Source organism: Entelurus aequoreus, linkage group LG14 (assembly GCF_033978785.1).
Source record: "Entelurus aequoreus isolate RoL-2023_Sb linkage group LG14, RoL_Eaeq_v1.1, whole genome shotgun sequence".
NCBI lineage: Eukaryota > Metazoa > Chordata > Actinopteri > Syngnathiformes > Syngnathidae > Entelurus > Entelurus aequoreus.
This window is the reverse complement of record NC_084744.1, coordinates 28,510,744-28,654,922: the sequence shown is the minus strand read 5'-3', so window position 1 is coordinate 28,654,922 and position 144,179 is coordinate 28,510,744. Positions and strand designations below refer to the sequence as shown.

The window sequence follows — 144,179 nt, the reverse complement described above, 5'->3', positions numbered from 1 at the left end:
CCAAGCAGCAGCTCAACACAACACATGACAACAGAAGCTGATGGAGACCACTGTGGAGGATCACAAGCAGACAAGCTCTTAGCTCCACTATCAGATAGTAACGACAGAACGTCACACTCTCCTGACGCTGATGAGGAAGACTCTAAAGATGATAAGACATGTCACACTGACAACACCCACTTGAAATGTTCTCACTGTGACAAAACCTTTCATTCCCGTTCTTATCTGAAAGTACACATGAGAATACACACTGGAGAAAAACCTTTCCCTTGCTCAACCTGTGGTAAAGGTTTCACACGCAGTCAAAGTTTGAAAGTACACAAGAGAACACACACCGGAGAAAAAACTTGTATCTGTTCAATCTGTGGTAAAGGTTTTGTACTTAGTCAAAATTTGAAAGTACACATGAGAATACACACCGGAGAAAAATCATTTTCTTGCTCAACCTGCGGTAAAGAATTTACACAAAGTCAGAGTTTGAAATTACATATGAGAAAACACACCGGAGAAAAACCTTTCGATTGTTCAATCTGTGGTAAAGGTTTTGTTCTAAGTCACAATTTGAAAGTACACATGACAACGCACACTGGTGAAAAACTTTATGTCTGTTCAGTCTGCGGTAAAGGTTTTGCAACGAGCCACAATTTGAAATTACATATGAGAATACACACCGGAGAAAAACCTTTTATCTGTTCAATATGTGGTAAAGGTTTTACACACAGTCAGAGTTTGAAAAAACACACAATATTACACACTGGAGAAACATCTTTTATATGTTTAATCTGTAGTAAAGGTTTTGTACAAAGTAACAATTTGAAAGTACACATGAGAATACACACCGGTGAAAAACCTTTTCCTTGTTCAATCTGTGGTAAAGGTTTTGTACAAAGATCACATATGGAAGAACACAGAAGAATACACACTGGAGAAAAATATTGTATCTGTTCAATCTGTAGTAAAGGTTTTGCACAAAGTCACAATTTGAAAGTACACATGAGAACACACACAGGAGAGAAAGTGTTGAGTTGCAGTGTGTGTGGTGAAAGATTCTCTTATAAGTACCAGCTTGAAAAACACACGTGTGCTGGTGAGAACAGCAGCAGCAAATGAAACTGCAGGATTTGAAATAAACTGTCAAGACTTTAATTTTGACTTCCTAACAACATCAGCACATATAACATGTGTGACATTGTTGTTTGTGTAACAATCTTTTTAATATGCCTCTACATTTATTGATTATATATTTTACATTCGTGGTTTTAGTGAGAGTAAACAGTACACAAAATATTTTGCATACAATAAACATTTTATGTGTATACATATATTCATAAAACAATTTTAGACTTATTCATAATAGTGTTTTTTATAGGTGAATGAAATATTGAAGTGTTACATATTTTTATTTCTAATTGTTAATGATCCCATAGATTAACACCTTTATATGATATACATACAGTCGTGGTCAAAAGGTTACATACACTTGTAAAGAACATCATGTCATGGCTGTCTTGAGTTTCCAATAATTTCTACAACTCTTATTTTTTTGTGATGGAGTGATTGGAGCACATACTTGTTGGTCACAAAAAACATTCTTGAAGTTTGGTTGTTTTATGAATGTATTATGGGTCAACTAAAAATGTGACCAAATCTGCTGGGTCAAAAGTATATTTAATATTTGGTTACATGTCCCTTGGCAAGTTTCACTGCAATAAGGCGCTTTTGGTAGCAATCCACAAGCTTCTGGTTGAATTTTTGACCACTCCTCTTGACAAGATTGGTGCAGTTCAGCTAAATTTGTTGGTTTTCTGACAGCATTGTCCACACGTTTTAGTCAGGACTTTGGGAAGGCCGTTCTAAAACCTTAATTCTAGCCTGATTTAGCCATTCCTTTACCACATTTATAATTTATATTTTTATTAATAATTTTCCAAAAATAACACCAGCCAAAACATATAACAGAGGAAAAACAAAAGACAAAGCAAATACAACAAAACAAAACAACCCCCACTTCCACACACATTCACAAATCCATTAGACGCTTACATGAACTACAGAAAATCCAAAATGAAAATAAATTAAAATAACAACAAAAAAAATTGATAATAATAATAAAAATTCATACTTTAACCATCTGACCAAACAAGTCCATTGACTTTTGCAGTCAAGATATTTCATCACAGGGCCCCAGGAGTCCTCCCATTTTCTTTGAGTGGATTGTCCGTTGTATCGCAGTTTCTTCATATGTATGACTGAAACAAGTTCATGAAGCCAATTTTGAAAGGATGGAGGAGTTGGTGTCTTCCATTCTGCCATTATAAGTTTCTTGGCCAGCACTGTACCCATTAATAGTGCAGTTTGGGTGTAGAGGGGAAGAGTTAATGCATACTTGCCAACCTTGAGACCTCCGATACCGGGAGGTGGGGGGTGGGGGGGGCGCGGTCGGGGTGGGGCGGGGCGTGGTTAATAGGAGAGTAGATTTACAGCTAGAATTCACCAACTCAAGTATTTCATATATATATATATATATATATATATATATATATATATATATATATATATATATATATATATATATGTATGTATGTATGTATGAAATACTTGACTTTCAGTGAATTCTAGCTATATATATATATATATGTATATATATATTTATTTTATTATACATATAAATAAAATAAGTACTTGAATTTCAGTGTTCCGGGGGCTATCCAGTAGATGGCAGTATTGTCCTGTTTAACTTCTCCTCCGTTCATGACTCGGCCACCATGTTCAATGGAGAAGTCTGTTCTACAAAATGTACAGGCAACATAATTACATACCCCTTCCCCTTCGAACTGTCCTGGATGAACTGAAATTCTTGTTTCCATTCGTTTTGGAACTTGCAAGCGTATTTCTTCATCTTGCTCGTCAACGGCGTCGCCATGTCTGTAACTTCCTCGTTCTTCTGCTTCGTCTCCTTGTGTGCGCAGTTGTGCACTCTACTCTCTAAAAGCCCTAGATGTTATGACGTCATTGGGCAGGCAAGCTGTTTATATTGTGGGAAAACGGACGTGAGAACAGGCTGTCCCCACTCAGGTCCGCATTGAGCTGGAGGGGGAGTGGCCTCCAGCTCCGGCTGAATACCGGGAGTTTGTCGGGAGAAGATTTCTGCCGGGAGGTTATCGGGAGAGGCGCTGAATACCGGGAGTCTTCCGCTAAAAACGGGAGGGTTGGCAAGTATGAGTTAATGAGTCCGCTGAACATCCAAACAGGGCCAAGTCTCTGTCAGGTAAGAATGGGCTTTCGAAAACTTCAGAAAAAAAAGACAAAATCCTTCACCAAAATGTACCGATAACTGAACAATTCCAAAATAAATGCAACAACGTACCATTATCTACTTTGCATCTGTCACACATCAGGATAGAATTTATGTAACATAACCTTAGAATAATGAAACCTATGTATAACTTTGAACTGAATTAACCTGTGTCTGCTGTTTATTGAACATTTATGAATGGAAGAAAGTGCAGTCGTCCATACCTCATTAGGGAGACCATCGGCCATTTCTTTTCTCCATGCTCTCTTAATAGATAGTGCCAACTCTGGCTCTTTACTAAAAAATATTGTAAAATTAGAGATTTGTTTTTTTCTGTTCGGAGAAATCGAAAATAATTCCAAGAGAGCATGTCCTTTCTCCTTGGTTTCAAAATGAGGGATGTTCTCCCTTACAAAACGTGTAAGTTGCATACACTACCGTTCAAAAGTTTGGGGTCACCCAAACAATTTTGTGGAATAGCCTTCATTTCTAAGAACAAGAATAGACTGTCGAGTTTCAGATGAAAGTTCTCTTTTTCTGACCATTTTGAGCGTTTAATTGACCCCACAAATGTGATGCTCCAGAAACTCAATCTGCTCAAAGGAAGGTCAGTTTTGTAGCTTCTGTAACGAGCTAAACTGTTTTCAGATGTGTGAACATGATTGCACAAGGGTTTTCTAATCATCAATTAGCCTTCTGAGCCAATGAGCAAACACATTGCACCATTAGAACACTGGAGTGATAGTTGCTGGAAATGGGCCTCTATACACCTATGTAGATATTGCACCAAAAACCAGACATTTGCTGCTAGAATTAATCATTGACCACATTAGCAATGTATAGAGGGTATTTCTTTAAAGTTAAGACTAGTTTAAAGTTATCTTCATTGAAAAGTACAGTGCTTTTCTTTCAAAAATAAGGACATTTCAATGTGACCCCAAACTTTTGAACGGTAGTGTATATCTGAAAAAAAATAGAGTGAGATCAACTATAACTTTCTTGTAATTGGCCAAAGGAAACAAAATTTCCATCAATAAAGAAATCCTGTAAGGCATGATTATGGCAGACTAGTGTATGGGTCGATATATTTGGAACTTTATAAATGTTTTTTATTTGGATTAAGATCCTAAGAGAATTTCTTACAACAAAACTATGACTTACTGACTTGATAGATCAATCAATCAATCAATGTTTATTTATATAGCCCTAAATCACAAGTGTCTCAAAGGGCTGTACAAGCCACAACGACATCCTCGGTACAGAGCCCACATACGGGCAAGGAAAACTCACCCCAGTGGGACGTCAATGTGAATGACTATGAGAAACCTAGGAGAGGACCGCATATGTGGGTAACCTCCCCCCCCCCCCCTCTAGGGGATGAAGCCTTAGTAAAAAGTAAAGATGTCAAGGAGGCATATGGCTTTAATAGGGATATCAATTCAAATGTTATCCACAAAAGGACAGTGTTGAATAATGCATAGTCTGGTGACCCCCATTGCCAGTATGCCAATGCCCGAGCATTTGCTGCCCAATAATAATGTTTGAATATCGGAAGACCCAAACCACCATCCCGGGTAGATCTGAATAGATGTTTTTTAGATAATCTATGAATTTTTTATACCCCCAAACAAAATCCAAAATGCTTGTGTCTATTTTCTTAAAGTAATAATTTGATATAAAAAATTGTAGATTTTGGAAGAGGTACAACAATTTGGGTAGGGATACCATCTTTATGGCATTCACTCTGCCTATCATAGATAGTTGTAGGGTTCTCCAGTATTCTATGTTGGATTTCAGTTTGTCAATAGCCTCAAGAAGGTTTAATTTTAACAATGATTTAGGACTTTTAGATATTTTGAGTCAGAGACATATAATATAATCCGGTACAATTTTCTCTGGGCAGTTCTGCAAGTCAATATTTTCATCAATTAACATAAGCTCACTTTTGGCCCAATTCATGGTGTAGCCAGAAATTTTACCAAAAGAGCTAATACATTGAAAAAGGTGAGGGATGTCCTCCTTGGGATTCATTAGAGTGACAATTAAATCATCTGCGTACAAGCTGACGCGAGCTTCTGATGTACCAACTGGAATGGCTCTAATACTTGAGTAATTTCTTATCCCTATTGCCAAGGGTTCTAGTGCTATATTAATCAGCAAGGGAAACAGACAGTCTCCTTGACGTACGCCTCGGTGTAAACTAAATGACCCTGATTATTTGTTATTTGTTATAACAGCGGATTTAGGAGAGTGATAAATCATTTTAATCCAATTTACAAAAGTTTCCCCAAAACCAAACCTCCTCATACTTTCAAATAAATATGGCCATTCAATAGAATCAAAGGCTTTCTGGGCGTCCAGTGACAGGACAGCTCCGTGTGCATAGTCCCTCTTGTCAGAATACAAAATGTTTATCAAGCGTCGCACATTAAAAAAATAATGCCTAGCAGGTGTAAAGCCAACTTGGTCTGCATGAATAATTGTATGTATGTGTTTGTTTAATGTAGTGGCTAATACCTTTGTAAGAATGTTGTGGTCAAGGTTGAGCAGAGAGATAGGCCTATAGTTAAATGGATTGCTGGGATCTTTTCCCTTTTTCGATACAACACAGATGTTTGCCTCATAAAGAAACGGTGGAAATGTTTTATTTGTTATGGAATCATTGATCATCCTAAATAATAGAGGTGCCAAAATATGGTGAAATGCCTGATAGAACTCAGCCCCAAACCCATCGGGTCCAGGACATTTACCTGCAGGAAAATGACTTGATTGTTTCAGCTATCTCAACCACGGAGAATGGTCTTTCTAGAAACTGCTGACTGGTCAAACTTAACTGAGGTTGACTCAAAGAGTTAAACAATTGCAAGTAGTCTTCCTCTGTTGCAGTGGAAGATGACATAAAGATTAGAATAACATTCTTTAAACTGATTGTTGATTTCTTGTAAGTCAGTAACTATTTGCCCAGTATTTGACTGTAATTTGTGAATATTAGTTTTTGCCATTTCTCCTTTAAGTTGTCTGCAGAGTAACTTTTGGGGTTTGTCACTTAGTTCAAAATGTTTCTGCTTGTTCTTTTGTAGTAAACTTCTAATTTCACCTTCCAGGAATGCATTTGTGACAGACTCTCGCTGTCGTGCGGGTTTTCAGGACCATCAAGGAAGGACATTGTCGACCGGGTTTGACTTTATTTTATTTTTTCCAAATAAAGCTGTGTCTTCCTGCTTCGCGTCGCTTTTCAGCTCTGCTCGCTCCTCCGCTCCAGCTCTTCAGCTGCGTGCGTCGTCGTCTTCAGTGTGCTCTCTTTCGCTCTCGCTCAGCGTCAGCTTCCCTCTGGCTCCTTCTCTTCCTCTCACGCTCAGTATCCGCTTCTCGCTCAGCTGCGTGTCTTGATGCTTGCTCTCCAACTACTTCTGCCCCGTTGTTCTCGGCTGCCGTCCTTTTACACCTTGCGAGGAGATTAGCCGATCGTGACCAGGTCCGCGATCCCCGCACCTGGTAACAATTGCGGCGTGGATCTCAGCGCGCACCGCCTCGTCGCTTACTCGCCGTCCCCGCCTCTTCGCCGCCATCTTGGAGTGGGCTCCGGTGTGCCCTGTCTACCTGTTGGACTGCCGGCCACGCCTCCTCGCCACCATCTCGGAGTCGGCCCCGGCGGGGCACACCTCGCTGTCGGTCTGCCGGCCCCGCCTCCCCACAGCATTGTATTCACTTTTTAATTTTAAAATCTTATTATAATCATGTTGAGAAAGTGAAACTTTATATGCTTCTTCCAATTGCATGATTTCCTGTTCAATTTCTTTAACGCTAACAGTTTTCTCCTTTTTTTAATGATTTAAAAGAAAGGGGGTTAAATCTCCAATTGAATTTCGGCTTAGAAAAACATACCTGCAGTTGCATTGTATTGGGACTATGGTCGGAAATGAGTCTGGTATGATACTGTATAGTACTGATGTCGAATATTAGACCAGCTTCCGCTATAAAGTAGTCAATTCTCGTGAATGACTTGTGAACATGTGAGTAAAATAAATACTCTCTTGTATCATGATGTTGTGTTCTCCAGATGCCTACCATGTTTCTGGAATTGATCAAATTGTTTAATAGTGGAACTGTATTAATTGTTAGTGGAGGATTAGGGGATGATTATCCAATAGAGCATCCAGATAACAATTGAAAATCTCCACCAATAAAAATATTAGAAGTTCCATCTTCAGGGAGTAAGTCAAAAACCGTAAGAGGGATCGTCTGAGTTAGGACCGTATATCTTCAACAAAGTAATTTATAAATGAACTAATCTGACCAAATATTAATATAAATATCCCTGTCAGATTCAAACACTGATGACATCTATTAGACAAGACAAGAGGCAAAGAAATCAGACAGAGACAGAATTAAATTTGGACTCATGAGGAGGCGCATGGCGACGGCACTCTCGGTACCGTCTTCAACCACGCTCTGCCAAAAGATTGCATGCCTCCTTCTTTATTTGACTTTCCTCCCCCCACCTGACCACAGCTGCTTCCAGAGGGCAGCGGGTCGTAAACAGCGTTGCCTTCGGTTACCAAATAGTTCAAAGAGAGTTCCATAAAATAGTTCAAAGAGAGTTTGTAAAATACTTCAAAAAGAGTTCCTCTGGAAGTTTGAGCAGATCCTGCCATTTGTCCGCTTTGAAGTCCTCGGGCCAGAACAATATCCTTCTGTTGATTACCATACATTAGAGAACACAGGAACACCATCTTGCTTCCCCCTTACACATTGGAGTTTTACGAGCCTTCTTCTTCTTGTCTTCTCACCTGACAGAACTCAATGTAACACAAAGTTTTTTTGTGATAACTTACAAACAATTATTCTAACACTCCCATTAGGATCTATAACCTTGGATTGAAGTAAAAAAGGAATGTTATCACGGAACAGAATAGCAACTCCTCTTGCGCTAGATGAAAAGGGTGCATGGTACACTTGAGAAATCCAGCTAAGCTTTAATTTATGTTCAGTATCTTTTATTGTATGAGTTTCTTGAAGAAATAAAATATCTGATTTCATTTAATTAAAATAAGAAAACACCTTTCCACATTTTGTATTATCCCTGCGTCTCTCACATTCCATGAAGTTATTGTGATTTTATCTTTATTGGTTTTAGACATAGACTAATCTGAAGGGATCAGCATGACAATAGTCCGGAGATAAAAAAAAAACCTTTCCGTAGAATGAATTTAACCTAATAATGGTAACATATTGCTTTGAACAAGACAGGACTGGAGTGTCGAATTAAGCACCTCTTCACAGACATCCACACACACACACCCTGCCCCCCCTCCCCACACCATAGAAAAACAAACAAACAAACAAAAAAAACCATAGACACTGGGAAGAGCTGGGTGAATGGCCCGCAGTCGAGTCTTTCGCCACACATCCGTCACTCCATGGTGGAAAGAACAGAAAACCCCAAAAAATAAATTAAGTAACCATTTAAATCCGCTGCTTTTTAAGGTAGCTTGCGCAGACAGTCAGAGATCTTGATTTTTGCCTCTCTCTTCGCTTTGGAGGCTCTACTACTACAGTCTCTGTTACGGTTTAAGCTTTTGTTCTATAAAGAACTTGTCATCTTGTGAGGAGGTAAAGATCTTTACCTGATCGTTTCAGTAAACATGGAGCTTAGCTGGAAACCACAGGCTGGTCACCTCCCGGAAGTCCCGTCTTTGTGCCATCACCTCCGCTGTGTCGTCAAGATAGATGTAAATCTGATGATCGTTGTACAGCATCTTTTGTTGCCGGCTTAATCGTAGGATTAGCTCTTTCTCCTAGTAGAAATGGATCCTGGCGATGATGCTCCGTGGTCTCTTACTCTCTTCAGGTTTGGGCACAGGAATCCGGTGCGCACAGTCCACCGCCACCGGCTTCCCCAAGTTGCTCGCCCCGAGCAGCTCTGGCAGCAAGTCTCTGATAAACTCTGTGGGTCTGCCCTTCTGGGACCCCCACTATCTTGATGTTGTTGCGCCTCGAGTGTCCCTCCAGGTCATCAATCTTCGTGATAAGTTTTTCATTCACCTTTTTCATGTCTGTGATGCGAGTTTCCAACTCCTCAATTCGCCGCTCATGATCGGAGAATTGTTCATCAGCAGCAGCCAGTCTCTCAATCAGGGTTTGTTGAATGCCCATAAGGGGTTTCAATTTTGCCATCAAGGAGATCGAATCTCTTATTCATTGATCCCAAGATATTCTCAAAGAGCTTCTCCCATTCTCCCGTGGCATCTGATTCCTGATGAGTAGCAGCTGTGTCCGGCTCGGCGCTCTTCACCTGTCCGCGTGTGTCTGGCATTTTTCCGTCTCTACAAAGCCGTCAGGTGTCGATTACACAAGGTCATCCAGTAAAAGAAATAAATTCACTTTAGATACACCTGCTTCTTCAGTAGGATATATATTTAGACGGTCAGGTTTAAATGTATTATATTTTCCACCTGGAGCTCTCCTGGACTCGACTACTCCATGCGCACCGGAAGCTCCTCCTCCCTTCCTTTACCACTTTTGACGTGTGTTTGGGGTCATTGTCCTATTGGAACACCCAACTGCGCCCAAGACCCAACCTTCGAGCTGAGGATTTTAGGTTGTTCTGAAGAATTTGGAGGTAATCCTCCTTTTTCATTGTCCCATTTACTCTCTGTAAAGCACCAGTTCCATTGGCAGCAAAACAGGCCCAGAGCATAATACTACCACCACCATGCTTGACAGTAGGATGGTGTTCCTGGGATTAAAGGCCTCACCTTTTTCCCCCCTCCAAACATATTGCTGAGATGTCAGATGAAACTAAAATTGAGCTGTTTAGCCACAATACCCAGCAATATGTGTTTAGAGGAGAAAAGGTGAGGCCTTCAATGCCAGGAACACCATACCTACCGTCAAACATGGTGGTGGTAGTATTATGCTCTGGGCCTGTTTTGCTGCCAATGGAACTAGTGCTTTAAATGGGACAATGAAAAAGGAGGATTACCTCCAAATTCTTCAGGACAACCTAAAATCATCAGCCCGGAGGTTGGGTCTTGGGCACAGTTGGGTGTTCCAACAGGACAATGACCCCAAATACACATCAAAAGTGGTCAATGAATGCATGCAACAATAACATTGCTGTATGTATACTTTTGACCCAGCAGATTTGGTCACATTTTCAGTAGACCCATAATAAGTTCATAAAAGAAACAAAATTCATGAATGTTTTTTGTGAGCAACAAGTATGTGCTCCAATCACTCTATCACAAAAAAATAAGAGTTGTAGAAATTACTGAAAAATCAATGACATTATGTTCTTTACATGTGTATGTAAACTTTTAATCGCGACTGTATGTACTGGTTCACATCTGAAACATCTTCTGGACCACTTCAGGAAGCATATTATTACAAAACCCAAAACCAATGAAGTTGGCACGTTGTGTAATTTGTAAATAAAGACAGAATACAATGATTTCCTTTTCAATTGAATAGACTGTAAAGACAAGATATTTAATGTTCGAACTGAGAAACGTATTTTGTTTTGCAAATCAATAACCTGGAATTTAATGGCAGCAGCATGTTGCAAAAAAGTTGTCACAGGGGCATTTTTACCAATGTGTTACATTGCCTTTCCTTTTAACAACACTCAATAAACGTTTGGGAACTGAGGAGACCAATTTTTAAAGCTTTTTAGGTGGAATTCCTACAGGCAGGCCAGTCTAGTACCCACACTCTTTTACTAAGAAGCCACGCTGTTGTAACACGTGGTTTGTCATTGTCTTGCTGAAATAAGCAGGGGCATCCATAATAACGTTGCTTGGATGGCAAATATGTTGCTCCAAAACCTGTATGTACCTTTCACCATTAATGGTGCCTTCACAGATGTGTAAGTTACCCATGTCTTGGGCACTAATACACCCCCAAACCATCACACATGCTGGCTTTTGAACGTTGCGCCTATAACAATCTGGATGGTTCTTTTCCTCTTTGGTACGGAGGACACGACGTCCACAGTTTCCAAAAACAATTTGAAATGTGTACTTGTCAGACCACAGAACACTTTTCCACTTTGCATCAGTCCATCTTAGATAAGCTCGGGCCCAGCGAAGCCGGCGGCGTTTCTGGGTGTTGTTGATAAATGGCTTTCGCTTTGCATAGTAGAGTTTTAACTTGCACTTCCAGATGTAGCGACGAACTGTAGTTACTGACAGTGGTTTTCTGAAGTGTTCCTGAGCCCAAGTGGTGATATCCTTTACACACGGATGTCGGTTTTTGATGCAGTACCGCCTGAGTGATCCAAGGTCACGGGCACCCCAATCAGGTGAGCCCACACTGGGTTCTCCAGAACGCCCCAAGTCACCTTCAACACAGACTCCCAAGGCACTTACACCCGTCGAGACACACACACATGGTCCTACCACTAGGTGTGGCAGAGTGGTGAGAAAACCTCACAGACTGGACTTATGAACTGTGGGAGGGGGAGAGAGAAACAAATGTGAAAAAAAAGTGATAAGAAAAAACCCCAATGTGAAACAAGTAAGACTGGTGAATGTTTTGCGTTCTGATGGTTACACTATTTGCCTCCAAAGATATTGCCTGACTATGTTTGCTTTTCTTATTTTTCTTGAGAAGTCTTAGGAGTGCATTATTCCATTCTGAGTGAATACATGTTATATTTCATGCAAAGGTTTACAGATTTTACATTATCTGACATACAGCTGTAATTGTTACTGTCTGTTTAGTTTTCCAGAAAGGGAGATGTGGTGTTATCTGTTATGCCTTTATTTTGATATAGCATACAGGATGTCCCCGACCGGATGTTACGTAATGACGCTTGATGTTGTGACACACAGAATCCTATGCTAGACTGAGGCTGGTCGGAATAAACACATTGCAAACCGTCTGATCATTACAACCCATACCACGACAAGGTTAGTAGTGGAAGATATTTTAGGATTGCACTCGTAGGATACAAAACATTATATACATTTTTAAAAAGACAGGGTTAAAGGCCTACTGAAACCCACTACTACCGACCACGCAGTCTGATAGTTTATATATCAATGATGAAATCTTAACATTATAACACATGCCAATACGGCCGGGTTAACTTATAAAGTGACATTTTAAATTTGCCGCTAAACTTCCGGTTCGAAACGCCTCTGAGGATGACGTATGCGCGTGACGTAGCCCGGGGAACAGAGGTATGCCTTCCTCATTGAATACAATACAAAAAAGCTCTGTTTTAATTTCATAATTCCACAGTATTCTGGACATCTGTGTTCGTGAATCTGTTGCAATTATGTTCATTGCATTATGGAGAAAGAAGCTGAGCAAGCAAAGAAGAAAGTTGTCGGTGCGAAACGGACGTATTTTTCGAACGAAGTCAGCAACAACAGTACACAGCCGGCACGTCTTTGTTTACATTCCCGAAAGATGCAGTCAAGATGGAAGAACTCGGATAACAGAGACTCTAACCAGGAGGACTTTTGACTTCGATACACAGACGCCTGTAGAGAACTGGGACAACACAGACTCTTACCAGGATTACTTTGATTTGGATGACAAAGACGCAGACGTGCTACCGTGAGTATGCAGCTTTGGCTTCTAAACATTTGATCGCTTGACCGTATGTGCGCAACTTTTTTTTTGCGTATGTACGTAACTTTTTAAAAATATATAAGCTTTATGAACATTGGGTTAGGTGAACGGTCTTTTGGGCTGAGTGATTGTGTGTGTTGATCAGGTGTTTGAATTGTATTGGCGTGTTCTATGGAGCTAGGAGCTAGCATAGGAGCTAGGAGTTAGCATAACAAAGACGTAGGTGTTTTTATGCAGGATTAATTTGTGTCATATTAAATATAAGCCTGGTTGTGTTGTGGCTAAAGAGTAAATATATGTCTTGTGTTTATTTACTGTTTTAGTCATTCCCAGCTGAATATCAGGTACCGTGAGTATGCAGCCTTGGCTGCTAAACATTTGATAGCTTGACCGTATGTGCGCGTCACGTACGTAACTTTTTAAAAATATATAAGCTTTATGAACATTGGGTTAGGTGAACTGTCTTTTGGGCTGAGTGATTGTGTGTGTTGATCAGGTGTTTGAATTGTATTGGCGTGTTCTATGGAGCTAGGAGCTAGCAGAGGAGCTAGGAGCTAGCATAACAAACACGTAGGTGTTTTTATGCAGGATTAATTTGTGGCATGTTAAATATAAGCCTGCTTGTGTTGTGGCTAATAGAGTATATATATGTCTTGTGTTTATTTACTGTTGTAGTCATTCCCAGCTGAATATCAGGTCACCCCCGGCTCTCACAGCATCTTCCCTATCTGAATAGCTTCAACTCCCCACTAGTCCTTCACTTGCACTTTACTCATCCACAAATCTTTCATCCTCGCTCAAATTAATGGGGAAATTGTCGCTTTCTCGGTCCGAATCTCTCTCACTTCATGCGGCCATCATTGTAAACAATAGGGAACTTTGCGTACATGTTCAATTGACTACGTCACGCTACTTCCGGTAGGGGCAAGCCTTTTTTTTTATCAGATACCAAAAGTTGCGATCTTTATCGTCGTTGTTCTATACTAAATCCTTTCAGCAAAAATATGGCAATATCGCGAAATGATCAAGTATGACACATAGAATAGATCTGCTATCCCTGTTTAAATAAAAAAAATTCATTTCAGTAGGCCTTTAAATAAAATAATATAGAGTAGGGTTCCAGCTCCGTCCACACTCCATTTCAGTAGGTGGCGGTAATGCACACCAGAAGGTTGCTTGTCAACCGCCATTAAACCAAAGAAGAAGAAGAATTACTCGACACAAGCCTGGAAACCTCAGCACATTTACTCCTATCACTAACTGAAAGGTTGATAGCGCGACCTCCTGTACTGTAGAATGTAGTATGGACCATAGGACAGGACGAAGAAGTCCCGTTAAGAAGCTGTGGAGGCCTAAGATGCTCTACTAGTCTGCTGGAAATCCAAAGAAGACGAAGGAGTAAAAAGCAAAATGGCGTTTGACAGAGAAGGCCTAAACGTGGCCACTGGCCATTATTGTTTCTCTATTTGTATTTAGTGCATACATGTACGCATATATGTCGTGTAGTAGATGAAACATTGTTAGTCATTGTTTGTATCCGGATACATTAGTCTGAGCGCACTTTATCGCGTCTTGTGCTAGCTTAGCTTAGCTTGTTAGCTGCTAACAAAGAGACGCGGACGTTATCAACACATCGCTAAGTAGAGATCAAATGTGAGTGTCAAGTGTTGTGATTGTGTGAAAATGTGCGAAAGAACGATAGCAAAGTATGAGGAGGAACTTTGTCCAACAAAAGAGGAGAATGAGCGACAACATCAACTACAGGACGCTGTTTTCAAGAAACATCAAGTTGTGTTACACAGAACAGGTTTGTTTACTTATTACTGTCACATCTTTACTAACTTTATATTTCATTATTAACACTTTTCTTCAATAGATGGTCAATAGGAAGATGATTAGTCTTGTGGGGATGATGCACTGCTTTGATTTAGATTCCTCATGAAAACGAGACAGTTTGAGGTTGATGTTCCTCTCAGTTTGTAACAATGTGTGATTGATTGATTGAAGGAGTTATGAGAAGTTTGCATAGGACAGGGTACAGTTTCATCACGGTACACATTCACTGCTACAAGACAAACTGAGCTTGTTTCAGTTGAAACATGTTTATAACTCACACAGAAAGTAGCATTTTAAAGACCAAAATACTGTAAGAAAATGTATTTAAAAAATAGCAAAAGTCTTAGTCTATTCCCAGTTACGAGTAGCTGCAACCGGTAATGTCTTTTCAAAGCAACTTTGAAGGAAGTAAGGGATTTACACTCCTTTATGACTATGGGTGAGGGCCGACATCCGGGCAGCTGAGCTACATACGGGTTCTTCGAGCCATAGCAACCAGACTGGCGTTGAAAACAAACCGTTGCCATTACTCTTTAACCTGTCAACCTACGCTGGTTAAACCCGTCATTCTGCCTCCAAAATGCCGAAAAACTGTGTTGTTTTTGGTTGTGCTAACCACAACTGGAAACAGGGAAAACAAAGGTTGTATTTTGTTCTGCCAAAGCGTGATAAAAGCCCACAGAGACGAGACAAATGGCTCGCAGCTTTACACTGGGAAAAAGAGGACAGTTCTCACTGGAGTCCCCCAAAGTCCCGGGTCGTGTGTTCGGATCACTTCGTTTCTGGTAAATATAAGGAACAATAATCCACCTTCTTAACCACAACTTGGCTATACGTCCGTGCTAATGTTGTACTTGTTGAATTTGTACCTTATAACGTTCGACAGCTGAAGTTGTTGTTGTACAAAAATAACATGCGGTATATACTATATAGTCTATAGCCTAGCTAGCTATTTTCGAAAACCGGACAACGAGAGGATACCAAAGGCAGCGTTAAGATGGACACCACCGGGAAAACGTAAGCCAGGGCGGCCAAAGAACACCTGGCGAAGAACAGTTGAAGGGGAGCTGAAAGAGATGAAGCTTACATGGGGCGAGGCACAGAGACGAGCACAGCAGCGAGATGAATGGCGTCGAGTCGTCGAAGCCTTATTTCCCATCCGGGAAGAAGAGGATTAAGTTAAGTAAGTAATATACTATATAGTCTATAGCCTAGCTAGCTATTTTCGAAAACCGGTTTCGTTTAAATTTGCACTTAACAGTTGGGTTTTTAAAAACCAATAAACCCTATAATTTTCATATTGCCATTCAATACATGTAGCCCTCAAATCTCTCAATATTTTATACACTAACACTTTATCTTGTTGTTGATAACTTCCGCGTCTCTTTCTTTGTAGCGCGCAGGCTAAGCTCACTAGCAAGCTAAGCTAAGCCTGAGAAGCTTTAAAGTTCACTGAGACGAGTCTGACGCAAATAATACATTTTCGTTTTTTCACACGATATGTGAATAAGTAAAAATGCGTAAATGAAGGATTTAACGCCGACTTCCAAGCCACAACGCTCGTTAAATGCTTTTTCTGTCAATGCTGTATTCGCTGTGAGCTGATTTGTTTTCAACGAATTCCCGGTTGCTAGGGGACTGGTAGGCGGAAGTGACGTAGGTCCGCCCTCACCCATAGATAGGGAGTTCCACATTTTGGTGGTATAGCAGGCTTTTGATTGATTGAAACTTTTATTAGTTGATTGCACAGTAGAGTACATATTCCATAAAATTGACCACTAAATGGTAACACCCGAAAAAGTTTTTCAACTTGAGGTCCACCTTAATCAATTCATGGTACAAATACACACTATCAGCATAATACAGTCATCACACAAGTTAATCATCAGAGTATATACATTTAATTATTTACAATCCGGGGGGTGGGATGTGGAGGGGGTTGGGGAGGCGGGGCTAGGTTTGGTTGCTATCAGCATACTTCTGTCATCAACAATTCAGTGTTTCCCATAAACTGCAAGATACCTGTGGCGGCGGGGGCGTGGCTATGGGCGTGGTCACAATGACATCATCGAGTAATTTGCATAATTTACTACAATGAGGATTTTCTCTAAAAAGGCTAAAAAAATGTATACTTACTAATTCATAACAGTTTTGTTTTAAACATCCATCCATCCATTTTACAATATAATTACAACACTTTATGTACATATTTATATACAGATTTGAACAATAAGTTATTCACTGAAATATATTTATTAATTGTGGTTCTTACAAAAAATATATCTTATAAAAATATAAAAGCTAAAATGTCTCTTAAAGCTCTGCCCCTTTAATTAATGCATACTAAATAATTTAACTTTAGCCTACTACTACAACCATAGTATTTACCAGCAACATAAAGTGAAACAGAGGCAGAGGTGTCCTGCCACAGTCAGTAACAAATAAACAGAAAACAGTAGTGGTGGTAGATAGACACAGAGCTTCATCAAACATCTGATCCACTGAACAAAGAGCTCCAAAAATCTTGATCCTACACTTCTTTTGTAAAGTAAATCTGAACAGCCGTTATGGGCATCTACATCAACTATATGATTTGCCTGAGAAGCTGGACAGGACAACAACAAAAAAAGACGAAAAATGTATTTGTGGCGGCCTTAAGTCTTTCGTGGCGGGGCGCCACAAATAAATGAATGCGTGGGAAACACTGCAATTATATAATCTGAGGAATAGATAGATAGATAGATAGTGCTTTATTGATTCCTTCAGGAGAGTTCCCTCAGGAAAATTGAAATTCCAGCAGCAGTGTACAGAATTGAGATCGAATTTAAAAAGTAAATAATGGGGGTATAAAATGGAAACAAAATAGAAAAATATTGCAATAAGAATAAAAATAAAAAGCAACAATGAGAATACAAATATAACAGTAAAATAAGAATATAACAAGAGAAACTCGGCAGTAGTGACCATGTTATGAAAAAGTATTGCACTGTTATTGTTTTGCATCCCCTGTCCTTCTAGTACCCCCCTCCCCCCAAGAGAGGAGTTGTACAGTCTAATGGCGTGTGGGACAAAGGAGTTTTTAGTCTATAAGTCCTGCATTTGGGATGAAGCAGTCTAGCACTGAACAGGCTCCTCTGGCAACTGATAACGGTATGCAGAGGGTGACTGGCATCATCCATGATGCTCACTAGTTTTTCCACAGTCCTCTTCTCTGCCACCGTCACCAGTGAGTCCAGTTTTATTCCGACCGTAGAACCGGCCCGCCTGATCAGTTTCTTCAGTCTGGAACTGTCCTTCTTAGATGTACTTCCCCCGCCCCCAGCACACTACGATGTAGTACAGAACACTGGCAACCACAGACTGGTAGTACATCCACAAGAGTTTTTTACAGATGTTGAAGGAGCGCAGCCTCCTCAGGAAGTACAGGCTGATCTGTCCTTTCCTGTACAAGTGGTCTGTGTTAACAGTCCAGTCCAGCTTATTGTCCACCCACACCCCGAGGTACTTGAATGACTCCACGGTCTGTACCTCGACTCCCTCGATCACAATAGTTTGTGACCTTGGACTCGACCTCCCAAAGTCAAAGACCAGCTCCTTGGTCTTTGACGGATTGAGCTGTAAGGTTCCTGTGGCACCAGACAGCAAAGTCCCTCACCAGTCTCCGAAACACTTCCTCTCTGCCGTCCCTGATGCACCCGACGATGGCTGTGTCATCCGCGTACTTCTGGATGTGACACAGCTCTGAGTTGTAGCAGAAGTCAGCGGTGTACAGGGTGAAGAGAAGAGGGGCCAGCACCGTTCCCTGCGGTGCTCCGGTGCTGCTGATCACAGTGTCAGACGTGATGTCCTTCAGTCTGACGTACTGGGGCCTATCGGTGAGGTAGTTTGAAATCCAGGCAACCAGGCAGGGGTCAACTCGCATTCTGTCCAGCTTGTCCTGGAGAAGGCGGAACTGGATAGTATTAAGGGCACTCAAGAAGTCCAGGAACAGGATCCTCACAGTGCCATTTGCCTTATCCAGGTGTTAGTGGGCAGCAGGTAAAGGATAGCATCCTCCACACCAATGCCTGCATGGTACGCAAACTGCAGGCTGTCCTGGGCATGTTGCACCTGTGGTCTGAGAAGGCTGAGAAAGAGCCGCTCCATTGTCTTGATTATATGAGAGGTGAGCGCCACTGGTCTCTAGTCATTCAGCTCACTGGGGAAGTTCTTTTTGGGAACTGGAACGATGCACAACGTCTTCCAGAGGGTGGGCACTCTCCCAGGCTGAGGTTGAAGATCCGCTGGAGTGGTTCACCCAGTTCTGCAGCACAGGTCTTCAGGAGTCGGGGGCACACCTTGTCTGGGCCTGTTGCTTTCTTAGGCTGTAGCTTCCTCAGTTGACCTCTGACCTGGTCCGCAGAGATGACTAATGTCTGCGTAGAGGTGGTGGAGGTGCTGCCATGGCTGGGGGGGAGGTGTGTTGTGGAGAAAAGAAGAGGGGGTGGCTGTGATGGGGAGTGGGGGGGGGGGGGTGGAGAGGACATGGGCTGGTTGAACCGGTTGAAGAAGTTATTCATCTTATTGGCCCTCTCTATTGTCCCCCCAACAACTCTGGTCTTTGTCTTGTGGCCTGTGATGGTTTTCACACCTTCCCAGACCTCATGTTGTTTTGCTGCAGCTTCTGCTCCAGCTTCTTCCTGTAGCTGTCCTTAGCCTCCCTCACGCGTCGTTTCACCTCCCACTGTGCTGCTCTCATTGCCTCCCTGTCTCCACTCCTGAAGGCAGCTTTCTTCTTGTTGAGGACAGCTTTAACCTCTTGTGTTACCCAGGGTTTGTTATTAGGGTAGCGCCGAACAGTCTTAGCAGTAGGGTTGGGTATCGAGTATCGATTGGAACCGGGACTAACTTTCCGATTCTCCCGGTATCGTTCAAAAGTTTAAATTTCGATTCCTATTTTCGATACCCAGTCCGCCGACCGGAAAAAAATATATTAAAAAAAATAAAAAAATGTCCGCCGAACCGAAAGAAGAAGCCGCTGAGCACCAACGAAGAAGCGCCCACCGCCGGAAGTGTTAGCATAGCCGAGCGAGTCAGTCTAGCATGGATAGTGGGCGTCGGCGATCGAAAGTGTGGCTTTACTTTACAAAAAAAAAGAAATAACCGCAAAATAACAGAGCTCCATGTCCATCAAGAAACGAGTGGAGAGAGAGCTGCAGATGTACCAGGACGTTCCACCGACACTTATGTCTGACGACCCTGCTGCATGGAGGTGGTCCGGTGGAACCAACAAAAGACTTATCCTTTGCTGTCAGATCGCGCTTTCTCCTATTTATGCGTTCAAGCTTCTTCCACACCCAACGTGTATTTTCCACAGCAGGAGACACTATCTGTCCAGAACGCTCACGCATCCTGCCTGAGAAGGCGGATATGGTCATTTTCCTAAACAAGAACTGTCTCTGATTTTATACTGTACCTGCTGCTAATCTGGACTGGGTTTTGCAAGTTGTTTCTTATTGTTTATTTGCTTTTCTGCACCAGGTTAGCCCATCAGTGGGAGCACGGTAACATTTTTAATTACCTGCAGCATCATACACTTGTGTGTGTAAATGTGTTTTCATGAGGTTTTCAAAAATAAAGCTCTCTTGAGGAAAGTGTCTCCCTGGGAAAATGTATTCATAATTTATAATATTTATATTCAAGTTCATAGATTTGATATTTATATTCTAGTTGAAAACAGCCCTGTGAGGAATTTATAGTAAAGTTCATAAAAAGTTAATAGAATTCAAATTGATGGAGAATGTCAGACTATTTCATTCAGAAAGACTGTAGGTTAGCTAGCTCATTTAAAATATCCTAAACTTTTTTTTGACCCTGCCTCTTAAAAGAATCTGAATCGAGGATCGTCAGGAATCGGAATCGAAACAAAGAACCGGAATCGGTATCGGAATCGTTCAAATTCAAACGATACCCAACCCTACTAGCAGGGCAGGTCACGTCCACTCAGAAGTTGAGGTAATCTATGAGTCAGCCCATCAATGTCCTCACCCTGTGGAAGTGTGGAAGAAATGGACATTGAAACAGTGTAGGTCTGACTTCGTAGGATATGTACAGCGAGCAGTGAACATAGTGAGCTCAGAAAGCATAAGAACAAGTATATACATTTGATTATTTACAATCCGGGAAGGTGGGATGTGGTGGGGGGAGGGTGTTAGTCTAGGGTTGTAGTTGCCCGGAGGTGTTCTTTCAGTGCGGTTTTGAAGGAGGATAGAGATGCACTTTCTTTTACACCTGTTGGGAGTGCATTCCATATTGATGTGGCATAGAAGGAGATTGAGTTAAGACCTTTGTTAGATCGGAATCTGGGTTTAACATGGTTTGTGGAGCTCCTGCTGGTGTTGTGGTTATGGCGGTCATTTACGTTAAGGAAGTAGTTCGACATGTACTTCGGTATCAGGGAGATGTAGCGAATTTTATAGACTAGGCTCAGTGCAAGTTATTTTACTCTGTCCTCCACCCTGAGCCAGCCCACTTAAGTGGGTAGGAGTGAGGTGTGATCTGGGGTGGAGGTCTAGAGTTAACCTGACTAGCTTGTTCTGGGATGTTTGGAGTCTAGATTTGAGGGTTTTGGAGGTGCTGGGGTACCAGGAAGTGCATGTGTAATCGAAAAAGGGTCGAATGAGAGTTCCTGCTAGAATCTTCATGGTGCTTTTGTTGACCAGAGAGGAGATTCTGTAGAGAAATCTTGTTCATTGGTTGACCTTTTTGATTACCTTGGTTGCCATTTTATCACAGGAAAGATTAGCCTCTAGAATGGAACCTAGGTAGGTGACCTCATCTTTCCTGGTGATAACAATATCATCCACTTTAATAGTGAAGTCACTGACTTTCTTAAGGTTGATTTGGGACCGAAATAGGATGGATTCCGTTTTACCTAAGTGTATAAATAGCTTATTGTCAACGAGCCAGGTGCAAATTCTACAGAGTTCGGCACTGAGGATTTTTTCCACCTGTGACTTGTCCTTGCCGGATACCAGCAGGGCCGAGTCATCCGCAAACAGGAACAATTCACAGTCACATGCTGATGACATGTCGTTTACGTATATTAGGAACAGTAAAGGCCCTAATATACTGCCTTAGGGGACTTCACAGCTTACTGAGAGGGGGGGGGGGGACGGTGCCGTTCACCTCTACCACCTGTTTCCTCCCCTCCAAGTAAGATTGCATCCAGCTCGATGAGGTTTTATCAAATCCGATTGCTCTGAGCTTTTCCAACAGTATAGCGTGGTTTACGGTGTCAAAGGCCTTCTGAAGGTCCAGCATGACCATGCCACAGTATTTGCCCGCGTCCACCTCATGTTTGATGTGGTCGGTCAGATAGAGAAGGCATGTGTCAGTGGAGTGGTTAGTTCTGAAGCCGGATTGGAATTTTTACATGAGTTTTTTAGTGGCAAGGTATCTATCGACCTGTTCATAAACAATTTTTTCCATTACTTTCGAAATGGAACTGAGAATAGAAACAGGTTGGTAGTTACCAGGTTCTAATTTGCTTCCTTTTTTTTTAAAAAAAGGGGAGTTACGCTTGCTATCTTGAAATCTTTTGGTACTTGGCCTTGTTTAATTGAGAGGTTTATTATGTGTGTGATGATTGGGGCAATGGTGGTGGCAGAGTCCCTGAGGAATCTGGACGGGATATTGTCAAGGCCAGTTTGGGTTGGTTTAGGTGGAGCGCGTGGACGGCGTGGCGAAGTTGGGAGAGTGGCCGTGCCAGCAATCTGAGGGTTACTGGTTCAATCCCCACCTTCTACCATCCTAGTCACGTCCGTTGTGTCCTTGAGCAAGACACTTCACCCTTGCTCCTGGTGGGCCTGGTTAACGCCGTGCATGGCAGCTCCCGCCATCAGTGTGTGAATGGGTGAATGTGAAAAATAGTGTCAAGCGCTTTGAGTTCTTTAAAAAGGTAGAAAAGCGCTATACAAGTACGACCCATTTACCATTTTTGAACACCTCGTCAGCTGAGACCATTTCTAATTTGAAATCGTTGTTGAATATTCCTTGCTTTCTGTAGTAGACTTTAATGTGTTCTACACCAAAGCGACCAGAGTGATGGGACAGCTTGTTAACTAGAGTTGTGGCTATGCTGGTGAAAAAGGTGGTAAGTCTGTTTGCTACTTTCAGTTTGTCTGTAATGAGGGAGTCGCCCTCCTTGATGTTGATGTTGGTGAGTCTGGTTTTCAGTTTCTGGCTGCAGCCAGGAAGCTGGTTGTTGAGGATTTTCCAGAGCTCACGTGGCTTATTTGTGTCTTCCTCTATTTTGTCGTTAATGTAATTTCTTTAAGGATTTAGTCAGGTTGTTTGCCTTATTTCTTAAATTATTGCATTGCTTTTTGAGAATTGTAAGGAGTGATTTGAGGTTATTAGTGAATTGATTATCTACTTCGGTTTTGCACTTGTGGTATTCTGAGTATTTTCTGTCTCCGTCTTTTATGGCAGCTAATAGGTCCGGATTCATCCATGGTTCAGAGCGGACTTCGATCCTGACTGTTCTCACTGGAGCCATATAATTTAGTATAGCGAGGAACGCTGTTTTAAAGCGGTCCCAAGCATCATCGACCAAGTTGCTCGTGAGCACAGGGGACCAGTCCCACTCACCCAGTTTAAGGTTGAAATTATCACTGGAGTATGTTTTGAGGGATCTGGATTGATCTGTTATGTGGCCGTTGGCTTCGGGTTTAGCTATTTTGCGGGTGCAGAAGGTTGGATAGTGGCCGCCGTGTGTGAATGGAGAAATAGTGTCAAAGTGCTTTGAGTACCTTTGTTAGAATAATTATGTATATATTATCACACTAACTTTAGTATGCTTAAAGTCCGTTGCTTTAGTTATTAGCTATTGTGCTCAAGTTAGACTTTTCTAATCTATGCAGGGACAAAACTTCTTGTCTGAGGGGTGGCCTTAGCCACAGATGTTATCTTTGTTTTAGCCCGCTAACAGCCAAGGACTTCAAAGACCTCAACAAAGATAAGATGACAACACGCAGACGAAGCAGAGACTTCAAGGACCTCAACGAAGATAAGATGACAACACACAGACGAAGCGGGGACAAGGCGAAATCACAAGGCCCCCCGCCCATTCCGTCACGTACTGTGCGTCCTGGACCTGCTTTGCATAATATATGTGACCACTCCTTTTAGAGGCGGCCTCAGTGATGTTGACGGTGGAACTCTGAATAAAAAGAGGGACGCGAGAGCTGAACCTTAGAGCGTAGGACAAGACTGTGACTAAGTGTGCAGCGCCATGCGTTCTCCTCATGAGCTAAATTTAACTCTGTCTCTGCATGATTCCTTGCTTCTTGTCTGATTAATAGATGTCATCAGTGTTTGAACCTGACAACCTTGAATGTACAGCGCTACACACGTATAACCCATTTACCATTTGCCATTTAGATAAAGTTTAGGTGTCATAGACCGTATACAGAATAAAATATTTACACACTTTACATCAGTGAGTGTAAAGTTAAGAATGCCTCAATCAATGCTGCCTCGTACTTATAAAAACTTTTCAAATTGCCCCCCATCCAATTTCCAAGTCTATTTTTGTACTCACTGTACCACTTATGAATTAATTTTAGGACAAAAGGAAGCATTTGCCATGTTTTTATTGGTTGTTAAGCTACACACTTTTAACACAACACAGGAAAGAACACAATGTCATTGTGTTAACAGTGTCAGTCCAAAACTTTTTCTATTCTCTCTTAATCGTAATTACTTATTTACCCAACAGACGTCCAGCAGCCCCCCCACATTAAAGAGGAAGAGGAGGAATGTTGGATGACTCAGGAGGAAGAGTGTCTTCTAGGGCAGGAGGAGGCTGATCTCACCAAGTTTCCACTGACTGTTGTCTCTGTGAAGACTGAAGAGCATGAAGACAAACCACCTGAGTCCTCACAGCTTCATCACAGTCCAAGTAAGCACAACATCCACATATCATTTTATTCTCAGGGCATTCAATCCATCACAACTGGACTGTTCACTTTGTCTTAGAAGACGTTTGTCCTCTCATCCAAGTAGGCTTCATCACTTCATGCTCATAGACTTAAGGTCTTAAATCTAATCATTGGAATTTAGAGAGGAACTGCACTTTTTGGGATAATTTTTTTCTATCATTCACAATCATTATAAAAGAAATGACGATGGATATATTAAAAAAAATATATAATATTCTAACTCAATGTAAATAAAAGTCCACTTGCAAAGTAGCCAATGGGAGGTCCTCTATAACCATCCAAAAAGCGCCAACAATACACCATTTGCATTTCGTGGCTTGAATATCAACCAAGTATTAGGGATATGACCTACTCAGTGGCCTAGTGGTTAGAGTGTCCGCCCTGAGATTGGTAGGTTGTGAGTTCAAACCCCGGCCGGGTCATACCAAAGACTATAAAAATGGGACCCATTACCTCCCTGCTTGGCACTCAGCATCAAGGGTTGGAATTGGGGGTTAAATCACCAAAAATTATTCCTGGGCATGGCTACGCTGCTGCCCACTGCTCCCCTCACCTCCCAGGGGGTGATCAAGGGGATGGGTCAAATGCAGAGGACAAATTTCACCACACCTAGTGTGTGTGTGACAATCATTGGTACTTTAACTTTACTTTATTGTTATTATAAGTGCTAACGCAGAGAAACTATTTATAGCTTGTGTGACTATGTTGGCATCACCGGCTGGTGAGCGCCTTCCTCGCCTCGGTGCTGGTGAAAGATTATTCCAGATCATGAATCATGCCTCTGACCTGGATAGAAGGATGAGGACGTACTCTGACAAGTTGGTACCGTTTGACAGCCAATTTAGACCCGGCAATGGCAAACGACACAAAAAGACGCTTAGCTTCACCCCCCTTTTCCGTGCAACGATTATGAGTCATTCTTCATCTAAATGGGAATATACCAAGATTCTATCAGTCTGCGTCATAGTGACAGCAGGCCATGTACAGTAAGTGATGTTTTATTATGTTTAAAGGCTCACAGGAAGTCTGCAGTGAGTAATATTCGGTGATGTTAAAAAAAAAAGCCAACATTGTGATGCGTTTTTGAAATTAATGCACTAATGAGCAAAAATAAGTAATTATTACATCTTTTTAAAAATGTGCCTGTTACTAAATGACTTATATTCATTTTCATTTATTTATTTATTTCAGGCAATGACATAAAAAAAAGTACAAAATTGACAACACATAATAATATAAATTAATATAGTGCAAAAGGTCATGTATAGTATGTAATGCATGATTGTCCGGTTTTGCCTGAAAGGGAGTGGTAAGAAGATAATTTATTTAATCCCACCCCCAGTTCTCCATTCAGTGATTATTCACATGAGTTTCACTCTTACTTTGTTCGAGGATTATAATACAGATGTTGTATCATAGTGGCATTACCACAGGTAACAATAATTATTACACTGTAACAATCATTTGTATCAACAATGTAGGAATAATGAATATACCAACAATGGTAATAGATAACAAAGCAATAATAGTAATAGACAACATAGCAATAATGGTAAGGAAACATTGAGCACATGTTAACACTTTGAGACAGAGTACAGCAGCAGGTCAAATTAAAGACCCTCATCTCTATATTTGAACCAGACCCCATGTTTGTATAATAGTTTAAATCGATTAATAGTTTGGCATTGCTTGTGTTGTAAGTCCAGATTGTTCCATAGTTTTATTCCGCATTCAGACACACAAAAACGTTTACGAGTGGTTTGAGCTCTCGGCAATAAGAAATATCCAAAGCCTCTCAAGTTATGAGCCTGCACTCGTCTTATAAAAAAGATTAATAATGTATTATATTTAACAAGGTCATCAAATTTGAGCAACTTTGATTGCATAAACAGATTATGAGTATGTTCTAAATAACCAACGTTGTGAATGATCCGCACTGCTATTTTCTGTAATATGATCAGAGGATGAATTGTGTTGTGGTAAGTATTCCCCCATACTTCAACACAGTATGTAAGGTATGGGAGTACCAAGGTGCAGTATAGAGTACGGAGTGCATTTTCATTGAGGTATAGTTTTGCTTTGTTTATAATTGAGAGGCTTTTGGAGATTTTTGTTTTAATGTGTCTGACATGAGGTTTCCATGATAGTTTACTATCAATTATTACTCCCAAAAATGTTTTCTCATTTACGATTTCAATTTGGGTACCATCAATACTTATTTTCTGTTCAGACGTTATGTTGCGATTTCCAAACATCACTATCTTAGTTTTATTTATATTCAAAGATAATTTATTTGTGTCCATCCATTTTTTTTTTTTTACTATGTTTAGTTCTGTGTTTACTGTATTTATGAGCTCATTATAGTAGTCATCACCACTGTAGAATATATTTGTGTCGTCTGCAAATAGTATACATTTCAGTACTTTAAATGTATTAAACATATCATTAATATACACTACCGTTCAAAAGTTTGGGGTCACATTGAAATGTCCTTATTTTTGAAGGAAAAGCACTGTACTTTTCAGTGAAGATAACTTTAAACTAGTCTTAACTTTAAAGAAATACACTCTATACATTGCTAATGTGGTAAATGACTATTCTAGCTGCAAATGTCTGGTTTGTGGTGCAATATCTACATAGGTGTATAGAGGCCCATTTCCAGCAACTATCACTCCAGTGTTCTAATGGTACAATGTGTTTGCTCATTGGCTCAGAAGGCTAATTGATGATTAGAAAACCCTTGTGCAATCATGTTCACACATCTGAAAACAGTTGAGCTTGTTACAGAAGCTACAAAACTGACCTTCCTTTGAGCAGATTGAGTTTCTGGAGCATCACATTTGTGGGGTCAATTAAACGCTCAAAATGGCCAGAAAAAGAGAACTTTCATCTGAAACTCGACAGTCTATTCTTGTTCTTAGAAATGAAGGCTATTCCACAAAATTGTTTGGGTGACCCCAAACTTTTGAACGGTAGTGTATACATTAAACAGTTTTGGCCCCAACACGGACCCTTGGGGGACACCACAAGCAATGCCAAGAGTATCAGATAAAAATTGACCCATTTTTTGAAAAATGTACCCTCCCTGTTAAATAACTTTTTAACCACTCACCAGCCAGCCCCCTAATTCCATATCTTCTCATTTTATTTAGTAGAATTGAATGATTAATGGTATCAAAGGCTTTCTTTAGATCAATAAAAAATACCAACTGCATATCTTTTATGCTCCAGTGCATTAGTAATTTCAGTTATCAGTTATCGCCATTGAGGTTGTTCATTTGGACCTAAAGCCATACTGAACGTCATTGATTATATGATGCTTCTCAAGAAAAGATTCAAGTCGAGAGTTAAATAGTTTCTCTAAGATTTTTGAGAACTGAGGCAAAAGAGAGATTGGTCTGTAATTGGTGAAAGCGTGTTTGCTGTCACTTTTGAAAAGCGGAGTTACCTTAGCGATTCTCATTTGACTTGGAAAGCAGCCAGTCTGGAATGATAGGTTACTAGGGTTGGGTATCGTTTGAATTGGAACGATTCCGATTCCGATTCTTTGTTTCGATTCCGATTCCTGACGATTCTCGATTCCGATTCTTTTAAGAGGCAGGGTCAAAAAAAAGTTTAGGATATTTTAAATGAGCTAGCTAACCTACAGTCTTTCTGAATGAAATAGTCTGACATTCTCCATCAAATTTTAATTCTATTAACTTTTTATGAACTTTACTATAAATTCCTCACAGGGCTGTTTTCAACTAGAATATAAATATCAAATCTATGAACTTGAATATAAATATTATAAATTATGAATACATTTTCCCAGGGGTACACTTTCCTCAAGAGAGCTTTATTTTTGAAAACCTCATGAAAACACATTTACACATAAGTGTATGATGCTGCAGGAAACCTCATGAAAACACATTTACACACACAAGTGTATGATGCTGCAGGTACTTAAAAATGTTACCGTGCTCCCACTGATGGGCTAACCTGGTGCAGAAAAGCAAATAAACAATAAGAAACAACTTGCAAAACCCAGTCCAGATTAGCAGCAGGTACAGTATAAAATCAGAGACAGTTCTTGTTTAGGAAAATGACCATATTCGCCTTCTCAGGCAGGATGCGTGAGCGTTCTGGACAGATAGTGTCTCCTGCTGTGGAAAATACACGTTCGCTGGGTGTGGAAGAAGCTTGAACGCATAAATAGGAGAAAGCGAGATATGACTGCAAAGGATAAGTCTTTTGTTGGTTCCACCACCATGCAGCAGGGTCGTCAGACATAAGTATCGGTGGAACGTCCTGGTACATCTGCAGCTCTCTCTCCACTCGTTTCTTGATGGACATGGAGCTCTGTTATTTTGCGGTTATTTCATTTTTTTTTGTAAAGTAAAGCCACACTTTCGACTGCCGACGCCCGCTATCCATGCTTGAGCTTGACTGACTCGCTCGGCTATGCTAACACTTCCGGCGGTGGGCGCTTCTTCGTTGGTGTTCAGCGGCTTCTTCTTCCGGTTCGGCGGACATATTTTTTTCCGGTCGGCGGACTGGGTATCGAAAACGGGAATCGAAATTTAAACTTTTGAACGATTCCGGGAGAATCGGAAAGTTAGTCCCGGTTACAATCGATACTCGATACCCAGCCCTAATGTTCGGTGAAAAGAGGACGTATGGTCAGTTTATCGTAGCCCATTAGCTGCTAGCATGCTAGCAAAAGTGAAGTGAAGTGAAGTGAATTACATTTATATAGCGCTTTTTCTCAAGTGACTCAAAGCGCTTTACATTGTGAAACCCAATATCTAAGTTACATGTAAACCAGTGTGGGTGGCACTGGGAGCAGGTGGGTAAAGTGTCTTGCCCAAGGACACAACGGCAGTGACTAGGATGGCGGAAGCGGGGATCGAACCTGCAACCCTCAAGTTGCTGGCACGGCCGCTCTACCAACCGAGCTATACCGTCCCAAAAGAGGACATGTCTGGTGAAACCGATCGCTGCTAGCATGCTGGCATGCTAGCAGCGATCGAACAGCTAGACGCTGTTTTCAAAAAACATCAAGTTGTGTTACACTGAACAGGTTCAATTACTTCTTACTCTCACATGCTTACTAATTTTATATTTGGCTGATAACAAGAAAATGACATTTGGAATATATAATATAATCACAATGACCAGTGGTAGAACAAGTGAGAGCTGGGCCGGGGGTGGGCCCCATGACGGAGCCCCCTAAACCCAAATAATAAAGCTAATTGTTACATCATTTTACAACATACACATGCCTCTCTGGGTTTACCGCCAACAATCTTTAACCAGGTTTTAAAAAGTTTGCCAGCCATTTTTGCTGAAATTTGCATTTTCCTGACATGTATTTATTTTCTCGCTTTCGCCACAGCATCAACCCGCTCACAGGATGTAGAAAAATTATCAAAGGGGATCTGATTTTTTTATTTTATTTTGCCTTAATTCACAATCCTTATGTAACACAATAACATACGTTTTTCTTTTTTGTGCATTCTAAGTCGTAAACAAACGTTAGCAAAATCTTAACTATCTTAATTCTAACAATGGAGTCAATGGGAGCGCCTCTATTCTACTCACTATGCCCTCCTAATCAATCAATCAATGCTTGATTATATAGCCCTAAATCACGAGTGTCTCAAAGGGTTGCACAAGCCACAACGACATCCTCTGCTCAGATCCCACATCAGGGCAAGGAAAAACTCAACCCAATGAGAAACCTTGGAGGGGACCACAATAAGAATTAGTTGATCAATATAATATATGCAAAGTCATTTTTTAAATGCTATCTCTTTAAAACATGCTGTGGAAATATGCTTTATACTAGCCACAAAGTGGAGGATGCCTTGATAGGATAAAATTCAAAAAAATAGTTTAAAGGTTTTATGGAATTTTCCAGGGTGTACCCCCCCCCCACTCCCTGTTACAAGGGACAAGAGGTAAAAAATGGATGGATGGATAGAAAAAGACACATCATAGAATGATATTGATATCCTTTAGATACATTAAAGATAAACTTGAGTTAATGAAACATGTAGAATAGATTGTGTTTACACCCTCTGTTGTTTAAAAAGGGTACAATTAGGGCTGGACCATTATGGCAAAAATAATAATCACTATTATTTTGATTGATATTGTAATCACAATTAATTACAGATTTATTCATTATTTGAAAACACCAGTATTTATTTTACTACCAAAACTCAACTTTAAATATAGTTAAAAAAAAAACGGATATTAGTTAGTAAAGAACAAACCACAACAAGTAAAATAATGGTAAAAATGTATTTAAATAACAATGGCAATATAAAAAACAATGAAATTAGTTTTTTTTGTTTTAATTATATTTTGTTCCATTTTTACCATTTACACTTATTCTACTACCTTTTAAAGAGCGTGCTTTTTTTTAATTATTAAATGCAGAATCTCTCACATTTATTGGTGCAATACATCTTTGGACAATTTTGACCAGTACTTTTGGTCAAAGCATAATAATTGTGTAAATGCATCAATAAGTTCATTATGTTTGTGTGAGGTGCTTTTTTGAAACCTTTATTTTGTTAGCGCAGTCAGACCTATTATTGTGAAGGGGGAAGTGTGCTGCTGTTCTCAGCTTGACGTGTGGAGTCGACTTGAGGCTGTTTAAAATAAAGGAGAGAGACAGAGAGCGCCTCTCAAGTTGCGACTGCTTTCCTGTTTGTACATTAATCCTCCATGGATGATGTCGTTCACAACAACACAAGCAGATGAGATGTGTTGTGGGTGTATGGATTTTTCTTGCTAGTTTTAGCTTAGTAGTTTAGTCGCTATTTCGAATGACCGCCTCAAGGATGGGGCGGTTGCATGTTTCATAGTAACGTTACTAGTCGTTGTGACATGTAGAGGACTAGGAGGTTTATTACCATTGCGGGGGAGTTTTCTGTGTCTACATACCTTGGACACATCCGTACACCCACCAGAGGAGCCAGCAAAAGACCTGCACATACATGTAACAATCATGTTTGTGTGAACCTAAAAAAAAACAATACAACCATACAGGATAAAGGTTGGCTTTTGCGCTGCTAGCCTAATGCTAACATACAATGGACGACCACATTGACAGGCTAACAAAAATTTGCATTGCAATCGTTTTAAACTTGTACAAAGGTTTATCAAATAGGATTTTAGTTGAACAAAACTGACATAAAACAGCAGATGCATTTTTACTTACATATATTTATTCACCAAACTGTGTAGAAACTAAACTTTGTACTACTAGGCCAGGGGTCACCAACGTTTTCGAAACCAAGAGCTACTTCTTGGGTACTGATTAATGCGAAGGGCTACCAGTTTGATACACACTTAAATGAATTGCCATAAATAGCCAATTTGCTCAATTTACCTTTAACTCTGTTATTATTAATAATTAATGATATTTATCTTTGTGGAAACACTGATCATCCTAATGATTTCTCACAATAAATATACTGTATATAGAAACAGATAAATATCAATATGCAACACTTTATTTTTATATTTTCTCTAAGTGCACATTTTTCAAATTGAACATTTTCAAATGATCACTTTTAAGACAGTCTTGTGAAATCACAATATCCCATTTTAACTAGCTAGCCACTAACATTTTTGAACAAATCATGAATTACTTTGCACCATGTTTGTACAAATAATAACTCATGTAAAATACAAAAGTCAACTCTCAAATTTTTAAATAAATCATGTCACACTTTGAACTGGACACCAAATCTGTTATCTGTTTCTTTGTCAGTTAGTGAAGACCAAGTCTTTAAAATATTTTCTTGGTTTTTTAAAATTTTTTTTGAGTTTTGTCTCTCTTAGAATTAAAAATGTCGAGCAAAGCGAGACCAGCTTGATAGTAAATAAATAACATTTAAAAAATAGAGGCAGCTCACTGGTAAGTGCTTGTCAAGTGTTTTGCTTTTTTCACTGTGCTTATCCCACACTTGAAGGGCTGTACCAATGCTGAATGTGGCTTCTGGATTTCACTCAAAAGACCAGACCGTAGTTACTTTTTCCTTTTATTTTCCTTTAGTTTCACCAGCGCAACAGGTGCGCCACACCCACAAAGAGAAATAAAGTGCAATCTTACCGGCTGTCCGTTCAGCTTTTGGTTATAGTACACTTTTAGCACAACTCTGTGTTATCTGTAATGAACCAAAGCTTTCTCCACTCTGCGCTGGCGTCTTTTGTCCTCCTTTATTTGACATAGCTGTCTAATTACCGGGCTCGCGCACCAGCAGACGAGACGGGAGCGCGCCGCGTTATACCTGCGCGTGAACGTATACTGATAATACCGAATTATATACATTTCCTGGGGTTGCCTAGGTGAATAGGGATGTGGATGTGCTCTAAAATAAAATATAATTTTATTAAGTGGGGTTTGGCTGGTTGCCAAGCAGCCGCAGTTACGCGCTCGCGCATCAGCTGACGAGAGTGCTGCTATTTGAGCTATTTTTAGAACAGGCCAGCGGGCGACTCATCTGGTCCTTACGGGCGACCTGGTGCCCGCGGGCGCCGCGTTGGTGACCCCTGTACTGGGCCATCATGTTCATCAAACCTTAAAAGTCTGATTTAGTATTATTATTATTGCCAGGTCTTCTTGTATCGCAAAATTGTGAAATTAAATTTTTTCTGCTGACAAAAACCCCAAACGTCCAGATTTTTACCCGCTGATTTGTATTTTAGATGTTCAGGTCGCCGACCAGAGGAATTAGTTGTCTCATCCATCCATTTCCTACCACTTGTCCCTTTTGGGGTCGCGGGGGGTGCTGGAGCTTCTCTCAGCTGCATTCAGGCGGAAGGCAGGGTGCACACTGGACAAGTTGCCACCTCATCACAGGGCCAACAGAGATAGACAACATTCACACACTAGGGCCAATTTAGTGTTGCCAATCAACCTATCCCCAGGTGCATGTTTTGGAGGTGAGAGGGAACCCACGCAGTCACAGGGAGAACATGCAAACACCACACAGAAAGATCCTGAGCCCGGGATTGAAGTCAGGACCTTCGTATTGTGAGGCACATGCACTAACCCCTGTTCCACCGTGCTGCCCGGAATTAGTTGTCACTACAGCTAACTGTATCTTCTTACATCACACGTTCAAACATCCTCCACTGCAGCAAATAAATTACATTTATTACAAGTATTATTATCACTGAAGGACTGTCAAACGAGGCTAAACATGTTACACACAAAGGACGGGCAAGGTAAGAGCTAAGCTAGCCGCTAAACTAGCTTGAAACGAGAATAAATAAGTGCTTACCGTCAAGTCACTCCTCTTAATCAGGACAAAAAACAAAAGTTTTTTTCTTAACTGGAATAATTCCCGTTTTTTTCCCGAAATTCCAGGAATTCCATAATACCATTTAAAAAAAAAAAAAAAGTACTACTTCAACATGTCCCGACTGATTTGAAAAATTCCAGCACTCATTCAGAACATTCACAATGTTTAGCATTTTCCCAAAAATTCCCGTTTCTCCCGAAATTCCCAAATTTCCATGAAATTCCTATTGAAATTAATGAAATGAAAGTTCCACAACTCCCACATTTTTCATCCGATTTAAACAGTTCTAACTTCAAAATAGTCAGCCTGTTCAGGAATTGTGTGCTCCCTTTTAACACTTATTTTAAAAAATTCCCGGATTTCCTAGAATTCTCAGTCTTTAGGGACACAATCCCAATATTTTTTCAACCCATTCAAACCATTTCACCTTCAACACATTCAATTCATCCTTGAAATTCAAACAACCATTTTTCCAGCTTCAACAAATTTCCAGAAATTCCTGTTTTTTTCCAACCTTCTTTATTGCTTTCATATTTTTCAACCCATTTCAACCTTTCCACTGTCAAAACATTTCTCTTAGTCGGGACAAAAAACGAGTTGGTTTAAGAACTTTACAAATTCCCGGTCTTTACGAAATTCCTTAATACCATTTTTCAAATAAAAAAACGTTACCACTTCAAAAAAATTTGACAGATTTGAACAATTCCAACACCAACCAATTAATCTCATTCATGCTCTAAATCCTTTTCAAAGAAATCCCGCTTTTCCCAAAATTCCCAAATTTCCAGGAAGGTCCCATTGAAATGAATGGGACATTTTTCCAAGTTGCATAATTCCCATTTTATTCAACCTATTTAAACCATTCCAACCTCAACACATTCCACTAATCCTGGACATTCAAACTAACACTTTCCCAAGTTCTAAATCAAATTCCAGTTTTCCTGGAAGTTCAAACTCTTCAACATTCAAACCATTTCAACATTCAAACTATTCTTACATTCATACTACATTCTGTCAGCATTTCAGTTCAACTTCAGCATTGGAGCATTCACACGCAATTCCTTCATCTTTTTTGGCCAACATGTTGATTGTGCTCATGCTTTTTTTTTTTTTTAGAGCAGACATGTCTCTAAAGAGGAATGTGAAAATCACTGTAATTATTGTCCACCAGCAGGGCGAGCTCGTCACTAGTACTACTGTGTGGAGGCTGGCATGTGGTACATTATTTCCTGTGTGTGTATGACTTATTCAGAGGGAGAACAGCACACTTTCACATATGGCATCTACCATTAAGGATTGCAGTAATGACTTTTAGGATGTTTTGATGATAAGGTGGATTGGATGTTGGCCAGGGAAGGCATTCCCCTGAAGGTCTTCTTCATGTGTCAGCTGGAAGTACCTTGACTGCTGTGATGGGAAATTTATGAGATTGTGAGATTATATGTTGGTGCAGGACAATGTCTCATGTGACTGAGCAAAGCTGGACTTTTCTAAAGATTTTTTGTTTTTTCCTCTCCCGCAGACCTTGATGAAGAAACTCTACCTCATGAGCAGGAGGAGGAACCACAGTCCCCCCACATACACGAGAAAGAAGAGGTGCCACATTCACAACATATTAAAGAGGGAGGGAAGGAACCACATCCCCCCCACATTAAAGAGGAAGACGAGACGCCACAGACCCACAGTTTTAAACTGACCCTTTACATGAAAGGGCAAGCGGAGGACCCACTGATCTTACGCATCAAAAATGAAGAGGAGGACCCACTGACCGCTCACTTTAAGGAGCAAGAGAACCCACTGACCCCTCACATTAAAGAGGAAGAGGAGAACCCACTGACCCCCTACTTTAAAGAGGAAGAGGAGGACCAAGAGCCGCCGCACATTAAAGAAATAGAGGAGGAACACAGCATCAGTCAGGAAGGAGATTATATTGAAGGACTGGTGCAGTTCCCAGTGACTGGTGTCCCTGTGAAGAGTGAAGATGATGAGGTCAAAGGTGAACGTGAGGACAAGAGAGAGGCGGAGCTTCCAAGCAGCAGCTCAACACAACACATGACAACAGAAGCTGATGGAGACCACTGTGGAGGATCACAAGCAGACAAGCTCTTAGCTCCACTATCAGATAGTGAGGACACAACGTCACACTCTCCTGACACTGATGATGAAGACTCTAAAGATGATAAGACATGTCACACTGACAACAAACGCTTCAAATGTTCTCACTGTCACAAAACTTTTAAAAACCATTGTTATCTGAAAAGACACATGAGAATACACACTGGAGAAAAACCTTTTATCTGTTCAATCTGTGGTAAAGGTTTTGCTCAAAGTTCATGTTTGGAAAAACACAGAAGAATACACACTGGAGTAAAACCTTTTATCTGTTCAATCTGTAGTACAGGTTTTGTACTAAGGCACCATTTGAAAAGTCACATGAGAACACACACTGGTGAAAAACCTTTTCCTTGCTCAGAATGTGGTAAATGTTTTGTAACAAGTCCGAGTTTGAAGTTACACATGAGAACACACACTGGAGAAAAACCCTTTTCTTGCTCAGAATGTGGTAAATGTTTTGTAACAAGTAAGAGTTTGAAAGTACACATGAGAACACACACTAAAGAAAAACCTTTTACTTGCTCAGAGTGTGGTAAATGTTTTGTGGCAAGTCAGAGTTTGAAATTACACACGAGAACACACACTGGAGAAAAACCTTTTACTTGCTCAGAATGTGGTAAATGTTTTGTAAAAAGTCATAGTTTGAAAGTACACATGAGAACACACACTGGTGAAAAACCTTTTTCTTGTTCAGAATGTGGTAAATGTTTTGTAACAAGTCAGAGTATGAAATTACACATGATAACACACAGTGGAGAAAAGCCTTTTTGTTGCTCAGAATGTGGTAAATGTTTTGTAAAAAGTCAGAGTTTGAAATCTCACATGAGAGTACATACCGGAGAAAAACCTTTTATCTGTTCAATCTGTGGTATAGGTTTTGCACAAAGGTCAGGTGTGGACAATCACAGAAGAATACACACTGGAGTAAAACCTTTTATCTGTTCAATCTGTAGTAAAGGTTTTGTACAAAGTCACCATTTGAAAAGACACACGAGAACACACACTGGTGAAAAACCCTATATCTGTTCAATCTGTAGTAAAGATTTTGTACAAAGTCAACATTTGAAAGTACACATGAGAACACACACTGATGAACAATCCAAACACACAGGACAGAAAGTGTTGAGTTGTGGTGTGTGTGGTGAAAGATTCTCTTATAAGTACCAGTGTAAGAAACACAAGTGTGCTGGTGAGAACTGCAGCGGAAAATGAAACTGCAGGATTTGAAATAAACTGTCAAGACTTTAATTTGGACTTTCTGACATCAGCACATATAACGTGTGACATTGTTGTTTGTGTAACAATCTTTTTAATATGCTTCTACATTTGTAGATTAGATATTTCATCTTAGTGCTTTTTTCAGTCAAGTACATGCATTATGTAACAGTGTACTTTTACTAAAAATTGAACAGAATAATTTGACTGAAAAGGTGAGAGTAAACAGACATATTTTACATAAAATAAACATTTTATGTGTGTATATATATTCATAATACAATATTCTTATACATAATATTGTTTTTTTTTCTAGGTGTTTGGAATATGGAAGTGTGACATGTTTTTATTTGTAATTGTTAATGATGCCATAGATTAGCACCTTTTATATGATATACATATGTACTGGTTCACATCTGAAACATCTTCTGGACCATTTCAGGAAGCATATTATTATTTACTTTATACATCATTGGAATAGTTGTCTTTTATCCATCCATCCATCCATTTTCTACCGCTTGTTACAATTTTAAAATGTGTGACTTTATGAATCCCCCGCGACCCCGAAGGGAATAAGCGGTAGAAAATGGATGGATGGACTTTATGAATCATTTGTTGGGTCTCTATAATCAATTGTATTAATTATCTTTATCACTCTCTTTTGTAATATGATGATTGTGTTGTGATTGTTTTATATGTATGTCTCCTCTGCCTTTATGCAATATTAAAATGAGAGAAAATGGCTGAACTGTTTGTGGAAGGATGGTTTTGTTTTTACAAACTTAGATTTGTGGATAAAACAAAAACTCCCATTTTGTTATAAAAAAAAATTGTGTTATATTTTCTTTTTCAACCTCCCCAAAACAATATAAATTTCAGAAAACAAGTTTGGAGTGTCAGGCAAATTATTATTATTAGCATCAAGCTAGTACATTTTTGGAAAAGTGGGGCCTTACTTAACCTATGCGTTTTTTTGTTAGTCAATTTCTTTGTTGGCACTGACAAATGAAACATTACCTGGAGGTAGTTTGGCTGAGCCCGCTCTCAGTGCTGCTGGAGTGATTGCCAAGTGATGAAGTTAGTTTCAAGTTGTCAACATCCAGTCAGACTGACTTTTTGTCCCTGGCATTGAAAACTCATGCCGCGTCTGTCAGCTTGTGCTGACAAGTGCTTTCGCTTAAGGGACCGTCAATAGAGTACTTGTCAATGGCTCATAGATAACATTTCGATCGTCCGTAGCTTAAGTCATGTGACCTAAAACCGCAAACCCACCTTCATATTGTTTGCTCATCATTACTATGGCCGGCTTTCCAGTTTTTATTTTTTCTTCACTTGGAAAATTTCATTCAACAGCTTTGTCGTCATGTTTCCTAGAAACCAAAAACACTTTCGTAATGTTTGTTCACCATTTATATATTCGGCTCATGCATTGTTTTTATTGTATTAAGTCCCTGTTCCGCTGACCAGTGATAGGCTCTTAGATTCTTATGCTTGCCCTCAAAAGTCAACAACCAGGAAGTCCTTGGGTACGTTTGACACTTGGTGTCAAGACATGTACAGTAAAGACATGGTGTCTTTACTGATGAGACATCTGTGGCATTTATGCTACACAAATAGTGTCCCAGATTTGCTTACGTTCTTGGTAGAATCCTGACATCAGTTGTCACAGACTCGGTAATGTGTTTAACTTGGACAATCATTACCTTGTTTAATCGTGTATTGTCCTCAAGCTAACATTTTTCTCCTGAACTGACTGTTACTTTTGGCTGTTTCAAACACTAAACTGTAAACTTGTTGCCCCTGGGGCTTGTCTTAGACTGTATAACTTGAAACTGACAGTAATCTACAAAACCAAAAAAACGGTGAAATTGGCACGTTGTGTAATTCGTAAATAAAAACAAAATACAATGATTTGCTAATCATTTTCAACCTATAGTCAATTGAATAGACTACAAAGACAAGATACTTAACGATAGAACTGGAAAACATTATTTTCTTTGCAAATATTAGCTCATTTGGAATTTGATGCCTACAACATGTTTCAAAAAAGCTGGCACAAGTGGCAAAAAAGACTGAGAAAGTTGAGGAGTGCTCATCAACTTTGAAGTATTTAAAGGAGCTGTGGATTAATTTAAAAAAGCTCACAACTTTGTGCAATAATTCTTATCAGAAGAGGAAAAGGAAGATGATTATTATGACTGGTATGAACCCAGAATAAATCATTTGAATTATTTAATGAAAGATGTTGAAATATGGAAAAGAGAAATTGCCCAATCAAAAGTTGGACCACTGGACAGCATATCAAATGTATCTCACAAATCCAAGTCTGCCACTTGATCAAAAGCCTCTAGATCTTCCTCAGTATCCTCAGAATTAAAAAAGGCCAAAGCGGAACACGCTGCTGCAATGGCTCGAGCTGCTGCACTGAAGGACAAACACACAACTGGAGGAAACAAGGCTTAAAGCAAAGATGGAGCAAATGGAGTTGGAAGCAGAGCTCGCAGCATCAACTGCTAAAATAAGAATACTTCAAAGTGATTTAATTCATGAAAGTAATGAGGTGGCTCAGGAACCCATGACTGAGTATTATGATTCTCACTATGAAAGAGAAACTATGGAGAGCAATGTGGACTTTATAGAGTTCGGTGCAATACCCAAGACCCCACTTTGTCACGACCCGAATAGGACTCTGGACACAGATGCAGGATTTCGGCAACAGATATTTATTCCAACAAGGAAAGGGGTCCAAAAAAGGGAGAAACAAAACAGGCTATCAAAAACAGAACTAACCTGACCTCTAAACTAACAAAAAATATCAATAAACTCAAAACGCTCCGGCTGCGGAGGGAAAAAAGGTGCGTAGAATACAATATGCAAAATGCAACAAAAAGCGCTCCAACAGAGGCAATGCTAGGAAGCTAATCTTACCTGACAAAAGGTCTACAAACAAATGATCTCTCGTGGGTCAAAAAGTACAAAAACGTGGCAATGGCTGTAAACAGGACTGTGGCAAAGGAACGCTGGCGGTACGCACAAGATGATACGAAACACTCTGGCACAGGACAAGAGGAGGAAGAGACATTTATACACATGAGGGAGGGTGACACAGGTGGGCACAATCAGGCAATCAGGAGAGACATCAGACCAGTGAAACAGGAGGAAGGGCAAGTGATCTGAAACGAGAGGGAGTTAACATTTCAAAATACAACAAATGACAAGACAACATGAAACCAGACGAAACCCAGACAAGACTTCACCCAGGTGTGACAAACCATCTTAAGTATCCACGGACCTTTACTTAAAAGGAACACCAACACATCAGAAGATCTAAATAAACCTCAAAACAAAACCGCAACTGAAAAACACAAGACCCAGAGTGTAAATCAGACTCAAATAATAAATCACTCTGCAGAAGATAATGTGGTTATTAATGCTGCTCATGATAACTTGGAAATGGTTATTCAAAGACAAAGTGACATCGCAAAACACATTGTTTCTTTACTACCAGCAAGAGAGATTTCGGTGTTTGATGGTAACCCACTGGCATATCAGTCTTTTATCCATGCATTTGAACACTTGATTGAAGACAGTTTACCTTTGGTTTGCCAAGAGACTTGGTTCGCAGCTGTAGGGGCTATTTTCAGTTTGCAAATACATCAAAGATGCTATTTTAATCCATTTCTAATGGATAAAGCTTTGGCCTGGACAAGAGGTCATCAGGTGGTCCCCAACGTTCACCGAGTGTTTCGACCCTTAACCACAACACTCTCCGGTTGGTGGGTCAGCAGTGATTGGCCAGATCACTGCCCCTCTCATCCAGGCTTCCAGCTATTGTCCTCTCTTTTATGCCAGAGCCAACAGGAGGCTCTCTCTGCCGCTTCTCCCAGCCTACGAACGGCTGTTTTCCTCGAGTGACCTCTCAATCCGACCTTTGTCATCAGATTCCACACAGATTGAGCAGGGAATCCTCGACATCCAACTTCCACTGTCATCAGCCATGCCATCCACCCCTTGTCCCGGCAGTCCTGGACAAGTTGTTGGTACTTTGTTTTCTTCCTCTCTGCCGCTTCCTCACATCCCTCCTCCCATGGGACAGTAAGTTCCACCAGGATGATTTTCTTTCCCTCTGGGGACCACATAACTATGTCTGGTCTTAGAGTGGTGGACAGTACCGCCTCTGGGAAGAGGAGCTTCTTCCCCAGGTCGACCTCCATCTCCCAACCCTGGGCCAACTGCAGGAAGTTTTGCTTGGCTTGGCCTTGGATAACTGGTCTATGACCCTCTTTCACGAAGGTGATCATGCTCAGCAGTGGCTTAGTTTTGGCCGGGTGTTTCTTTCTCCTCTCTTGCTCTAAGATGTCTGCGAGCATTGCCAACACCCTGTCATGGCGCCACCTGTATCTTCCCTGGGTCAATGCTGTTTTGCACCCAGAAAGAATGTGCGCCATAGTTCCTTGACCGCCACACAACCTGCACAGCGGGTCCTCCCTCATTCCCCACCTATGCAAGTTGACTGGGGTCGGCAGGGTGTCGTATACTGCTCGGAGCAGAAACGAGATACGAAACGGCTCCAGCCTCCACAGTTCACTCCACGTCACGGTCCTCTTGGGAAGGTTCCACCTTGTCCAGGCACCTTGGGTTGCGAGCTCGACGGCTTTAGCTATTCTTCCTTCTTCCTCAAGGTTTCGAACTTCATCTTGGATCATGGTCCTCTTTTCCCTGGGAGTGGACTTGGACCACTGCTGGAAATGTGATGTTCCTAGACCCTGTCTTCCAGTGCAAGGGCTTCCGATGGTATCTTTGGTCCTGAGAGATGACTCTGCCTGGGTAACAGCAGTGCTGGCGGCCCATTTCCTGCCAGATCTTGTTCTTATTCCAGCTTCCCTGATGAGTTGATCTTGGGAGTCCCTATACGTCAGGGAAAGTCTGCATTTTGCGACTTTAAACTCCTCCACAACTGAAGACAGAGGGAGCTGGAGCTGACCCGACCTTATGTGGAGCCCCGTAGATGTAAAGCTTGGGGGTATTCCCAACCATTTACGAAGATGCTTGTTGAACTTCCTCTCCAACCCTTCAACTGTTGTTATGGCCACTTCGTACACAGTGAGAAGCCACATAAGTCTTTGGAGTAGGCCATGCTGGTAGATCCAGCACTTGTATTTCCCAGGCAGACCAGACTTGTCAGTCTTTTCCAACCATTCTTCAACTTGATTTTCGGTGCTGGAGATGCTATAATGAAGCGAGGTGCCTCTTAAAAGACCACTTTGAAAATTAGATGAAAATTTTGGGAGCTTACTTGGAAAAAGCCTTGAATTGGAAAGCGATTAAAGCTGAGGATGGGAAAATGCTGCATGCATATGCATTGTATTTGAGAGGATGCTGTAATGTAATGCAAGATTTACAGTATTTGGAGGAGCTTGATACCCCATCGAACCTAAGACTAATTACATGCAAACTACCCTACAAGCTCAGAGAAAAGTGGCAAAGCACAGCTTATGAGACACAACAGAGAACTGTCAGGAGAATCACATTCAACAACTTTGTGGATTTTGTGGAAAACCATGCCAAGATGCTTTTGGATCCGTTGTTTGGAGATATTCAGGACCAAATAACAACGAAAAGGCTTCTTCTAAGAAGCACAAGTGAACTAAAACCAATCAGAAGCAGAAACAGCAGCTTTGCTACTTCAGTAGCTGTGAATGCAGAGCCAGCAGGATGCACTGTAAAACAATCATCTGTTCCCCAACAACCTGCTCAAACCACACCCAATGGTATCATCCCTTCATGTGGATATTGTCATGGCAAACATGCTCTGATAGACTGCTCACAATTCAAAACACAGTCACATGACAAAAAGGTTGAATTTTTAAGAAGGCACGGTTATTGTTTTGGTTGCCTACTAAAAGGTAATCTAAGCAAACATTGTAAAAGAAGATTGATGTGTCATGTTTGCAAAATGAAACATCCTACTGTACTTCATATTTCAAGTGATAAAGGCCCAAGGCAGGAAAATCTAGCAAAGCCCACTGCTGAGACAGAAGAAACCCCTATAAGCAGTGCTCTTGTTTCAGCCGGTGATGCAACCGGGGCCGGGAAAGACTGTGCACTTGCAATTGTGCCAGTCAGAGTTAAGGCGGGAAAAGGGAACAGGTATGTTCAGACCTATGCCTTCCTCGATCCAGGCAGCACAGCAACATTTTGCACGGAGAATGTAATGGACCAACTGAATGTGAAAGGACGCAAAACAGAAACTATTTTGCGAACAAATGAAATTGAGGCAGACATTGAACTTCTTATTGGGACTGATGTTCCTCGGGCAATGGAGCCATGGAATATAATAAACAGTCAAAAAAATGGACCATATGCAGTCCAAACCGTACTGGGATGGGTGGTAACTGGACCACTCAGTTGTAGTGCTACAGAACATGCTGGGCTTCTTGCAGTGTCAACTAACATAATCTCAGTAATTGAGCTGAAGGACCTCCTCATCAGACAATATAACCAGGATTTCTCTGAGAACATTTATGAGGAGAAAAATGAGATATCAGTTGAGGATAAATGTTTTATGGAGATCGCCTCAAGTTCAGTGTTTCTTAAAGATGGTCACGATCCTCTGCCACTGCCTTTCCGGGATAAAGACAAAGTCATGCCTGATAATTATCATAGGGTAAAATAACGTACACTGCATCTCACGAAACGTAAATATAAAGACAAGATGGACAATTCCAAGGAAAGAAAACCATCAAAAGGCAGTGGTGAGAATGAAAAATCCCTCCTGAAAAAATTGGAAGAAGCAGCAATGAACGATTACAAGGATGATACTAATGACAAGAACAGTGAAATTTCATCTGATAGTTTCACTGACAAGGGTCATGAACCCATCCTCACAAGTTGCTATGACTCAATCAGCCTTACAGATGTCTCTGACGACAGGAGGGACTCTCTTTCTATAGTCACACCTCAGGATAAGTTCAGAGAGAAAGAAAGACATCGGCATTCCTCCTCTTCTTCTTCCAAAAAAAGCCATGACAAAGATAAAGAAAAGGTCAAGAAGGACAAAGGAGATAAACGTGACAAAACGGAGAAAATCAGAGACCTGTATGGTCGGAGGGGAAGCTTACCTTTTGACAAAGAGCCAATGCCCTTAGAGGCTGATCCTTACACATTCCCGTACGGCGGCAAAGGAGATGGCGAAGATGATTTTGATAAGACATTGGAATTCGAAAAAGAGATGTCCAAAAAGGATAAAGCAACCGGTGTCATCAGTGATCGAATGAAGGACAAAAAGAAGAAGTAGAAACATAAAATTAAGGAAGAAAGGAACAAGCATATTGATGGCTTTGGTACATCGAAACATCTGAAAGTTGACAAGGAGAAGACCACCAAGGAGGAGAAATTTAAAAAGCTATGACGTCAACTATCGTTTCCTCAACCTGGATGACACCAAGCCTCAGATGACCGTCATGACAGGTGGGGCTCAGAGGTGTCCTCAGACTTTTCCCTCTCTGGAGAAGACAGCTGGGGTGCTCCTGTCAAATAGTACAAGGAATACAACGCTAATAATTCTGTAAAACTCATTGTTGAAACTACTTCAGCTGCTAAGTCAGCTAAGAAAGAGACAGAAACTTGTGTCTTCAAAGATGAAGAAAACACTGAAAGATGAGCAAGGGCCAGGAAAGTACCCGCACTCTTTTTTTACGAAGCCACGCTGTTGTAACACGTGCTGAATGTGGCTTGGCATTGTCTTGCTGAAATAAGCAGGGGCGTCCATGAAAAAGACGGCGCTTAGATGGCAGCATATGTTGTTCCAAAACCTGTATGTACCTTTCAGCATTAATGGTGCCTTCACCGATGTGTAAGTTACCCATGCCTTGGGCACTAATACACCCCCATACCATCACACATGCTGGCTTTTCAACTTTGCGTCGATAACAGTCTGGATGGTTTGCTTCCCCTTTGGTCCGGATGACACGATGTCGAATATTTCCAAAAACAATTTGAAATGTGGACTCGTCAGACAACAGAACACTTTTCCACTTTGTATCAGTCCATCTTAGATGATCTCGGGCCCAGCGAAGCCGGCGGCGTTTCTGGATGTTGTTGATAAATGGCTTTCGCTTTGCATAGTAGAGCTTTAACTTGCACTTACAGATGTAGCGACCAACTGTATTTAGTGACAGTGGTTTTCTGAAGTGTTCCTGAGCCCATGTGGTGATATCCTTTAGAGATTGATGTCGGTTTTTGATACAGTGCCGTCTGAGGGATCGAAGGTCACGGTCATTCAATGTTGGTTTCCGGCCATGCCGCTTTCGTGGAGTGATTTCTCCAGATTCTCTGAACCTTTTGATGATATTATGGACCGTAGATGGTGAAATCCCTGAATTTCTTGCAATTGCACTTTGAGAAACGTTGTTCTTAAACTGTTTGACTATTTGCTCACGCAGGGGTGTACCTTGCCCCATCCTTTCTTGTGAAAGACTGAGCATTTTTTGGGAAGCTGTTTTTATACCCAATCATGGCACCCACCTGTTCCCAATTAGCCTGCACACCTGTGGGATGTTCCAAATAAGTGTTTGATGAGCATTCCTCAACTTTATCAGTATTTATTGCCACCTTTCCCAACTTCTTTGTCACGTGTTGCTGGCATCAAATTCTAAAGTTAATGAGTATTTGCAAAAAAAAAAAAGTTTATCAGTTTGAACATCAAATATTTTGTCTTTGTAGCATATTCAACTGAATATGGGTTGAAAATGATTTGAAAATCATTGTATTCCGTTTATATTTACATCTAACACAATTTCCCAACTCATATGGAATCGGGGTTTGTATTTAAAAGAGTACATTTTGGAAATTTAAAAAAAAATGTTTCCTTTGTCCTTGGCTGAATGGTAAGTTTCAGGATATTTTTATTTGTTTTGTTTATTTTTGTTCCAAAGAAAATACAGGTCATGAAAAAAAAAAAATAAAGAATTGTTTAATTTTAGAGTTTGATATCTGTGATATTGTGTCCAGCCACCAAAAGCCCAGAAAGTTCAGGAGTTCTATAGTCAGAGTTCTGAAAAAGATGATATGCCGTATTTAGAATATTTTGAGCGAAAGCCTTTCATAATTTCAAAATTAATTTTTGTTTATTTGCAGGTCGTACTTGTTATGTCCTCGGTTTCACCTATATGCTTATTTAGGTGTCTTAATTTAATAATAATCAGGCAACACATTTCAACTCAATGCCTCGGATCGCTCCCGTTTATTAACAACTTTAAGAGTCCAAACTCTCCCTCGCTCTTGTGACGTCACACACTGAACACAGGCTACGGTGGCTCGGACATGACAAAACAGTACATGACAGTACTAAACAATGAAATCTTCTAATGATAAAATACTTTTATCACTCAATAAGTGCATCAGCGACCAAATGCCTTTTTCAAACCATTGCTGTACAAAGATAGATTGGTTTCTCATTGTATTATAGCAACAATTCCATAGTGGAGTATTGTGTGTGATGAGGTTGTGTTTGTAAAATAATTTCCAGTACTACAACACTTGCTGGTAGGGATGGGTACCGTTCACATTTCAACCGATACGTTACACATTTTCGAAATTGATACCAGTCCTCAACTGTACCACTTTTCGGTACTTTTGTGTGTGTTAATAATATTAATTGTTTGTGGTAATTAAATCTCACTTTTTATTGCAACATTTAAAAATGAGCTTATTATTGATAACTGCTGTCCAGTTGATACATCTTTTTTTTTGTTATTATTACTATAGTATATTTTACAAGTAAGTTTATTTACAGTTGCAATTCCAATAAGTCAGATGGAAGTAGTGTAAATTTATAGTGTTTTTGTTGCGCCCAATAAAGTGTTAATTCTGTAAATATTGTATTTATTACACACCAGCTGTTTGATTGTAACGTGCATCTTAGTTATAGTTTTCATTAACTAATTTGGGGGTGTTAACGTCATGAGAAATTGATAATGCTAATCAGTAGCATGTCAAAAGGAAAGCCAATGTATATTAGCATCAAGCTAGCACAACTTTTGGAAAAGTGGAGCCTTACTTTATCTACTTTGTAGCGTTTTTTGAGTCCATTTCTTTGTTGGTATTGACAACTGCAACATTTACCTAAAGGTAGTTCAGCTTAGCCTGCTCTCAGTGCTGCTGGAGTGATCACCAAGTGTCGAACGGAGGTTAAGTTAGTTTCAAGTTGGATATTCAACAGACATTCAACATCCAGCCAAGCTGACTGTTTGTCCTCGGCATTGAAAACTTATGCCACGTCTGTCAGTCCGTGCTGACAAGCGCTTTAGTTTAAGGGAACGTCAATAAAGTACTTGTCATTGCCTCATAAATAGCATTTCAATTGTCAATAGCTTTAGTCATGTGACCGAGAACCTCAAACCTAGAAGGATAAGCAGTAGAACATGGATGGATGGATGTTTAGTCACAGGCTGGAAACTGTCAAACCCCAGGCCCACCAAGTGCTTCAACTCAAAGCAGTTTTACACGGTCATAGACTGAGAGGGTGCAGACCAAGAAAGAAGCCCCTGTCCCCAAGTTGCCAACTCTAAGAAGGATTTACTTATAAGACACCCACACGTTCAAACAGTTTTTGGGACAAAAGTTTACTGGTCAGATGAGACTTTGCCTCACCTCCAATCAACAGTGAAAAGGCTGATCTTTGTACACAAGCAGGTTTTCCAACAAGACAACAATATTAAACACACATAAAAAACTGCTTTCAAAGAGTTTCAGGCAGGTTTCTGGAATGTCTGTTCCAGAGATTCGACCTTAACCCTGCTAAACATCTGAGAACAATGCTTTGAACTGGCTCTGCCAAGAGAGCAACACATTTCAATCAAATCTACCAGTATTTCCAAGAACGGGGTCAAATATGCAAGCAGAATTTTGCCAGAAGCATTTTGCTTCTTTTTATGTATTTTTACGTGTTGTGAAGAAATCCAGAATTGCTCCGTCGTAAGAACATCAGACTTTCATTCAAGTCCCTGTTCTGCTGACCAACAATAGGCTCCGAGATCGCCCTGCAAAAGTCTCCTTCTTGCCCTCCAAAGTCAGTATAATAAGTCCAGTACTGTTGTCAATAATGATAAATGAAGTGTTTAGTGAAGTGGAAGGATTAGTGGAGGTGGCACTGTTTGTGATGATGGAGTGATGTGGAAGAGAGGTAGAAATACACATCATAGAGAAAAGAAGATTCAAAAAGTGGTAAATAATGTTCAAGAATGGGGAACAGCTTGGGGTTTAAGATTCTCTGTTGGGAAAATTAAAGTCATGAATTTTACGAAGAGGAAGGTTCAAAACAAGCTCCAAATTAAACTTTATCTAGAAAATATAGATGAGGTACAAGTCGTTAAATATTTGAGAATATGGTTTGATAAATATATGAACTGGTCAACCACATGCTGATAGTATATACTTGTACCATGAATTGATTTACGTGGACCCCGACTTAAACAAGTTGAAAAACTTATTCGGGTGTCACCATTTAGTGGTCAATTGTACGGAATATGTACTGTACTGTGCAATCCACTAATAAAAGTTTCAATAAATCAAAAAAACATGAGTAAAATAGTGGAGAAATGTAAAAAGGTGTAAAATATAATGAGTGTCACAATTCAATTACATGTGGAACAGAGGAACCCAAGGATGCAGATGGAATTGAGAGTAAATAGTTCTTTACTTAACAAAAGTAGCAATCACAACAATGATCCAAAAATAGAATACAACAAAAAGCGACGGTGCAAAAAGAGCACCGTGATAAAAAGAACAAAAGCTAATATACAAACTAACTAAACTGGGGTCGGAGTTGCAAGACGTGCAAACTATCAACGTACACACCAAGCTGGATGGCACTGGAAATAGCCAAGATGGTACGTAGGAAAAAATACAAGGAGTATAGGAGTCTTCAGACAATTAGTCAAGGAGTGGAATAGCCGAGTGCCATCCAGCCGACCAGGTGCTGCTTAAATAGTGCTGGTAGATTAGACACAGCTGTGCACGTCTTGCAGCTCCGCCCACAGGGAAACACAGGAACTCTGAGGAAGACAAAAAGTAAGAACCAGGTCTGCTGCACCAACAAGGAAAACTGAGCATACAAACCACAAGGTGGCAGCAGGCGGTGACAATGAGGGCTTTGAGGGGTAAAGATTGGGGGGCTAATAGACAGAATCAAAATAAAAAGCAACAATAACAATACAAATATAACAGTAAAAATAGGAATATAACAAGAGAAACTAGGCAGTAGTGACCATGTTATGAAAATGTCTTGCATTGTTTTTTGTTGCAGTTTATTTCCGTATTCTTATTGTTTTGCATCCCCTGTCATCCTAGTACACGCCCTGCCCCCCAGAGAGGAGTTGTACAGTCTGATGGCGTGTGGAACAAAGGAGTTTTTTAGTCTATTAGTCCTGCACTTGGGATGAAGCAGTCTAGCATTCCAAGTGCAGGACTAATACTTGAAAGATACATCTCCTGGATGCACTGGGACACATCATCAGTGATGTATCCTGGATTCATCGGCTGTTTAGGGTCTCGCAACATCAGACACCCTCGTCCAGGCGACCCAGCCGGGGTGATCAAGTCTCTGCTTGTGTCCCAGTAGCAACCCACGGATCTGCCCTTTTCAGCCACAACCACCTCGTGGCTTTCTCTGCCGCTTCACTTTGGGATTGAATGGCCCTCCTTTTGGCCGCCCCTGTGACTCCCAATCGGCCAAGTCTTTGCAGAGGGAGCGTCCTGCAAAGCCACGGCAGCCAACTTCTATAGGCTCATAGAAAGTCCTCCAGCCCCTCCCCCTGCAGTCCTCCACCAGTTCCTGATACTTGGCACGTTTCCTTTTGTTGGCTTCCTCTATCCGCTCCTCCCAAGGCACTGTTAGTTGCAGCATGATGAGGTGTTTCGAAGCCTCCGAGATGATGATCATGCCTGGCCGTTGAGATGTTTTTACAATGTGCTGGGGGAACCGCAGTTCTTTTCCCAGGTCAACGTGTAGCTGCCAATCAGGGGCTGTGTGAAGGAGTCCTGTTGTTGTCTTTGGACGTGCACGAGGTCTCTCTCCAGCTTTGATAAATGACATTGCCTTCTTTGGCGCAAGATGTTGCTTGCTGGTGCTGATGGCTGAGGCTATGCTCTCAGCAACTGCTTTGAGTACCTGGTCATGACGCCAGCGATAGCGACCATCAGCCAGAGACTGTCGTTGAATTTCTGATATTTGACCTATATTTCATGTCTGTCAAGAATGTATGCTCATTTGATGTCTCTTCTATTCTGTGTCCCCGAGTGTGGGACAAAAGTGAATATTAAGTCGTGCCAACCTGTCTACAGAATGTTTTGGTTGTTTGGGTATGATTGGGGAGTCCAAGGATGTTACAAAAACAATCATGACGCACGAGATAAACACAGTGACGCACAAGAGACATATAAAAAATGGCAGAAGACCGGGACTAGGGAGAGATTTTGGCTTGTGTGTGTCTTGTGTGCTCTGGAGTACATTTTGTCTGATTGCACGGACAACTTAATTCAACCTGCACTTCTGATAATGGGTAAATACATTTGTTGTACTAAACTACTTTTGTTGCCTGCTTAAGCTTCGGACAATCCACTACACAAATTGGCGTCACGAACAGGATTCGAACCTGTGCGGGGAAACCCCATTGGATTTCGAATGAAATGAGTTTGGAAATTAATTTAATAAAAGTCAGTTTAAGTCGGGTAACTTTAAAGTGTAGTCTGACATTTTTAATTTGGAGTAATTTATTTTTATGTAGACATTGCATTACACCATACTTCTGGATGGTGAGCTAAAAGAAGATAATGGCATAACATAAAATAAATGAAGGAGGCACACCAAATCTATAATAATAATTATAATAATTACCAATAACAGCCTACATTAATAATTAGAATAAGAGCCGATATGTAAAGTGTAAAAAAAAACCAAAAAAAAGAACGAGAAGTGTGGTTTAGCGCATGGCCTTGTGAGTGTTTGTGCTGCGATATCAGGACAGCTGGCACCAAACAATGTGTGTGTGTGCATGTTGTGACTAGTGTGAAAGAGAAGATGGAGAAACGAAAAAAACAACAACATTCTTTTGTTTTGTAGAATATCACGCACGACGGGAGGTCAGAGTGCAAGCATGACAGCTTGCTCGAACCTACTGATAGACAAATGATAGTTAACTTAATTAACTTATAGATAATCTTTAAGTGAATTAAAAGGGTACTTAAATACACATGAAGTAGTACGTATAATCTTTGAATTAGGGTTATTGATTAACGTTTAATGGGATAGTTAAGACTGTGATTTTAAAACGTGATATGCAAAATTGAACTAACCGAGAGGATATGAAAACGATGGGTGTACATGTTTTGAGTTCCAAATTCTGGAGAGAAAAAACCTCAACAAAACGTAAAACCATACAGACGGACATGGGTGGTAGTCGCGGTTGTCCTAGGTCAAGCTAGGGTGGAAACTGTTATGCAGCCGGGGGACTGCCAACTTTTCTGAACAAGACAAGCTCCAAAGTTGTAGCCAGAACATGCTCACAAAAAATACAGGTGTGACAGAGGACGCCCACAGCAGGACGAACAGCAGGATACAAACAGACCCCTGCTGGACATAAGTGTCAACGGACAATGTTGAACACAATCTTTGAAGCATTCCTTTGTGGTCAACCTGCACACACCTTGTAATGACCTGCTTACGAACTGTGCCCTGACAATTCAATACCGCACAGAAGGAACTTCCTGATGTTGCCTGACAGCACGACATCAGCTGACAATTACTGGGGACGCCTCCCAGGAACGAATGGAGGACGGGGACTGCTCCAACTGTCCTAGCACTGGCTGACTGAGGTGCGTCCGTGTGTCCTGCCACCCAAACCGCCAAAGTGTATGATCACCAATTAGACGACTCATAATAGGAGCCTTTTGACTCTTATATATGGTGGGACTCAAGGTATGGCCGCTCATGTGAACTATCCTTACAACAATAAGCATGGTATAAGATGGACAATTGCTGTCCCACATTGTTCCCTTGTCCTCTGTCCTGCCTACGAAACCAAAGATTTAGGTCGAATGATTAAAACAGGGCGTAGCTGCCGCTGATTGGACCGATACGCAAATACCACATTTTAATTATTTCGGTTGTCTGTTAAAAACATAGCTATTGGCTGCAATTTGGACATTCCTGCTGTAGGCTACAAGGAGCTAGCAGCTACACAACTGCTGAGCTAAAATAATACATTTAAGCATATCAAATAATTACAGTTGCTTATTACATACACAAAGTCGCTTAGAGACAGAAGTCTGTAGAAAGTATTCAGTAACAAACGTGTCCGCATCATTAAACTTTCTACCACAGGAAACATACTGAACAAATACAGCAGTTAATGTCAGACTATAATCTGGGATACCTTGTCTATCAGAGACATGGTTAAAACCCACAACACCTTTTGTTCTAATTAACGTCCCGGGGGACAAGATTACAGAAAAAACAGATCGAGCGACAAAGGGGGGAGGAATTATGATTTATGAAAGGGAAAACATTAAAAGTAGATCAATTTGAGTATGTTGAAATCAAAATCACATTTTCCTCAGAAATGTATTTCAAGGTAATTGTAGTATACCGACCGACCACAGCTAAAGACATTTTTCTCGATTCATTTTCAGACATCCTCAAACAGCATAGTATGAAAGAAGTAACGTCATGGGGGACGTTAATCTGCACTGGTTAAATAAAACACGTAGAAAGAAACTTAAGGATATTATAAACGGCTTCTACATGATACAAAGGATAAGCAGCCCTACTAGAATTACAATTGGATGACAAAAATCAAAGAGATCATCTGTAAATACACTAATACAAAACCAGAAAGAAGAGTGCTAAAATAAAAATACCATTGGATTAATAAAACAATTTGGATTCTAATAAGACATGAGGACTCAGCTCTCATAAGAGCAATTAAAACAGGTCTAAATACAGATCGTATGATTTTAAAAGTTTTGAGGAACAAAGTTACAATGTTTATGCGGAAGTCTAAGGCTGACTTTCACTTAGAATAAATCAAAGCTGCAAAAGGGAACATTAGACAGTTATGGAAAACCATGTACAAACTTACGGGAAGAGAGCAAACAAGAAACAACACTATAACATTAAATATCAATGGCGCTACTATTGCAGACAGTCTGGACATAAGTAATACTTTTAATGAACATTTCATCCAGTCTGTACAAACCCTGAATAAAAAGTCCCTCAAAATCAGTGCAAATAATTGTCATTTATTCAGGATGGAATAATTTTAGAATTAACAAATGAAACAAAGTTAAACAAAATCTTCGCTGCATTATCAGACTCACGATCTAGAGATATATATACGGGTTGGACACTATCTTCCTAAAAATGTATAAGGATTGTATTATTGCTCGTATAACAACAATTGATAAATAAATCAATAACGGAAAACACTTTCCCTACCACGTCGAGAAACTGCTACTATAATTAAATCCATGAAGCAGGAAATAAAGAAGACATCAACAAGTACAGACCAATTAGCCTTCTCCACGTTATAACAAAAGAAATAGAAAATTTGAAGTTAAAAAGTGGCTTTGGAGCAATCAAAGCTGCTCACTCTGTTGCTAAGAGGGGCATTATGTTGACACATCAACTTAATGTGTAGTATATTTATCCATGAGAGCATTTTTGCTGTAAATTGTGAGGTATGGCTCTTAAAATCTTGGTTGTTTTCACGAATGATGACAGATGTGAACAAGAGCATGTATTGTCTTTGTGTGATGATGTAAATAAGGTGTGGTTGTATTGTATATTAAGAATGTGTCCATGAAGGGGCATTTGGTGACTTTTCTTAATTTGATTACATGCTACAGTATGATTATTGGTTGATTATTAATTATTATGAATGTATATATTATTAATTATGGTAAATTAGTGTCATAAATTTATTGCTTGATTTGTGGATCCCTTTAATTTAGGTAGCCAGGGACTGCAGATGGAAAGTAGCTATTTAGATATAATCTGGTACAGAACATATCTGTTTCTGAACTTAATGTTTCTGTGCATTGTCCCATCATAGATAGACTAAATTAAATACAACTATTTAGTGAATTATTGTGGCCACAATAATTCACTAGGTGTTGTAAAATATCAAAGTACTATTGCAAAAGCGAACAGTGACCTCAGACATGACCTGTTCTCCGCCTCTGTTCTTGCTGCGCTTGACTATAAGATGCCTTTCTTTTTCTTGGATGTTTCTGAAACTACTACTACTACCACTACTACTACTACTATTACTATTACTATTACTACGACTAACACTGTCCCTGTGAGAGGGACAGAGGGGGGAGGTGAGTTTGGATTGGGTCAAGTTTGAGCGTGTTGAGGTTTTATTTAATCGATATGATCAATAATCAAGGATCAAGGATAATGGTACGTAATGATTTAGATTGACAATTGCAGTGGTTGGCGGAAGTAACCCCAACCTCAAAGGAGGGTGCCAATTCAGTAATTAAATGTTTTGTGAATTATCTAATATCCCGACATGGTTTCCCCAAAAAGAGTAGGTCAAACAACGGCACCCATCTTAAGGAAGCAGGCTATTATCCTCAGTCCCAGGACCAGCAGATTCCTTGAAAGGCGGAAAGACCATGAGACCAAAATGGTATGTTTGCAAAATGTAGAATTTGTGTGCCAGTTCCTCTGTGCAGATTTGAGGATGAAAGCAGCCACTCCAGATTCCCTTGCACTCGCTGAGAGGGGCACGGTCAAAGCCAATCCAGGACCAACACCCGATACCTGACTGGAAGGAACCGAGAGGAGAGACAACACCTTGCCAGCGATGACAAGAACGACTAAGGTTGCCAGCCAATGTGTCCGTCGGGACTCCAGCAGCTGTGGAAGGAGGTGTCGGGAGTGCCGAAACAGCGAGGAGGCCTGGAAGCAAGCCGAGGGCCTGGACCAAAGCCCCACGCCCCATACTCTGCCCCAGCCTTCACCAAGGCCCCCACGGCCCCAACTCGACCTCAGTTTCCCCAAATCGGCCAGCGCGCACATGCCATTAAACAGTCAGCCCAATGGACTGAACCACACCCCAAGAAGAGACAGAGACAGACTGTTTGAGTGGATCTCTTTCTTCACCAAGGCAGCCAAAAGCCCAACGAGGTGTCGGCAGGCCACCAGCCTGAGGCACCACCTAGCCATCTATACGAGCACTAATCGAACATGGACTCATACGAAATTCAGTTGTGTGTTCAAAATCAATTGGTAATTAACAATATTGGTAACTACATTCATTGCAAATGCCGGAAAACAATAGTTTTGCAAATGTCTTACAGTCATAAGTCTACATACATTCATCTAATTATGTTCATGATCAAAGTATTTGTTATTCCTTTACTAAATCAAAGGGTAGGCCACTAATTGTGTTCTGTGAGATGGTTTTACTGCAGGCTGGTAACAGCGATCGCTCTGAAGGAGGGTCATAGACGGAATTTTTGCCTCGTATAAAAACATTGAGGTTTTTGCCTCTATCTGTGGTAGAGATTTAAGTTAGTGGTCTACATCAGAAATTGTTTTGGTCCAGGGTCTTAGGACCCTGGAAGGAGGGTATGTCGTAGAATTTCTGACCTTTGACCTATATTTCCTGTCTGTCAAGAATGTATGCTCATTTGATTTCTCTTCTATTCTGTGTCCCCGAGTGTGGGACAAAAGTGAATATTAAGTCGTGCCAACCTGTCTACAGAATGTTTTGGTTGTTTGGGTATGATTGGGGAGTCCAAGGATGTTACAAAAACAATCATGATGCACGAGATAAACACAGGGACGCTCAAGAGACATATAAAAAACGGCAGAAGACCGGGACTAGGGAGAGATTTTGTCTTGTGTGTGTCTTGTGTGCTCTGGAGTACATTTTGTCTGTTTGCACGGACAACTTAATTCAACCTGCACTTCTGATAATGGGTAAATAAATGTGTTGTACTAAACTACTTTTGTTGCCTGCTTAAGCTTCGGACAATCCACTACACTGCCAATCAGGGGCTGTGTGAAGGAGTCCTGTTGTTGTCTTTGGACGTGCACGAGGTCTCTCTCCAGCTTTGATAAATGACATTGCCTTCTTTGGCGCAAGATGTTGCTTGCTGGTGCTGATGGCTGAGGCTATGCTCTCAGCAACTGCTTTGAGTACCTGGTCATGATGCCAGCGATAGCGACCATCAGCCAGAGACTTTGGGCAACTGCTGAGAAGATGTTTCAAGGAGCCTCTTTCTAACTATTCTAGAATAGAATAGGTGGAATTTACGTATAAATAAACCAACACATTTTATGATGTAGGCCGAAATTGAGCTTCCCCTCCTTGAGAGACCAGCATCCGCCACTGGCAGATAGGTATGCAAAGCAAGCAAGCACTAAAACAGAAGTAAACAGGGAGATGAACCACAGTGAAGAAAAAGTGAAGATAGAACACAATAAAAAGTACAGGCAGGATCATTGGAATAAGGAAACAAAAGGTAGGGAGTATTACAAAGACCAGAGGAGAGTAGGTGTAATGAGAGGAGGAATAGAAATAGGAAGGAATAATACATTATATTATTATTGGTTTGGAAGCGGACGCCGAAATGATTGATTGATATTTTTTTTTTTTTTTATTGATATATTTTTATTTCAAATATGCATAAAAACAAGAGCAAGCCTGATCCAATACAGTGCTATAGCCTTAACAGCCATTATAACAAAATGAAAACAATGGAGAATAAAAAACAAAAACAAATGAGCATTGGACTTTCTTTTTCTTTTTTCCTTTTTTTTTTTTTACATATTTGAAAAGGCGTGAGAAGAAGTTTACACTTATTTAATCCCACCCCTTTTCTTTAAATCATAAATTACTCTGAACTAGAACTACCTATTCACTCAATGTACAGACTTAATGAACTTGTATATACTGTACATACATCATAGATATATACATACATATACATACATACATACATACATACATCATAGATATATACATACATATCGCATCCTCTTTCGATAGGAATAAACACGGTGGGGGCGTTTGTATGTATATTCACTAGGATATTAAATACATAACTCGCACTGATCTTAACCACAATGACCTGGAATCTGTGTGGGCGGAAATCAAATTTAAAAACGCTAAGCCGGTACTAATACGGACTGTTTATAGACCCCCTAATCAGAGTGATTTCTATGGGGCTTTGGAAGAATGCTTGGCAGGGACAGACAACATGGAGAAAATTATAACTGGGGATCTGAACACAGATATTCAACGCAAAGATGCGCCTGTCTTCAGATCCTTCAGCAAGTTTTGTAATCTGCACGGTCTTTCCCAGCTAATAGCGCTACCCACAAGGGTGTGTGATTCCACCCAATCAACCATAGATTTCATTCTCACTTCAGACCGGCCTAAAATAAAAAATAGTGGGGTCATGATCTGTGGTCTTAGCGACCACTATCTAACCTTCTGCACCCGTAAAATAGCTAAACCTAAAGCCAATGGCCACATAACAGCCCAATCCAGATCCCTCAAAAAATACTCCAATGACAATTTCAATTTACAATTAAATGAGTGGGACTGGTCCCCTGTGCTCACGAGCAACCTGGTCGATGTTGCTTGGGATCGCTTCAAAACAACGTTCCTAAATATACTAAATGACATGGCTCCCGTGAAAACAGTCAGGATCAAAGCCCGCTCGGAACCATGGATGAATCCGGACCTATTAGCTGCCATAAAAGACAGAGACAGGAAATACTCTGAATACCAAAAATGTAAAACAGAAGTACATAAACAACCCAATAATATCAACCTCAAATTACTCCTTTCAACTCTCAAAAAGCAATGCAATAAATTAAGAAATAAGTCAACCAACCAGACTAAATCCTTAAAAAAAATTACATTAACGACAAAATAGAGGAAAACACAAATAAGCCATGTGAGCTCTGGAAAATTCTCAACAACCAGCTTCCTGGTTGCAGCCAGAAACTTAAAACAAGACTCACCAACATCAGCATCAAGGAGGGTGACTCCCTCATTACAGACAAAATGGAGGTAGCAATCAGACTTAACATCTTTTTCACCAGCATAGCCGCAACTCTTGTCAAAAAGCTGTCCCACCACTCTGGTCGCTTTGGTGTAGAACACATTAAAGCCTTCTACAGAAAGCTCAGAGTATCCAACGATAATTTCAAATTAGAAATGGTCACAGCTGATGAGGTGTTTAAAAAATTGAGCGCGCTCCACCCTAACAAGGCCACCGGCCTTGATAATATTCCCTCCAGATTCCTCAGGGACTCTGCCTCCATCATTGCCCCGATCATCACGCACATAATAAACCTATCAATTACACAAGGCCAAGTACCAAAAGATTTTAAGATAGCAAGAGTAACTCCCCTCTTTAAAAAAGGAAGCAAATTGGAACCTGGCAACTACCGACCTGTTTCTATTCTCAGTTCCGTTTCGAAAGTAATGGGAAAAAATAGTTTATGAACAGGTCGATAGTTACCTTGCCACTAATAAACTCATGTACAAATTCCAATCCGGCTTCAGAACTAACCACTCCACTGACACATGCCTTCTCTATCTGACCGACCACATCAAACATGAGGTGGACGCGGGCAAATACTGCGGCATGGTCATGCTGGACCTTCAGAAGGCCTTTGACACCGTTAACGACGCTATACTGTTGGATAAGCTCAGAGCAATCGGATTTAACAAAACCTCATGGAGCTGGATGCAATCTTACTTGGAGGGGAGGGAGCAGATGGTAGAGGTGAACGGCACTGTGTCCCCCCTCCCCCCTCTCGGTGAGCTGTGGAGTCCCCCAAGGCAGTATATTGGGACCGTTACTGTTCCTAATATACATAAACGACATCTCATCGGCATGCGACTGTGAATTGTTTTTGTTTGCGGATGACTCTGCCTTGCTGGTATCCGGAAAGGACAAGTCACAGGTGGAGAAAATCCTCAGTGCTGAGCTCTGTAGAACTTGCACCTGGCTCGCTGACAACAAGCTATCCATACACTTGGGAAAAACAGAATCCATCCTGTTTGGGTCCCACATCAAACTTAAGAAAGTCAATGACTTCACCATAAAAGTAGGTGACATTGTTATCACCAGGAAAGATAAGGTCACCTACCTAGGTTCCATTCTAGAGGCTAACCTTTCCTGTGATAAAATGGCAACCAAGGTAATCAAAAAGGTTAACCAACGAACGAGATTTCTCTACAGAATTTCCTCTCTGGTCAACAAAAGCACCTTGAGGATTCTGGCGGGAACTCTCGTTCAACCCTTTTTCGATTACGCATGCACCTCCTGGTACCCTAGCACCTCCAAAACCCTCAAATCTAAACTCCAAACATCTCAGAACAAGCTAGTCAGGTTACTTCTAGACCTCCACCCCAGATCCCACCTCACTCCTACCCACTTCTCTAAAGTGGGCTGGCTCAAGGTGGAGGACAGAGTTAAACAACTTGCACTGAGCCTAGTCTATAAAATCCGCTACACCTCCCTGATACCGAAGTACATGTCAAACTACTTCCTTAACGTAAATGACCGCCATAACCACACCAGGGGGTGCTCCACTAACCACGTTAAACCCAGATTCCGAACTAACAAAGGTCTTAACTCATTCTCTTTCTATGCCACATCAATGTGGAATGCGCTCCCAACAGGTATAAAAGAAAGGGCATCTCTATCCTCCTTCAAAACCGCAATAAAAGTTCACCTCCAGGCAGCTACAACCCTAAACTAACACCCTCCCCGGATTGCTAATAATCAAATGTAAACAATCAAATGCAGATACTTTTTCTTTTTCTTATGCCTTCTGATCCCTCTCTCTCTCTCTCTCTCTCTCTCTCTCTCTCTCTCTCTCTCTCTCTCTCTCTCTCTCTCTCTCTCTCTCTCTCTCTCTCTCTCTCTCTCTCTCTCTCTATGTCCACTACTTGATGTCAATATCCCCCACCCCTCCACACCCCTGATTGTAAATAATGTAAATAATTCAATGTGATTATTTTGTGTGATGACTGTATTATGATGATAGTATATATGATAGTATATATATGTATCATGAATCAATTTAAGTGGACCCCGACTTAAACAAGTTGAAAAACTTATTCGGGTGTTACCATTTAGTGGTCAATTGTACGGAATATGTACTTCACTGTGCAACCTACTAATAAAAGTCTCAATCAATCAATCAATCAAAATTACTAGAATGAGATTAAGGCATACATATCTAAATAGTTCATTGACATTGATTGGAAACATAATACAGGACTGTGTGACTGTTGTCATCAGATAGAAAGTGTAGGACATGTTTTAATACATTGTAGGAAATACAATAGAGAACGGCAAATACTGGGAAATAAGTTAGCGAAAGAGAAGGTTAGGTTAGTAGTGGAAGATATTTTAGGATTGCACTCGTAGGATACAAAACATTATATACATTTTTAAAAAGACAGGGTTAAATAAAAGAATATAGAGTAGGGTTCCAGCTCCGTCCACATTCCATTTCAGTAGGTGGCGGTAATGCACACCACAAGGTTGCTTGTCAACCGCCATTAAACCAAAGAAGAAGAAGAAGAATTACTCGACACAAGCCTGGAAACCTCAGCACATTTCCTCCCATCACTAACTGAACGGTTGATAGCGCGACCTCCTGTACTGTAGAATGTAGTATGGACCATAGGACAGGACGTTAAGGAGCTGTGGAGGCCTAAGATGCTCTACTAGTCTGCTGGAAATCCAAAGAAGACGAAGGAGTAAAAAGCAAAATGGCGTTTGACAGAGAAGGTCGAAACGTGGCCACTGGCCATTATTGTTTCTCTATTTGTATTTAGTGCATACATGTACGCATATATGTCGTGTAGTAGATGGAACATTGTTAGTCATTGTTTGTATCCGGATACATTAGTCTGAGCGCACTTTATCGCGTCTTGTGCTAGCTTAGCTTGCTAGTTAGCTTAGCTTGTTAGCTGCTAACAAAGAGACGCGGACGTTATCAACACATCGCTAAGTAGAGATCAAATGTGAGTGTCAAGTGTTGTGATTGTGTGAAAATGTGCGAAAGAACGATAGCAAAGTATGAGGAGGACCTTTGTCCAACAAAAGAGGAGAAGGAGCGACAACATCAACTACAGGACGCTGTTTTCAAGAAACATCAAGTTGTGTTACACAGAACAGGTTTGTTTACTTCTTACTCTCACATCTTTACTAACTTTATATTTGATTATTAACACTTTTCTTCAATAGATGGTCAATAGGAAGATGAATTGTCTTGTGGGGATGATGCAATGCTTTGATTTAAAGGCCTACTGAAATGATTTTTATTTATTTAAACGGGAATAGCAGATCCATTCTATGTGTCATACTTGATCATTTCGCGATATTGCCATATTTTTGCTGAAAGGATTTAGTAGAGAAAATCGACGATAAAGTTCGCAACTTTTGCTCGCTGATAAAAAAAAAGCCTTGCCTGTACCGGAAGTAGCGTGACGTCACAGGAGCTAGGATTCCTCACAATTCCCCGTTGTTTACAATGGAGCGAGAGAGATTCGGACCGAGAAAGTGATGATTACCCCATTAATTTGAGCGAGGATGAAAGATTCGTAGATGAGGAACGTTACAGTGAATGACTTGAGAGGCAGCGATGGACGTATCTTTTTTCGCTCTGACCGTAACTTAGGTACAAGCTGGCTCATTGGATTCCACACTCTCCTTTTTCTATTGTAGATCACAGATTTGTATTTTAAACCACCTCGGATACTATATCCTCTGAAAATGAGAGTCGAGAACGCGAAATGGACATTCAGTGCCTTTTATCTCCACGACAATACATCGGCGAAATGCTTTAGCTACGAGCTAACGTGATAGCATCTTGCTTTAACTGCATATAGAAACAAAAGAAATAAACCCCTGACTGGAAGTATAGATAGAAAATCAACAATACTATTAAACCGTGGACATGTAAATACACGGTTAATGCTTTCCAGGCTGGCGAAGGTTAACAATGCTGTGCTAACGACGCCATTGAAGCTAACTTAGCAACCGGACTGCACAGAGCTATGCTAAATACATTAGCTCTCCACCTACGCCAGCCAGCCCTCATTTGCTCATCAACACCCGTGCTCACCTGCGTTCCAGCGATCGGCAGAAGGACGAAGGACTTCACTCGATGCGTTTGGCGGCCCGGAGACGTAGGAAGTCAAGGTGAAGTCGGCGGCTAGCGCGGCTAGCGCTCCAACAAAGTCCTCCTGGTTGTGTTGCTGTAGTCCGCTGCTAATACACTGATCCCACCTACAACTGTCTTCTTTGCAGCCTTCATTGTTCATTAAAAAAATTGCAAAAGATGTCCAGAATACTGTGGAATTATGAAATGAAAACAGAGCTTTTTGTATAGGATTCTACGGGGTACCATAACTTCCGTTACTCGGACTTCGTCACGCGCATACGTCATCATACCGCGATGTTTCAGCCGGATATTTCCCGGGAATTTTAAAATTTCACTTTATAAGTTAACCCGGCCGTATTGGCATGTGTTGCAATGTTAAGATTTCATCATTGATGTATAAACTATCAGACTGCGTGGTCGGTAGTAGTGGCTTTCAGTAGGCCTTTAAAGGCCTACTGAAACCCTTGATAGTTTATATATCAATGATGAAATCTTAACATTGCAACACATGCCAATACGACCGGGTTAACTTATACAGTGCAATTTTAAATTTCCCGCTAAACTTCCCGTTGGAAACGTCTATGTATGATGCGTATGCACGTGACGTCACGACGGCAACGGAAGTATTTGTACCCAATGTGTCACCATACAAACTGCTCTGTTTTCATCGAACAATTCCACAGTATTCTGGACATCTGTGTTGGTGAATCTTTTGCAATTTGTTTAATGAACAATGAAGACTGCAAAGAAGAAAGTTGTAGGTGGGATCTGTGTATTAGCGGCTGGCTGTAGCAACACAACAAGGAGTACTTACTTGGATAGCAGACGCGCTAGCCGATTCTAGCCGCCAACCACATCTGTGATCGGGTGAAGTCCTTCGTCGCGCCGTCGATCGCTGGAACGCAGGTGAGCACGGGTGTTGATGAGCAGATGAGGGCTGGCTGGCGTAGGTGGAGCGCTAATGTTTTTATCATAGCTCTGTGAGGTCCAGTTGCTAAGTTAGCTTCAGCGTCGTTAGCAACAGCTTTGTTAAGCTTTGCCAGGCTGAGAATTATTAACCGTGTAGTTACATGTCCATGGTTTAATAGTATTGTTGATCTTCTGTCTATCCTTCCAGTCAAGGATTTATTTATTTTGTTTCTATCTGCATTTGAGCCAGATGCTATCACGTTAGCTCAGTAGCTAAAGAGCTTCGCTGATGTATTGTCGTGGAGATAAAAGTCACTGTGAATGTCCATTTCGCGTTCTCGACTCTCATTTTCAAGAGGATATAGTATCTGAGGTGGTTTAAAATACAAATCCGTGATCCACAATAGAAAAATGAGAGTGGGTGGAATCCAATGAGACCTTGTACCTAAGTTACGGTCAGAGCGAAAAAAGATACACCCTGCACTGCCTCTCTAGTTCTTCACTCTAACGTTCCTCATCCACAAATCTTTCATCCTTGCTCAAATTAATGGGGTAATCGTCGCTTTCTCGGTCTGAATCTCTCTCGCTCCATTGTAAACAATGGGGAAATGTGAGGAATCCTTCCTCCTGTGACGTCACGCTACTTCCGGTATAGGCAAGGCTTTTTTTATCAGCGACCAAAAGTTGCAAACTTTATCGTCGTTCTCTACTAAATCCTTTCAGCAAAAATATGGCAATATCGCAAAATGATCAAGTATGACACATAGAATGGATCTGCTATCCCCGTTTAAATAAATAAAAATCATTTCAGTAGGCCTTTAAGATTCTTCATGAAAACGAGACAGTTTGAGGTTGATGTTCCTCTCAGTTTGTAACAATGTGTGATTGATTGATTGATTGAAGGAATTATGAGAAGTTTGCATAGGAAAGGGTACAGTTTCATCACGGTACACATTCACTGCTACAAGAAAACCTGAGCTTGTTTCAGTTGAAATACGTTTATAACTCACACAGAAAGTAGCATTTTAAAGACCAAAATACTGTAAGAAAATGTATTTTAAAAAAAAGAAGCAAAAGTCTTAGTCTATTCCCAGTTACGAGTAGCTGCAACCTGTAATGTCTTTTCAAAGCGACTTTGACGGAAGTAAGGGATTTACACTCCTTTATGACTATTGATAGGGAGTTCCACATTTTGGTGGTATAGCAGGCTTTTGATTGATTGAAACTTTTATTAGTTGATTGCACAGTACAGTACATATTCCGTACAATTGACCACTAAATGGTAACACCCGAATACGTTTTTCAACTCGAGGTCCACCTTAATCAATTCATGGTACAAATACATACTATCAGCATAATACAGTCATCACACAAGTTAATCATCAGAGTATATACATTGAATTATTTACAATCCGGGGGGTGGGATGTGGAGGGGGTTGGGGCGGCGGGGTTAGGTTTGGTTGCTATCAGGATACTTCAGTCATCAACAATTCAGTGTTTCCCATAAACTGCCAAGATACCTGTGGCGGCGGGGACGTGGCTATGGGCGTGGTCACCATGACATCATCGAGTAATTTGCATAATTTACTACAATGATTATGATTTTCTCTAAAAAGGCTAAAAAAATGTATACTTACTAATTAATAATAACAGTTTTGTTTTAAACGTCCATCCATACATCCATTTTACAATATAATTACAACACTTTATGTACATATTTATATACAGATTTTAACAATAAGTTATTCACTGAAATATATTTATTAATTGTGGTTCTTACAAAAAATATATCTTATAAAAATATAAAAGCTAAAATGTCTCTTAAAGCTCTGCCCCTTTAATTAGTGCATACTAAATAATTTAACTTAAGCCTACTACTACAACCATATTATTTACCAGCAACATAAAGTGAAACAGAGGCAGGGGTGTCCTGCCACAGTCAGTAACAAATAAACAGAAAACAGTAGTGGTGGTAGATAGACACAGAGCTTCATCAAACATCTGATCCACTGAACAAAGAGCTCCAAAAATCTTGATCCTACACTTCTCTTTTGTAAAGTAAATCTGAACAGCCGATATGGGCATCTACATCAACTATATGATTTGCCTGAGAAGCTGGACAGGACAAAAAAAAAAGCAGAAAAATCTATCTGTGGCGGCCTTAATTCTTTCGTGGCGGGGCGCCACAAATCAATGAATGTGTGGGAAACACTGCAATTATATAATCTGAGAAATAGATAGATAGATAGATAGATAGTGCTTTATTGATTCCTTCAGGAGCACTAAAAAAATTGAAATTCCAGCACCAGTGTACAGAATTGAGATCGAATTTTAAAAGTCAATAATGGGGGTATAAAATGGAAACAAAATAGAAAAATATTACAATAAGAATAAAAATAAAAAGCAACAATGAGAATAAAAATATAACAGTAAAATAAGAATATAACAAGAGAAACTCGGCAGTAGTGACCATGTTATGAAAAAGTATTGCACAGTTATTATTTTGCATCCCCTGTCCTTCTAGTACCCCCCCTCCCCCCAAGAGAGGAGTTGTACAGTCTAATGGCGTGTGGGACAAAGGAGTTTTTAGTCTATTAGTCCTGCATTTGGGATGAAGCAGTCTAGCACTGAACAGGCTCCTCTTGCAACTGATAACGTTATGCAGAGGGTGACTGGCATCATCCATGATGCTCACTAGTTTTTCCACAGTCCTCTTCTCTGCCACCGTCACCAGTGACTCCAGTTTTATGCCGATCGTACAACTGGCCCGCCTGATCAGTTTCTCCAGTCTGGAGCTGTCCTTCTTAGATGTACTGCTCCCCCAGCACACTACGATGTAGTACAGAACACTGGCAACCACAGACTGGTAGTACATCCATAAGAGTTTTTTACAGATGTTAAGGAGCGCAGCCTCCTCAGGAAGTACAGCCTGATCTGTCCTTTCCTGTACACGCGGTCCGTGTTAACAGTCCAGTCCAGCTTATTGTCCACCCACACCCCGAGGTACTTGAATGAGTCCACGGTCTGTACCTCGACTCCCTCGATCACAATAGGTTGTGACTTTGGACTCGACCTCCTAAAGTCAATGACCAGCTCCTTGGTCTTTGACGGATTGAGCTGTAAGAGGTTCTTGTGGTACCAGACAGCAAAGTCCCTCACCAGGCTCTGAAACTCCTCCTCTCTGCCGTCCCTGATGCAACCGACGATGGCTGTGTCATCCGCGTACTTCTGGATGTGACACAGCTCTGAGTTGTAGCAGAAGTCAGCGGTGTACAGGTTGAAGAGAAGAAGGGCCAGCACCGTTCCCTGCGGTGCTCCGGTGCTGCTGATCACAGTGTCAGACGTGGTGTCCTTCAGTCTGACGTACTGTGGCCTATCGGGGAGGTAGTTTGAAATCCAGGCAACCAGGCAGGGGTCAACTCGCATTCTGTACAGCTTGTCCTGGAGAAGGCGGGGCTGGATAGTATTAAGGGCACTCGAGAAGTCCAGGAACAGGATTGTCACAGTGCCATTTCCCTTATCCAGGTGTTAGTGGGCAGCAGGTAAAGGATAGCATCCTCCACACCAACGCCTGCCTGGTACGCAAACTGCAGGCTGTCCTGGGCATGTTGCACCTGTGGTCTGAGAAGGCTGAGAAAGAGCCGCTCCATTGTCTTGATTATATGAGAGGTGAGCGCCACTGGTCTCTAGTCATTCAGCTCACTGGGGCAGTTCTTTTTGGGAACTGGAACGATGCACAACGTCTTCCAGAGGGTGGGCACTCTCCCCGGCTGCAGGCTGAGGTTGAAGATCCGCTGGAGTGGTTCACCCAGTTCTGCAGCACAGGTCTTCAGGAGTCGGGGGCACACCTTGTCTGGGCCTGCTGCTTTCCTAGGCTGTAGCTTCCTCAGTTGACCTCTGACCTGGTCCGCAGAGATGACTAATGTCTGCGTAGAGTTGGTGGGGGTGCTGCCATTGCTGGGGGGGGGGGGGGGGGTGTTGAGGAGAAAAGAAGAGAGGGTGGCTGTGATGGGGGGTGGGAGGGTGGGACACAGGCTGGTTGAACCGGTTGAAGAAGTTATTCATCTCATTGGCCCTCTCTATTGTCCCCCCAACAGCTCTGGTCTTTGTCTTGTGGCCTGTGATGGTTTTCACACCTTCCCAGACCTCATGTTGTTCTGCTCCAGCTTCTTCCTGTAGCTGTCTTTAGCCTCCCTCACGCGTTGTTTCACCTCCCACTGTGCTGCTCTCATTGCCTAACTGTCTCCACTCCTGAAGGCAGCTTTCTTTTTGTTGAGGACAGCTTTAACCTCTTGTGTTACCCAGGGTTTGTTATTAGGGTAGCACCGAACAGTCTTAGCAGGGCAGGTCACGTCCACGCAGAAGTTGAGGTAATCTATGAGTCAGCCCATCAATGTCCTCACCCTGTGGAAGTGTGGAAGAAATGGACATTGAAACAGTGTAGGTCTGACTTCGTAGGATATGTACAGCGAGCAGTGAACATAGTGAGCTCAGAAAGCATAAGAACGAGTATATACATTTGATTATTTACAATCCGGGAAGGTGGGATGTGGTGGGGGGAGGGTGTTAGTCTAGGGTTGTAGTTGCCCGGAGGTGTTCTTTCAGTGTGGTTTTGAAGGAGGATAGAGATGCACTTTCTTTTACACCTGTTGGGAGTGCATTCCATATTGATGTGGCATAGAAGGAGATTGAGTTAAGACCTTTGTTAGATCGGAATCTGGGTTTAACATGGTTTGTGGAGCTCCTGCTGGTGTTGTGGTTATGGCGGTGATTTACGTTATGGAAGTAGTTCGACATGTACTTCGGTATCAGGGAGATGTAGCCAATTTTATAGACTAGGCTCAGTGCAAGTTATTTTACTCTGTCCTCCACCCTGAGCCAGCCCACTTTGGAAAAGTAGGTAGGAGTGAGGTGTGATCTGGGGTGGAGGTCTAGAGTTAACCTGACTAGCTTGTTCTGGGATGTTTGGAGTCTAGATTTGAGGGTTTTGGAGGTGCATGTGTAATCGAAAAAGGGTCGAATGAGAGTGATGGTTTTCACACCTTCCCAGACCTCATGTTGTTCTGCTCCAGCTTCTTCCTGTAGCTGTCTTTAGCCTCCCTCACGCGTCGTTTCACCTCCCACTGTGCTGCTCTCATTGCCTAACTGTCTCCACTCCTGAAGGCAGCTTTCTTCTTGTTGAGGACAGCTTTAACCTCTTGTGTTACCCAGGGTTTGTTATTCGGGTAGCACCGAACAGTCTTAGCAGGGCAGGTCACGTCCACGCAGAAGTTGAGGTAATCTATGAGTCAGCCCATCAATGTCCTCACCCTGTGGAAGTGTGGAAGAAATGGACATTGAAACCGTGTAGGTCTGACTTCGTAGGATATGTACAGCGAGCAGTGAACATAGTGAGCTCAGAAAGCATAAGAACAAGTATATACATTTGATTATTTACAATCCGGGAAGGTGGGATGTGGTGGGGGGAGGGTGTTAGTCTAGGGTTGTAGTTGCCCGGAGGTGTTCTTTCAGTGCGGTTTTGAAGGAGGATAGAGATGCACTTTCTTTTACACCTGTTGGGAGTGCATTCCATATTGATGTGGCATAGAAGGAGATTGAGTTAAGACCTTTGTTAGATCGGAATCTGGGTTTAACATGGTTTGTGGAGCTCCTGCTGGTGTTGTGGTTATGGCGGTGATTTACGTTATGGAAGTAGTTCGACATGTACTTCGGTATCAGGGAGATGTAGCCAATTTTATAGACTAGGCTCAGTGCAAGTTATTTTACTCTGTCCTCCACCCTGAGCCAGCCCACTTTGGAAAAGTAGGTAGGAGTGAGGTGTGATCTGGGGTGGAGGTCTAGAGTTAACCTAACTAGCTTGTTCTGGGATGTTTGGAGTCTAGATTTGAGGGTTTTGGAGGTGCATGTGTAATTGAAAAAGGTTCGAATGAGAGTTCCCGCTAGAATCTTCATGGTGCTTTTGTTGACCAGAGAGGAGATTCTGTAGAGAAATCTTGTTCGTTGGTTGACCTTTTTGATTACCTTGGTTGCCATTTTATCACAAGAAAGATTGGCCTCTAAAATGGAACCTAGGTAGGTGACTTCATCTTTCCTGGTGATAACAATGTTATCCACTTTAATAGTGAAGTCACTGACTTTCTTCAGGTTGATTTGGGACCCAAGTAGGATGGATTCCGTTTACCTAAGTGTATAAATAGCTTATTGTCAGCGAGCCAGGTGCAAATTCTACACAGTTCGGCACTGAGGATTTTTTCCACCTGTGACTTGTCCTTGCCGGATACTAGCAGGGCCGAGTCATCCGCAAACAGGAACAATTCACAGTCGCATGCTGATGACATGTCGTTTACGTATATTAGGAACAGTAAAGGCCCTAATATACTGCCTTGGGGAACTCCACAGCTTACTGAGAGGGGGGGCACGGTGCCATTCACTTCTACCACCTGTTTCCGCCCCTCCAAGTAAGATTGCATCCAGCTCGATGGGTTTTTATCAAATCTGATTGCTTGGAGCTTTTCCAACAGTATAGCCTGGTTTACGGTGTCAAGGGCCTTCTGAAGGTCCATTCCGTCACGTACTGTGCGTCCTGTACCTGCTTTGCATAATATATGTGACCACTCCTTTTAGAGGCGGCCTCAGTGATGTTGACGGTGGAACTCTGAATAAAAAGAGGGACGCGGGAGCTGAACCTTAGAGCGTAGGGCGAGACTTTGACTAAGTGTGCAGCGCCATGCGTTCTCCCCATGAGCTAAATTGAACTCTGTCTCTGCATGATTCCTTGCTTCTTGTCTGATTAATAGATGTCATCAGTGTTTGAACCTGACAACCTTGAATGTAGAAAAGCGCTGTACACGTATAACCCATTTACCATTTGCCATTTAGATAAAGTTTAGGTTTCATAGACCGTATACAGAATAAAATATTTACACACTTTACATAAGTGAGTGTAAAGTTAAGAATGCCTCAATCAATGCTGCCTCATACTCATAAAAACTTTTCAAATTGCCCCCCATCCAATTTCCAAGTCTATTTTTGTTCTCACTGTACCACTTATGAATTAATTTTAGGACAAAAGGAAGCATTTCCCATGTTTTTATTGGTTGTTAAGCTACACACTTTTAACACAACACACGAAAGAACACAATGTCATTGTGTTAACAGTGTCAGTCCAAAACTATTTCTATTCTCTCTTAATCGTAATTACTTATTTACCCAACAGACGTCCAGCAGCCCCCCCACATTAAAGAGGAAGAGGAGGAATGTTGGATCACTCAGGAGGGAGAGTGTCTTCTAGGGCAGGAGGAGGCTGATCTCACCAAGTTTCCACTGACTGTTGTCTCTGTGAAGACTGAAGAGCATGAAGACAAACCACCTGAGTCCTCACAGCTTCATCACAGTCCAAGTAAGCACAACATCCACATATCATTTTATTCTCAGGGCATTCAATCCATCACAACTGGACTGTTCACTTTGTCTTAGAAGACGTTTGTCCTCTCATCCAAGTAGGCTTCATCACTTCATGCTCATAGACTTAAGGTCTTAAATCTAATCATTGGAATTTAGAGGGGAACTGCACTTTTTGGGATAATTTTTTTCTATCATTCTCAATCATAAAAGACATGACGATGGATATATTAAAAAAAAAGAATCATATTCTAACTCAATGTAAATAAAAGTCCACTTGCAAAGTAGGCAATGGGAGGTCCTCTATAACCATCCAAAAAGCGCCAACAATACACCATTTGCATTTCGTGGCTTGAATACCAACCAAGTATTAGTGATATTGTTATTATAAGTGCTAACGCAGACAAACTATTTATAGCTTGTGTGCCTATGTTGACATCACCGGCTGGTAGGGTTGGGTATCGAGTATCGATTGGAACCGGAACTAACTTTCCGATTCTCCCGGAATCGTTCAAAAGTTTAAATTTCGATTCCTAGTTTCGATACCCAGTCCGCCGACCGGAAAAAAATATGTCCGCCGAACAGAAAGAAGAAGCCGCTGAACACCAACGAAGAAGCGCCCACCGCCGGAAGTGTTAGCATAGCCGAGCGAGTCAGTCAAGCTCAAGCATGGATAGCGGGCGTCGGCGGTCGAAAGTGTGGCTTTACTTTACAAAAAAAATGAAATAACAGAGCTCCGTGTCCATCAAGAAACGAGTGGAGAGAGAGCTGCAGATGTACCAGAACGTTCCACCGATACTTATGTCTGACGACCCTGCTGTGTGGTGGTGGTCCGGTGGAACCAACAAAAGACTTATCCTTTGCTGTCATATCTCGCTTTCTCCTATTTATGCGTTCAAGCTTCTTCCACACCCAGCGAACGTGTATTTTCCACAGCAGGAGACACTATCTGTCCAGAACGCTCACGCATCCTGCCTGAGAAGGCGGATATGGTCATTTTCCTAAACAAGAACTGTCTCTGATTTTATACTGTACCTGCTGCTAATCTGGACTGGGTTTTGCAAGTTGTTTCTTAATGTGTATTTGCTTTTCTGCACCAGGTTAGCCCATCAGTGGGAGCACGGTAACATTTTTAAGTACCTGCAGCATCATACACTTGTGTGTGTAAATGTGTTTTCATGAGGTTTCCTGCAGCATCATACACTTATGTGTAAAGGTGTTTTCATGAGGTTTCCTGCAGCATCATACACTTATGTGTAAATGTGTTTTCATGAGGTTTTCAAAAATAAAGCTCTCTTGAGGAAAGTGTACCCCTGGGAAAATGTATTCATAATTTATAATATTTATATTCAAGTTCATAGATTTGATATTTATATTCTAGTTGAAAACAGCCCTGTGAAGAATTTATAGTAAAGTTCATAAAAAGTTAATAGAATTAAAATTGATGGAGAATGTCAGACTATTTCATTCAGAAAGACTGTAGGTTAGCTAGGTCATTTAAAATATCCTAAACTTTTTTTTGACCCTGCCTCTTAAATGAATCGGAATCGAGAATGGTCAGGAATCGGAATCGAAACAAAGAATCGGAATCGTAATCGTTCGAATTCAAATGAAACCCACCCTACCGGCTGGTGAGCGCCTTCCTCGCCTCGGTGCTGGTGAAAGATTATTCTAGATCATGAATCGTGCCTCTGACCTGGATAGAAGGATGAGGACGTACTCTGACAAGTTGGTACCGTTTGACAGCCAATTTAGACCGGGCAATGGCGAACGACACAAAAAGACGCTTAGCTTCACCCCCCTTTTCCGTGCAACGATTATGAGTCATTCTTCATCTAAATGGGAATATACCAAGATTCTATCAGTCTGCGTCATAGTGACAGCAGACCATGTACAGTAAGTGATGTTTTATTATGTTTAATGGCTCTCAGGAAGTCTGCAGTGAGTAATATTCGGTGATGTTAAAAAAAACAAAAGCCAACATTGTGATGCGTTTTTGAAATGAATGCGCTAATGAGCAAAAATAAGTAATTATTACATCTTTTTAAAAATGTGCCTGTTACTAAATGACATATATTCATTTTCATTTATTTATTTATTTCAGGCAATGACATAAAAAAAAGTACAAAATTGACAACACATAATAATATAAATTTATATAGTGCAAAAGGTCATGTATAGTATGTAATGCATGATTATCCAGTTTTGCCTAAAAGGGAGTGGGAAGAAGATAATTTATTTAATCCCACCCCCAGTTCTCAATTCAGTGATTATTCACATGAGTTTCACTTTTACTTTGTTCAAGGATTATAATACAGATGTTGTATCATAGTGGCTTTACCACAGGTAACAATAATTATTACACTGTAACAATCGTTTCTATCAACAATGTAGGAATAATGAATATACCAACAATGGTAATAGACAACATAGCAATAATGGTAATAGACAACATAGCAATAATGGTAAGGAAACATTGAGCACATGTTAACACTTTGAGACAGAGTACAACAGCAGGTCAAATTAAAGACCCTCATCTCTATATTTGAACCAGACCCCATGTTTGTACAATAGTTTAAATCGATTAATAGTTTGGCATTGCTTGTGTTGTAAGTCCAGTTTGTTCCATAGTTTTACTCCGCATACAGACACACAAAAACGTTTACGAGTGGTTTGAGCTCTCGGCAATAAGAAACATCCAAAGCCTCTCAAGTTATGAGCCTGCACTCGTCTTATAAAAAAACATTGTAGATTAGGCGGCAATAATTTGTTGAATGCTTTATATAAGATTATTAATGTATTATATTTAACAAGGTCATCAAATTTGAGCAACTTTGATTGCATAAACAGATTATGAGTATGTTCTAAATAACCAACGTTGTGAATGATCCGCACTGCTATTTTCTGTAATATGATCAGAGGATGAATTGTGTTGTGGTAAGTATTCCCCCATACTTCAACACAGTATGTAAGGTATGGGAGTACCAAGGTGCAGTATAGAGTACGGAGTGCATTTTCATCGAGGTATAGTTTTGCTTTGTTTATAATTGAGAGGCTTTTGGAGATTTTTGTTTTAATGTGTCTGACATGAGGTTTCCATGATAGTTTACTATCAATTATTACTCCCAAAAATGTATTCTCATTTACGATTTCAATTTGGGTACCATCAGTACTTATTTTCTGTTCAGACGTTATGTTGTGATTTCCAAACATCACTATCTTAATTTTTTTTATATTCAAAGATAATTTATTTGTGTCCATCCATTTTTTTTACTATGTTTAGTTCTGTGTTTACTGTATTTATGAGCTCATTATAGTAGTCATCACTACTGTAGAATATATTTGTGTCGTCTGCAAATAGTATACATTTCTGTACTTTGGATGTATTAAACATATTATAACTATATACATTAAACAGTTTTGGCCCCAACACGGACCCTTGGGGGACACCACAAGCAATGCCAAGAGTATCAGATAAAAATTGACCCATTTTTACAAACTGTACCCTCCCTGTTAAATAACTTTTTAACCAGTCACCAGCCAGCCCCCTAATTCCATATCTTCCCATTTTATCTAGTAGAATTGAATGATTAATGGTATCAAAGGCTTTCTTTAGATCAATAAAAATACCAACTGCATATCTTTTATGCTCCAGTGCATTAGTAATTTCAGTTATCAGTTATCGCCATTGAGGTTGTTCGTTTGGACCTAAAGCCATACTGACCGTCATTGATTATATGATGCTTCTCAAGAAAAGATTCAAGTCGAGAGTTAAATAGTTTCTCTAAGATTTTTGAGAACTGAGGCAAAAGAGAGATTGGTCTGCAATTGGTGAAAGCGTGTTTGCTGTCACTTTTGATAAGCGGAGTTACCTTAGCGATTTTCATTTGACTTGGAAAGCAGCCAGTCTGGAATGATAGGTTACGTATATAAGTTAAGGGTTTTACAATATTCAGTATAACTTTTTGAACCAATATCATGTTGATATCATGGCAGTCAGTGGAGCACTTCCTTTTACACTTCCGCACAATGTTTGTCACTTCCTGCTCATTTGTGGCTGATACGAAGAATGACGAAGAATTCTGTTCAATAGTTGATTATGTAACTCCATTGTCTGGGATATCAACAGCCAATTTAGGACCAACATTTACAAAAAAACTATTGAACGTATTCACTGCATTACTCATATTATAATCTTCACCGTTTTCATCAATAAAGTAATCAGTATATGTCAACTTTGAATATCCTTGTTTGATTAGGCTATTCAAAACATCCCAAGTTCCTTTTATATTGTTTTTTTTTTCATATAGTTTTTTTTTGATAATATAACCGTTTGCTTGTTCTTATAATATCAGTTAATTTATTTTTGTACATCTTGTATCGTTGTTCAACCTCTTTTGTTTTTATTTTGATGAAAAGTTTTTGGGTTTTCTTTCTTTTTACAGGCATTAAATATCCCTTTTGTGATCCAAGGGCTATTTTTATTTTTTTCCTCTTATAAAAGATTCTTTCACGGGGCAATGTTTATTATGCAGGGAAGTAAAGATGTCTAAAAAATTACAATAAGCACTGTCCACATTTGGTTCTCTGTATACTGAAGTCCAATCCTAAACTGCTAAACTATTGTTTCGGGCACAGATTGTTTCCTCAGTTGTTATTCGTTTAGAGAATTTTGCCATAGTGTCTTTGGTTTTCCTGAGATGACAGTCATATAAAGTGAAAACAGGTAAATGGTCAGTGATATCACATATAAATGGGCCACTGGTGACTTGATTTCCCATAATGTTAGTAAAAATGTTGTCGATGATTGTGGCACTGTGTTGTTATTCTGCTTGGTTTGGTTCAATGTTGTTTTTGACAACCATCTTACATTTAGTCTTAGTCTTTTGGACTAAAATGCTTATTAGTTTCAGTCACATTTTAGTCACTTTTATATGTGATAGTTTTAGTCCAGTTTTAGTTGACGAAAACTCAAAAGGGTTTTAGTCTAGTTTTAGTCGATGAAAAGTCAAAAAGGTTTTAGTCTAGTTTTAGTCCAAAAAAAAAGAATGAAAAGTATAATATAAGTATATAAGTATAGTCTTTTAACAAATTAATTTAGGTCAATAAGTATTGGAGATTGCTGTTGGGCAGTGTCACACATAAGTTGTGAAAATAGCAGCAGATCTATAAGTTCAACCCATTGTAAGCTTGCAGATCTGCTATTTTCACAAATAATAATAATAAAGGAATGGTTTTAGACATATAAGGTTTCCACCCAACAGCAAATTTCTGATACAAGGATTGTGTATTACACACAGATAAAGTGGTAACAGTGGAATCAAAGTTCATTACTCCAAAAAAGCCAAAAAACTAAAACATTCTACTTCAGCAATTGTGGCTTTATTTCTCAGAATTTGTTAAAGTACAATGAACATAAACATGCCCAAAATATGAGTGATGGATGAGGAACACATATGCTCAACTTGGCCCTGTCTGCCAGTGCAATTACAACAGATATCATACAACCCCACTCTTTCATTTGTGCAAACCATGTAACAAAATAATCAATTAATTCCTGAGGTACAGTGAGGTAGGTTGTAAGTTATACCAGAGAGTTATACTGTACATACTTGAAAGTATGAAACAAACATGTTCTTAAGTTTTCGGAACAAAATAGACCACCCTGTAAATACTGTAAACACTAGTAAATTCAATAAATAAAAACTACAACAACAGTGTTTAATATGAATTAGAGGCTTTTAGGCTAAAGCTAGGAGACTCTATGTATAACAGTAACTCGACCTGTTTAACATATCAAGTTACGTGCTGACAGAACGTACTCACAAAGAGATAACCACACCGTCACCGAATGTAAACATGGCTAAACATGCTGCTAAAGTAACACACACATAATGAATTGACGTTAGCGTAACAAAAGCTAATTTTAGCCTGAAGTTAGCAGCCCATTTGCGCCAGGAGTATGTGGAAAACGTACTAATGTATTAGCTTACTATGACATTTATCGATTATGTTAACAGCATTTGTAACTTACCTTCGAAAAAATATCCTTGTGGCGAGCCTTAATGTGCCGCTTAAGGTTGGTCGTATTTTTCCCGCATATTTTGTGGCCACATTTGTCACCGTCTTCCTTCACAATACACTCTGTTTTATTATCTGCTGGGTTATATTTAAAATACACCCATATGTCATCTCTACGTTTGCGACCACCGAGCCCCTGTGTTGAAACTGCCGCCGCCATCACGGTCCATTGCCTGACGAGTAACAACAGTCTGACGTGTTGAGCACGTTGTGCGCTGCACGCCAGTTGGTGGGCGTGACCAAACAAGGATAGAATGCAGCAGCAGATACTTTGTAGGTTTTAATTGACACACACAATAAACAGAAATGTCATGCATTTTAAACGTCTGACAGATTACCCACTAACATTTTCGTCCGTTCTCGTCTCGTCAACGAAAACTCACACACATCTCGTCATGTTTTCGTCATCAGAGAGACATGTTTATCTCGTCACCGTCTCGTTATCGTCATGAAAAAAAGTGGCGTCAACGAAATGATTTCGTCATTGTTGACGAAAACAACACTGGTTTGGTTATGGTTGGATATAGGGCTGCAACAACTAATCGATTAAAAGCGTTTATAAAAATAGTTGGCGATTAAATTAGTCATTGATTCGTTGGATCTATGCTATGCGCATGCGCTGAGGCTACGTTTTTATTTATTTATTTATTTTTTTAAACCTTTATTTATAAACTGCAACATTTACAAACAGCTGAGAAACAATAATCAACATAATACGGGTGTAACGCTACGTGTATTTGTATCGAACCGTTTCGGTACGGGGCGGAGGTGTACCGAACGAGTTTCCACACGGACATATTAAGTAGCGTACTGCACGTTGTGTAAACAATACTCAAAATGCCGGATATTTGAGGCATTTATGAAACTCCGCCCTGACAGCTCCGCAAAAGAGGACATGTTCGGTGAAAAGAGGACGTATGGTCAGTTTATCGTAGCCCATTAGCTGCTAGCATGCTGGCAAAAGAGGACATGTCCGGTGAAACCGATCGCTGCTAGCATGCTGGCATGCTAGCAGCGATCGAACAGCTAGACGCTGTTTTCAAAAAACATCAAGTTGTGTTACACTGAACAGGTTCAATTACTTCTTACTCTCACATGCTTACTAATTTTATATTTGGCTGATAACAAGAAAATGACATTTGGAATATATAATATAATCACAATGACCAGTGGTAGAACAAGTGAGAGCTGGGCCGGGGGCGGGCCCCATGACGGAGCCCCCTAAACCCAAATAATAAAGCTAATTGTTACATCATTTTACAACATACACATGCCTCTCTGGGTTTACCGCCAACAATCTTTAACCAGGTTTTAAAAAGTTTGCCAGCCATTTTTGCTGAAATTTGCATTTTCCTGACATGTATTTATTTTCTCGCTTTCGCCACAGCATCAACCCGCTCACAGGATGTAGAAAAATTATCAAAGGGGATCTGATTTTTTTATTTTATTTTGCCTTAATTCACAATCCTTATGTAACACAATATTTTTTTTTCTTTTTTATGCATTCTAAGTCGTAAACAAATGTTAGCAAAATCTTAACTATCTTAATTCTAACAATGGAGTCAATGGGAGCGCCTCTATTCTACTCACTATGCCCTCCTAATCAATCAATCAATGCTTGCTTATATAGCCCTAAATCACGAGTGTCTCAAAGGGTTGCACAAGCCACAACGACATCCTCTGCTCAGATCCCACATCAGGGCAAGGAAAAACTCAACCCAATGAGAAACCTTGGAGGGGACCACAATAAGAATTAGTTGATCAATATAATATATGCAAAGTCATTTTTTAAATGCTATCTCTTTAAAACATGCTGTGGAAATATGCTTTATAATAGCCACAAAGTGGAGGATGCCTTGATAGGCTAAAATTCAAAAAAATAGTTTAAAGGTTTTATGGAATTTTCCAGGGTGTACCCCCCCCCCCCTGTTACAAGGGACAAGAGGTAAAAAATGGATGGATGGATAGAAAAAGACACATCATAGAATGATATTGATATCCTTTAGATGCATTAAAGATAAACTTGAGTTAATGAAACATGTAGAATAGATTGTGTTTACACCCTCTGTTGTTTAAAAAGGGTACAGTTAGGGCTGGACCATTATGGCAAAAATAATAATCACTATTATTTTGATTGATATTGTAATCACAATTAATTACAGATTCATTCATTATTTGAAAACACCAGAATCTCTCACATTTATTGGTGCAATACATCTTTGGACAATTTTGACCAGTACTTTTGGTCAAAGCATAATAATTGTGTAAATGCATCAATAAGTTCATTATGTTTGTGTGAGGTGCTTTTTTGAAACCTTTATTTTGTTAGCGCCGTCAGACCTATTATTGTGAAGGGGGAAGTGTGTTGCTGTTCTCAGCTTGACATGTGGAGGCGACTTGAGGCTGTTTAAAATAAAGGAGAGAGACAGAGAGCGCCTCTCAAGTTGCGACTGCTGTCCTGTTTGTACATTAATCAATCCTCCATGGATGATGTCGTTCACAACAACACAAGCAGATGAGATGTGTTGTGGGTGTATGGATTTTTCTTGCTAGTTTTAGCTTCGTAGTTTAGTCGCTATTTCGAATGACCGCCTCAAAGATGGGGCGGTTGCATGTTTCATAGTAACGTTACTAGTCGTTGTGACATGTAGAGGACTAGGAGGTTTATTACCATTGCGGGGGAGTTTTCTGTGTCTACATACCTCGGACACATCCGTACACCCACCAGAGGAGCCAGCAAAAGACCTGCACATACATGTAACAATCATGTTTGTGTGAACCTAAAAAAAAACAATACAACCATACAGGATAAAGGTTGGCTTTTGCGCTGCTAGCCTAATGCTAACATACAATTGACGACCACATTGACAGGCTAACAAAAATTTGCATTGCGATCGTTTTAAACTTGTACAAAGGTTTAACAAATAGGATTTTAGTTGAACAAAACTGACATAAAACAGCAGATGCATTTTTACTTACATATATTTATTCACCAAACTGTGTAGAAACTAAACTTTGTACTACTAGGCCATCATGGATGAATCCGGACCTATTAGCTGCCATAAAAGACAGAGACAGAAAATACTCTGAATACCAAAAATGTAAAACAGAAGTAGATAAACAACCCAATAATATCAACCTCAAATTACTCCTTTCAACTCTCAAAAGGCAATGCAATAAATTAAGAAATAAGTCAACCAACCTGACTAAATCCTTAAAAAAAAATTACATTAACGACAAAATAGAGGAAAACACAAATAAGCCATGTGAGCTCTGGAAAATTCTCAACAACCAGCTTCCTGGTTGCAGCCAGAAACTTAAAACAAGACGCACCAACATCAGCATCAAGGAGGGTGACTCCCTCATTACAGACAAAATGGAGGTAGCTAGCAGACTTAACATATTTTTCACCAGCATAGCCGCAACTCTTGTTAACAAGCTGTCCCACCACTCTGGTCGCTTTGGTGTAGAACACATTAAAGCCTTCTACAGAAAGCTAGGAGTATCCAACGATGATTACAAATTAGAAATGGTCACAGCTGATGAGGTGTTTAAAAAATTGAGCGTGCTCCACCCTAACAAGGCCACTGCCCTTGATAATATTCCCTCCAGATTCCTCAGGGACTCTGCCTCCATCATTGCCCCGATCATCACGCACATAATAAACCTATCAATTACACAAGGCCAAGTACCAAAAGATTTTAAGATAGCAAGAGTAACTCCCCTCTTTAAAAAAGGAAGCAAATTGGAACCTGGCAACTACCGACCTGTTTCTATTCTCAGTTCCATTTCGAAAGTAATGGAGAAAATAGTTTATGAACAGGTCGATAGTTACCTTGCCACTAATAAACTCATGTACAAATTCCAATCCGGCTTCAGAACTAACCACTCCACTGACACATGCCTTCTCTATCTGACCGACCACATCAAACATGAGGTGGACGCGGGCAAATACTGCGGCATGGTCATGCTGGACCTTCAGAAGGCCTTGGACACCGTTAACCACGCTATACTGTTGGATAAGCTCAGAGCAATCGGATTTAACAAAACCTCATGGAGCTGGATGCAATCTTACTTGGAAGGGAGGGAACAGGTGGTAGAGGTGAACGGCACTGTGTCCCCCCCCCCCCGCCCCCCCCCCCCCCTCTCAGTAAGCTGTGGAGTCCCCCAAGGCAGTATATTGGGACCTTTACTGTTCCTAATATACGTAAACGACATGTCATCAGCATGTGACTGTGAATTGTTTTTGTTTGCGGATGACTCGGCCCTGCTGGTATCCGGCAAGGACAAGTCACAGGTGGAGAAAATCCTCAGTGCTGAGCTCTGTAGAACTTGCACCTGGCTCGCTGACAACAAGCTATCCATACACTTGGGTAAAACAGAATCCATCCTGTTTGGGTCCCACATCAACCTTAAGAAAGTCAATGACTTCACCATAAAAGTGGGTGACATTGTTATCACCAGGAAAGATGAGGTCACCTACCTAGGTTCCATTCTAGAGGCTAACCTTTCCTGTGATAAAATGGCAACCAAGGTAATCAAAAAGGTTAACCAACGAGCGAGATTTCTCTACAGAATCTCCTCTCTGGTCAACAAAAGCACCATGAGGATTCTGGCGGGAACTCTCGTTCAACCCTTTTTCGATTACGCATGCACCTCCTGGTACCCTCGCACCTCCAAAACCCTCAAATCTAAACTCCAAACATCTCAGAACAAGCTAGTCAGGTTACTTCTAGACCTCCACCCCAGATCCCACCTCACTCCTACCCACTGGCTCAAGGTGGAGGACAGAGTTAAACAACTTGCACTGAGCCTAGTCTATAAAATCCACTACACCTCCCTGATACCGAAGTACATGTCAAACTACTTCCTTAACGTAAATGACCGCCATAACCACAACACCAGGGGGAGCTCCACTAACCACGTTAAACCCAGATTCTGAACTAACAAAGGTCTTAACTCATTCTCTTTCTATGCCACATCAATGTGGAATGCGCTCCCAACAGGTATAAAAGAAAGGGCATCTCTATCCTCCTTCAAAACCGCAATAAAAGTTCACCTCCAGGCAGCTACAACCCTAAACTAACACTCTCCCCGTATTGCTAATAATCCAATGTAAACAATCAAATGCAGATACTTTTTCTTATGCCTTCTGATCTCTCTCTCTCTCTCTCTCTCTCTCTCTCTCTCTCTCTCTCTCTCTCTCTCTCTCTCTCTCTCTCTATGTCCACTACTTGCTGTCCATATCCTACCCCGCCCCCTCCAAACCCCTGATTGTAAATAATGTAAATAATTCAATGTGATTATCTTGTGTGATGACTGTATTATGATGATAGTATATATCTGATAGTATATATCTGTATCATGAATCAATTTAAGTGGACCCCGACTTAAACAAGTTGAAAAACTTATTCGGGTGTTACCATTTAGTGGTCAATTGTACGGAATATGTACTTCACTGTGCAACCTACTAATAAAAGTCTCAATCAATCAATCAATCAATGTTCATCAAACCTTAAAACTCTGATTTAGTATTATTATTGCCAGGTCTTCTTGTATTGCAAAATTGTGAAATTAAATTGTTTCCACTGACAAAAACCCCAAACGTCCAGATTTTTAACTGCTGATTTGTATTTTAGATGTTCAGTTCGCCGACCAGAGGAATTAGTTGTCTCATCCATCCATTTTCCAACCTTCTTTATTGCTTTCACATTGTTCAACCCATTTAAACCTTTCCACTGTCAAAACATTTCTCTTAGTCGGGACAAAAAACCGAGTTGGTTTAAGAACTTTACAAATTCCCGGTCTTTACGAAATTCCTTAATACCATTTTTCAATTAAAAAACCGTTACCGCTTCAAAACATTTTGACAGATTTGAACAATTCCAACACCAACCAATTAATCTCATTCATGCTCTAAATCCTTTTCAAAGAAGTCCCGCTTTTCCCAAAATTCCCAAATTTCCAGGAAGGTCCCATTGAAATGAATGGGACATTTTTCCAAGTTGCATAATTCCCATTTTTTTCAACCTATTTAAACCATTCCAACATCAACACATTCCACTAATCTTGGACATTCAAACTAACACTTTCTCAAGTTCTAAATCAACTTCCAGTTTTCTTGGAAGTTCAAACTCTTCAACATTCAAACCATTTCAACATTCAAACTATTCTTACATTCATACTACATTCTGTCAGCATTTCAGTTCAACTTCAGCATTGGAGCATTCACACGCAATACCTTCAGGAATTGATTCATCTATTTATGATTATTATTATAATAAAATGTAGCTTACCACATTGATTGTGTGGACTGCATTAATGATACCTTCTCAGTTCTCACCCTAACACAATTTTTAGTGTCTAGAAACGCACTAAATTAATCTAATCCATTATTACTATTATTGATAAGGTAAACAAGTTATATTTTGAAGGAGTAGTCAGTAATCTGATTACTTCTTCCTAGTTTAACTGTGGGGACACTATATAAATCAGTGGTCCCCAAACTACGGCCCGTGGGCCGGATACGGCCCGCCAGCGTCCAAAATCCGGCCCGCGGGTAGTACCAAGTAAAAAAAAATAAAGAATAAAAATTGTATTTTATATATATTTTTTAATTATTATTTTTTTAATCTGTTGTTTTTCACCCATCCATCAATCCATTTTCCACCGCTTGTTATTAGGCAGATACGGCACGCCAGCGTCCAAAATCCGGCCCGCGAGTAGTCCTGGCTAAAAAGTAAATAAAAATTGTATTTATTTATTTTTTGATTATAATTTTTTTTAATCTGTCCTTTTTCGCCCATCCTACAATCCATTCTCTACCGCTTGTTACTGGGTCTCCTAAGCAGATAAGGCACGCCAGCATCCAAAATCCGGCCCGCGGGTAATACCAAGTAAAAAAAAATATATATATATTTTTTAAAATTATTATTTGTTTTAATCTGTCCCTTTTCGCCCATCCATCAATCCATTTTCTACCGCTTGTTACTGATTCTCCTAGGCAGATACGGCACGCCAGCGTCCAAAATCCAGCCCGCGGGTAGTCCCGACTAAAAAAAAAAATGGTATATATAAATTTTTTTTAATCTGTCCTTTTTCGCCCATCCATCAATCCATTTTCTACCACTTGTTATTGGGTCTCCTAGCCGCTCAAGCAAATCGTATTGTCTAAAAATGCATTTTCCCAGCGGTAACGGAACGTCATCACGCTTGCGCCACAAAGGCGGCAAGTGCGCGATCTTTCAGTTAATTAGTGCACGAGGGGAAAAAATGGCGAAATCGTTGGGGAAACATAAATTAGACTCCGAGTTTAGAGTTTTTAAACATCAGTGGACATATGACTTTTGTTCAGTTTAAGTGGGCCGTGAGTGACGGCCCACGGCCTGGGCAAGCCGCTATATATATATATATATATATATATATATATATATATATATATATATATATATATATATATATATATATATATCAAATTTTTTTAACCCAATACGGCCCCCAGGTCAAAAAGTTTGGGGACCCCTGATCTAAATGAAAGCAAAACAGATGTCATCTTTTTTGGCCAACATGTTGATTGTACTCATGCTTTTTTTTTTAGAGCAGACATGTCTCTAAAGAGGAATGTGAAAATCACTGTAATTATTGTCCACCAGCAGGGGGAGCTCATCACTAGTACTACTGCGTGGAGGCTGGCATGTGGTACATTATTTCCTGTGTGTGTATGACTTATTCAGAGGGAGAACAGCACACTTTCACGTATGGCGTCTACCATTAAAGATTGCAGGAATGACTTTTAGGATGTTTTGATGATGATAAGATGGATTGGACGTTGGCCTGGGAAGGCATTCCCCTGAAGGTCTTCTTCATGTGTCAGCTGGAAGTACCTTGACTGCTGTGATGGGAAATTTATGAGATTGTGAGATTATATGTTAGTGCAGGACAATGTCTCATGTGACTGAGCAAAGCTGGACTTTTCTAAAGAATGTTTGTTTTCTCCTGTCCCGCAGACCTTGATGAAGAAACTCTACCTCATGAGCAGGAGGAGGAACCACAGTCCCCCCACATACACGAGAAAGAAGAGGTGCCACATTCACAACATATTAAAGAGGGAGGGAAGGAACCACATCCCCCCCACATTAAAGAGGAAGACCAGACGCCACAGACCCACAGTTTTAAACTGACCCTTTACATGAAAGGGCAAGCGGAGGACCCACTGATCTTACGCATCAAAAATGAAGAGGAGGACCCACTGACCCCTCACTTTAAAGAGGAAGAGGAGGACCCACTGACCCCCTACTTTAAAGAGGAAGAGGAGGACCAAGAGCTGCTGCACATTAAAGAAATAGAGGAGGAACACAGCATCAGTCAGGAGGGAGAGCAGCTTGACTGGTTGGAGGAGTTCCCAGTGACTGGTGTCCCTGTGAAGAGTGAAGATGATGAGGTCAAAGGTGAAAGTGAGGAGACGAGAGAGGCGGAGCCTCCAAGCAGCAGCTCAACACAACACATGACAACAGAAGCTGATGGAGACCACTGTGGAGGATCACAAGCAGACAAGCTCTTAGCTCCACTATCAGATAGTGAGGACACAACGTCACACTCTCCTGACGCTGATGATGAAGACTCTAAAGATGATAAGACATGTCACACTGACAACACCCACTTCAAATGTTCTCACTGTGACAAAACCTTCAACTGCAGCAGTGGTCTTAATAGACACATGAGAACACACACTGGAGAAAAACCTTTTATTTGTTCAATCTGTGGTAAAGGTTTTGCTCAAAGTTCATGTAGGGAAAAACACAGAAAAATACACACTGGAGTAAAACCTTTTATCTGCTCAATCTGTAGTAAAGGTTTTGTACTAAGGCACCATTTGAAAAGTCACATGAGCACACACACTGGTGAAAAACCTTTTCCTTGCTCAGAATGTGGTAAATGTTTTGTAACAAGTCAGAGTTTGAAGTTACACATGAGAACACACACTGGAGAAAAACCCTTTTCTTGCTCAGAATGTGGTAAATGTTTTGTAACAAGTACGAGTTTGAAAGTACACATGAGAACGCACACTGGAGAAAAACCTTTTACTTGCTCAGAATGTGGTAAATGTTTTATAAAAACTCAGACTTTGAAATTACACATGAGAACACACACTAAAGAAAAACCTTTTCCTTGCTCAGAGTGTGGTAAATGTTTTTTGGCAAGTCAGAGTTTTAAATTACACATGAGAACACACACTGGAGAAAAACCTTTTACTTGCTCAGAATGTGGTAAATGTTTTGTAAAAAGTCATAGTTTGAAAGTACACATGAGAACACACACTGGTGAAAAACCTTTTTCTTGCTCAGAATGTGGTAAATGTTTTGTAACAAGTCAGGGTATGAAATTACACATGATAACACACAGTGGAGAAAAGCCTTTTTGTTGCTCAGAATGTGGTAAATGTTTTGTAAAAAGTCAGAGTTTGAAATCTCACATGAGAGTACATACCGGAGAAAAACCTTTTATCTGTTCAATCTGTGGTATAGGTTTTGCACAAAGGTCAGGTGTGGACAATCACAGAAGAATACACACTGGAGTAAAACCTTTTATCTGTTCAATCTGTAGTAAAGGTTTTGTACAAAGTCACCATTTGAAAAGACACATGAGAACACACACTGGTGAAAAACCATATATCTGTTCAATCTGTAGTAAAGATTTTGTACAAAGTCAACATTTGAAAGTTCACATGAGAACACACACTGATGAACAATCCAAACACACAGGACAGAAAGTGTTGAGTTGCGGTGTGTGTGGTGAAAGATTCTCTCATAAGTACCAGTGTAAGAAACACAAGTGTGCTGGTGAGAACAGCAGCGGCAAATGAAACTGCAGGATTTGAAATAAACTGTCAAGACTTTAATTTGGACTTTCTGACAACATCAGCACATATAACATGTGTGGCATTGTAGTTTGTCTAACAATCTTTTTAATATGCTTCTACATTTGTAGATTAGATATTTCATCTTAGTGCTTTTTTCAATCAAGTACATGCATTAATATGCAACATAGTGTACTTTTACTAAAAATTGAACAGAATAATTTGACTGAAAAGGTGAGAGTAAACAGACATATTTTACATAAAATAAACATTTTATGTGTGTATATATATATTCATAATACAATTTTAGACTTATACATAATATTGTTTTTTTTCTAGGCGTTTGGATTGTAATTGTTAATGATCCCATAGATTAGCACCTTTTATATGATATACATATGTACTGGTTCACATCTGAAACATCTTCTGGACCACTTCAGGAAGCATATTATGATTTACTTTATACATCATTGGAATAGTTGTCTTTTATCCATCCATCCATTTTCTACGGCGTGTTACAATTTTAAAATGTGTGACTTTATGAATCATTTGTTGGGTCTCTATAATCAATTGCATCAATTATCTTTATCACTCTCTTTTGTAATATGATGATTGTGTTGTGATTGTTTTATATGTATGTCTCCAGACCTTTATGCAATATTAAAATGAGAGAAAATGGCTGAACTGTTTGTGGAAGGATGGTTTTGTTTTTACAAACTTAGATTTGTAGATAAAACAAAAACTCCCATTATTTTGTTATAAACATTTTTTGTGTTTTATTTTCTTTTTTAACCTCCCCAAAACAATATCAATTTCAGAAAACAAGTTTGGAGTGTCTGGCAAATTATTGTTATTAGCATCAAGCTAGTACATTTTTGGAAAAGTGGGGCCTTACTTAACCTATGCGTGTTTTTGTTAGTCAATTTCTTTGTTGGCTCTGACAATTGAAACATTACCTGGAGGTAGTTTGGCTGAGCCCGCTCTCAGTGCTGCTGGAGTGATTGCCAAGTGCAGAGCCGTGATGAAGTTAGTTTCAAGTTGTCAACATCCAGCCAGAGTGACTTTTTGTCCCTAAAATTGAAAACTCATGCCGCGTCTGTCAGCTCGTGCAGACAAGTGCTTTCGATTAAGGGACCGTCAATAGAGTACTTGTCAATGGCTCATAGATAACATTTCGATCGTCAGTAGCTTTAGTCATGTGACCAACAACCGCAAACCCACCTTCATATTGTTTGCTCATCGTTACTATGGCCGGCTTTCCAGTTTTTATTTTTTCTTCACTTGGAAAATTTCATTCAACAGCTTTGTAGTCATGTTTCCTAGAAACCAAAAACACTTTCGTAATGTTTGTTCACCATTTATATATTCGGCTCATGCATTGTTGTTATTGTATTAAGTCCCTGTTCCGCTGACCAGTGATAGGCTCTTAGATTCCCATGCTTGCCCTCAAAAGTCAACAACCAGGAAGTCCTTGGGTACGTTTGACACTCTTGACATGGTGTCTTTACTGATGAGACATCTGTGGCATTTATGCTACACAAATAGTGTCCCAGATTTGCTTACGTTCTTGGTAGAATCCTGACATCAGTTGTCACAGACTCGGTAATGTGTTTAACTTGGACAATCATTACCTTGTTTAATCGTGTATTGTCCTCAAGCTAACATTTTTCTCCTGAACTGACTGTTACTTTTGGCTGTTTCAAACACTAAACTGTAAACTTGTTGCCCCTGGGGCTTGTCTTAGACTGTATAACTTGAAACTGACAGTAATCTACAAAACCAAAAAAACTGTGAAATTGGCACGTTGTGTAATTCGTAAATAAAAACAAAATACAATGATTTGCTAATCATTTTCAACCTATAGTCAATTGAATAGACTACAAAGACAAGATACTTAACGATAGAACTGGAAAACATTATTTTTTTTGCAAATATTAGCTCATTTGGAATTTGATGCCTACAACATGTTTCAAAAAAGCTGGCACAAGTGGCAAAAAAGACTGAGAAAGTTGAGGAGTGCTCATCAACTTTGAAGTATTTAAAGGAGCTGTGGATTAATTTAAAAAAGCTCACAACTTTGTGCAATAATTCTTATCAGAAGAGGAAAAGGAAGATGATTATTATGACTGGTATGAACCCAGAATAAATCATTTGAATTATTTAATGAAAGATGTTGAAATATGGAAAAGAGAAATTGCCCAATCAAAAGTTGGACCACTGGACAGCATATCAAATGTATCTCACAAATCCAAGTCTGCCACTTGATCAAAAGCCTCTAGATCTTCCTCAGTATCCTCAGAATTAAAAAAGGCCAAAGCAGAACACGCTGCTGCAATGGCTCGAGCTGCTGCACTGAAGGACAAACACACAACTGGAGGAAACAAGGCTTAAAGCAAAGATGGAGCAAATGGAGTTGGAAGCAGAGCTCGCAGCATCAACTGCTAAAATAAGAATACTTCAAAGTGATTTAATTCATGAAAGTAATGAGGTGGCTCAGGAACCCATGACTGAGTATTATGATTCTCACTATGAAAGAGAAACTATGGAGAGCAATGTGGACTTTATAGAGTTCGGTGCAATACCCAAGACCCCACTTTGTCACGACCCGAATAGGACTCTGGACACAGATGCAGGATTTCGGCAACAGATATTTATTCCAACAAGGAAAGGGGTCCAAAAAAGGGAGAAACAAAACAGGCTATCAAAAACAGAACTAACCTGACCTCTAAACTAACAAAAAATATCAATAAACTCAAAACGCTCCGGCTGCGGAGGGAAAAAAGGTGCGTAGAATACAATATGCAAAATACAACAAAAAGCGCTCCAACAGAGGCAATGCTAGGAAGCTAATCTTACCTGACAAAAGGTCTACAAACAAATGATCTCTCGTGGGTCAAAAAGTACAAAAACGTGGCAATGGCTGTAAACAGGACTGTGGCAAAGGAACGCTGGCGGTACGCACAAGATGATACGAAACACTCTGGCACAGGACAAGAGGAGGAAGAGACATTTATACACATGAGGGAGGGTGACACAGGTGGGCACAATCAGGCAATCAGGAGAGACATCAGACCAGTGAAACAGGAGGAAGGGCAAGTGATCTGAAACGAGAGGGAGTTAACATTTCAAAATACAACAAATGACAAGACAACATGAAACCAGACGAAACCCAGACAAGACTTCACCCAGGTGTGACAAACCATCTTAAGTATCCACGGACCTTTACTTAAAAGGAACACCAACACATCAGAAGATCTAAATAAACCTCAAAACAAAACCGCAACTGAAAAACACAAGACCCAGAGTGTAAATCAGACTCAAATAATAAATCACTCTGCAGAAGATAATGTGGTTATTAATGCTGCTCATGATAACTTGGAAATGGTTATTCAAAGACAAAGTGACATCGCAAAACACATTGTTTCTTTACTACCAGCAAGAGAGATTTCGGTGTTTGATGGTAACCCACTGGCATATCAGTCTTTTATCCATGCATTTGAACACTTGATTGAAGACAGTTTACCTTTGGTTTGCCAAGAGACTTGGTTCGCAGCTGTAGGGGCTATTTTCAGTTTGCAAATACATCAAATATGCTATTTTAATCCATTTCTAATGGATAAAGCTTTGGCCTGGACAAGAGGTCATCAGGTGGTCCCCAACGTTCACCGAGTGTTTCGACCCTTAACCACAACACTCTCCGGTTGGTGGGTCAGCAGTGATTGGCCAGATCACTGCCCCTCTCATCCAGGCTTCCAGCTATTGTCCTCTCTTTTATGCCAGAGCCAACAGGAGGCTCTCTCTGCCGCTTCTCCCAGCCTACGAACGGCTGTTTTCCTCGAGTGACCTCTCAATCCGACCTTTGTCATCAGATTCCACACAGATTGAGCAGGGAATCCTCGACATCCAACTTCCACTGTCATCAGCCATGCCATCCACCCCTTGTCCCGGCAGTCCTGGACAAGTTGTTGGTACTTTGTTTTCTTCCTCTCTGCCGCTTCCTCACATCCCTCCTCCCATGGGACAGTAAGTTCCACCAGGATGATTTTCTTTCCCTCTGGGGACCACATAACTATGTCTGGTCTTAGAGTGGTGGACAGTACCGCCTCTGGGAAGAGGAGCTTCTTCCCCAGGTCGACCTCCATCTCCCAACCCTGGGCCAACTGCAGGAAGTTTTGCTTGGCTTGGCCTTGGATAACTGGTCTATGACCCTCTTTCACGAAGGTGATCATGCTCAGCAGTGGCTTAGTTTTGGCCGGGTGTTTCTTTCTCCTCTCTTGCTCTAAGATGTCGGCGAGCATTGCCAACACCCTGTCATGGCGCCACCTGTATCTTCCCTGGGTCAATGCTGTTTTGCACCCAGAAAGAATGTGCGCCATAGTTCCTTGACCGCCACACAACCTGCACAGCAGGTCCTCCCTCATTCCCCACCTATGCAAGTTGACTGGGGTCGGCAGGGTGTCGTATACTGCTCGGAGCAGAAACGAGATACGAAACGGCTCCAGCCTCCACAGTTCACTCCACGTCACGGTCCTCTTGGGAAGGTTCCACCTTGTCCAGGCACCTTGGGTTGCGAGCTCGACGGCTTTAGCTATTCTTCCTTCTTCCTCAAGGTTTCGAACTTCATCTTGGATCATGGTCCTCTTTTCCCTAGGAGTGGACTTGGACCACTGCTGGAAATGTGATGTTCCTAGACCCTGTCTTCCAGTGCAAGGGCTTCCGATGGTATCTTTGGTCCTGAGAGATGACTCTGCCTGGGTAACAGCAGTGCTGGCGGCCCATTTCCTGCCAGATCTTGTTCTTATTCCAGCTTCCCTGATGAGTTGATCTTGGGAGTCCCTATACGTCAGGGAAAGTCTGCATTTTGCGACTTTAAACTCCTCCACAACTGAAGACAGAGGGAGCTGGAGCTGACCCGACCTTATGTAGAGCCCCGTAGATGTAAAGCTTGGGGGTATTCCCAACCATTTACGAAGATGCTTGTTGAACTTCCTCTCCAACCCTTCAACTGTTGTTATGGCCACTTCGTACACAGTGAGAAGCCACATAAGTCTTTGGAGTAGGCCATGCTGGTAGATCCAGCACTTGTATTTCCCAGGCAGACCAGACTTGTCAGTCTTTTCCAACCATTCTTCAACTTGATTTTCGGTGCTGGAGATGCTATAATGAAGCGAGGTGCCTCTTAAAAGACCACTTTGAAAATTAGATGAAAATTTCGGGAGCTTACTTGGAAAAAGCCTTGAATTGGACAGCGATTAAAGCTGAGGATGGGAAAATGCTGCATGCATATGCATTGTATTTGAGAGGATGCTGTAATGTAATGCAAGATTTACAGTATTTGGAGGAGCTTGATACCCCATCGAACCTAAGACTAATTACATGCAAACTACCCTACAAGCTCAGAGAAAAGTGGCAAAGCACAGCTTATGAGACACAACAGAGAACTGGCAGGAGAATCACATTCAACAACTTTGTGGATTTTGTGGAAAACCATGCCAAGATGCTTTTGGATCCGTTGTTTGGAGACATTCAGGACCAAATAACAACGAAAAGGCTTCTTCTAAGAAGCACAAGTGAACTAAAACCCATCAGAAGCAGAAACAGCAGCTTTGCTACTTCAGTAGCTGTGAATGCAGAGCCAGCAGGATGCACTGTAAAACAATCATCTGTTCCCCAACAACCTGCTCAAACCACACCCAGTGGTATCATCCCTTAATGTGGATATTGTCATGGCAAACATGCTCTGATAGACTGCTCACAATTCAAAACACAGTCACATGACAAAAAGGTTGAATTTTTAAGAAGGCAAGGATATTGTTTTGGTTGCCTACTAAAAGGTCATCTAAGCAAACATTGTAAAAGAAGATTGATGTGTCATGTTTGCAAAATGAAACATCCTACTGTACTTCATATTTCAAGTGATAAAGGCCCAAGGCAGGAAAATCTAGCAAAGCCCACTGCTGAGACAGAAGAAACCCCTATAAGCAGTGCTCTTGTTTCAGCCGGTGATGCAACCGGGGCCGGGAAAGACTGTGCACTTGCAATCGTGCCAGTCAGAGTTAAGGCGGGAAAAGGGAACAGCTATGTTCAGACCTATGCCTTCCTCGATCCAGGCAGCACAGCAACATTTTGCACGGAGAATGTAATGGACCAACTGAATGTGAAAGGACGCAAAACAGAAACTATTTTGCGAACAAATGAAATTGAGGCAGACATTGAACTTCTTATTGGGACTGATGTTCCTCGGGCAATGGAGCCATGGAATATAATAAACAGTCAAAAAATGGACCATATGCAGTCCAAACCATACTGGAATGGGTGGTAACTGGACCACTCAGTTGTAGTGCTACAGAACATGCTGGGCTTCTTGCAGTGTCAACTAACATAATCTCAGTAATTGAGCTGAAGGACCTCCTCATCAGACAATATAACCAGGATTTCTCTGAGAACATTTATGAGGAGAAAAATGAGATATCAGTTGAGGATAAATGTTTTATGGAGATCGCCTCAAGTTCAGTGTTTCTTAAAGATGGTCACGATCCTCTGCCACTGCCTTTTTGGGATAAAGACAAAGTCATGCCTGATAATTATCATATGGTAAAATAACGTACACTGCATCTCACGAAACGTAAATATAAAGACAAGATGGACAATTCCAAGGAAAGAAAACCATCAAAAGGCAGTGGTGAGAATGAAAAATCCCTCCTGAAAAAATTGGAAGAAGCAGCAATGAACGATTACAAGGATGATACTAATGACAAGAACAGTGAAATTTCATCAGATAGTTTCACTGACAGGGGTTATGAACCCATCCTCACAAGTTGCTATGACTCAATCAGCCTTACAGATGTCTCTGACGACAGGAGGGACTCTCTTTCTATAGTCACACCTCAGGATGAGTTCAGAGAGAAAGAAAGACATCGGCATTCCTCCTCTTCTTCTTCCAAAAAAAGCCATGACAAAGATAAAGAAAAGGTCAAGAAGGACAAAGGAGATAAACGTGACAAAACGGAGAAAATCAGAGACCTGTATGGTGGGAGGGGAAGCTTACCTTTTGACAAAGAGCCAATGCCCTTAGAGGCTGATCCTTACACATTCCCATACGGCGGCAAAGGAGATGGCGAAGATGATTTTGATAAGACATTGGAATTCGAAAAAGAGATGTCCAAAAAGGATAAAGCAACCGGTGTCATCAGTGATCGAATGAAGGACAAAAAGAAGAAGTAGAAACATAAAATTAAGGAAGAAAGGAACAAGCATATTGATGGCTTTGGTACATCGAAACATCTGAAAGTTGACAAGGAGAAGACCACCAAGGAGGAGAAATTTAAAAAGCTATGACGTCAACTACCGTTTCCTCAACCTGGATGACACCAAGCCTCAGATGACCGTCATGACAGGTGGGGCTCAGAGGTGTCCTCAGACTTTTCCCTCTCTGGAGAAGACAGCTGGGGTGCTCCTGTCAAAGAGTACAAGGAATACAACGCTAATAATTCTGTAAAACTCATTGTTGAAACTACTTCAGCTGCTAAGTCAGCTAAGAAAGAGACAGAAACTTGTGTCTTCAAAGATGAAGAAAACACTGAAAGATGAGCAAGGGCCAGGAAAGTACCCGCACTCTTTTTTTATGAAGCCACGCTGTTGTAACACGTGCTGAATGTGGCTTGGCATTGTCTTGCTGAAATAAGCAGGGGCGTCCATGAAAAAGACGGCGCTTAGATGGCAGCATATGTTGTTCCAAAACCTGTATGTACCTTTCAGCATTAATGGTGCCTTCATCGATGTGTAAGTTACCCATGCCTTGGGCACTAATACACCCCCATACCATCACACATGCTGGCTTTTCAACTTTGCGTCGATAACAGTCTGGATGGTTTGCTTCCCCTTTGGTCCGGATGACACGATGTCGAATATTTCCAAAAACAATTTGAAATGTGGACTCGTCAGACCACAGAACACTTTTGCACTTTGTATCAGTCCATCTTAGATGATCTCGGGCCCAGAGAAGCCGGCGGCGTTTCTGGATGTTGTTGATAAATGGCTTTCGCTTTGCATAGTAGAGCTTTAACTTGCACTTACAGATGTAGCGACCAACTGTATTTAGTGACAGTGGTTTTCTGAAGTGTTCCTGAGCCCATGTGGTGATATCCTTTAGAGATTGATGTCGGTTTTTGATACAGTGCCGTCTGAGGGATCGAAGGTCACGGTCATTCAATGTTGGTTTCCGGTCATGCCGCTTACGTGGAGTGATTTCTCCAGATTCTCTGAACCTTTTGATGATATTATGGACCGTAAATGGTGAACTCCAGAAGTGAACAAGGTCCATCCCTTGTCCAGGAGTGTGGTTTCAGAGCCCTTGCTATGCGTAGAGGTAAGCCCCACCAGATCCAACCGGTAGCGCTCCACCTCTTGCACCAGCTCAGGCTCCTTCCCCACTTCCCCACTTCTGTGCTAGTCACGGACTTGCGATAACAAACACCATGTTCAAGCATAAGGATGCTCATAGGTGTACCTGGTACCAGAGCACCCTAGGCCAAAGATCAATGATCGATTTTGTAATCGTATCAGCTGATCTGAAGCCGTATGTTTTGGACACTCGGGTGAAGAGAGGGGCTGAACTGTCAACTGATCACCATCTGGTGGTGAGTTGGGTTAGATGGCGGGGGAAACCTCTGGACAGACCTGGCAAACCCAAGCGTGTAGTGCGGGTGAACTGGGAACGTTTGGAGGAGTCCTCTGTCCGGAAGGACTTCAACTCCCACCTCCGGCGGGACTTCTCTGCCATCCCTGTGGAGGTTGGGGACATTGAACAGGAATGGGCAATGTTCAAAGCCTCTATTGCTAAAGCTGCAGCTGCGAGCTGTGGCCAGAAGGTCTTAGGTGCCTCAAGGGGCGGTAACCCTCGAACACCCTGGTGGACAGTGGTGGTCAGGGAAGCCGTCCGACTGAAGAAGGAGTCCTACCGGGGTATGTTATCCCAGGGGACTCCGGAGGCAGTTGCAAGGTACCGACGGGCCCGAAGGGCAGCGGCCGTGGCTGTGGACGAGGCTAAGCAGAGGGTGTGGGAGCAGTTCGGGGAATCCATGGAGAAGGACTATCGGGCGGCACCAAAGCTGTTCTGGAAGACCATACGGCACCTCAGGAGGGGGAAGCAGGGAACCATCCAAGCTGTGTACGGCAAGGATGGGACTTTGCTGACTTCAAGTGAGGAAGTCGTAGGGCGTTGGAAAGAGCACTTTGAGGAACTCCTGAACCCAAATACATCAGACACACCCTCCCTGATAGGAGCAGGGCCTGAGGATGATGGGGGATCGACGTCGATCTCTCGGGGTGAAGTCACTGAGGTAGTTAGACAACTCCACGGTGGCAAAGCTCCGGGGGTTGACGAGATCCGTCCAGAAATGCTGAAGGCTCTGGGTGTTGATGGGCTGTCTTGGTTGATACGCCTTTTCAACATTGCGTGGAAGTCTGGGACAGTGCCGAGGGAGTGGCAGACTGGGGTGGTGGTTCCCCTTTTCAAAAAGGGGGACCAGAGGGTGTGTGCTAATTACAGGGGTATCACACTACTCAGCCTCCCTGGGAAAGTTTACGCCAAGGTACTGGAAAGGAGGGTCCGGCCGATAGTCGAACCTCAGATTCAAGAGGAGCAATGTGGATTCCGTCCTGGTCGTGGAACAACTGACCAACTCTTTACGCTTGCGGGAATCCTGGAGAGGGCCTGGGAGTATGCCTATCCAGTCTACATGTGTTTTGTGGATTTGGAGAAGGCGTATGACCGCGTCCCTCGGGAGATCTTGTGGGAGGTGCTGAGGGAGTACGGAGTGAGGGGAACCCTGCTAAGGGCCATCCAATCTCTGTACAACCAAAGCGAGAGTTGTGTCCGGGTGCTTGGATGTAAGTCGGATCCGTTTCCAGTGGGGGTTGGTCTCCGCCAGGGCTGCGCTCTGTCACCTATCCTGTTTGTGATTTTCATGGACAGGGTTTCTGGGCGGAGTCGTGGCCATGGCGGAGAGGGTATACGTCTCGGGGGGCTAAAGGTTGCGTCACTGCTGTTTGCAGATGATGTGGTCCTGATGGCACCTTCGGTTCGTGACCTTCAGCTGTCACTGGATCGGTTCGCAGCCGAGTGTTCAGCGGCTGGAATGAGGATCAGCATCTCCAAATCTGAGGCCATGGTTCTCAGCAGGAAAGCGATGGTTTGTACAGTCCGGGTAGGGGACAGGACTCTGTCCCAGGTGGAGGAGTTTAAGTATCTCGGGGTCTTGTTCACAAGTGAGGGAAAGATGGAGAAGGAAATCAGCCGGAGAATCGGAGCAGCTGGGGCAGTATTGCAGTCTCTCTGCCGCACTGTTGTGACGAAACGGGAGCTGAGCCAGAAGGCAAAGCTCTCGGTCTACCGAGCTATCTACATTCCTACTCTCACCTATGGTCATGAAGTGTGGGTAATGACCGAAAGAATAAGATCGCGGATAAAAGCGGCCGAAATGAGTTTCCTCAGAAGGGTGGCTGGCATCTCCCTTAGAGACAGGGTGAGAAGTGCAGTCACCCGAGAGAGACTCGGAGTAGAGCCGCTGCTCCTTCGCTTGGAAAGGAGCCAGCTTAGGTGGTTCGGGCATCTCGTGCGGATGCCTCACGAGCGTCTCCCTAGGGAGGTCCTCGTTGCACGTCCCACTGGGAGGAGGCCCCGCGGCAGGCCAAGGACCAGATGGGGGGATTACATCTCCTCTCTGGCCTGGGAACGCTTCGGGATTCCCCAGGAGGAAGTCGCAAATGTTGCTCTGGAGAGGGAAGTCTGGGGGTCTTTGCTGGAGCTGCTGTCCCCGTGACCCGATTCCGGATAAGCGGTTGAAGATGGATGGATGGATGGGTAAATGGTGAAATCCCTACATTTCTTGCAATTGCACGTTGAGAAACGTTGTTCTTAAACTGTTTGACTATTTGCTCACGCAGGGGTGTACCTTGCCCCATCCTTTCTTGTGAAAGACTGAGCATTTTTTGGAAAGCTGTTTTTATACCCAATCATGGCACCCACCTGTTCCCAATTAGCCTGCACACCTGTGGGACGTTCCAAATAAGTGTTTGATGAGCATTCCTCAACTTTATCAGTATTTATTGCCACCTTTCCCAACTTCTTTGTCACGTGTTGCTGGCATCAAATTCTAAAGTTAATGATTATTTGCAAAAAAAAAAAAATGTTTATCAGTTTGAACATCAAATATGTTGTCTTTGTAGCATATTCAACTGAATATGGGTTGAAAATGATTTGAAAATCATTGTATTCCGTTTATATTTACATCTAACACAATTTCCCAACTCATATGGAATCGGGGTTTGTATTTAAAAGAGTACATTTTGGAAATTAAAAAAAAAAATGTTCCTTTGTCCTTGGCTGAATGGTAAGTTTCAGGATATTTTTATTTGTTTTGTTTATTTTTGTTCCAAAGAAAATACAGGTCAAGAAAAAAAAAAAAAAGAATTGTTTAATTTTAGAGTTTGATATCTGTGATATTGTGTCCAGCCACCAAAAGCCCAGAAAGTTCAGGAGTTCTATAGTCAGAGTTCTGAAAAAGATGATATGCCGTATTTAGAATATTTTGAGCGAAAGCCTTTATAATTTCAAAATTAATTTTTGTTTATTTGCAGGTCGTACTTGTTATGTCCTCGGTTTCACCTATATGCTTATTTAGGTGTCTTAATTTAATAATAATCAGGCAACACATTTCAACTCAATGCCTCGGATCGCTCCCGTTTATTAACAACTTTGAGAGTCCAAACTCTCCCTCGCTCTTGTGACGTCACACACTGAACACAGGCTACGGTGGCTCGGACATGACAAAACAGTACATGACAGTACTAAACAATGAAATCTTCTAATAATAAAATACTTTTATCACTCAATAAGTGCATCAGTGACCAAATGCCTTTCTCAAACCATTGCTGTACAAAGATAGATTGGTTTCTCATTTTATTATAGCAACAATTCCATAGTGGAGTATTGTGTGTGATGAGGTTGTGTTTGTAAAATAATTTCTAGTACTACAACACTTGCTGGTAGGGATGGGTACCGTTCACATTTCAACCGATACGTTACACATTTTCGAAATCGATACCAGTCCTCAACTGTACCACTTTTCGGTACTTTTGTGTGTGTTAATAATATTAATTGTTTGTGGTAATTAAATCTCACTTTTTATTGCAACATTTAAAAATGAGCTTATTATTGATAACTGCTGTCCAGTTGATACATCTTTTTTTGTTATTATTACTATAGTATATTTTACAAGTAAGTTTATTTACAGTTGCAATTCCAATAAGTCAGATGGAAGTAGTGTAAATTTATACTGTTTTTGTTGCGCCCAATAAAGTGTTAATTCTGTAAAAATTGTATTTATTACGCACCAGCTGTTTGATTGTAACGTGCATCTTAGTTATAGTTTTCATTAACTAATTTGGGGGTGTTAACGTCATGAGAAATTGATAATGCTAATCAGTAGCATGTCAATAGCAAAGCCAATGTATATTAGCATCAAGCTAGCACAACTTTTGGAAAAGTGGAGCCTTACTTTATCTACTATGTAGTGTTTTTTGAGTCCATTTCTTTGTTGGCATTGACAACTGCAACATTTACCTAAAGGTAGTTCAGCTTAGCCTGCTCTCAGTGCTGCTGGAGTGATCACCAAGTGTCGAACGGAGGTTAAGTTAGTTTCAAGTTGGATATTCAACAGACATTCAACATCCAGCCAAGCTGACTGTTTGTCCTCGGCATTGAAAACTTATGCCACGTCTGTCACTCCGTGCTGTCAAGCGCTTTAGTTAAAGGGAACGTCAATAAAGTAATTGTCATTGCCTCATAAATAGCATTTCAATTGTCAATAGCTTTAGTCATGTGACCGAGAACCTCAAACCTAGAAGGATAAGCAGTAGAAAATGGATGGATGGATGTTTAGTCACAGGCTGGAAACTGTCAAACCCCAGGCCCACCAAGTGCTTGAACTCAAAGCAGTTTTACACGGTCATAGACTGAGAGGGTGCAGACCAAGAAAGAAGCCCCTGTCCCCAAGTTGCCAACTCTAAGAAGGATTTACTTATAAGACACCCACACGTTCAAACAGTTTTTGGGACAAAAGTTTACTGGTCAGATGAGACTTTGCCTCACCTCCAATCAACAGTGAAAAGGCTGATCTTTGTACACAAGCAGGTTTTCCAACAAGACAACAATATTAAACACACATAAAAAACTGCTTTCAAAGAGTTTCAGGCAGGTTTCTGGAATGTCTGTTCCAGAGATTCGACCTTAACCCTGCTAAACATCTGAGAACAATGCTTTGAACTGGCTCTGCCAAGAGAGCAACACATTTCAATCAAATCTACCAGTATTTCCAAGAACGGGGTCAAATATGCAAGCAGAATTTTGCCAGAAGCATTTTGCTTCTTTTTATGTATTTTTACGTGTTGTGAAGAAATCCTGAATTGCTCCGTCGTAAGAACATCAGACTTTCATTCAAGTCCCTGTTCTGCTGACCAACAATAGGCTCCGAGATCACCCTGCAAAAGTCTCCTTCTTGCCCTCCAAAGTCAGTATAATAAGTCCAGTACTGTTTTCAATAATGATAAATGAAGTGTTTAGTGAAGTGGAAGGATTAGTGGAGGTGGCACTGTTTGTGATGATGGAGTGATGTGGAAGAGAGGTAGAAATACACATCATAGAGAAAAGAAGATTCAAAAAGTGGTAAATAATGTTCAAGAATGGGGAACAGCTTGGGGTTTAAGATTCTCTGTTGGGAAAATTAAAGTCATGAATTTTACAAAGAGGAAGGTTCAAAACAAGCTCCAAATTAAACTTTATGTAGAAAATATAGAAGAGGTACAAGTATTTAAATATTTGAGAATATGGTTTGATAAATATATGAACTGGTCAACCACATGCTGATAGTATATATTTGTACCATGAATTGATTTACGTGGACCCCGACTTAAACAAGTTGAAAAACGTATTCAGGTGTTACCATTTAGTGGTCAATTGTACGGAATATGTACTGTACTGTGCAATCCACTAATAAAAGTTTCAATAAATCAAAAAAACATCAGTAAAATAGTGGAGAAATGTAAAAAGGTGTAAAATATAATGAGTGTCACAATTCAATTACATGTGGAACAGAGGAACCCAAGGATGCAGATGGAATTGAGAGTAAATAGTTCTTTACTTAACAAAAGTAGCAATCACAACAATGATCCAAAAATAGAATACAACAAAAAGCGACGGTGCAAAAAGAGCACCGTGATAAAAAGAACAAAAGCTAATATACAAACTAACTAAACTGGGGTCGGAGTTGCAAGACGTGCAAACTATCAACGTACATACCAAGCTGGATGGCACTGGAAATAGCCAAGATGGTACGTAGGAACAAATACAAGGAGCATAGGAGTCTTCAGACAATTAGTCAAGGAGTGGAATAGCCGAGTGCCATCCACCCGACCAGGTGCTGCTTAAATAGTGCTGGTAGATTAGACACAGCTGTGCACGTCTTGCAGCTCCGCCCACAGGGAAACACAGGAACTCTGAGGAAGACAAAAAGTAAGAACCAGGTCTGCTGCACCAACAAGGAAAACTGAGCATACAAACCACAAGGTGGCAGCAGGCGGTGACAATGAGGGCTTTGAGGGGTAAAGATTGGGGGGCTAATAGACAGAATCAAAATAAAAAGCAACAATAAGAATACAAATATAACAGTAAAAATAGGAATATAACAAGAGAAACTAGGCAGTAGTGACCATGTTATGAAAATGTATTGCACTGTTTTTTGTTGCAGTTTATTTCAGTATTCTTATTGTTTTGCATCCCCTGTCATCCTAGTACACGCCCTGACCCCCAAAGAGGAGTTGTACAGTCTGAAGGCGTGTGGAACAAAGGAGTTTTTTAGTCTATTAGTCTTGCACTTGGGATGAAGCAGTCTAGCATTCCAAGTGCAGGACTAATACTTGAAAGATACATCTCCTGGATGCACTGGGACACATTATCAGTGATGTATCCTGGATTCATCGGCTCTTTAGGGTCTCACAACATCAGACACCCTCGTCCAGGCGACCCAGCCGGGGTGATCAAGTCCCTGCTTGTGTCCCAGTAGCAACCCACGGATCTGCCCTTTTCAGCCACCACCTCGTGGCTTTCTCTGCCGCTTTACTTTGGGATTGAATGGCCCTCCTTTTGGCCGCCCCTGTGACTCCCAATCGGCCAAGTCTTTGCAGAGGGAGCGTCCTGCAAAGCCACGGCAGCCAACTTCTATAGGCTCATAGAAAGTCCTCCAGCCCCTCCCCCTGCAGTCCTCCACCAGTTCCTGATACTTGGCACGTTTCCTTTCGTTGGCTTCCTCTATCCGCTCCTCCCAAGGCACTGTTAGTTGCAGCATGATGAGGTGTTTCGAAGCCTCCGAGATGATGATCATGCCTGGCCGTAGAGATGTTTTTACAATGTGCTGGGGGAACCGCAGTTCTTTTCCCAGGTCAACATGTAGCTGCCAATCAGGGGCTGTGTGAAGGAGTCCTGTTGTTGTCTTTGGACGTGCACGAGGTCTCTCTCCAGCTTTGATTAATGACATTGCCTTCTTTGGCGCAAGATGTTGCTTGCTGGTGCTGATGGCTGAGGCTATGCTCTCAGCAACTGCTTTGAGTACCTGGTCATGACGCCAGCGATAGCGACCATCAGCCAGAGACTTTGGGCAACTGCTGAGGAGATGTTCCAAGGAGCCTCTTTCTACCTATTCTAGAATAGAATAGGTAGAATTTACGTATAAATAAACCAACACATTTTATGATGTAGGCCGAAATTGAGCTTCCCCTCCTTGAGAGACCAGCATCCGCCACTGGCAGATAGGTATGCAAAGCAAGCAAGCACTAAAACAGAAGTCAACAGGGAGATGAACCACAGTAAAGAAAAAGTGAAGATAGAACACAATAAAAAAGTACAGGCAGGATCATTGGAATAAGGAAACAAAAGGTAGAGAGTATTACAAAGACCAGAGGAGAGTAGGTGTAATGAGAGGAGGAATAGAAATATGAAGGAATAATACATTATTACTAGAATGAGATTAAGACATACATATCTAAATAGTTGATAGACATTGATAGGAAACATAATACAGGACTGTGTGACTGTTGTCATCAGATAGAAAGTGTAGGACATGTTTTAATACATTGTAGGAAATACAATAGAGAAATGGAAATACTGGGAAATAAGTTAGCGAAAGAGAAGGTTAGGTTAGTAGTGGAAGATATTTTAGGATTGCACTCGTAGGATACAAAACATTATATACATTTTTAAAAAGACAGGGTTAAATAAAAGAATAGGGAGTAGGGTTCCAGCTCCGTCCACACTCCATTTCATTAGGTGGCGGTAATGCACACCAGAAGGTTGCTTGTCAACCGCCATTAAACCAAAGAAGAAGAAGAAGAAGAAGAATTACTCGACACAAGCCTGGAAACCTCAGCACATTTACTCCCATCACTAATTGAAAGGTTGCTAGCGCGACCTCCTGTACTGTAGAATGTAGTATGGACCATAGGACGGGACGTTAAGAAGCCGTGGAGGCCTAAGATGCTCTACTAGTCTGCTGGAAATCCAAAGAAGACGAAGGAGTAAAAAGCAAAATGGCGTTTGACAGAGAAGGTCGAAACGTGGCCACTGGCCATTATTGTTTCTCTATTTGTATTTAGTGCATACATGTACGCATATATGTCGTGTAGTAGATGAAACATTGTTAGTCATTGTTTGTATCCGGATACATTAGTCTGAGCGCACTTTATCGTGTCTTGTGCTAGCTTAGCTTGCTAGTTAGCTTAGCTTGTTAGCTGCTAACAAAGAGACGCGGACGTTACCAACACATCGCTAAGTAGAGATCAAATGTGAGTGTAAAGTGTTGTGATTGTGTGAAAATGTGCGAAAGAACGATGGCAAAGTATGAGGAGGAACTTTGTCCAACAAAAGAGGAGAAGGAGCGACAACATCAACTACAGGACGCTGTTTTCAAGAAACATCAAGTTGTGTTACACAGAACAGGTTTGTTTACTTCTTACTCTCACATCTTTACTAACTTTATATTTCATTAACAACAATTCTCTTCAATAGATGGTCAATAATATGATGGTTTGTCTTGTGGGGATGATGCAATGCTTTGTTAAGATTCTTCATGAAAACGAGACAGTTTGAGGTTGATGTTCCTCTCAGTTTGTAACAATGTGTGATTGATTGATTGAAGGACTTATGAGAAGTTTGCATAGGAAAGGGTACAGTTTCATCACGGCACACATTCACTGCTACAAGAAAGCCTGAGCTTGTTTCAGTAGAAATATTTTTTATAACTCACACAGAAAGTAGCATTTTAAAGGCCTACTGAAAGCCACTACTACCGACCACGCAGTCTGATAGTTTATATATCAATGATGAAATCTTAACATTGCAACACATGCCAATACGGCCGGGTTAACTTATAAAGTGCAATTTTAAATTACCCGCTAAACTTCCGGTTGAAGACGTCTATATATGATGACGTATGCGCGTGACGTCAATGGTTGAACCGGAAGTATTGGTACCCCATTGAATCCAATACAAAAAAGCTCAGTTTTCATCTCAAAATTCCACAGTATTCTGGACATCTGTGTTGGTGAATCTTTTGCAATTTGTTTAATGAACAATGAAGACTGCAAAGAAGAAAGTTGTACGTGGGATCGGTGTATTAGCGGCTGGCTGTAGCAACACAACCAGGAGGACTTTGACTTGGAAAGCAGACGCGCTAGCCGACGCTAGCCGCCGACTGCACGGATGATCGGGTGAAGTCCTTCGTCCTTCCGTCGATCGCTGGAACGCAGGTGAGCACGGGTGTTGATGAGCAGATGAGGGCTGGCTGGCGTAGGTGGAGCGCTAATGTTTTTATCATAGCTCTGTGAGGTCCCGTTGCTAAGTTAGCTTCAATGGCGTCGTTAGCAACAGCATTGTTAAGCTTTGCCAGGCTGGGAATTATTAACCGTGTAGTTACATGTCCATGGTTTAATAGTATTGTTGATCTTCTGTCTATCCTTCCAGTCAGGGATTTATTTATTTTGTCTTTATCTGCATTTGAGCCCGATGCTATCACATTAGCTCAGTAGCTAAAGAGCTTTGCCGATGTATTGTCGTGGAGATAAACGTCACTGTGAATGTCCATTTCGCGTTCTCGACTCTCATTTTCAAGAGGATATAGTATCCGAGGTGGTTTAAAATACAAATCCGTGATCCACAATAGAAAAAGGAGAAAGTGTGGAATCCAATGAGCCCTTGTACCCAAGTTACGGTCAGAGCGAAAAAAGATACGTCCTGCACTGCCTCTCTAGTCCTTCACTCTCACTTTCCTCATCCACAAATCTTTCATCCTTGCTCAAATTAATGGGGTAATCGTCGCTTTCTCGGTCCGAATCTCTCTCGCTGCATTGTAAATAATGGGAAAATGTGAGGAGTCCTTCCTCTGGTGACGTCACGCTACTTCCGGTATAGGCAAGGCTTTTTTTTTATCAGCGACCAAAAGTTGCGACCTTTATCGTCGTTGTTCTCTACTAAATCCTTTCAGCAAAAATATGGCAATATCGCGAAATGATCAAGTATGACACATAGAATGGATCTGCTATCCCCGTTTAAATAAAAAAAATTCATTTCAGTAGGCCTTTAAAGACCAAAATACTGCAAGAAAATGTATTTAAAAAAAAGAAAAAGTCTTAGTCTATTCCCAGTTACGAGTAGCCGCAACCTGTAATGTCTTTTCAAAGCGATTTTGAAGGAAATAAGGGATTTACACTCCTTTATGACTATTGATAGGGAGTTCCACGTTTTGGTAGTTTAGCAGGCAAACAAATTAGAACCTTTTTTGGAGTGTAATCTGGGTTGAATGTGATTTGTACAACTACCTCTGGTGTTATAATGGTGAATATATTTTGGAAGTATCTAGACAGGTGAATGGGTATTTTGGTGGTATGGTGTATCTTGTACACCTGACCAACTGCAAGAAGCTGTACTCTGTCGGTTACCAAGAGCCTCCCTACGTTGAGGAAATGGTTGGTGGTAAGTCGAGGCCGAGAAGGACGGTTGAGTAGAAGCCCAATCATTTTGTTTTGGGCTGTCTGGAGTTTGTTTTTCAGGGCTTTTAAGGCATTACGATACCAAACATGAACTCCGTAGTCAAAAAGTAGGGTTAAATGAGCGCTTACGTTCGAGTCTTAAGTGTATTTCTACCCACCAACGGGGCGATCCTACTATGTAAGAACAGAATTCCTCGGTTGAGTCTTTGACTACTTTAGTAGTAATTTTTTCACTGGAGAGATTACTATCTCTGAAGCAGCCAAGATAGGTAATCTCATTTTTGTTTGTTATATTATTGTCACCCACTTTGACTGTGAATTTATTTACTTTTCTGAGGTTAGGAATTGACCCCAAAACCTGTGTACTTGCAAGTATCTGTGTTTCAGTCCCTAAGAAGATGTAAACCTGCATCAACATGTTTACACAAAACTCACACAGTCACCAAATACATTTTATACTGTAATCTAATAATTTCACTTCCTGATTCTGATTTACATGCATCAATAAGTGAAAGTAAATAATTATTTACAATAACCAAAGTAGTCAATTTATTAAATATGTATGTATTTATTTATAATATACATGTATTAAAAGAACATAAAGCTGACTGACTTTCCGTCAGCTTGTCGTAGATTATCTCCAATTCCTAAAGAGGAATTGTTGATGGAGGTACTCCATAAAACACCACATAATAAAACATGTTTTGGTAAGAGTTCATTTTGGCCCAGCCAACAAAATGACCACAAAAAAGTATTTTGCATGATGCCAAAAAACTAAGTAAGTGATTTTGGACTTAAGATTTTTTATTTCCATTATATCGAAGTTATTGTAATGACTATGTCATTAAAAGATTATGGTTACGTTTACAGATAAACTTGAACGGCGTGGCATGGTTGGGAGAGTGGCCGTGCCAGCAACCTGAGTTCCTGGTTCGATGCCCAACTTCTACCAACCTAGTCACGTCCGTTGTGTCCTTCAGCAAGACACATCACCCTTGCTCCTGATGGGTCGTGGTTAGCGCCTTGCATAGCAGCTCCTGCCATCAGTGTGTGAATGGGTGAATGTGGAAATAGTGTCAGTGCTTTGAGTACATTTGTTAGAATAATTATGTATATATTATCACACTAACTTTAGTATGCTTAAAGTCCGTTGCTTTAGTTATTAGCTATTGTGCTCAAGTTAGACTTTTCTAATCTATGCAAGGACAAAACTTCTTGTCTGAGGGGTGGCCTTAGCCACAGATGTTATCTTGATTTTAGCCCGCTAACAGCCAAGGACTTCAAGGACCTCAACGAAGATAAGATGACAACACGCAGACGAAGCAGAGACTTCAAGGACCTCAACGAAGATAAGATGACAACACGCAGACGAAGCGGGGACAAGGCGAAATCACAAGGCCCCCCGCCCATTCCATCACGTACTGTGCGTCCTGGACCTGCTTTGCATAATATATGTGACCACTCCTTTTAGAGGCGGCCTCAGTGATGTTGACTAAGGAACTCTGAATAAAAAGAGGGACGCAGGAACTGAACCTTAGGACAAGACTGTGACTAAGTGTGCAGCGCCATGCGTTCTCCCCATGAGCTGAATTGAACTCTGTCTCTGCATGATTCCTTGCTTCTTGTCTGATTAATAGATGTCATCAGTGTTTGAACCTGACAACCTTGAATGTAGAAAAGCGCTATACACGTATAACCCATTTACCATTTGCCATTTAGATCAAGTTTAGGTGTCATAGACCGTATACAGAATAAAATATTTACACACTTTACATCAGTGAGTGTAAAGTTAAGAATGTCTCAATCAATACTGCCTCGTACTTATAAAAACTTTTCAAATTGCCCCCCATCCAATTTCCAAGTCTATTTTTGTACTCACTGTACCACTTATGAATTAATTTTAGGACAAAAGGACGTATTTCCCATGTTTTTATTGGTTGTTAAGCTACACACTTTTAACACAACACACGAAAGAACACAATGTCATTGTGTTAACCGTGTCAGTCCAAAACTATTTCTATTCTCTCTTAATCGTAATTACTTATTTACCCAACAGACGTCCAGCAGCCCCCCCACATTAAAGAGGAAGAGGAGGAATGTTGGATCACTCAGGAGGAAGAGTGTCTTCTAGGGCAGGAGGAGGATGATCTCACCAAGTTTCCACTGACTGTTGTCTCTGTGAAGACTGAAGAGCATGAAGACAAACCACCTGAGTCCTCACAGCTTCATCACAGTCCAAGTAAGCACAACATCCACATATCATTTTATTCTCAGGGCATTCAATCCATCACAACTGGACTGTTCACTTTGTCTTAGAAGACGTTTATCCTCCCATCCAAGTAGGCTTCATCACTTCATGCTCATAGACTTAAGGTCTTAAATCTATCCATCCCTCCATCCATTTTCTACCGCTTATTCCCTTCGGGGTCGCGGCGGGCGCTGGAGCTGGAGCCTATCTCAGCTACAATCAAGCAGAAGGCGGGGTACACCCTGGACAAGTCGCCACCTCATCGCAGGGCGGTCTTAAATCTAATCATTGGAATTTAGAGGGGAACTGCACTTTTTGGGATAATTTTTTCTATCATTCTCAATCATTATAAAAGACATGACGATGGATATATTAAAAAAATAATAATATTCTAACTCAATGTAAATAAAAGTCACGGGGGCGTGCCTTTAAGGTCCTCTACGAGCTGTAGTCACGTCCGCTTTTCGTCCCTTCTAACAACGTGCCGGCCCAGTCACAAGATATGTGCGGCTTCTGTATGAACACACACGGGAATGCAACGCATACTTGATCAACAGCGATACAGGTTACACTGAGGGTGCCCCTGTAAACAACTTTAACACTGTAAGAAATATACGCCACGCTGTGAATCCACACCAAACAAGAATGACAAACACATTTTGGGAGAACATCCGCACCGTAATGCAACATAAACACAACAGAACAAATACCCAGAACCCTTTGCAGCACTAACTCTTCCGGGACGCTACAAAATACACCCCCGCTACCACCAAACCCCCCCACCCCCCACCTTGTAGTAGTGTGGCGTATATTTCTAACAAAACTTAAAGTTGTTTATACAGCCACCCTCAGTGTAACTTGTATCGCTGTTGATGAAGTATGTGTTGCATTCACTCGTGTGTGCTTGCAGAAGCCGCACATATTATGTGGCTGGGCCAGCACTCGTTGGACTGGGTGAAAAGTGGACGTGACGATTTTCGGGAGGGGCACTGAAATTTGGGAGTCTCCCGGGAGGGTTGGCAAGTATGAGAATTAGGGTTTTGTATCGTTTGAATTTGAACGATTCCGATTCCGATTCCTGGCGATTCTCGATTCCGATTCTTTTAAGAGGCAGGGTCAAAAAAAAGTTTAGGATATTTTAAATGAGCTAGCTAACCTACATACAGTCTTTCTGAATGAAATAGTCTGACATTCTCCATCAATTTTAATTCTATTAAGTTTTTATGAACTTTACTATAAATTCCTCACAGGGCTGTTTTCAACTAGAATACAAATATCAAATCTATGAACTTGAATATAAATATTATAAATACATTTTCACAGGGGTACGCTTTCCTCAAGAGAGCTTTATTTTTGAAAACCTCATGAAAACACATTTACACATAAGTGTATGATGCTGCAGGAAACCTCATGAAAACACATTTACACATAAGTGTATGATGCTGCAGGAAACCTCATGAAAACAACTTTACACACAAGTGTATGATGCTGCAGGAAACCTCATGAAAACACATTTACACACACAAGTGTATGATGCTGCAGGAAACCTCATGAAAACACCTTTACACACAAGTGTATGATGCTGCAGGAAACCTCATGAAAACACATTTACACACACAAGTGTATGATGCTGCAGGTACTTAAAAATGTTACAGTGCTCCCACTGATGGGCTAACCTGGTGCAGAAAAGCAAATAAACAATAAGAAACAACTTGCAAAACCCAGTCCAGATTAGCAGCAGGTACAGTATAAAATCAGAGACAGTTCTTGTTTAGGAAAATGACCATCCTGCCTTCTCAGGCAGGATGCGTGAGCGTTCTGGACAGATAGTGTCTCCTGCTGTGGAAAATACACGTTCGCTGGGTGTGGAAGAAGCTTGAACGCATAAATAGGAGAAAGCGAGATCTGACAGCAAAGGATAAGTCTTTTGTTGGTTCCACCGGACCACCACCATGCAGCAGGGTCGTCAGACATAAGTATCGGTGGAACGTCCTGGTACATCTGCAGCTCTCTCTCCACTCGTTTCTTGATGGACATGGAGCTCTGTTATTTCACGGTTATTTCATTTTTTTTTTGTAAAGTAAAGCCACACTTTCGACCGCCGACGCCCGCTATCCATGCTTGAGCTTGACTGACTCGCTCGGCTATGCTAACACTTCCGGCGGTGGGCGCTTCTTCGTTGGTGTTCAGCGGCTTCTTCTTCCGGTTCGGCGGACATATTTTTTTCCGGTCGGCGGACTGGTATCGAATATAGGAATCGAAATTTAAACTTTTGAACGATTCCGGGAGAATCGGAAAGTTAGTCCCGGTTCCAATCGATACTCGATACCCAACTGTAATGAGAATTAGCGGTGAATGCGGTGTTACCGCGGCACCGTGGCTGTATGTAATCGGCGGGCCAGCTCTAGTGTTAATTTGATATTGCCTTAATGGCCAAGTGAAATTACACGGCGGGCCAAATTTGGCCCCCCATGAGTTTGACACCCATGGCCTAAGCTAAAGTCTTAACAAGCTGCTCAGCTTACTTCGGCCTCTGCCTCTGTCATTACGTCTCTGCAGCACCCAGCATTGTCCCACCCACAGAACCATCTGATTGGTTACACGCAGAGCGGTAACAGCCAATCAGCAGTCCGTATTCAGAGCACATGTAACAGCTAATCTGCAGTGCGTATTCAGAGCGCATGTAACAGCTAATCTGCAGTGCGTATTCACAGCGCTGGAGTCAGTACTCACGGCACAGGCAGAGAGGAGAGACGGTGAGGTGAGCAGACAGGTGTTTAGCAGGTGAGCATAAAGCAGCAGACTCTCCTCAAATGATAATAAACACCTCCCAGTCAACTACTAGTCACATCACTATGAGCCCGTTGACCTTCTAGAAACATAAGCGGCAGCTCAGCTCGCTCGCAGTCCTTGAGGTGGAGGCTAATTAGCTTTTAGCATAACGCTAGCTCACCGTGTGTTTGTGTGTTTGTGTGTTTGTGTGTGTGTGTGTGTGTGTGCGTGTGCGTGTGCGTGTGCGGGTGCGTGTGCGTGTGCGTGTGCGTGTGTGTGTGTGTGTGTGTGTGTGTGTGTGTGTGTGTGTGGAAACGCAAAAACAGCGACCAAGAAAGATGAGATTGATGTAAACATGAAGTTATCTAAGAGGGAAGGCAAAAGTATCATTGGACAGAGGGCTAGTCAGCAGTGGCAAATAATTTGGGGAAATAATGAAAAAGGAAGGCAGTTAACTTTCTGTTCAGAACCAGGTCCGGGTTCCAAGATGGAGAGGGACTGTAAGGAAACACCAGGTAATAATGAGCAGAATTAGGATTGGACATAACTATTTAAATGATCAATAGTTTTTAATTGGGAAACACCCTGCAAGAATGTGTGAACAATGTCAAGTATTAGAAACAGTAAAACACTTTTTGTTTAATGTACTGAATATAATATCGAAAGACTGACTATGAGTGCAAAACTGAGGGTACTGGGACCTGTGGATAGGACATTTTTTCAACAATACTGGACTCAAGGAGAGATTGTCATTTAATTATGGAAATATGCGTTCTAATAGCCACAAACTGGAGGATGCCTTGATAGTAGGGGTGTAACGGTACGTGTATTTGTATTGAACCGTTTCGGTACGGGGGTTTCGGTTCGGTTCGGAGGTGTACCGAACGAGTTTCCACACGGACTTATTAGTAGGGTACCGCACGTTGTGTAAACAATGCACACCGAAGCACAACACACAGCATGCTAGCAGCGACCGGGCTAGGACAACATGTAAAAGCCAGAGCTGGAAGACCCTCCTGCCTCGTTAAGATCTCCGGTTTGGGAACACTTTGGCTGCGCGATACAACAATGGAGGACGGAGGTTTGCCGACATTGTTCAGCAGCTGCTTCTAACAACACGTCAAACATGCTAACCCATTTGAAGCGTCACTACCGCATTTAAGCAGCCTCTCCCCGGCGAGTCAGGCAGGGCTAAAGCAATAACAAATGTTTTTATAGCAGCAGATTTAAGTCCATATTGCAATAAAAACTACAAACCCTGTTTCCATATGAGTTGGGAAATTGTGTTAGATGTAAATATAAATGGAATACAATGATTTGCAAATCATTTTCAACCCATATTCAGTTGAATATGCTACAAAGACAACATATTTGATGTTCAAACTCATAAACTTCTTTTTTTTTTTTTTGCAAATAATAATTAACTTTGAATTTCATGGCTGCAACACGTGCCAAAGTAGTTGGGAAAGGGCATGTTCACCACTGTGTTACATGGCCTTTCCTTTTAACAACACTCAGTAAATGTTTGGGAACTGAAGAGACACATTTTTTGAAGCTTCTCAGGTGGAATTCTTTCCCATTCTTGCTTGATGTACAGCTTAAGTTGTTCAACAGTCCGGGGGTCTCCCTTGTGCTATTTTAGGCTTCATAATGCGCCACACATTTTCAATGGGAGACAGGTCTGGACTACAGGCAGGCCAGTCTAGTACCCGCACTCTTTTACTATGAAGCCAAGTTGATGTAACACGTGGCTTGGCATTGTCTTGCTGAAATAAGCAGGGGCGTCCATGGTAACGTTGCTTGGATGGCAACATATGTTGCTCCAAAAGCTGTATGTACCTTTCAGCATTAATGGCGCCTTCACAGATGTGTAAGTTACCCATGTCTTGGGCACTAGTACACCCCCATACCATCACACATGCTGGCTTTTACACTTTGCGCCTAGAACAATCCGGATGGTTCTTTTCCTCTTTGGTCCGGAGGACACGACGTCCACAGTTTCCAAAAACAATTTGAAATGTGGACTCGTCAGACCACAGAACACTTTTACACTTTGTATCAGTCCATCTTAGATGAGCTCAGGCCCAGCGAAGCCGACCGCGTTTCTGGGTGTTGTTGATAAACGGTTTTCGCCTTGCATAGGAGAGTTTTAACTTGCACTTACAGATGTAGCGACCAACTGTAGTTACTGACAGTGGGTTTCTGAAGTGTTCCTGCGCCCATGTGGTGATATCCTTTACACACTGATGTCGCTTGTTGATGCAGTACAGCCTGAGGGATGGAAGGTCACGGGCTTAGCTGCTTACGTGCAGTGATTTCTCCAGATTCTCTGAACCCTTTGATGATATTACGGAGCTTAGATGGTGAAATCCCTAAATTCCTTGCAATAGCTGGTTGAGAAAGGTTTTTCTTAAACTGTTCAACAATTTGCTCACGCATTTGTTGACATAGAGGTGACCCTCGACCCATCCTTGTTTGTGAATGACTGAGCATTTCACGGAATCTACTTTTATACCCAATCATGGCACCCACCTGTTCCCAACTTGCCTGTTCACCTGTGGGATGTTCCAAATAAGTGTTTGATGAGCATTCCTCAACTTTATCAGTATTTATTGCCACCTTTCCCAACTTCTTTGTCACGTGTTGCTGGCATCAAATTCTAAAGTTAATGATTATTTGCAACAAAAAAAAATGTTTGAGTTTGAACATCAAATATGTTGTCTTTGTAGCATATTCAACTGAATATGGGTTGAAAAGGATTTGCAAATCATTGTATTCAGTTTATATTTACATCTAACACAATTTCCCAACTCATATGGAAACGGGGTTTGTAGATTTTGACCCACTTCTATGGTGGAGGAACAATAAGCCCATATATCCTCTTACTGCCAAGTTAGCCAGGCTGGGGGGGAAGAAAAGTTAATCTGAGGCTGAGTTGACTTGAAACTGTTTAATGTTGCACTTTTTATATGTAGAAGAAAAGTTTTGTCATTTTATTTAATCTGAGCAACAACTTGAGGCAGTTCAATGTTGATTAACGTGGACCTCGACTTAAACAAGTTGAACAACTTATTGGAGTGTTGCCATTTAGTGGTCAATTGTACGGAATATGTACTGTACTGTGCAATCTACTCATAAAAGTCTCAATCAATCAAAAAAAGCACTTTATGTAGAAAGGTTTTGTTAAGACACCATTCTGAGCCTTATTTATTAGTTTTTATTTGATATATGTTGACCACATTAACCCTGGCAATAGACCCTGTGTGTATATGTATGTTATGCCATTGTTTACAAGTTTGGTAAATAAGTAAGCAAAAAATTAATATTTTGTTGTTTTCTTACTGTACCGAAAATGAACCGAACCGTGACCTCTAAACCGAGGTACGTACCGAACCGAAATTTTTGTGTACCGTTACACCCCTACTTGATAGGATAAAATAAAAATAGTTTAAAGGTTTTATGGAATTTTCCAGGGTGTACCCCGCCTTCCACCTCCCCCTGTTACCCCAAAAGGGACAAGAGGTAGAAAATGGATGGATGGATGGATGGATGGAAAAAGACACATTATAGAATTATATTTATATCCTTTAGATGCATTAAAGATAAACTTGAGTTAATGAAACATGTAGAATAGATTGTGTGTTACACCCTCTGTTGTTTAAAAAGGGTACTGTTAGGGCTGGACCATTATGGCAAAAATAATAATCACCATTATTTTGATTGATATTGTAATCACGATTAATTACAGATTTATTCATTATTTGAAAACACCAGTATTTATTTTACTACCAAAACTCAACTTTAAATATAGTTTAAAAAAAAACGGATATTAGTTAGTCAAGAATAAACCATAACAAGTAAAATAATGGTAAAATTGTATTTAAATAACAATGGCAATATAAAAAACAATGAAATTAAGTTTTTTTTGTTTTAATTATATTTTGTTCCATTTTTACCGTTTACACTTATTTTACTACCTTTTAAAGAGTGTGCTTTTTTATTATTAAATGCAGAATCTCTCACATTTATTGGTGCAATACATCTTTGGACAATTTTGACCAGTACTTTGGGTCAAAGCATAATAATTGTGTAAATGCATAAATAAGTTCATTATGTTTGTGTGAGGTGCTTTTTTGAAACCTTTATTTTGTTAGCGCAGTCAGACCTATTATTGTGAAGGGGGAAGTGTGCTGCTGTTCTCAGCTTGACGTGTGGAGTCGACTTGAGGCTGTTTAACATAAAGGAGAGAGACAGAGAGCGCCTCTCAAGTTGCGACTGCTTTACTGTTTGTACGTTAATCAATCCTCCATGGATGATGTCGTTCACAACAACACAAGCAGATGAGATGTGTTGTGGGTGTATGGATTTTTCTTGCTAGTTTTAGCTTCGTAGTTTAGTCGCTATTTCGAATGTTGCATGTTTCATAGTAACGTTACTAGTCGTTGTGACATGTAGAGGACTAGGAGGTTTATTACCATTGCGGGGGAGTTTTCTGTGTCTACATACCTTGGACACATCCGTACACCCACCAGAGGAGTCAGCAAAAGACCTGCACATACATGTAACAATCATGTTTGTGTGAACCTAAAAAAAAACAATACAACCATACAGGATAAAGGTTGTCTTTTGCGCCGCTAGCCTAATGCTGATTGATTGATTGAGACTTTTATTAGTAGGTTGCACAGTGAAGTACATATTCCGTACAATTGACCACTAAATGGTAACACCCGAATAAGTTTTTCAACTTGTTTAAGTCGGGGTCCACTTAAATTGATTCATGATACAGATATATACTATCATATATACTATCATCATAATACAGTCATCACACAAGATAATCACATTGAATTATTTACATTATTTACAATCAGGGGTGTGGAGGGGGGGGGGGGGGATATGGAAATCAAGTAGTGGACATATAGAGAGAGAGAGAGAGAGAGAGAGAGAGAGAGAGAGAGAGAGAGAGAGAGAGAGAGAGAGAGAGAGAGAGAGAGAGAGAGAGAGAGAGAGAGAGAGAGGGAGAGAGAGAGGGAGAGAGGGGAGAGGGAGAGGGAGAGAGAGATCAGAAGGCATAAGAAAAAGAAAAAGTATCTGCATTTGATTGTTTACATTTGATTATTAGCAATCCGGGGAGGGTGTTAGTTTAGGGTTGTAGCTGCCTGGAGGTGAACTTTTATTGCGGTTTTGAAGGAGGATAGAATGCCCTTTCTTTTATACCTGTTGGGAGCGCATTCCACATTGATGTGGCATAGAAAGAGAATGAGTTAAGACCTTTGTTAGTTCGGAATCTGGGTTTAACGTGGTTAGTGGAGCACCCCCTGGTGTGGTTATGGCGGTCATTTACGTTAAGGAAGTAGTTTGACATGTACTTCGGTATCAGGGAGGTGTAGCGGATTTTATAGACTAGGCTCAGTGCAAGTTGTTTAACTCTGTCCTCCACCTTGAGCCAGCCCACTTTAGAGAAGTGGGTAGGAGTGAGGTGGGATCTGGGGTGGAGGTCTAGAAGTAACCTGACTAGCTTGTTCTGAGATGTTTGGAGTTTAGATTTGAGGGTTTTGGAGGTGCTGGGGTACCAGGAGGTGCATGCGTAATCGAAAAAGGGTTGAACGAGAGTTCCCGCCAGAATCCTCAAGGTGCTTTTGTTGACCAGAGAGGAAATTCTGTAGAGAAACCTCGTTCGTTGGTTAACCTTTTTGATTACCTTGGCTGCCATTTTATCACAGGAAAGGTTAGCCTCTAGAATGGAACCTAGGTAGGTGACCTCATCTTTCCTGGTGATGACACTGTCACCTACTTTTATGGTGAAGTCATTGACTTTCTTAAGTTTGATGTGGGACCCAAACAGGATGGATTCTGTTTTACCCAAGTGTATGGATAACATACAATTGACGACCACATTGACAGGCTAACACAAATTTGCATTGCAATCAATTTAAACTTGTACAAAGGTTTAACAAACAGGATTTTAGTTAAACAAAACCGACATAAAACAACAGATGCATTTTTCCTTACATACATATATTCACCAACCTGTGCAGAAACTAAACTTTGTACTACTAGGCCATCATGTTCATCAAACCTTAAAACTCTGATTTAGTATTATTATTGCCAGGTCTTCTTGTATCACAAAATTGTGAAGTTAAATTTTTTCCACTCACAAAAACCCCAAACGTCCAGATTTTTCTAACTACCACAATCCCCATATTTTTCAAACCATTTCACCTTCAACACATTCAATTCATCCTTGAAACTCAAACAACCATTTTTCCAGCTTCAACAAATTTCCAGAAATTCCTGTTTTTTTTCCAGCCTTATTTCCAACCTTATTTATTGCTTTCACATTGTTCAACCCATTTCAACCTTTCCACTGTCAAAACATTCCTCTTAGTCAGGACAAAAACCGAGTTGGTTTAAGAACTTTACAAATTCCCGGTCTTTACGAAATTCCTTAATACCATTTTTCAATTAAAAAAACGTTACTACTTCAACATTTCTTGACAGATTTAAACAATTCCAACACCAACCAATTCAGCTCATTCATGCTCCTAATCAGGGGTCCCCAAACTTTTAGACTCGGGGGCTGCATTGGGTTAAAAAAATTTGGCCGGGGGCCAGGCTGTGTATATATATATATATATACACTACCGTTCAAAAGTTTGGGGTCACATTGAAATGTCCTTATTTTTGAAGGAAAAACACTGTACTTTTCAATGAAGATAACTTTAAACTAGTCTTAACTTTAAAGAAATACACTCTATACATTGCTAATGTGGTAAATGACTATTCTAGCTGCAAATGTCTGGTTTTTGGTGCAATATCTACATAGGTGTATAGAGGCCCATTTCCAGCAACTATCACTCCAGTGTTCTAATGGTACAATGTGTTTGCTCATTGGCTCAGAAGGCTAATTGATGATTAGAAAACCCTTGTGCAATCATGTTCACACATCTGAAAACAGTTTAGCTCGTTACAGAAGCTACAAAACTGACCTTCCTTTGAGCAGATTGAGTTTCTGGAGCATCACATTTGTGGGGTCAATTAAACGCTCAAAATGGCCAGAAAAAGAGAACTTTCATCTGAAACTCGACAGTCTATTCTTGTTCTTAGAAATGAAGGCTATTCCACAAAATTGTTTGGGTGACCCCAAACTTTTGAACGGTAGTGTGTATATATATATATATATATATATATATATATATATATATATATATTATATATATATATATATATATATATATATACACACATTGTCTTTATAATCCGTTTTGTCATTTAACATCAATTGATGTTCATCAACATTTAACATTGTCACGTTATCGATGGGAAAATTCATTTTTAGACAATATGATTTGCCTGAGCGACTAGGAGACACCAAGAGTAACAAGCGGTTGAAAATGGATTAAAAAGGAAAGATTAAAAAAATATGTATATTTTTTATTTTTTTTTAAACTTGGGACTTCCTGTGGGCCGGATTTTGGATGCTGGGGGGCCGGATCCGGCCTGCGGGCCGTAGTTTGGGGACCCCTGCTCTTAATCATTTCCAAAGAAATTCCGCTTTTCCCCAAATTCCCAAATTTCTAGGAAGGTCCCATTGAAATGAATGGGACATTTTTCCTAGTTGCATAATTCCCACTTTTTTCAACCTATTTAAACCATTCCAACATCCACACATTCCACTAATCCTGGACACTTTCTCAAGTTCTAAATCAAATTCCAGTTTTCCTGGAAATTCAAACCATCTCAACATTCAAACCATTTCAACATTCAAACTATTCTTACATTCATACTACATTCTGTCAGCATTTCAGTTCAACTTCAGCATTGGAGCATTCACACGCAATTCCTTCAGGAATTGCTTCATCTAGTTATTATTATTATTATAATAAAATGTAGCTTACCGCATTAAATGTGTGAACTGTATGAATGATGCCTTCTTAGTTCTCACTTTAACGCAATTTGAGTGTCTAGAAATGCAATAAATCAATATAATCCATTATGACTATTATTAATAAGGTAAAAACAAGTTATCTTTTGAAGGAGTAGTCAGTAATCTGATTACTTCTTCCTAGTTTAACTGTGGTGACACTATCTAAATGAAAGCAAAAGAGATGTCATCTTTTTTGGCCAACATGTTGATTGTGCGCATGCTTTTTTTTAGAGCAGACATGTCTCTAAAGATGAATGTGAAAATCATTGTAATTATTGTCCACCAGCAGGGGGAGCTCATCACTAGTACTACTGCGTGGAGGCTGGCATGTGGCACATTATTTCCTGTGTGTGTATGACTTATTCAGAGGGAGAACAACACACTTTCACATATGGCGTCTACCATTAAGGATTGCAGTAATGAAAGTAGATGAAACATTGTTAGTCATTGTTTGTATCCGGATACTTTAGTCTGAGCGCACTTTATCGCGTCTTGTGCTAGCTTAGCTTGCTAGTTAGCTTAGCTTGTTAGCTGCTAACAAAGAGACGCGGACGTTACCAACACATCGCTAAGTAGAGATCAAATGTGAGTGTAAAGTGTTGTGATTGTGTGAAAATGTGCAAAAGAACGATGGCAAAGTATGAGGAGGAACCCTTAGGATGTTTTTATATAAATAAGGTGGATTGGACGTTGGCCTGGGAAGGCATTCCCCTGAAGGTCTTCTTCATGTGTCAGCTGGAAGTACCTTGACTGCTGTGAGGGGAAACTGATGAGATTGTGAGATCATATGTTGGTGCAGGACAATGTCTCATGTAACTGAGCAAAGCTGGACTTTTATAAAGATTTTTTGTTTCCTCCTGTCCCGCAGACCTTGATGAAGAAACTGTACCTCGTGAGCAAAAGGAGGAACCACAGTTCCCCCACATACACGAGAAAGAAGAGGTACCACATTCACAACACATTAAAGAGGGAGGGAAGGAACCACATCCCCCCCACATTAAAGAGGAGGACGAGACGCCACAGATCCATAGTTTTAAACTGACCCTTCACAAGAAAGGGCAAGCGGAGGACCCACTGATCTTACGCATCAAAAATGAAGAGGAGGACCCACTGACCCCTCACATTAAAGAGGACGAGGAGGACCCACTGACCCCCTACTTTAAAGAGGAAGAGGAGGACCAAGAGCCGCCGCACATTAAAGAAATAGAGGAGGAACACAGCATCAGTCAGGAGGGAGAGCAGCTTGACTGGTTGGAGGAGTTCCCAGTGACTGGTGTCCCTGTGAAGAGTGAAGATGATGAGGTCAAAGGTGAACGTGAGGAGAAGAGAGAGGCGGAGCCTCCAAGCAGCAGCTCAACACAACACATGACAACAGAAGCTGATGGAGACCACTGTGGAGGATCACAAGCAGACAAGCTCTTAGCTCCACTATCAGATAGTGAGGACACAACGTCACACTCTCCTGACACTGATGATGAAGATTCTAAAGATGATAAGACATGTCACACTGACAACACTCGCTTGAAATGTTCTCACTGTGACAAAACTTTCAACCGCAGTAGTGATCTTAATAGACACATGAGAACACACACTGGAGAAAAACCATTTTCCTGCTTAGAATGTGGCAAATGTTTCGTAGAAAGTCGAAATTTGAAATTACACATGAGAACACACACCGGAGAAAAACCTTTTATCTGTTCAATCTGTGGTAAAGGTTTTGCTCAAAAATCATGTATGGAAAAACACAGAAGAATACACACTGGAGTAAAACCTTTTATCTGTTCAATCTGTAGTAAAGGGTTTGTACAAAGTCACCATTTGAAAAGACACATGAGAACACACACTGGTGAAAAACCTTTTTCTTGCTCAGAATGTGATAAATGTTTTGTAACAAGTCAGAATTTGAAATTACACATGAGAACACACACTGGAGAAAAGCCTTTTTGTTGTTCAGAATGTGGTAAATGTTTTGTAAAAGGTCAGAGTTTGGAAGTACACATGAGAACACACACTGGAGAAAAACCTTTTACCTGTTCAATCTGTGGTATAGGTTTTGCACAAAGGTCATGTATGGAAAATCACAGAAGAAGACACACTGGAGTAAAACCTTTTATCTGTTCAATCTGTAGTAAAGGTTTTGTACAAAGTCACCATTTGAAAAGACACATGATAATACACACTGGTGAAAAACCCTTTATCTGTTCAATCTGTAGTAAAGATTTTGTACAACGTCACCATTTGAAAGTACACATGATAACACACACTGGTGAAAAACCCTTTATCTGTTCAACCTGTGGTAAAGGTTTTACACAAAGTTGCGCTTTAAAAGTACACATGAGAGCGCACACTGGCAAAAAACCTTTTTCCTGTTCGATCTGTGGTAAAGGTTTTGCAGAAAGTCCATATTTGAAAAGGCACACTAGAACACACACTGGTGAACAATCCAAACACAAAAGACAGAAAGTGTTGAGTTGCAGTGTGTGTGGTGAAAGATTCTCTTATAAGTACCAGTGTAAGAAACACAAGTGTGCTGGTGAGAACAGCAGCAGCAAATGAAACTGCAGGATTTGAAATAAACTGTCAAGACTTTAATTTAGATTTTCTGACATCAGCACATATAACATGTGTGACATTGTTGTTTGTGTAACAATCTTTTTAATATGCTTCTACATTTATAGATTAAATATTTCATATTAGTGCTTTTTTTCAGTCAAGTACATGCATTAATATGCAACAGTGTACTTTTACTAAAAATTTAACAGAACAATTTGACTGAAAAGGTGAGAGTAAACAATACAAGACATATTTTATGTATGTATATATATTCATGATACATTTTTAGACTTATTCACAATAGTGTTTTTTTTTTTTTAGGTGTTTGGAATATGGAAGTGTGACATATTTTTCTTTGTAATTGTTAAAGATCCCATAGATTAGCACATTAAAATGATATACATATGTACTGGTTCACATCTGAAACATCTTCTGGACCACTTCAGGAAGCATATTATTATTTACTTTATACATCATTTGAACTTTTTTGTCTTTTATAGAATTTTAAAATGTGTGACTTTATGAATCATTTGTTGGGTCTCTATAATCAATTGTATTAATGATCTTTATTACTCTCTTTTGTAATACGTTGATTGTGTTGTGATTGTTTTATATGTATGTCCCCAGACCTTTATGCAATATAAAAGTGAGAGAAAATGGCTGAATTGTTTGTGGAAGGATGGTTTTGTTTTTACAAACTTAAATTTGTGGATGAAACAAAAACTCCCATTATTTTGTTATAAACATTTTTTGTGTTTTATTTTCTTTTTTAACCTCCCCAAAACAATATACATTTCAGATAACAAGTTTGGAGTGTCAGGCAAATTATTATTACTATTAGCATCAAGCTAGTACATTTTTGGAAAAGTGGGACCTTACTTAACCTATGCGTTTTTTTGTTAGTCAATTTCTTTGTTGGCTCTGACAATTGAAACATTACCTGAAGGTAGTTTGGCTGAGCCCGCTCTCAGTGCTGCTGGAGTGACAGCCAAGTGCCGAGCCGTGATGAAGTTAGTTTCAAGTTGTCGACATCCAGCCAGACTGACTGTTTGTCCCCGTCATTGAAAACTCATGGCGCGTCTGTCAGCTCATGCTGACAAGTGCTTTCGCTTAAGGGACCGTCAATAAAATACTTGTCAATAGCTCATAGATAACATTTCGATCGTCAGTAGCTTTAGTCATGTGACCTAGAACCGCAAACCCACCTTCATATTGTGTCAGGTTCAAACACTGATGACATCTAATAATCAGACAAGAAGTAAGGAATCATGCAGAGACAGAGTTCAATTTAGCTCGAGAAGACACGTGTTTTGGGCTGTATTCTAGTTACAGATCCAAACTACGTTCTAAAAGTGCTTCCTCTATTTATTTGGAAGGGCCCTGTTACATCACTGAAGCTGTCGCTAAGGGTAGGCGGTAATCTCGACAACTCCAGTTAGACACAATATATGATTATAGAATAAATGAAAATTAGGTTTCGCAGGTCATATAGCCTTGTCTCTGCTCTATCTGCGTCACGGTGGTGTTCAGCCTTGGCAGTCAGCGGGCCGAGTCTGGACACAACACTGATAAATTCGGCTGGCAGTCTTTTGGACTGCCAGCTTTGCACAGATACAAAAATACCACTTTAGCACAATTGACAATAATTTATAGCAACGACCCTGAAGCATAAAGTTAGTGTGATAATATATACATAATTATTCTAACATATTGTTTGTTCGTCATTACTATGGCCGGCTTTCCAGTTTTTATTTTTTCTTCATTTCGAAAATTTCAATCAACAGCTTTGTAGTCATGTTTCCTAGAAACCAAAAACACTTTCATAATGTTTGTTCACCATTTATATATTCGGCTCATGCATTGTTTTTATTGTATTAAGTCCCTGTTCCGCTGACCAGTGATAGGCTCTTAGATTCCCATGCTTGCCCTCAAAAGTCAAACAACCAGGAAGTCCTCGGGTACGTTTGACACTCTTGACATGGTGTCTTTACTGATGAGACTTCTGTGGCATTTATGCTACAAAAATAGTGTCCCAGATGTGCTTACCTTCTTGGTAGAATCCTGACATCAGTTGTCACAGACTCGGTAATGTGTTTAACTTGGACAATCATTACGTTGTTTCACGGTGTATTGTACACAAGCTAACATTTTTCTCCTGAACTGACTGTTACTTTTGGCTGTTTCAAACACTAAACTGTAAACTTGTTGCCTCTGGGGCTTGTCTTAGACAGTATAACTTGAAACTGACGGTAATCTACAAAACCAAAAACCGGTGAAGTTGGCACGTTGTGTAATTCGTAAATAAAAACAAAATACAATGATTTGCTAATCCATTTCAACATATAGTCAATTGAATAGACTGCAAAGACAAGATACTTAACGTTCAAACTGGAGAACATTATTTTTTTTGCAAATAATAGCTCATTTGGAATTTGATGCCTACAACATGTTTCAAAAAAGCTGGCACAAGTGGCAAAAAAGTGTTGGGAAAGGTGGCAATAAATACTGATAAAGTTGAGGAGTGCTCATCAAACACTTATTTGGACCATCCCACAGGTGAACAGGCTAATTGGGAACAGGTGGGTGCCATGATCGGGTATAAAAGCAGCTCAGTCATTCACAAACAAGGATGGGGCGAGGGTCACCACTTTATGAACAAATGCATGAGCTAATAGTCCAACAGTTTAAGAACAACATTTCTCAACCAGCTATTGCAAGGAATTCAGGGATTTCACCATCTACAGTCCGTAATATCATCAAAAGGTTAAGAGAATCTGGAAAAATCACTGCATGTAAGCGGCAATGCCCCGTGACCTTCCATCCCTCAGGCGGTACTGCATCAAAAACCAACATTAGTGTGTAAAGGATATTACCACATGGGCTCAGGGACACTTCAGAAAACCACTGTCAGTAACTACAGTAGGTTGCTACATCTGTAAGTGCAAGTTAAAACTATATTATGCAAAGCCAAAGCCATTTATCAACAACACCCAGAAATGTTTCGCTGGCCCCAAGCTCATCTAAGATGGACTGATGCAAAGTGGAAAAGTGTTCTGTGGTCTGATGAGTCCACATTTCAAATTGTTTTTGGAAACTGTGGACGTCGGACCAAAGAGGAAAAGAACCATCCGGATTGTTCTAGGCGCAAAGTGTAAAAGCCAGCATGTGTGATGGTATGGGGGTGTATTAGTGCCCAAGACATGGGTAACTTACACATCTGTGAAGGCGCCATTAATGCTGAAAGGTACATACAGGTTTTGGAGCAACATATGTTGCCATCCAAGCAACGTTACCATGGACGCCCCTGCTTATTTCAACAAGACAATGCCAAGCCACGTGTTACATCAACGTGGCTTCATAGTAAAAGAGTGCGGGTACTAGACTGGCCTGCCTGTAGTCCAGACCTGTCTCCCATTGAAAATGTGTGGCGCATTATGAAGCCTAAAATAGCACAATGGAGACCCCGGACTGTTGAACAACTTAAGCTGTACATCAAGCAAGAATGGGAAAGAATTCCACCTGAGAAGCTTCAAAAATGTGTCTCCTCAGTTCCCAAACGTTTACTGAGTCTTGTTAAAAGGAAAGGCCATGTAACACAGTGGTGAACATGCCCTTCCCAACTACTTTGGCACGTGTTGCAGCCATGAAATTCTAAGTTAATTATTATTTACAAAAAAAAAACAAAGTTTATGAGTTTGAACATCAAATATCTTGTCTTTGTAGTGCATTCAACTGAATATGGGTTGAAAAGGATTTGCAAATCATTGTATTCCGTTTATATTTACATCTAACACAATTTCCCAACTCATATGGAAACGGTTTGTAGGAGACATATGTGAAAAAGCTCAAATTGACAATATTAAGGTTAGCCTACAGTACCAATCCCTGCAATACAACCATGGCTGTATGACAACACAAAGGTAAATATGCAATTATCAAAGAATATACATTTAAATAGATACCAGGTAGAACAATGGATTGAGGAAACGTTTTTAGACAACATCATAATATATACAGATAGATCAAAAACTATAAATAATAAAGTAGGAGCTGCAGCAGTTATCCCACAAGGAAACATAGTATTAAATAAAAGAATCAGTGATAAGTTATCTGTTTTTATGGGGGAATTGGTCACAATTTATATGGCAGTTAAATTGATCGAGGAAAATAAAGCAAGGAAAGCAGTCGTGTGCTCGGACTCCAGCAGTGCATTGATGAGCATAAAAAACATAGCATCAGAAACAAGACAAGATTTAGTTTATGAAATAGTAAAGAAGAAGTGAACAACATAATTAAGATAGAACACAATAAAAAGTGGCAGGATAATTGGAATAAGGAAAGAAAAGGTAGAGAGTATTACAAAGACCAGAGGAGAGTAGGTGTAATGAGAGGAGGAATAGAAATAGGAAGGAATAATACATTATTACTAGAATGAGATTAAGACATACATATCTAAATAGTTGATTGACATTGATAGGAAACATAATACAGGACTGTGTGACTGTTGTCATCAGATAGAAAGTGTAGGACATGTTTTAATACATTGGAGGAAATACAATAGAGAAAGGGAAATACTGGGAAATAAGTTAGCGAAAGAGAAGGTTAGGTTAGTCATACTTGCCAACCTTGAGACCTCCGATTTCGGGAGGTGGGGGTCGGGGGGGGTGGGTTGGGGGCGTGGTTAAGAGGGGAGGAGTATATTTACAGCTAGAATTCACCAAGTCAAGTATTTCACATATACATATATATATATATATATATATATATATATATATATATATATATATATATATATATATATATATATATATATATATATACACTACCGTTCAACAGTTTGGGGTCACCCAAACAATTTTGTGGAATAGCCTTCATTTCTAAGAACAAGAATAGACTGTCGAGTTTCAGATGAAAGTTCTCTTTTTCTGGCCATTTTGAGCGTTTAATTGACCCCACAAATGTGATGCTCCAGAAACTCAATCTGCTCAAAGGAAGGTCAGTTTTGTAGCTTCTGTAACGAGCTAAACTGTTTTCAGATGTGTGAACATGATTGCACAAGGGTTTTCTAATCATCAATTAGCCTTCTGAGCCAACGAGCAAACACATTGTACCATTAGAACACTGGAGTGATAGTTGCTGGAAATGGGCCTCTATACACCTATGTAGATATTGCACCAAAAACCAGACATTTGCAGCTAGAATAGTCATTTACCACATTAGCAATGTATAGAGTGTATTTCTTTAAAGTTAAGACTAGTTTAAAGTTATCTTCATTGAAAAGTACAGTGCTTTTCCTTCAAAAATAAGGACATTTCAATGTGACCCCAAACTTTTGAACGGTAGTGTGTATATATATATATATATATATATATATATATATATATATATATATATATATATATATATATATATATATATATATATATATATATATATATATATATATATTATCTACATCCTGAAAATATGCAAACAAAACTGTGTTTAGATAATTGATACTTTAAACTTGCATAAATAAATCTTAAGGAATATAACATAACTTGGCTTCTGAGAGCTTCAAAATGTGATGAATAAAATGCTAAAGTTGTTGATAAACAAGCAATTATTTTAATAATTAAATATGGTCATTTCAAATGAATTATTATGATCATTTAAAATTAATTACTTAAAATATGTTTATTTTCATGTATAATTCTATGGCTGGATGTAATAAGGGGTCAGAAAAAATACAAATGAAAATACAATTAATTTTGATGTTTTTAGCAAAATATAGTAAAAATGTATTTATTTTTTTCAATTTTTTATTAATAAACATATTTATTTTTAGATAAGATAAACATAATTTATCTCTTGTCTGGATGATTTAGTTCTTGTCACCCTGTTGTCCTCCCGTCTCTTCCCCAAGGATGGCTCCATGAGCTGGGCAAACGCCTGGAGATGCCCTACGTCAGTGGTCCCCAACCGTTTTGTAACTGCGGACCTGTCAACGCTTGCAATTTTGTCCGCCGGAGGTTATTAAAAAAATACAATCATGTGTGCTTACGGACTGTATCCCTGCAGACTGTATTGATAGGAACCAGAAATATTAATAACAGAAAGAAACAACCCTTTTATGCGAATGAGTGTGAATGAGTATAAATGGGGGAGGGAGGTTTTTTGGGTTGGTGCACTAATTGTAAGTGTATCTTGTGTCCCCAACCACCGCACCCCGGTGGTTGGGGACCACTGCCCTACGTCCAGTGCCGGCCCAAGCCTCCATGGGGCCCTAAGCAAAATTTGATTTTGGGGCCCTCTATTTCTGCCAATAATATTGATTGTTGATCATTCACACACCTACTATAAACTCATTGCGGCTCTGGCAGTGTTGTTTACATTATCCTATTGTCAGCCTGGCATGTCTTTACAAATGACATGTCATTTATAAAGATATGGGGGTGGCCCAGTTAAGAACATAAATAATACCAATGAATGAACGAATGATGTCCAGAGTGCCACATATGGTTCCTAATCTTAAAATGTAGAAAACATTCAGCTACAAGAGTGGCCTGGGGTTGAACAGTCCAAGTGATAAAGCTTTGTATTTACAGTAAAAGTGTCATCTTGACACATCAGTCTTGTACATATTAGTCTTTAATTACTAATTTATATTTTTAGTTAATTGTTCAAATTTAATGTTTACTTTGTACAAAGAGAGCGCAGTCTACTGAAGTTAAATTCCATGTGTGTTAAACATAACTGGACAATAAAGCTGATTCTGATTCACTTTATTATTTTTGGTAACAAAAACCTGAAACAGCAATGTGCAAAAATAATTCGTAGTGCAAGAAAAACAATAAAGTGCAACAATAAAATCACTTAAATATATACAAAAAGGAACAAATTCAATTGTACAAAAAACAACATAATTAAATTAAATATCAAGCAAATACTTAAATAATATTAATGAACAGAGTTATCAGAAACAAGATAACATAACGGTTAATAAACAAATATAAAGTTACTACATATTAAAACTATGTAAATGTACATAACGATGTGCAAAAAAATTTTGGGGAAAAAAATCAAAATAAACTACCTTAAATTAAGGTCCTTAATTCACACATTTGACCATCACATCACAGTTTTGTTCCTCTGTTCTTCACCACCCACACCACTCCACCAATCAGCTCCGGGCTGATTCTGTGCCTCCAAAGTATTTTAGCAATGCTCCTGGGGAAGTTTCACATAACTTATGAGTTGATGTAAAAAATAATGTTTATTTTACTCACATAAATTACCGTGCTCTGCTGCAAACAACATATCTCACTAGTAACCTGATGCTAAAAACATATTGCTAGCACCGCGCTAGCTAGCTAACGTCACCTAGCTAAAAGCTAATTACAGCTACAAATCTCTTTGATAAACTTTTTATTACCAAGTCATGCAAACATACCTTTATCATGGCATTTTTTCTCCTCTTCCACTTTCTTCTTCTTCCTTTTTTCTGCACCTGAAGGATATGTCCTTTTTTGTGACATTGTTTTGCCTCTATCTGCGCTTTTGATGCCAAGTGCGCACTGGCATTGCACGGCAGGCGGCAAACGTCAGAGGCAGCTTACATTTAAAGAGAGGCAGGAAGAATCACTAGGCCTGGATCAGCAGCAGCACTCTGTTGACCTAAAATTGTGTTTTTGTACAATAATATATCTTTGATCATTTAGAAACCATCAGTCAGACTCGTACATGCAAAAAATAAAAAATAAGATTTTTTGGTAATTGCTTTTGGGGGCCCCCTGGTGGCCGCGGGGCCCTAAGCAAGCGCTTAGTACGCTTATGCCTTGGGCCGGCTCTGCCTACGTCAACAACACTGGGTTAAATAAAAGAATATAGAGTAGGGATCCACCTCGGTCCAAACTCCATTTCCGTAGGTGGCGGTAATGCACACCACAAGGTTGCTTGTCAACCGCCATTAAACAAAAGAAGAAGAAGAAGAAGAAGCAGAAGGTGTGAGAGAAGCAGCCGTGCGAGCTTATTGTTAGTTAGCTTAGCTCGCTAGTTAGCTTTACTCGTTAGCTGCTAACAGAAGACACAGAAGTTATCAACACATCACTAAGTAGAGATCAAGTGTGAGAGTAAAGTGTTGTGATTGCGTGAAAATGTGTAAATTACAAATGTTGAGAGCGTTGGTGGATCAGCGACTAACTGCTGCCGTTGAAAAAATATTTGTAGTGTTCGAAAGAACGATAGCAGAATACGAGGCGGAACTTTGTAGAACAAAAGAGGAGAACTATCGACTACTCGACGCCGTTTTCAAGAAACATCAAGTTGTGTTACGCAGAACAGGTTTGTTTACTTCTTACTCTCAAATGATTACTAACTTTATATTTGATTGTGAACAAGAAAATTACATTGGTTTATTTTAAGTGAGTGGAGTAGCCCTGTCAAGTGAAAGTAAACAATATTGCATGCAAATGAAATAAGATTTATGGAACTAACGAAGGACATGGATAATCAACAGAAAACATTCCTAGGTTTTGTTACAGAGGTAGTCTAGCAAATCAAAACGACAACAAGCATTAAAGTGTCTGTTTGCAAATTGCTTAAAGTTATTTTTATTTATTTTTTTTCAAAAAAAATATAACTACATCATTACCGGCTAGCTTATGTTGCCATTAGTGGTTTAACAGAACGTATACATATTTTAAAATGTCCATTTTTTTTTTTTTACAATTACTAATTATATTGAATAAAAATGGTTCTTAATTAGTTTGGCGTTCATGCTTGTCACTTACCAGTGTTTCCCACACATTCATTTATTTGTGGCGGCCCGCCACGAAAGAATTACGTCCGCCACAAATAAAAAAAATTTTGGTTTTTTTTGTCCTGTCCAGCTTCTCAGGCAAATCATATAGTTGATGTAGATGCCCATATAGGCTGTTCAGATTTACTTTACAAAAGAGAAGTGTAGGATACTTCTCTTGTAGCCTTATTTGTATTTGACCACTACTGTTTTCTGTTTATTTGTTACTGACTGTGGCAGGACACCTCTGCCTGTGTTTCACTTTATGTTGCTGGTAAATAATATGGTTGTAGTAGTAGGCTAAAGTTAAATTATTTAGTATGCACCGGTTAAAGGGGCAGAGCTTTAAGAGACATTTTAGCTTTTATATTTTTATAAGATATACTCAGTGGCCTAGTGGTTAGAGTGTCCGCCCTGAGATTGGTAGGTTGTGAGTTCAAACCCCGGCCGGGTCATACCAAAGACTATACAAATGGGACCCATTACCTCCCTGCTTGGCACTCAGCATCAAGGGTTGGAATTGGGGTTAAATCACCAAAAATGATTCCCGGGCGCGGCTACGCTGCCGCCCACTGCTCCCCTCACCTCCCAGGGGGTGATCAAGGGGATGGGTCAAATGCAGAGGACAAATTTCACCACACCTAGTGTATGTGTGACAATCATTGGTACTTTAACTTTAACTTTAACTTTTTTGTAAGAACCACAATTGATAAATATATTTCAGTGAATAACTTATTGTTCAAATCTGTATATAAATATGTACATAAAGTGTAATTATATTGTAAAATGGATGGATGGATGGATGGACGTTTAAAACATAACTGTTATTATTAATTAGTAAGTATACATTTTTTGAGCCTTTTTAGAGAAAATCATATCATTGTAGTAAATTATGCAAATTACTCGATGATGTCATGGTGACCACGCCCCCACCGCCACAGGTATCTTGGCAGTTTATGGGAAACACTGTACTGCTGCCTCGTACACACACTGGGAGTGTGTGCACGTACACAGAAACAGTCAGAGAGAGGCCACTAACAATTTGCAGTCATGTTGTTGCAGTTATGATAGACTATACATTCAATGATAACTAGGGATGTACACTTTGCTTTTTCACTCGGGCACCAAAAAAAAAATTAGAAGCAATGTAGAGATGAGGGTCTTTAATTTGACCTGCTGTTGTACTCTGTCTCAAAGTGTTAACATGTGCTCAATGTTTCCTTACCATTATTGCTATGTTGTCTATTACCATTATTGCTATGTTGTCTATTACCATTGTTGGTATATTCATTATTCCTACATTGTTGAAACAAATTATTGTTACAGTGTAATAATTATTGTTAGCTGTGGTAATGCCACTATGATACAACATCTGTATTATAATCCTTGAACAAAGTAAGAGTGAAACTCATGTGAATAATCACTGAATGGAGAACTGGGGGTGGGATTAAATAATGTATCTTCTTCCCACTGTCTACCCCGCCTTCCGCCCGAATGCAGCTGAGATAGGCTCCAGCACCCCCCGCGACCCCAAAAGGGACAAGCGGTAGAAAATGGATGGATGGATCTTCTTCCCACTCCCTTTCAAGCAAAACTGGAGAATCATGCATTACATACTATACATTACCTTTTGCACTATATTAATTATTATTATTATTATTATTATTATTATTATTATTATGTGTTGTCAACTTTGTACTTTTTTTTAAATTATTTTTTTAATGTCATTGCCTGAAATAAATAAATAACTGAAAAAAAATGAAAATGAATATGAAGTGTTCTAAATAACAATTATAATATTAGCACTCAAACAACATATACAGTAACACTAGGGCTGGGCGATATGGCCTTTTTTAAATATCTCAATATTTTTAGGCCATATCGCGATACACAATAAATATCTCGATATTTTGCCTTAGCCTTGAATGGATACTTGATGCATATAATCACAGCAGTATGATGATTCTATGTGTCTACATTAAAACATTCTTGTTCATACTGCATCAATATATGCACATTTTAAACTTTCATGCAGAGAGGGAAATCACAACTAAGTCAATTTAGCAAAAGTGTATTGATTAAACAGTTATTAAGCAGTGGCACACACATTCATGTCATTTTAAAACAGAAAGTGCAAGATTGTCAGAGACATTTTAAAACAAGCTATAAGTGAACTTTTGTGAATGATGTCACTAAGATGACATTTCAAAAGAACACTAAATTAAAGTGCACTTTTTGTACAGAAGGCCACTACAATAGTTTAAAACAAATAAAGTGCACTTTTGTGCATGATGTCACACAAGATATTTCTATAAGTGTCACATAAAAATGAGCTGCATATCAAATAGTATATGTCCTACGGTGTTGATGTGGAAATAGTTGCTTCTGCATTTAGTTGGTGTGGCACCGAATGGAGATGTGGACATGTAAAGACATTCCCGCTTCAAGCCAAACCACCGTCAGACGATGGACCCTGTGCCGTGTTACATGGCCTTTCCTTTTAACAACACTCAGTAAACGTTTGGGAACTGAGGAGACACATTTTTGAAGCTTCTCAGGTGGAATTCTTTCCCATTCTTGCTTGATGTACAGCTTAAGTTGTTCAACAGTCCGGGGGTCTCTGTTGTGGTATTTTAGGCTTCATAATGCGCCACACATTGTCAATGGGAGACAGGTCTGGACTACAGGCAGGCCAGTCTAGTACCCACACTCTTTTACTATGAAGCCACGTTGATGTAACACGTGGCTTGGCATTGTCTTGCTGAAATAAGCAGGGGCGTCCATGGTAACGTTGCTTGGATGGCAACATATGTTGCTCCAAAACCTGTATGTACCTTTCAGCATTTATGGCGCCTTCACAGATGTGTAAGTTACCCATGTCTTGGGCACTAATACATCCCCATACCATCACAGATGCTGGCTTTTCAATTTTGTGCCTATAACAATCCGGATGGTTCTTTTCCTCTTTGGTCCGGAGGACCTGACGTCTACAGTTTCCAAAAACAATTTGAAATGTGGACTCGTCAGACCACAGAACACTTTTCCACTTTGTATCAGTCCATCTTAGATGAGCTCAGGCCCAGCGAAGCCGACAGTATATCTGGGTGTTGTTGATAAACGATTTTCGCCTTTCATAGGAGAGTTTTAACTTTCACTTACAGATGTAGCGACCAACTGTAGTTACTGACAGTGTGTTTTTGAAGTGTTCCTGAGCCCATGTGGTGATATCCTTTACACACTGATGTCGCTTGTTGATGCAGTACAGCTTGAGGGATCGAAGGTCACGGGCTTAGCTGCTTACGTGCAGTGATTTCTCCAGATTCTCTGAACCCTTTGATGATATTACGGAGCGTAGATGGTGAAATCCCTAAATTCCTTGCAATAGCTGGTTGAGAAAGGTTTTTCTTAAACTGTTCAACAATTTGCTCACGCATTTGTTGACAAAGTGGTGACCCTCGCCCCATCCTTGTTTGTGAATGACTGAGCTTTTCATGGAATCTACTTTTATACCCAATCATGGCACCCACCTGTTCCCAATTTGCCTGTTCACCTGTGGGATGTTCCAAATAAGTGTTTGATGAGCATTCCTCAACTTTATCAGTATTTATTGCCACCTTTCCCAACTTCTTTGTCACGTGTTGCTGGCATCAAATTCTAAAGTTAATGATTATTTGACAACAAAAAAAATGCTTATCAGTTTGAACATCAAATATGTTGTCTTTGTAGCATATTCAACTGAATATGGGTTGAAAAGGATTTGCAAATCATTGTATTCAGTTTATATTTACATCTAACACAATTTCCCAACTCATATGGAAACGGGGTTTGTGTATTTATATATCAATCAATCAATCAATCAATGTTTATTTATATAGCCCTAAATCACAAGTGTCTCAAAGGGCTGTACAAGCCACAACGACATCCTCGGTACAGAGCCCACATACGGGCAAGGAAAAACTCACCCCAGTGGGACGTCGGTGAATGACTATGAGAAACCTTGGAGAGGACCGCATATGTGGGTAGCCCCCCCCCCCCCCCCCCCCCCCCCTCTAGGGGAGACCGAAAGCAATGGATGTCGAGTGGGTCTGACATAACATTGTGAAAGTCCAGTCCACAGTGGATCCAACACATCAGCGAGAGTCCAGTCCACAGCGGGGCCAGCAGGAAACCATCCCGAGCGGAGACGGGTCAGCAGCGCAGAGATGTCCCCAACCGATGCACAGGCTAGTGGTCCACCCGGGGTCCCGACTCTGGACAGCCAGCACTTCATCCATGGCCACCGGACCTATGCAACTCCCCCTCGCAAGGGACAGGGGAGAAGAGGAGAGAAGAAAAGAAACGGCAGATCAACTGGTCTAAAAAAGGGGGGTCTATTTAAAGGCTAGATTATACAAATGAGTTTTAAGATGGGACTTAAATGCTTCTACTGAGGTAGCATCTCTAACTGTTACCGGGAGGGCATTCCAGAGTACTGGAGCCCGAATAGAAAACGCTCTATAGCCCGCAGACTTTTTTTTGGCTCTGGGAATCACTAATAAGCCGGAGTTCTTTGAACGCAGATTTCTTGTCGGGACATATGGTACAATACAATTGGCGAGATAGGCTGGAGCTAAACCGTGTAGTATTTTATACGTAAGTAGTAAAACCTTAAAGTCGCATCTTAAGTGCACAGGAAGCCAGTGCAGGTGAGCCAGTATAGGCGTAATATGATCAAACTTTCTTGTTTTTGTCAAAAGCCTTGCAGCCGCATTTTATACCAACTGTAATCTTTTAATGCTAGACATAGGGAGACCCGAAAATAATACGTTACAGTAATCGAGACGAGACGTAACGAACGCATGAATAATGATCTCAGCGTCGCTAGTGGACAAGATGGAACGAATTTTAGCGATATTACGGAGATGAAAGAAGGCTGTTTTAGTAACACTCTTAATGTGTGACTCAAACGAGAGAGTTGGGTCGAAGATAATACCCAGATTCTTTACAGAGTCGCCTTGTGTAATTGTTTGGTTGTCAAATGTTAGGGTGGTATTATTAAATAGATGTTGGTGTCTAGCAGGACCGATAATCAGCATTTCTGTTTTCTTAGCGTTGAGTTGCAAAAAGTTAGCGGACATCCATTGTTTAATTTCATTAAGACACGCCTCCAGCTGACTACAATCCGGCATGTTGGTCAGCTTTAGGGGCATGTAGAGTTGAGTGTCATCAGCATAACAGTGAAAGCTAACACCGTACTTGCGCATGATGTCACCCAGCGGCAGCATGTAAATACTAAAGAGTGCAGGGCCAAGAACCGAACCCTGGGGAACTCCGCACGTTACCTTGACATAGTCCGAGGTCACATTGTTATGGGAGACGCACTACATCCTGTCAGTAAGATAAGAGTTAAACCAAGACAAGGCTAAGTCTGACATACCAATACGTGTTTTGATACGCTCTAATAAAATATTATGATCGACGGTATCGAAAGCGGCGCTAAGATCAAGAAGCAGCAACATAGATGACGCATCAGAATCCATCGTTAGCAATAGATCATTGGTCATTTTTGCGAGGGCTGTCTCCGTAGAGTGATTTGCCCTGAAACCGGATTGAAAAGGTTCACAGAGATTGTTAGTCACTAAGTGTTCATTTAGCTGCTGTGCAACAATTTTTTCGAGAATTTTGGAAATAAACGGAAGGTGGGAGACCGGTCGGTAGTTTACCATGAGGTCAGGATCGAGGTTAGGTCTTTTGAGCAGAGGATGAATAACCGCTTTTTTGAATGCTAGGGGAACAGTGCCGGAGGAAAGTGATACGTTTATAATATTTAACACTGATGGACCTAATAATACAAACAGTTCCTTGATAAGTTTCCCAGGAAGTGGGTCAAGTAAACATGTTGTTTCTTTTATCCCACTTACACGCTGTAATAATTCCTCTAATGTTATTTCATCAAAAATAGAGAGACTATTTTGGAGGGCAGTGTCCGTCGTATATACGGTCGTATTTGTGTTAATAGAACCCAGTTGTAGCTGGGATGCGTTGTCTTTAATCTCCTTTCTAATGAGTTCAATTTTCTTATTAAAGAAATTCATAAAATCATCTGCCGAGTGGGTGGAGCTACTGGGAGGAGTCCCTTGTTGGGTTAGCGATGCTACTGTACTAAACAGAAATTTAGGATCGTTTTTGTTGAGGCGGATGAGATTTGAGTAGTATTTAGCTTTAGCTAAGGTAAGGATGCGTTTATAAGTTATTAAACTATCACTCCATGCTTGATGGAAAACCTCAAGTTTAGACGCGCGCCATTTGCGTTCCAGTTTTCTACATGATAATTTATGAGCTCTAATTTCTTCTGTAAACCATGGGGTGCACCTTTTAGGGGCCCTTTTTTGCTTTAGCGGTGCTATACTATCAATAATTTCACGCAAGGCATCGTCAAAGTTGTTAGTGAGGTTATCAATAGAGCCGACATAATTTGGGAATGGTGCCATTACCGAAGGCAGTAGGTCAGCAAGAGTCATCGTTGTGGCAGCATTAATGTTGCGGCCGCTATAGCAGTTATTATTATTATTAGCTTGTTGACAATGAGTCAAAACTTCAAATTTTATAAGGTAATGATCGGACATTACTTTAGTATATGGAAGTATCATAACTTTGGAGGTGGTGACACCCCTGACAAGCACTAGATCTATTGTATTACCATTGCGATGCGTGGGTTCATGTATTATTTGTGTAAGACCACAGCTATCAATTATGGTTTGGAGCGCCACGCACTGAGGGTCCGATGGGGTATTCATATGGATATTAAAGTCCCCCATTATGATTATATTGTCAGCAACGAACTCTGAGAATTCACTGATAAAGTCCGAATAGGGCCCAGGGGGGCGGTAGATAACAGCCAGGTCGAGAAGTAGCGGTGTGACAGACCTCATAGTAAACACCTCAAACGATTTATATTTATTATTTAGGTTAGGGGTAAGGTTGAAATTTTCATTGTATATTAGTGCGACACCCCCTCCCCTTTTAAGAGGACGGGCAACATGCGCATTCGTATAGTTAGGAGGAGATGCCTCATTGAGCGCAAAAAAATTGTCTGGTTTGAGCCAGGTTTCGCTAAGACCAATGACGTTAAGATTGTTGTCTCTAATGACCTCATTAACTAATAACGCCTTGGGAGACAATGATCTTATGTTTAAAAAGCCCATATTATAGGTATTGGGCTCTTTTGACGAGTTTTTGTTAAGATTATCCGTAGTGGCAATATTAACAATGTTGCGTTTATTATGCGTAGTGCACTTTAAATAGTTTCGACCATATCTAGGAATTGATATGACGGGAATTTTCCGATTGTTTGCTTGGTGCTGCAATAGACTGGACATATCATAATTTGCCACCTCAGTAGAATGCATGTCCACCTCTGACACAGACACAACAGAAAAAACATTATGTGAATTGTGTATTATTCTAAGAGAATTGCTATGCGTACATGGATTATCCAGCCTGGCGCTGGCTAGTTCTAGCTTAACTGACTCCTCACCCGGACTAACAGACATTGTAATTGCCTGTGACCGGGCTTGCTCTAGTGTAGTCAGTCAAGTGAGACTTAAATAGTAGTCTATGTTTCTAGACAGGATGATGGCGCCTTCCTGGTTAGGGTGAAGGCCGTCTCTCATCAGCAAGCCTGGTTTGCCCCAGAAAGAGGGCCAGTTATCAATAAACGTTAGTCCCTGTTGCCTACAGAAGATAGACAGCCACTTGTTAAGCGAGACTAATCTGCTATATCTCTCATCATTGCCTCTCGCAGGCAGGGGGCCAGAGACAATTACTCGATGCCTGGACATCTTTCTGGCGAGATCACAAGTCCTGGCTATGTTTCTCTTTGTAATCTCTGACTGTCTCATTCTAGTGTCATTGGAGCCAACGTGTACAACTATATTCGCATAATTAGTGGTGCGATTAGCCTGTCGTACGTGTTTACTAGGCCTGTTGCGAGTTAGCTCCCTAAGATTAGCTTCAATGTCAGGTGCTCTGACATATATATATATATATATATATATATATATATATATATATATATATATATATATATATATATATATATATATATATATATATATATATATATATATATATATATATATATATATATATATATATATACACACATATATACATATATATACTTATGTATGTATGTGTGTGTGTGTGTGTGTGTGTATGTATATATATATCTGTGTGTGCATAGACACATATATATCAGTCTGGGCGTTAACACACTTTTTGTGTCTTTTTACGCGTTGAAATCAGAAAGGACGTAACATTTTTTATTTTTTATAACAGATGTTCATTTTCCCCCAGCGATATGTTTACCATATTTTCCATATTTATTAGACCAAACATGTGCAATTCCCAGACCAGATATGACCTTTGCCTCCTATTATTCCAACCTTCAAATGAATTTCCATTGTCTCTAAAGATTAAGCGGAAAATCATAGTAATTATTGTCAACCAGCAGGGTGAGCTGGTCACTAGTTGGCTGGCATGTAGTACATTATTTCTTGTGTGAGTATGACTTATTCAGAGAGCAAACAGCACACTTTCACATATGGCGTTTACGACTTACGGAGTGCAGGTATTACTTTAAGGATGTGTTTATGTAAATGAAGTAGATTGGACCATGGTCTTTAAAGGCATTTCCCTGAAGGTCTTCATGTGTCAGCTGAAAGTACCATTGTTTCTGTGGCGGGAAACTGATGAGATTGTGGAATCATATGCTGGTGAAGGACAATGTCTTATGTGACTGAGCAAAGCTGGACGTTTCTAAAGCATGTGTTTGTCTTCTCGTGTCCCGCAGACCTCACTGAAGAACATCATCTCCATGAGCAGGAGGAGGAACCACAGCCCCTCCACATTAAAGAGGAAGAAGAGATATCCCATCTCCAACACATTAAAGAGGAAGCAGAGGATCCACACTCCCCCCATATTAAAGACGGAGCAGCAGAACACAGCATCAGTCAGGAGGGAGATCATATTGAAGGACTGGTGGAGATCCCAGTGACTGGTGTCCCTGTGAAGAGTGAGGATGATGAGGTCAAAGGTGAAAGTGAGGAGAAGAGAGAGGCGGAGCCTCCAAGCAGCAGCTCAACACAACACATGACAACAGAAGCTGATGGAGACCACTGTGGAGGATCACAAGCAGACAAGCTCTTAGCTCCACTATCAGATAGTGAGGACACAACGTCACACTCTCCTGACACTGATGATGAAGACTCTAAAGATGATAAGACATGTCACACTGACAACACTCACTTGAAATGTTCTCACTGTGACAAAACCTTTAAATACCATTGTCATCTGAAAAGACACATGAGAATACACACTAGAGAAAAACCTTTTCCTTGTTCAATCTGTGGCTTATCTTTTACAAGGAAGAACAATATGAAAGAGCACACAAGAACACACAAAGGGGAAAAACCTTTTTCGTGTTCTGTGTGTGATTCAAGTGTTTTACGAGGAGAAAATTTGCAAACCCACATGAGGACACACACTGGGGAAAAACCTTTTCTTGTTCAATCTGTGGCTTATCTTTTGCAAGGAAGGAAAATATGAAAGAGCACACAAGAACACACAAAGGGGAAAAAACTTTTTCGTGTTCTGTGTGTGATTTAAGGTATGCACGAAGTCGAGATTTGAAAAAACACCTAAAAAGACACACTGGGGAAAACCTTTTTAAGTGTTCTGTGTGTAATTCAAATTTTGTCCGAGGTGAACATTTGAAAACCCACATGAGAACACACACCGGAGAAAAACCTTTTACTTGTTCTATCTGTGGCTTATCTTTTACAAGGAAGGTCAGTTTGAAAGATCACACAAGAACACACACTGGAGAAAAAACGTTTTCCTGTTCAGTGTGTGATTCAAGTTTTGCACGAAGTCGAAATTTGAAAAGACACATGAGAATACACACTGGGGAAATAGTGTAGAGTTGCAGTGTGTGTGATGAAAGATTCTCTCATGAGTACCAACTTAACAAACACAAGTGTGCTGGTGAGAACAGCAGCAGTAAAGTAGAAAAGCGCTCCTCAGACCTCCAGCAGGCCAAATCTCCCAGTAGTAAAGAATCCTTCAAAAAAAGTCTTAATCCAAATGATGATCAGGATCAACACCAAAATCTAATCACTTGTTCCTTATCCCATTTCTGACATGTCCTGAAAGTTTCATTAGCATCTGGCTATACTTGTTTTGTTATGATTCCAACTAAATGACAATCAATCAAACCCCAAATCACTTCAAAAGCAAACATGTAAATATGTTTCTTAGTTACACGTCCTGGAAAACAACATCCACACAACAGTTAACATTTATTATTCAGTCTTACTAATATTTTTAGTTGTGTACTAACCCATCAATATGTATTTCTGCTAATAATTAACAAGTGATTATGACGTTATGGTTCAGTGTGCCCCTTCACAGGCTTGCTGTCTCCAAAACAAGTCTCCACCATGGTGGTGCCAGCGGTCCTACTACTTGTACTTATACACTATACAATATAATTATGCACACCTTTTGTAAGATAGACATTTTTGTTTGTACTAACAATTTGAAACCAGTGCTGTATCTTTTGCATGTGACCTTGTAGAATAAAATATCTGTTTTTCATAAACAATTGTCTGATTCTTTGAGATATTTAACAACAAAATACAAGTCTATTTTATTAATTGGTCAATTGGTTCACCTGTCTCTGATCGGCAATCTGGACACACTTGTTCCACGTTGCCAGTCAGGCTTCTTTTTATGCCAGCCCTGCCCTTCTGTCAGTGCTGGGTCATTATGGAAGTAATATTGTAGCACAATTATTTGCAATTGTGAATCTTAAATCTGTGCATTTGCAATCCAATCCACGTGTCTGTGTACTAATGTGTGTTTCTGTATCTCTGTGTGTGCCGAAAATGTAATTTCAGTTCTTATGTGTCTTGTACATGTTAAAGGATGGACGATAATAAAGCATCCCGAATCCTGTGTGTGTGTGTGTGTGTGTGTGTGTGTGTGTGTGTGTGTGTGTGTGTGTGTGTGTGTGTGTGTGTGTGTGTGTGTGTGTGTGTGTGTGTGTGTGTGTGTGTGTGTGTGTGTGTGTGTGTGTGTGTGTGTGTGTGTGTAATCGGAGCTGTGTATACATGTTTTAAGTTGTCTGTATTATGATTTGTCTGTGTGTAGAAAAAAATGTGTCCGTATTTCCTCGATTGGCTGACTTTGTCTTTGCGTATACAGGTATGTGTAATGCAATCTGTTTGTAAGAGTTGTGTGTAAAAAATTGTGTCTGTCTGTAATCAAATTTTTTGTGAAGCTGATAGGCTGTCTGTTTACACGTGACTTTTATATGGACTTAAATATGTTATACATGCTTATATGATTGTATATATATATATATATATATATATATATATATATATATATATATATATATATATATATATATATATATATATATATATATATATATATATATATATATATATATATATATATATATGTGATAGAGTAGGTTACTCTGGATGCGGAATGCTGGTCTGATATCTTCTTAGGACAAGGACTCCGGTCAGAGAGTAGGGCACAGAGAGGTTTTCTGGCACTCTTTAATGATGAAGTTGAACAATTGTAGAATGGGTGTGTGTGATGTGTGATGTGTGTTTTAGTCAGGAACGCACACAATACTGTTTACACAATCACCCAAGAGCCAGTATCACGCAAAAAACGCTACAAACAGGAAATGACGTCTCAGACTAGATCGCCAAATTAAGAGCACAGGAAATCTAACATCTCAAAACTGCGTCAGAATAAGATAAGACTAAAACACTTTCTGACAGTGTATATATATATATATATATATATATATATATATATATATATATATATATATATATATATATATATATATATATATATATATATATATATATATATATATATATATATATGTGTGTGTGTGTGTGTATATATATATGTATCTATAAAATATACATATATCTTTTTTCAGTTTATTCTAATACATGACGTAATATTATTATTACATAGTTTGCTATTAAATATATTCATTATTATTATATACCCTTCCGTTTTATTATGCAAACAGACAGCAAGTTTTAATGATATTGCACACTCTCCCACACTATGTGTTTATTTTGGTAAGAAAACCTGCATTTTAATCTTGAATCAAAATATGTTGTATAATGAATATGTGTCTGACATTTTAAATTCAAGCAAACGGCTTGAAAATCGCGACACATCTCGCGAGAGCAAAGCAGTACTGTCTTGTAACGTCAAGTGTGCGAACTGTCGTGACAGCACATTGACACAGAAAGAAGTGTGCATGACGCAGACAAGTCAGTGTTATAATTGTTTCTCCAATTTTTAAATATGTATGTCGTATAACATTCATATTGGATTCTTCATTTAAGGATAACATCGTCTCGGTGCACGAGAAGCTTATTTGTGCGAGAAGCACTTTGCAGTTTCTCGTGCTAGCTTAGCTTGTTAGTTAGCTTAGCTCGCTAGTTAGCTTAGCTCGTTAGCTGCTAACAGAAGACACAGAAGTTACCAACACATCGCTAAGCAGAGATCAAGTGTGAGAGTAAAGTGTTGTGATTGTGTGAAAATGTGTAAATTACAAATATTGAGAGCGTTAGTGAGACAGCGACTAACTGCTGCCGTTGAAGAAATATTTGTAGTGTTAGAAAGAACGATAGCAGAATACGAGGCGGAACTTGCTAGAACAAAAGAGGAGCACAATCGACTACTGGACGCTGTTTTCAAGAAACATCAAGTTGTGTTACACAGAACAGGTTTGTTTACTTCATACTCTCACATGGTTACTAAGTCTATATTTGATTAATAACGAGAAAATGACATTTGGAATATATAATATAACATACTTGCCAACCTTGAGACCTCCAATATCGGGAGGTGGGGGCGTGGCTAAGGGCGTGGTTAAGAGGAGAGTATATTTACAGCTAGAATTCACCAAATCAAGTATTTCATATATATATATATAATTTATATATATATATATATATATATATATATATATATATATATATATATATATATATATATATATATATATGTATATGTATGAAATACTTGACTTTCAGTGAATTCTAGCTATATATATATATTTATTTTATTTTTTATTTTATTATACATATAAATAAAAGACATACTTGAATTTCAGTGTTCTGCAGGCTATCCAGTAGGTGGCAGTATTGTCCTGTTTAAGAGTGTCACAACATTGCTGTTTACGGCAGACGAACTGCTTTACGGTAGACTAAACGTGACTGCTGTTGTTGTGTGTTGTTACCGCGCTGGGAGGACGTTAATAAAACTGCCTAACAATAAACCCACATAAGAAACCAAGAACTCTCTCTCCTTGTTGTGCACTCTACTCTCTAAAAGCTGTAGATGTTATGACGTCATTGGGCAGGCAAGCTGCTGGGAAAGCGGACGTGAGAACGGCTGTCCCACTCAGGTCCGCATTGAGCTGGAGGGGGCGTGGCCTCCAGCTCCGGCTGAATACCGGGAGTTTGTCAGGAGAAAATCTCTGCCGGGAGGTTGTCGGGAGAGGCGCTGAATAACGGGATTCTCCCGCTAAAAACGGGAGGGTTGGCAAGTATGTAATATAATCACAATGATCGCAAACAAATGACTAGCTTGTTACTATTATGGGTTTAAACACAGTGTTTTTCAACCACTGTGCGTGCCGTGGGAGATTATCTAATTTCACCTATTTGGGTTAAAAACATTTTTTGCAACTATGTGTTGTTCTTGAGTGTCGGTGCTGTCTAGAGTTCGGCAGAGTAACCGTGTAATACTCTTCAATATCAGTAGGTGGCAGCCGGGCCGGTAGCTAATTGCTTTGTAGATATCGGAAACAGCGGAAGGCAGCGTGCAGGTAAAAATGTGTCTAATGTTTAAACCAAAAATAAACTAAAGTTGAGTGCCCCTAAGAAAAGGCATTGAAACTTAGGGAAGG

At 40.4% G+C, this 144,179-nt stretch overlaps 5 protein-coding genes across 7 annotated transcripts in view; all 5 read left to right on the top strand.

Moving 5' to 3' along the window:
- LOC133664661 (gastrula zinc finger protein XlCGF28.1-like) overlaps positions 1–1,700 on the top strand; it is a 20,147-nt gene extending 18,447 nt beyond the window's left edge. For both annotated transcript variants that reach the window (XM_062069486.1, XM_062069487.1), the window contains exon 3: positions 1–1,700. This exon is cut by the window's left edge and continues 263 nt beyond it. In XM_062069486.1, coding sequence (XP_061925470.1) covers positions 1–1,110 — 1,110 coding nt within the window. In that variant the 3' untranslated portion in view covers positions 1,111–1,700.
- Positions 1–38,079, top strand: part of LOC133664603 (oocyte zinc finger protein XlCOF6-like) — a 175,338-nt gene extending 137,259 nt beyond the window's left edge. Inside the window, exons 1-3 of one of the 2 annotated variants that reach the window (XM_062069368.1) lie at positions 14,017–14,684; positions 24,474–24,656; positions 35,524–38,079. In XM_062069368.1, coding sequence (XP_061925352.1) covers positions 14,561–14,684; positions 24,474–24,656; positions 35,524–37,328 — 2,112 coding nt within the window. In that variant the 5' untranslated portion in view covers positions 14,017–14,560 and the 3' untranslated portion in view covers positions 37,329–38,079. Of the gene's footprint in view, positions 1–14,016; positions 14,685–24,473; positions 24,657–35,523 lie in introns of those variants that run through there. The other variant, XM_062069369.1, reaches the window with a different exon arrangement.
- A 22,853-nt stretch (positions 38,080–60,932) lies between these two features.
- LOC133664270 (uncharacterized) lies at positions 60,933–122,147 on the top strand. Its single transcript, XM_062068782.1, has 11 exons — positions 60,933–61,562; positions 70,676–70,858; positions 84,948–86,791; positions 90,883–91,018; positions 91,082–91,407; positions 91,449–91,519; positions 93,748–94,017; positions 94,195–94,291; positions 103,697–103,847; positions 107,952–108,134; positions 119,711–122,147. The coding sequence occupies exons 1-11, from the start codon at positions 61,439–61,441 to the stop codon at positions 121,396–121,398; spliced, it is 5,073 nt and encodes a 1,690-aa protein (XP_061924766.1). The 5' UTR covers positions 60,933–61,438; the 3' UTR covers positions 121,399–122,147.
- Positions 122,148–129,292: 7,145 nt separating this feature from the next.
- On the top strand, positions 129,293–139,881 carry LOC133664687 (zinc finger and SCAN domain-containing protein 2-like). The gene is made up of 2 exons (XM_062069523.1): positions 129,293–129,717; positions 139,008–139,881. Exons 1-2 carry the CDS (start codon positions 129,531–129,533, stop codon positions 139,760–139,762), a joined length of 942 nt encoding a protein of 313 aa, XP_061925507.1. The 5' UTR covers positions 129,293–129,530; the 3' UTR covers positions 139,763–139,881.
- A 2,574-nt stretch (positions 139,882–142,455) lies between these two features.
- The window catches only part of LOC133664636 (zinc finger protein OZF-like), a 12,659-nt gene continuing 10,935 nt past the window's right edge, over positions 142,456–144,179 (top strand). The window contains exon 1 of the mRNA XM_062069438.1: positions 142,456–142,992. Within this exon, the coding sequence (XP_061925422.1) occupies positions 142,806–142,992 (187 nt within the window). The 5' untranslated portion in view covers positions 142,456–142,805. The remainder of the gene's footprint in view (positions 142,993–144,179) is intronic.

Coding starts and splice junctions, on each gene's coding strand:
- LOC133664270 (XM_062068782.1), top strand. CDS start 61,439: ATGTGCGAAAGAACGATAGCAAAGTATGAGGAGGACCTTTGTCCAACA. Junction 91,520..93,747: donor CAGTGCAAGGGCTTCCGATG/GTATCTTTGGTC, acceptor TTCCAAAAAAAG/CCATGACAAAGATAAAGAAA. Junction 94,292..103,696: donor AATACAACGCTAATAATTCT/GTAAAACTCATT, acceptor AGATCAAATGTG/AGTGTAAAGTGTTGTGATTG.
- LOC133664687 (XM_062069523.1), top strand. CDS start 129,531: ATGTGTAAATTACAAATGTTGAGAGCGTTGGTGGATCAGCGACTAACT. Junction 129,718..139,007: donor AGTTGTGTTACGCAGAACAG/GTTTGTTTACTT, acceptor CGTGTCCCGCAG/ACCTCACTGAAGAACATCAT.